Source organism: Podarcis liolepis (genome assembly GCF_965112155.1).
Source record: "Podarcis liolepis genome assembly, chromosome: 4".
Lineage (NCBI taxonomy): Eukaryota > Metazoa > Chordata > Lepidosauria > Squamata > Lacertidae > Podarcis > Podarcis liolepis.
Window position 1 is genome coordinate 87,638,029 of NC_139558.1, and position 139,059 is coordinate 87,777,087.

Below are 139,059 nucleotides of genomic sequence, written 5' to 3' on the forward strand. Positions count from 1 at the left end.
GAGGTGGCAAACATTTAAAACATGTTTATTAATAGGTTGAAGATGCAACATACAATGTTCTGCACAGGTGGAAAGGAAGCAGACCCCTTTGCAACCCTGCAATGTAATTTGTCAATGGGATGTTGGGCTCTGGTGCAGCTAACTAAAGCTTGGCCATTCAGATCTATGGCACAATCTCCTGGACCTTACTAGGGACATATATCAGAAAAGCCTATTGGTCATGTGAGACGTGCTGCAAGCTTGCAAACATGCAGGGATCCCACTGCAGGTTATTATGGGATTCCAGAACATGCCTATAAGGAACTCTTACGTTCTGTGGACTGCGTTTGGAAAGCTGTGCTTTATATGTCATTCCCCTTTGTTGAGTTACAGTCATTGTTTATGATCCAAAAGAAGAAGAATGTTAGCATACAGGATTCCTGTTGCATGTAGTGTTGGGAGCAACCCACTCCCTGGTCTACATAATTTCAGCATTCCTTCATCAGTGGGGTGACAAAGACACCCCAAACCCAATTCACTGAGGGGTGTTTATTCAAGGTTCTTTTGATGACATCATGAGTTTCTGCGTCAATCTGTGTTTCTCCTGACATTGATAGGAACCTCCGTCTGCTTTAGGTTGGTGGGGGAAGAGAGGATCCAGTCAATGTTGGGATGAGCATTGTGTGTAGGTTGGACTCAAGGCTTCAGTGTGATTCTGAAAAGTTCATCAGGATTGTACCAAGGCCCAGTCACCTCTGTGTACTGCAGGATGGGTTTTCCAAACTTGGGTCTCCAGTTGTTTTTGGACTACTGTTCCCATTATCCCTGACCACTGGGATGATGGGAGTTGCAGTTCAAAAAAAGCTGGAGACCCAAGTCTGGGAAACCCTGGATTAGCCTGTCCACTGAACTTATTTGTGGAGCTAGCAGGGATAACCAGATCAGAGCTGTGGTTGGGCCAGGAAGCTTTCTCATTAGGCACTGTCACTACACGGTGTGTGCTAGGGCCCAGAGCCATCAGATAATATTCTGGCATTTTAAGATGTTTTAAGCTACATTTTGGAGATCATTTGTTGCCAATGCCAGTTCCTGACTGCGGAATGTCAATTTCCTACATGCATATGAGTGGCTGGAGTGGCTGTGTGTCCTACTTTACAGAGCCCAGGCCTCTATTGAAGGGTTGTCAGTTCTCTGTTTGAAGGACTGCCAAATTCCTATTTAAAGATTCAGAACCGTAAGGAGAAAGGGCAGATGGGCCTCGAAGTCACTCACCAGATGTTCACCCCGAACACTAGGCTAAGCAGGCACACAAGCAAAACGAGAAGCCTTTCATTTCTCTTGAAAGTTATAGTCATTATTTCTAAATGAAATGTTCCTTCCTATCTTATGCAAGGTTACGTTCTTCTTGATTTTTGTAAGCCATTGCCTAAAGGGTAGGGTATAAATGCTGCAAAACAGCAGCAGTAAATTAAAAAATAGCAATAAATTAAAAAACTGCATTCACAATTAGCAATACAAATTCTATGCTAATATGCTTTTGGTGGTGCATAGCAAAGAATGACACTTTCCATAGCTGGTTCTTCTTCTTATTTATTAAATTTATTCGTTGCTTCTTCTTGCCCCAGGCAACTCAAAGCAACTTTTTAAAATGGAAAGACCTGGTTCGTCTTTCCCGAATAGGTTTGTGGCAATTGCACTCTTAATTTATGGACCTTCCTTTTTTATCACTGTAGAATTACATTCTCTCTCTTTGCTCACCCCCAGAGGCAGCTGCTTCCTCCTCCTCCCGCCCCACCCAGGCACCTTTCAGCATGTCCTTCAATTGATTCATTAATTGCTGCTTTTTAGACTTAGAGGTTTATATTGTTAAGAAAGGGCTCTGAGGAAGTCTTTATCTTGCCTCTAAAACCTGCAGTGCTCATTCTAACCATTGTCTCGGTGTCGCAGTGGTTTAGATGTCCTTGTTCCCCTCCTTTCTAAGGGAGCATTATGCATCGAAAGACGAAATCAGGAGGTGGCAGAATGAAGAAGAAGAGTTTGGATTTTATATCGCCCTGATATCCTGAAGGAGTCTCAAAGTGGCTAACATTCTCCTTTCCCTTCCTCCCCCACAACAAACACTCTGCGAGGTGAGTGAGGCTGAGAGACTTCAGAGAAGTGTGACTGGCCCAAGGTCACCCAGCAGCTGCATGTGGAGGAGCGGAGACACGAAGCCGGTTCTCCAGATTACGAATCTACCGCTCTTAACCACTACACCACACTGCTCTTCCATTTATTTTCCAAGGTGGGTGGTAATAGAATGTAGCAAAACACCCACCTGACACTGCACACTTATCTCACTTTGCCTGACATCACATCTGCACCATACATTTAAAGCGCACTTAAAGCACATGACTCCCCCCCCCAAGAATTCTGGAAACTAGTTCCTTCTCAGAGCTACAATTCCCAGCACTCTTCTGTTCCCAGGGTTCTTGGGGGGGGGGGGGGAGGCCACATGCTTTAAATGTACGGTGTGGATGTGACCTGACTTTCTATGTGTCCTTTTAAAAACAGTGGCACCAGCCTATGTGGGACATACCCCAAAGAAAGCAAAATAAATAGAAATCTCCGGATTCCATACAAGTTTCCTCTCCAAAGAATCTAGGGCTGGCAGTTGCCCAAAATTCCATGACTAAATATGACAACCTCAGGCTATATACTGACTTGCGCTGTCAGCATGATTCCTTCAAGCGTATATAACTTAAAAGTTGCTTCCTTGCCTGTACCCTTTGCGGCTTAGGGCCCTTGTATTTATGGGACCGCATCTCCTGGTATGCCCCACAGAGGACCTTAAGGTCCATGAATAATCATAGTTTAGAGGTCCTGGGCCCTAAGGAAGTCATATTATCCTCCACCAGGGCCAGGGCCTTCTCAGTGATGGCTCCAACCTGGTGGAATGCTCTGTCCTATGAGACCAGAGTCCTGCAGGATTTAACTTCCTTCCGCAGGGCCTGTAAGACAGAGCTATTCTGCCTGGCTTTCAACTTGAACTTAGCCTGATCTTTTATTCCCCTTCCTTCCCTCCCTCTCATCTTTTTATGAAGATTACCCGCTCTGGGATCCCACAGCTAATTCTCCCCTGGTCTCCTTGCTGGCCCAAATAGGACTAATTTAGCCAGCTAGCCCTGGTGATCATCTAGTGTTTATTGGATCGATTCCCCCCCCTAAGTTGATTTTTGAATTCTGAATTTATTGTTATTCACATTTTATACTGTACTTTATGCTGTTTTTTGTTGCATCAATTAAGTGTTTTAAATTTGTTGTTAGCCACCCTGAGCCTGGTTTCCTGAACTGGGAAGGGCGGGGTATAAATAAAAAAACATTATTATTATTACCATATTCACCACCCTAGAGCATACCCACATGTGCGTTTTAACACAGACAAGAGCAGAGGTATTTCGGTTTGGGTGCTCCAGTCATGAGAGACCTTCAGAACTTCACCAGATGTACATGCACACACACAAATACACGCCTCTTCACTCTGCATTGGAAAAAATGGGGAAATGTGTGGTACTGCAAAATAATCTCTGGGATTAAAATTGGCAGCAATGGTCCTAGCCCTTAAATGGACTGGACATAGTAGCCTAAATCCAGAAATGGGGACCTGTGATAGTACCCATAGTCAGGGTCACATTCAGCTTTTTGTTTTTCCATTTTTAACTTCAGTTCCCAAGAGTCCTCACAAAAAAAAAAAAAAAATGCCTGCATTTTAATGTGTATTTCCCCCAATATATTTGTTGCAATTTGCCTATGTATATGCTTTTTGCAATCAGTTCCCCCCCAACAAAATTCATTTTTTTGGCATGTTATTTCCATGCATTTCTGTGCACATACTCTCATAATGTATTTGCACGCTTTTTATTTCGTACGCATTTTGTTGTTGTTGCAGAACCGCATTGCAAAATTCAGAGGTGTGAATTTCAAAGGAGAGGTGCCTTCTGGTTTGCATATGGTTTCGGGAAGTGCAAGTTGGGTATGTCTGCATTAAAATGCAAACGGAACCAAATCTCTTGTTAGGGATGGTGGATGAATACTCCCGAAACTTGAACCGATAGCTCACGTAATATGAGTCAGACCAATATGGTGTAACAAACTTAGTGTAGACAGACGCAGAAAGATGGAGAAGGAGGGAAGGGAGGGGAAGGAAGGAAGGAAGGAAGGAAGGAAGGAAGGAAGGAAGGAAGGAAGGAAGGAAGGAAAGGAACTTGATATGCAAATGGATAAAGCAATGCTAAAATAAAATGCAAGACAAAGAACTGAAAATGAGCCCAGTCCTATATTTGAAGATATATCCTGGATCTGGAGAGGCTGAAGGCCACTTGCTTAGAAAACAATGTCTAACAGCATCAATTCCAGCGTTGCTTTGAACATGGCATTAACCTGTTTGAACTGTGTACACGTTTTTGACTGCAAATCCAGGCAACACCTGTTTCGATCTCGAAATGCTTCTTGATATCCTTCAGCTGAATCACCAAATATAGACAGTACAGTACCATACAAAAATGGACTACAAAAATAAAGGTCTAAAGACTGACAGCTGTTTGAGGATAACAGCTCTGTCTCTCTGCATTCATTCGGGGTTTTTTTTTGTTTACTTCCAGTTAGCAATGACTGGAGGCTATGATTAAATGCCTGGCGATGGTTTCATTGCCATTTGCATTCTCTATCAGCTATATTCTCGCTGTTAGAAAATAAGCATTCTCTCTCTCTCTGTTGTTAAGGTGGACAATAGCTGGTGCAAAAATAATACGGCTGCATTTCATTCTTTGCCGAGCTGCTTAGAAAATTACCTAGCAGTGAAAAAAAGTGACTTGCATGCCCTGAAAATAGAAACAGAGCAGAAAAACAATAAAAAATTACCATAGTTTGCTAACTTGATGGGGCCTCATTCATATTTTTTTTTAAGGTGACATTTTCTACAATGATTTAGAAAAGGGACCACATAATGTAACTTTTGCCATTGTGTCTTTCCAATGGGGGGGGGGAGCAATAAACCCAGCCTTATGAAAAGAGGGAGGGGGGATTTAGACTCCAAATATTTATCAAACTTTTTTTTCTTAAAAAAACCAACCCATAACAACTCAAACAAAATAGATGTACTGTACTAGACGCCACAATTTAAACTACTCATGATACAAGACTGGTGTCAGCTAATATAGGAACGCATTAGAAAAGGAAAGTAAAATTGGACAGATTTTTTTCATTTGCTTACAAAAGTTCATTTCGTACAATCTGCATATTTTCTCTGTTGGGCAATAAATATCCCCTCCCCCAGAGAGGACATTTACAAGAAACTGAAGAGAAGAAACCTGATGAATTGTTTTAGCATTATTGGCCACCCACAACACTCTTCCTGTTGCACCATGTGTGTTTCTCGTGTCTTTGACCATTGGGCTCTTTGCCTTCTGCTTCCTCCATGGATACAGAATTCCATCCAGTGATGTTATCAGGCTAAACCAATCAGAACGATGAATGAGGAAAAGGTCCACAGTCTGTCTTCACCACGAGGTTGACGGGACCATTAGTACCAAAAGGAACGTTACAGTCGATGACGAAGTAGAGAAAGCACGTAGGCTTGACTGAGAACTTGTGACTTTTCCACCTAGGACAATCAAAGCAAGAGACAGAAACACAGAATTTTAGAACTGTGGTGTTGGAATCGACCCAAAGGGTTGTCTTGTCCAACCCCCTGTAATGCAGGAATCATAGCTAAAGAATCCCAGATAGAATGGTGATCCACGATGAGGTAGTAACTCCCTATCAGATTTTGGCATTTTGCAGTCCCTAACCCAATGATCTGCTGTGATTTTAACACACCAATACCTTGAGAAAAATTTAGCACAAGGGACTCTTTGATCCAACCCAGAATATTCATATTTTTTTTGTCAGTGTGGGCTTACTTTGACAACATTGAAGATTCATTTTAATTACAACAGGTGATTGTTTTTTCCAAGTAGATGGCTCTGCTAAGCCAAGGCATAAAATAAATAAATAAAATGCAATTAACTTTGCATTCGGAGAGAAATTATGAGCGTAAATAACCTTCCCTTTGTTTATTTGAAATGCATGTCCTTTGCATACTTATTAATCAAGTAACATTAGTTATTGTTAATCAATGCAACAGTAAACAATGCTCTATGTCATCCTCTTTTTTAAAATTAGCACTGTCGGCTGAGGCTGTGTAAACAAACTAGGAAGGTAATGTTCTTTCTTTATGAAGTACTCTCTTTTACTCATGTTTTGTTGACAGGAGGACTCTGGTGGGACTCTTACACCCAACTGAGATTTATATCAGAACTTTGGACCTTTCGTTGGTGTTTCAGCAGAGAAATATGTGAGCACAAGTTTAGACCAGATATTTTCCTGATGTACACCAAGAGAAAAGCTGATGTGGTGCTGTTGTCAAAAAACTCTGGATTGTGTTAATTGGTGGGTTCTCCACTTCCAGTCACCGTTGTGGAGAAAAGTGTGTGTGAGAGAGACAGTGTGTTCAGAAACAACCCTAAATTAACACTTGTCCACCTTTGCTTTTGCTTCTGTCCACTATGTGGCTCACAGAAGAATGCCTAGGAAAGAATGAGACCCTCAGGATTCAAAAACTTCTGCACCCCTGGAGCAAAGGATCATAGCCTGTGTGGGAACTTTCATATTTCTGCAACAGCTCTGTAGAAAAAGCTTTCACCTTATTTAACCCACAGTTTTTTCAGTGGAGGGCATTCACCTGATCAGTGGTGAATCTTCAAATAAATAAGCAATGAGATATCAAACATTGCATATGCACGTGCGGTTTGACCCCAAGATGTTTCCAAGTCAGCCAGGAGGCAAAATAGTTGGTGTCGTCCTCAACTGACTTGACTGGATCCCCTTTGATTTTGGCTGCAACATCAGGATGTAAACATTCCTTTAGAATAACAAGCTGACCAAGACCCCTAGGACTTTGCTCAATATGCTGGAAGCAAAACTTGAGATATAGAGCACATGGAAGAGTCCATGCCACTTTAACAAACAGCAATGATACCATGCTATCTCATATATCGGTCACTGATAAGGCAGGATGTGTAATTTAGATGGATAAGCTTGCCACATCTGGTCTGTGGTATGACAATGGTGACAACACAATAACCCCCATCGTTCTGCCCAGTCACTGAGGTCCAGCGCCGAGGGCCTTCTGGCAGTTCCTTCACTGTGAGAATCCAAGTTACAGGGAACCAGGCAGAGGGCCTTCTCAGTAGTGGCACCCACCCTGTGGAACACCCTCCCACCAGATGTCAAAGAGAAAAAACAACTACCAGACTTTTAGAAGACATCTGAAGGCAGCCCTGTTTAGGGAAGCATTTAATGGTTAATAGACAATTGTATTTTAATATTCTGCTGGAAGCCGCCCAGAGTGGCTGGGAAAACCCAGATGGGCGGGGTATAGATAATAAATTACTGTTGTTGTTGTTATTGTTGTTACTACTGTACGCTTCACTTCCTTACCTGAAAAAGATGGTACCCTGATTTGAGAGCTCGGCATCCCATCCCCTCCTTCACTGACTGCTCGGACCTCTATGATATAGACCCCGACATCAGGGAGAAGCACCACTGCAGATGTTTTCTGTGTTTCAATGACTTGACTGTTGCTGTCACCTTCCTGCCTAAACAAAACCTGCAGACAATATGAACAGCTGTAGAATATCTAGCATCCAATGAAGAACATGGCAATGAAAGCAAGGGCTAAGCAACTGAGAACTGGGCTTACGGAATAAGTAAAAAGGACAATGTGTATGAAATTAAGCATGGTATGAAAAGAGTGGATAGAAACAAGTCATCCCCACCCCCAATAATCTGATGCCATTCAATGAAACTGAATGTTGGAATCAGGCTGATAACTGCAGTTACCTCACATCTGGCATCTCCATCAGTGCTAACCGTAATTTATACTAACCAGAGTTAGAGAAGAGGTTTTATGGTGATTGATAAAATAGTGGCAGAGCACTGTAGTTAACACTCAGCAGGGATGTAAGGAGGAGATGAGCAGGAAACGAAAGGGAGGGAGGTTGCAAGCCAGCAAAATGCTCTTGAACTTTGAACCATGTGCAAGTTCTTGCCATGCTACCCTTTGTCCAATTAATGTAAGATATGAACCTTCTGGACAGTGAGTGTATATGTTGTCTTGAGTGCTGTTGGAAGTATGTAAATATTAAATGGGAGAGAGAGAGAGATGGAGGAAGAAAGCAATTGGCTAAAGTGTATATTCATATTTGCATATGCATTTGAGATTGCAACTAACACTATGGGGGTACATGAAAAAGTGTATGCATGTGTGAGCAACAGTGCATATGCATTTTTTTGTGGGGAGTGTGTGATCCAATAACCATTTTCAAACCACTTATGTGGGTAAAGAGCTTCGTATTCTCCAAAGCCCCAAAAATGGAAGAGTGAAGCCAGATGCTACGAGTACAGATTGCTGATATCCCCAACACAATCATAACAAATCTCAGTATTTGCACTTCTGCTCCATAAAGAAAATATTAATTTTAATGGCATTTACAACACCTCATGTTTCTGCCTTTCCTTAAATCCTACTGCAAACACTGTCAAATTGAAGCGTTAGCGCGGATTTCACTGCAGTCTGTTCCTATTAATAGTCAAATGGGGCAGCCTTAATGGCATCAGGCAGCATATATTATTCAGTTCATAATCCACAGTTGACAATCACCATATCCAAAATATACTAAGGTATAAAGACATTTAATTTGATTTTAAGGGGTGGGTGGGTTGTCCTTAAAAAACGTAGTGCTTTTGTTTGAACTCCATGTTTAAAAGAGAAGTGGAAATAGATGGCGACTGGAGGGTGGAAGGAAAGGAAGTAGAGTTGAGACATCCATCCTTGCAGGCTCTCTGGTTCACCTGTTTCCTTTTTCATGTCAAGATGCAGCTCTGAGAGAACAACCTTCCATTGATGCCCATGTGGAAAAAGGCCTCTGTGTGCATACGCATTAAGGAACCTCATGCTCAGGCATGTTCTACGCAAGCGATTCCCCACCCCCACTCCCAGTCTAGTTACAGGGATTCCACAACCATATCCATCATGGCGCTGTCAGACAAGGAAGGTCCAGAGGAAGGAATTAACCCTTTATTGTCAATAGACTACAGTGGGTTCAGAGCAGAGTAAACACAGAATTCTACTTCACCCCCCCAAAAAAAGAAATATTTATAAATAAATGAAGTATTATAAGATTAATTCTTTAAAATAGCAACAACAGCAACATCTTATTAATTAGTTTCTTTAATTCCAAGCTGAAAGACATTCAAGTAAAGGTAAAGGGACCCCTGACCCTTAGGTTCAGTTGTGACCGACTCTGGGGTTGTGGCGCTCATCTCGCTTTATTGGCTGAGGGAGCCAGCGTACAGCTTCCGGGTCATGTGGCCAGCATGACTAAGCTGCTTCTGGCGAGCCAGAGCAGTTCACGGAAACACCGTTTACCTTCCCGCTGGAGCGGTAAATATTTATCTACTTGCACTTTGATGTGCTTTCGAACTGCTAGGTTGGCAGGAGCAGGGACTGGGCAACGGGAGCTCACCCCATTGCAGGGATCTGAACCGCAGACCTTCTGATCGGCAAGTCCTAGACTCTGTGGTTTAACCCACAGCGCCACCCGCATCCCCCAAATGACAATGAAACAACGAAAGACATTGTTTAACCACTAAAGTTCCAGTGTTCCAGTGACGTTTGTTCTTTGTATGATCAGTTTTGTATAATTGGTTTTGTTCCATTCTGAAAATGAATTCATTTTATTATCCTGTATGACTGTATATTGGCAGAGGAGGTGGGATTGTAGAATAGCGATGATCTTTATTGTCAAAAGTGCACTTACAAGTTAGGAAAAGGCAGGTCCATCAGTCCTACGTCTCTCAGCTACTTCTAGGTGCACACCTGATGAGGAAGTTGCCATGACAAAAATTCACCCTAACCCTAACCTTAACCCCTGACCTCAGCTTATGTATCTTCCCCAACCGAGCTGTGCACAAGCAGTCTAAGACTCTACTTGCATGTAATCTACTTCTGATCCTCCCTCTTCAATCCTCTTCTGATCCTGGGAGACAGTGGCCCAGGAGAGGTGGGGGCAGGAGGAGGAGGTGTGAAAGCCCTTAACTCTCCACCAACCTGACCTCTCTCCCCCCCCTCCTGCACCTGTTTTTCGCTCTCCATTCCTGCAGCTTCTCCTGCCTCTGCCTCTCCCCTCCAGGCTGTTACAAGCTCCCCCGGACCATTCATCTCTTCTTCCAGGTCAGTCTCTAACCCCCCCCTTCTCCTGGCGCCCACTCATCAGTATCCAGCCACCACTCCTCAGTGCCCTTAGCTTTGTTAGCTCAGAAAGAATGAGCTGATTGGCTACCCTTCCCTTGGATGCCTATGTCATGGCAGGTGCAAACAAGCCAAGAAATCTTCCACAAACCATGGTTTCCCATTTTGTCCCAACCAGGAAACTATGGTTAACTGCTTTGGAAATTTTAAATAGCACTGATCAGCTCTTTTTGAGAGGAGGAACTAGAATTAAGCCCCCACATTTTGCTCTACCCAACGGACAGCTGATCAGTGCAATTGCTAATTGTTTGAGAAGGCTAAGCAAATACAGGCTTGGCTAATGGAAATCGACACATGGATCGGGGCCTGCGAATTCGATACTTTGGCTTCTCAGTGCTGAAGAGCCTTGCAATGCACAGTGTGAGATAAGGAAAAAGAGAGGAATAAAAGAACATAGCATTCCAGAGAACAAGATGGTAGATATGTCAAAACTGACCTTGTATCCCATGACATCTGATTCATTAGCTAAAGGTTTAACAGGTTCCCATCCCAAGGAAACGTGGGAGCCATCTTGTATCCACATGATGTTGCTTGGTGCTTGGCTAGGAGCTGGGAGGGAAGATAAAAACAAAGAATGTTTTGAAATACATGTTGGAAGATTGGGCAAAAGCACCCAAAGAGCCAGACAAGGTTCAGTGACATAGTCTCTTGTTCCAGAAGTGTCATTTCAATACCTACTGGATCATTTCATCTCCCCTTCCTATTCCATGCCAAAACCTGTTAGCCTTATTTTCCTGAAAGATAACTTCTTGAGAATCTCAAATGCTCTCAGTCCTCCTTGGAATACAGATCCTTTGAAGTGAGCTCCTGAAGCCAAACAACACAGCAGCCCTATTTTGTTATTCAGCATCTAGTATCTACCTCTCTCCCACAAGGAAAGGAAGACCAAGAGAAAGGAATGGAAGCCTTATTAGGGCTGTACATTACGAGGAGGAGAAAAAGAGTTGGGAACCTACGAGATTTCTTGGTGGTGGCACGGACGGCGCTGCTGGGTGGTCCATATCCCGCTGAGTTGTACGCCTTCACTCTCAGGTGGTATAATGTGTTGCCTTCAAGCCCTGTCAGAATGATGGATGACTCATTTCCTTCTGTCCTGGTCTTTTCAGCCGCTTCCTCTTGTTCCATATCTTTCCAGTAACCAACCTGCCAATGGAGAATTGTGTGAGTGATTGACCACGACACTCATGGGGTTCTTTCCCTAATTATGTACATTCATAATGTCCATAGCACAGCCCTCTTTGAGAAAATGTCAAGAGGCCTAGAGTAACTCCACTAAGAGGAAAGGTTGCAATGCTTGGATTTTACTTTTTTCCAGTTTAGTATGTGGGGGGATAAGACAGAGGTGTATTAAATTACGGTCGATGTAGAGAAAGTGAACAGACATTTTTAAATCTCTCCTTCATATTACTTGAATTGGGGTTCTTCCAATGAAGCCAGTGTGAAGACGTTCTTCATGACAGGCGTAGAGATGTACAGTGGTACCTCGGGTTAAGTACCTAATTCGTTCTGGAGGTCCGTTCTTAACCTGAAACTGTTCTTAACCTGAAGCACCACTTTAGCCAATGGGGCCTCCTGCTGCTGCTGCGCCGCCAGAGCCCGATTTCTGTTCTTATCCTGAAGCAAAGTTCTTAACCTGAAGCACTATTTCTGGCTTAGTGGAGTGTGTAACCTGAAGCGTATGTAACCCGAGGTACCACTGTACTTCTTCCCACTGCACAGAGTTAAATAATGGAATTCATTCCCACAAAATGTGATAATGGTGACAAACACCTTGGGAAAGGATTAGACAAATTCAGGGAGCATTGGTCTCCAATGGCTACATTTCCTCCATAATAATATGCTTATTTAGGTTTATAGGTTCATTTCTTTTATTCCCACCTATAAATAATTATATTAAACTATGTCCTTAGCAGTCAGAAATAATTACTGTAATTTAGATAGAAGTACAATGTGTTTCATCATAGTGGGGAAGGCTGTGGCTAGGTGATCTGCATACCTGCTCAGTCTGCTGTTCAAGTGCTTCTACCTGCTGATGGGCAACTCTTTTATCCTTAAACTGGACTTTGATTGGACAGCACTTCAAATGGAAGGTGTCTTTGAGAGAATTGTAAAGTAGGGCATCCAGCCACCTTATGGATGTTAGAATTCCTGCTCCATGATTGCAGTCATGGGATTGTTGTCTTTCACAGGATGGTATATGTTTTGACTCCACAGAGTGGGAAGTGACGGAGACAGGATGTTTGTGTTACTGTGTTCTGTGAAGTGGGACTATTGTCCTTTGTTCTTTTCCTCTTTACTGTCTGATGCTAGAGAGAGAGGGAGCCATGTTGCAGTGCCCGGTGTGTGTTTATATGTAAATAAAGTAGATTAGCCAAAATGCCGAGTTGCTGAGGTCTGTCACACATGATGCACAAACTCTGCGGATCCCTAAGTGTGCCAGTGTCGGTTGGCATCGGTCACTGTGATGTTTGGGCTGAAGAAAGCTTATGAAGCTCCCGAACGATCGACCAGGAGGGAGGGAACATGCCAGTCGAGCATGTGTCTCTACCAGGGTCCTACTCGAGTGTAGGCTGAACACCTGACAATGAAAAGGTCTCAAGGAAAACCACAACTCACTTCCAAGTGGGATTGGACATACCCGTCCCAGCTGCCCAGCCACAGGGTGTTACACTGTTAGCACATTAAGGACATCCTTGGTGGATCAGGCCACTGAACCAACTACTCCAGCATCCTGTTCTCACATCAGCCAATCAGATGATTACGGTAAGCCCCAAAACTGGACCTGAGTGAAGCAACACTTCTCCGTCCTGCTGTTTCCAGCAACTGGCATTCAGAAGCATCGCTGTCTCCAACAGCAGAGGTAGAACATAGCCATGGGTAGCTTTATCCTCCATGAATTTGTCTATAAGAACATTGAGATTCAGTGCACCACAGCATAGGGTGTTGTTGTGTTGAGGAGCTAGATTGAGTGAGCAAGAATGAGTGCTGACAGGAAGTCAAAAGTACTTCAGAGGATTCAAGGACAGCCCACCTCTGGTGGGTTCTCCAAGAAATTTACTCTTCAGACCTGGCAAGCTTTGAACTGAATTGTGTGAGGAAATGGCACAAGCAATATTTCCTTCTTTGGCGCAGCAAGAAAGCTCTGAGCCTGGGTAATGAATTGGAGATGACAGAACACCTGAGGAAACCTTGTAGTGGGTTAATCATACCGGAGCAGCATCGCTGGGGGACAGAGAGGCGGGCTGTGGGCTTGGTTTGAGTTACTCAGATAGGAACTCATTTCTGTCAAATGTAATTCAGGAAGAACCCTCTCTGTGGATTGCCTCCCTTCCTTTGCACACAGAAGCCCAAATCGTTTTTGATGTTTACAAGTCTGTGGCAGTCACTGCTAGCCTTTGCTGAGTCCCCCCCCCACTCTCTGGGGGGCTACGCTGGCAGCACATGAATACCAACTAGTTCCTTTGTAATCCGTTCAATGTAGGCACCAACTTCTTGCAAGACGTCGGGCTTTGCAGCGAGCAAAATTGCTTAAGTCAAGGTTAACCCCTGCCCACCGCTGACTTTTGCTCAGCAAAACATCTACCAAGTTGATGGCGGTGGTGATTTATTTCCAAAGCGCCTAAAAGTTTCTAGGCACTGTACACATATTAAAGGAGACAGTAGCTTACAAAATATGGAAAGGAAAGGGAAAGGAACATTCAAAGCAGCTCACAAAATATTGAAGAACATATAATATTGGAAATTGGCTTACATACCCAAACACATATGCATACAGACACGCACCAGTAAGGAGACAGAATATAACCAGCAGGAGAAAATACAGCAGACAAAAGCTAACCTTATTTTCCAAAAGCCCACTAAACCTACAGTGTTTTACATGGCACCTGAAAGACTAGGAATGGGCCTCTCATGGGAAGCAGTTCTAAAGCCTGGGTGCAATGACTGAAAAGGCCCCGTCCCATGTAACTATCCCTTAACCTCCACAGTTTTATTTTTTTAAAATGTTTTATTAATAGAATTTCAGCTACAGAAAATAAATGAATGAAAAACAAAAGAGAAAGATAGTGCAAAGATACAATAACAAAAAATAATTATATAATTATATATAATTATTATATAGATATATAAATAGTATTATTGTCCTAATACATATATGATTATTGATAACCTACTATATTCTGTATAAACTTGTTCCAAATGTCAATATATTTGTCAAAACAAAGCCTGTGTCTATAAGTTGTCCGTTCACATGTTGCAAGTATTGTCATCTCATCGATCCATTGATTAAAGGGGATCATATCTTTATTCTTCCCTAACCTCCAAAGTTGAGCATTTATTTTTAAATGCGGAAATCAAGATCAAGGGACCTTTTCAGTGGGATCACACTCAAGCATGGTGATACAACCAAATAATTTCTGAAATCCAGTGAAAGATACATCTTTCCCTTGGCAGTCCATGGTGCTAGGAACACACCACACATTTAAAGCATTCTTATACCACTTTAGCAGTCATGGCTTTCGCTAAAGAACCCTGACAGCTGTGCTTTGCTAAAGGTCTTAGAAATTGCAGCTCTGTTGGGAGTGTGTGTGTGTCTCCTAACAATCTCTCTGCACCCTTAACAAACTACAGTTCCCAGAAGTCTTTGGGGGGAAGTCATGGCATCACAGTGCATTAAGTATGCTGTGGGTAATTAGTTGGTGTTCTGAATTAGGTTTAAAGGGAATTGTACCTGTTGGTTGTTTTTTTTTAAACATTCCTATTTATTATTGTTGTATCTGACTACTTTTACCTCGTACAGGCACCATTATCCCACTTTTGGGGAGATGGATGTGTTTATGACAGCGCCAGTCCATCAGCCTTTTCCTTTCATGATGCTGGTCTGTAAGAAGACTGTGCATTGATTCCAATTTCATCCACAGGGCAATTTGGCTCTGAAGAAGCTACTCATAATTATCTAGACAACATTTCCTCAGAGAACGAGGCTTACAGCCCAATTATGCAGCAGCTCGCAGATTCAAGCAGTCGCTTCCAGTGCCAGGGCATAGAGGCAATCTGCAGCTGCTAGCAATTTTTCAGGGTGAACAGAGCAAAGGTGTGAATCTCTGCTTGCCCCCCCCCCCTGCAGCTAAAGCTGTCTCAAAGGACTTGGAAGCACAGGTAATGTGCTGGACTTGGGACAAATCGACATAATAAAAATGCCTACGATAAACAAAACACGGCATGTGATATATATGCATTGCCCTTGCCACGCCACTTGTTATAACCCTAGCCGTTGAAAGCCAGCCTTATGAAAAGGTAGAGCTTTGTGAAATACACAGGGTTGGATCCAGACTAAGGGGGAACTCCTGTGGCAAGACTTTCTGGGATGAAAAGCTTAGGATACATTGGATTTGTGGCTCAGCTGGTGTAAGCTGCTCATCTCAGTTCAGCTGGTGCTCAGTCAGCTGACCTGAGAGTGGTGTAAGTCCCTGAGATGTGGCATGATGGGGGTGGAACCAGATAGGGAGGACTCTGGTTGGCTCCTCAGCCTATTCAGCTTAGTCACATGACCTGGCAACCCAGCATAGAACACTGTTTTAAAAGCTTGTGTAGCCTTGCCAGGTTTCGGCAAACCAGCCGCCGCCGCCGCCCTGCTACTAAGAGCCAACACACCAATGAGGCACAATAAGGCCTCCGCTCAGGCAGCAGAAGACCCTGAGGCAATGCCTCCTGAGTGTTATGCCTGCTGTGATGATGTTGTTTGGAAAGCATTGGTGCCGATTTCAGCTTGGACGGTGCCAATTTCCAGCAACACCTCACTGAAACTGTGCCAGATCTTGTGGAGCACATGAGAGCTCGTGCAATTTGGGTGGGATCTTGCTGGAAATTGGTGCAATCTCACCCAAAATGGTTGCCAATGCTAGCACCGCTTCTGTGGGGCAGGCACCTCAGGCAGCACTTCCAGCGTGGTGTAGTGGTTAAGAGCGGTGGACTCATAATCTGGGGAACCGGGTTCGCGTCTCCACTCCTCCACATGCAGCTGCTGGGTGACCTTGGGCCAGTCACACTTCTTTGAAGTCTCTCAGCCCCACTCACCTCACAGAGTGTTTGTTGTGGGGGAGGAAGGGAAAGGAGAATGTTAGCCGCTTTGAGACTCCTTCGGGTAGTGATAAAGCGGGATATCAAATCCAAACTCTCCTCTTCTTCTTCTTCTTCTTCTTCTTCTTCTTCTTCTTCTTCTTCTTCTTCTTCTTCTTCTTCCCGTTTTGCCTCAAGTGGCAAAATGGAACATGCAGCCGCTATTGCTACTGAATAGGGTTTGGATCTGGTGTAGCATTACGCTGGCCCAACTTAACCAGATTGATATACACAAGTTTCTTAGGCATAGGATTGGGTCCCACTGACACCAATCGGACATGGTTTTGTCATGCCGAATGAAGTGCTGAAACCTGCCCTGCAGTTTTGTGAATATTTTCTTCCCCCAGTTTTCAGTCTCATTCCCAGGGCAATTTAGAATTTCTTCATAATTCGGTGGCTACAGGGTTGAGCTGACCTTATGATTCCCCCTGCACTCAACATTTCTCCAGCACTCTTGCAACCTTCCTGGTATGACAAAGGCCCCCTATGAGAAGTTACCTCATAGTGTCTTACCCTCAGCTTTAAAGTTAGGGTAGCTGGGAAGGCTGGCGACTGAGCACCCGAGACCAATGCACTGACTTACTTCATTTTTTTAAGGTAAGTTCTTCCTTTTGCCTTACATTTCCCTCCCACATTTATTTCTATAACAGTAATAAGACTCTGCTTTAAGAAATAACAACAAACAGGTGAGAGGCACCATCCCTGCCTTTCTGTGCTTACAAGGAAGCCCAGTTGGAGATATTATGAGCTTTCCAGGAAGTATGTGCACCCAGGAAGGCTGCAGAGCACTGGAGAGAGATTATTTGCAGAATGAAAGGACAGATCCTCACAAAGCCCCTCAGGCATCTTGATAGCCAGGGAAGCAAAACAAAAGCCCCACACATCCTACCATGACAATGTCGCTTTAAATTTTCTCTCCCCTTTGATAACTCTCAGAAGCAGTTCATTTTCTCATTAACTGAGAGAAAATGGTAAAAAAAAAAAAAAATGCTGAAGAAATTTTCAGTGCTGCCTTAGTCACAATTCACTTTTCAAAACTGGATTTTAATAGTATTGATGTTCAACTTAAACATCCTTTGAGTCTGGCAAGTTTCCAGTGGAAAAGCGTGACAGTGGCAGCTGGTAGCTTCAATAGCTTTTTGAAAAAGACACAGATTCATGGTCAGGGAGCCAATTCCTATATTGTAGGAATGTGATTGCTAAAGGGAGCCTCCACACAGCATTCCTCAAGCTGCCACATGATGGAGACAAGCAAAAGGGGGAGAGCTGTATTTCCTACATTTTTTTCTTATGATCACCCAGGGCTGGCCACTGTCAGGTTAAAGAATGCTGGACTAGACAGATCAGCAAGACACTTTATGTTTCTATAGATTACAATGTTTTTTGTGGGAGTACATAGAAAACTGTGTTGTACCAATCACAACATGGGTCCATCTGTACTGTCAACACGGACTGGGACTGGCACTCCAAGGTTTCAGACAGGAGTCTTTCCCAGTCCAACCTAGAGATGCTCTGGACTGATCTTCTCTGCAAAGCATGCTCTCTACCACTGAGCTATGGCCAATCTCCAGGTAGGGGAATCAATAAGGCACCAGTAATGCCAAACCACAGAACCTAGGGCTTGCCGATCAGAAGGTCGATGGTTCGAATCCCCGTGACGGAGTGAGATCCCGTTGTTTGGTCCCAGCTCCTGCCTACCTAGCAGTTCGAAAGCACGTCAAAGTGCAAGTAGATAAATAGGTACCGCTGCGGTGGGAAGGTAAATGGCATTTCCGTGCGCTGCTCTGGTTCACCAGAAGTGGCTTAGTCATACTGGCCACATGACCAGTGGCAGCTGTACGCCGCTCCCTCAGCCAGTAAAGCGAGATGAGTGCCGCAACCCCAGAGTCGTCCATAACGATCAGGGGTCCTTTTACCTTTACTAATGCTAAAAAGCACACTTATCCAGTTGAGAGAACCAGTTATTGTATTACCAACCATCTCTGGTGTTTAGACCTGAAGAGATGGCAGCTCTTTGTAGTTCTGCCACCTTCAGAAGAGTGAAAAATGACAGCCCACGGGGACAGTTTTCTCTGTGGCAGCTCCTAAATACTGAACCATGGAAAACAGTAACCAGAAAAGGTTGGTCTCTGTTGGTAACCAGGCCTCTGTTGGTCCAGAGCAAAGGACTATCTAGCATGGACTCTCTGAGTGTCCCTAGTTTCCAGGGACAGTACCGGATTTATGCAACCCCCGAGCCAAGGAGATGAGTAACTATACAACTGTTAGAAGACACCTGAAGGCAGCCATTTACAGTGATACCTCCAGTTGTGAATGGGATCCGTTCTGGAGGTCCAGCTGGATCCTGAGGTTTCCACAACCCAAGGATCACTGTTCTGTGCATGCACGTGGCGGTAGACTGCTTCTGTGCATGTGTGTGTGGTGAAACCTGGTCCGATACTTCTGAGTTTGCCACTTTCGTAACGTGAAGTTTACTTAACCAGAGGGTTACGTAAGCCGAGGTGCTACTGTATAGGGGAATTTTTTAATGTTTAATGTTTCATTATGTTTTTATATATGATGGAAGCCATCTAGAGTGGCTGGGACAACCCGGTCGGATGGGTGAAATATAATAATAATAGTAATAAAAGTAATAATAATAATAATAATAATAATAATAATAATAATAATAATAAGTAGGTAAAGGTAAAGGGGACCCCTGACCATCAGAGTCCAGTCGTGGCCGACTCTGGGGTTGCGGCGCTCATCTTGCTTTACTGGCCGAGGGAGCCGGCGTACAGCTCATGTGCCCAGCATGTGGCCAGCATGACTAAGCCACTTCTGGCGAACGAGAGCAGCGCATGGAAACACCGTTTACCTTCCCGCTGGAGCGGTACCTATTTATCTACTTGCACTTTGAGGTGCTTTCGAACTGCTAGGTTGGCAGGAGCAGGGACCGAGCAATGGGAGGAAGCTCACCCCGTCACAGGGATTCGAACCGCCAACCTTCTGATTGGCAAGTCCTAGGCCACAGCGCCACCCGCCTCCCTAATAATAATAAATAGGATGTCCCTATTTTTATCAGAGAAATGTTGGAGGGTATTCTAGTCTGGCATTATATTTCCCACCATAATTTTATCCTCATATCCTCGTACTCTGCCTTGCTATATCTTCACAAAAGTGCGGATTATAAATTTGCTAATAAATAAATAAATAAATTTAAAATAAAGACGCAAAATCCACTAAAAAAACAACAAAACCCAAACAAATCTCCACCCAGCTGCATTTCTCAATGGGGAAAAGTACAAAGTTAGAGGATGCTAAATGACCAGTCTGCATTAGCCTCAGAAGCAATGCTGGCAGTTCTTTGCTGAAAACCCAGGGCCACATCACCGATAGCTCTGACTGCCATTCAAGGATGCCTTTGAAAGCGGACAATTGCTAGCAATATACCCCTCAGTACAAAACACAGCAGACCTGCGGTTGTTCCAAGTAGGTCACAGGGGACTTATCTCTCCTGTCACTTTTGTTAACAAAACATGGCAGCAAACAATTGCAAAAGAAACAGGGCAGCCAACCGCCCCGGAAAAAAATTATATATTGCAAAAATAAAATAAAAATGCTGCCGATCGGAAAAGCCTCTGAAGTCTCGAAAACCTGCTCTGTGGATTCTATACTTTACTTAGCATAATGGGTAATCCAGCCCTGTCTGAATAACTTCCTCTCCTTTTGTTACTGCTGTATGATAACTATTAAAAAATGGACAGAGCTTTCACCGCATCCTCCTTTTAGCCGGCCACAGGGTTAGGGAAGCAAAAGCAAAACCCATCACAGTTTGTATTTTATATTAATACCTCAAATCCCTGAGGTCTTCCCAGGCTTTCTTTGCTATGTCTCCACGCAACGAGAATCTCTGAAACAGACAATCCTGTAGCCTGGACATCAGTTGGAGCAGCGCTGGGTTCTGTAGGTAAGGGGGGGGGGGAATGAAATAGTGAACTTCGTCTGGAACAGCTTGCATCTATCAAAATAGCAGAGCCAAATTTGTCATATACTTTCCCTTTAGCCTCTCTTATTGCTGGGGATAAAATTTCACAGTTGTCCTGAGCATCAGCAAAAGCGACACAATGAAAACTGTTATTTCTATTGCTTTCCTTTATGTCACATCCGTTCATATCCCTATTACCGACAGGCCCAGAGAGATGGGCTATTGAGAACTCCGATGCCTACGCCACAGCCCACTGAATGTTTTGTGACAAACTAGCACAATCCTAAGCGTTTATGATCGACGTGGTGCGTGGGAAGAGAGGGTTGATTATTACTGTGGTTGCTTTTATTATTAAAGCATTTATAGCCAACTTTTCAAAACATGCACTGAAGGAGGCCTACAGTAAAATAGTTGTGATGCAGTCACAATATGACACCTGGCTAACACATCAAACCAAAGTTCCTATGTTTTCATAGCATGAAACAAGAAATGTTATGGAGTCAGAGAAATATTATGCTTCGATGTTTTCCACCCAATATGATGGTCTGTGCAGTAAGTGTGCCTTGTTTTCTGTTTTATGCAATTCAAAGATTTGTGCATTGAAAGCCATTTCCTGGATTTTATATCATTGAAGCAATTACCTTGTTGTCAGGGAAGATTGCGGCAGGACAAATAATTTGCAAGCTCCCCAAAATGGTGGGCGGCAGTTTTCTATAAATGTGGAAATTATTTCCCTTTCACAGAACTGTGTTGCTCCAAATGGAAAGTGAGGAGACCAAAATATAAATAGCTTTTCCCCATATGGGAACAGAAATCAAGTCTTTTTGCTTAATACGAGAAACAAATGCTTGCTTTTTTGTTGCATTGCACGCCGTTATTCACTGGGCTTTCACCAACGCTAGACACTAAAATGCAAATTTGCAGGAAAAGGTTGGGAATGCACAATCTATGAATAAGCTCTGGTATAATTTTCTGAAAGTTTATGGAGATGGAATGGTAGCTTTTATTGATTTGGACTGGAAAAAGAGACCATCAAATCTGCTGTGAGATGAAATAGCCCATAACTCAGTACATTGCTGAATGTTTTTTGACTAACACTAAGAATAAGATTGATAGGTCCATTAGGTTTGCCTATAATTGTTGCCAGTGTTATGATCATAACCTTTTATTAATATTCCAGCATCAACTTCCAACTATAAATGCCTTTGTAGAACTGTGCAGATGAAAGGTCCAATATCTATAAAAGTTCTTTTCATAATATTTAAGATATTATGCACAGGGTCTCAGCTACACTGTTTTCTCATTTGCAAAGGCCATCATCTGGACTTCCATGTTTAGTTTTTACCATAGATAGTCGTTGTATCTAAAACTAATGGGAGAGCTTCATTCATTAAGTGAAAATGAGCCTTGGAAAGGTAATCAGTGGGTATCTCTTTACTTAAAAAATTGTGTCTGTTTTATACTAGTTTGCCATGGGAAGCCCATGTTGTGAATACTCCTAAGTATCCACAGGAACATAAAACAAGCCTGCTGGAACAAGCAAATGGCAGCTGGTTACTCCTGCCATAGCCTAATTATTATCAGCTTGCAGTGATAAGGAGGGAGGCTTTGCCACTGGTACCTCTGACGTTATAGAAGTCACTTCCTGCTGAAATATGAGAGGACCCATCTTCATTGGCATTCCGCTGGCTTTTGAAGAGACGCCTGTTTACACAGACTTTCTCTTGATCTCTTGAGTGGAGTCTTCTGTTTAATTACTGTTCTGTTCTAATGAGATTGTTTTATTACATATTTTAATCTTTAAATGGGATTTTTTTAATTGTGTATTTTAATTACGGACACTTATAATCCGTTTGTGATCAGTTTTTATACTTGTAAACTGCTTAGAAGCCTATTTGGGCATTCAGCAGCGTATTAATTAATTACAGACATCTGATTTTTAAAAAATGGGAGTGGAAGATTGGGTTCACCAACTCACCTCCCTCTGCAGAGCAAATGACTACAATAGGACTGAATGGCCCATCTCCTTTGTTGTTGTAAGCGCCAACTTTCACTTCGAATGGAGTCAGTGGAGGCACACTCTCGTCTCTGTAGATGAACTTGGACGCATCGGAAGAGGTTACCATTTTTTCCTTCCAGCCTCTTGTCCCATTGGGCCGGAAGGCTACTATGTACCCAAAGCTTTCTCCATTCTGGAACTCTTCAGAAACTGGCTAAAGAAAGATGAGTTTGGTTATTCCTCTGGTTTGAAGTGGAAGATAATCTGCCCAAAGCTATTTCTTGGATAATATTGCTACCATGACTACTACCGTGATTAATTTTTACCTGCCCTTCACTCTGAGATCCCAGGGCAGGCTATCATAATTTAAACACAATGTTAAAAACAGATTAGGACAACTTAAAAAGGTAAAGGTAAAGGACCCCTGATAAGTCCAGACAACTCTGGGGTTGTGGTGCTCATCTCGCTTTACGGGCCGAGGGCATTTGTCCACACACAGTTTTTCCGGGTGATGTGGCCAGCATGACTAATCCACTTCTAGCAAAACCAGAGCAGCGCACAGAAATGCTGTTTACCTTCCTGCCAGAGTGGTACCTATTTATCTACTTGCACTGGCATGCTTTCAGACTACTCGGTTGGCAGGAGCTGGGACCAAGCAACAGGAGCTCACCCCGTCACGGGGTTTTGAACCGCCAACCTTCTGATCAGCAAGCCCAAGAGGCTCAGTGGTTTAGACCACAGCTCCACCTGTATAAATAAGGTGGATCCTAAAAATATGCATCTCGAGCAAAGAGGGGTGTCTGCAGCCTTCAAAGCGACACAATATTGGAAGGGAAAGGTTAAGGGATGGCATTTGGGACACTGCTAGCATGATGAAGCTCACTCAGCTAGTTGAGACAAGCAGCCCAGTACTCAGAAAGTCCCACTGAGTTCAGTGGGACTTATTCATAAGGGTTAATAAGATGGCAAGCTTTTGAGAAGGAACAGGAAAAGATGGAACTTTATAATGCACTAGGATGCCAAATTTTCAGGCAATGTACGCCTGTATAATATACTTTAATTGTTGGAAGATACTTTCTCCTTTATAATGTTAGCTTCATGTAAAACAACAACAACAACAACAAAGGGTTGGATCTGGACTTTTAGAGCAGTCGAAAAGTTGCACTGGGCTATGCAGGATTGGGATTGAGCAAAGTCCCCCTCCACAGAGCTGGCCCCCTTTTGGTTGTAATCCTGCTAGGTTTACTCATAGGTAAGTCCAAATGAATTCAATGGTGCTTACTCCCAGCTAAGAGGGGTTAGGTTTGCTGCTAAGTACAGCCATTGAACTGAATGGCATTTAAGTTGGCAATGACTTTCCATTGTGTTCAATGGAACTATTCAAAGCGTGATGAAGGGAACAATCCCTATGCACAAAAAGCTGGCGTAAGACACACTGGTGTAAGTTACATCTGGGTCAAGTTACATGAGATCCAAAGCCTGTCGAGAAACAAGGCTGCTGCTCTGCCTAAGCCTGGCAGAGGAAAACGTGACTCTAAAACTGTGTTCTATGCTAGGTCCCCAGGTCACATGACCAAGCTGAACAGATTTAGGAACCAGCCTAAGTTTCCCCTCGCTGGTCTTGGTCTAGCTGCACCCATAGCTGCTCATCCTGGTGGATCTTGCCATAGGATTGCCCCCTAAGTCTGGATCTAACCCAGAAACAAACATTTAAATCACCATATTCATAAATAAACAAATGAACAGAATACCCAAGCCAAACTTTCGATATAATTTGAAACTTAGGCCTCAAATTATGCTGTCTGCGGGGGAGAAAACTTCCAGTTATCGTTGTCCGCCGGTTAAATGGCGTTCTGGCATTTTTCTTTTAAATATAACGCAGTGAGAATTCTTGGAAGGACCACTGATTTTCATAATTCCTGGCATTATTTCCTGACATTTTGAAAATGAGATGCCTGAATATCACTCCGGTTAGGAGAGCCTACTGCTAGCAGGCAGCATCTCATTTCAAGGAAATCCTCAAAGTTTGCTGCTGCATTGCAGAGTTCAGTGCTGCTGGCATGAATTGCAAGGCTCCCAACCAAATGAAACATGGTGTTTTTAATTGGCACCAACGGGAGCCTTCTTCCCATTGTAAATAGTAGGCATTTCGGTGTGGATATGTGGAGAGATCCATTTCCAATCTATACGCCATGCTCTGGTAACTTCCAGACTGGATTATTGCAATGCGCTCTATGTAGGGCTGTCCTTGAAGGTGGCTCAAGTTGGTCCAAAATGCAGCAGACAGATTATTGGCTGGGGCAGGCACAGGCAAACTCAGGCCTCCAGATGTTTTGGGACTACAACTCCCATCATCCCTAGCGAACAGAACCAGTGGTCAGGGATGATGGGAGTTGTAGTCCCAAAACATCTGGAGGGCCAAGTTTGCCTATGCCTGGGCTGGGGTTCCATATAACAGTTCATTTCTGGGTTGAACAGTTCCGGGTTGACAGTTCATTTCCGGGTGAAATTTAAGGCGCTCGTGCTAGTATTTAAAGCTCTAAATAGTCCGTTTTATAATGTACCCGGCAGATGGAGAATCAGAACCATAGCTGTAGCTAGGTGATCTTGCGCCCCTGGCAGAACCGTCCAGATTGCGCCTCCTAGCCATGGACAAATTAGCTCTTCTTTCTGCCGCTCCTCCAACCCTCCACCCATTCAATTCAACCTCTATTTAAACCTTTTCTTATGAGGCAATACTCAATATTTTGATTACAGGTGTGTTTATGGACATATTTTTGGCCAATTTTGTGGGGGGGCCCTTGTCTGCATCCCTGGCGGGGGCCCACCTCACCACCCCCTAACTATGGCTCTGATCAGAAGTTTCTTCTTCTTCTTTATCTCTTTCTTATCTCTTTGTTCTCTCCTCCCTTTCCCCCCTCTCTTTCTCTCTTTCTTGTCTTTTCGATTCTGTTTATCCTCCATGAGTGCCATCTGATACAGAGGAACTCATCTTATTTTTTATTAATTTTTATGTTCATCTTAAAGATTGTAGGAAATGCAAGAGATTTAATTGGAAACGCAGGGGTCAGCAAAGTCCAAAGGCACACTTTTAAGATTAAACGGCAAAAATAGCACTATAATTTAAGGCAACTTGCTGCGATCTCTTCAGTATTTATTTACTTATTTAAAATATTTATAGGCCGTTTCCCCAAGCAAACCTCCCCCAAGGTGGCTTCCATGGTAAGAATGTCCAAAATACAGAAGCAATAGAAAATAGAAATGCAAAATGCACTAAAAGTTAAATGAGCCAGCAATAATAAAACACCCACCCAGGAAAGATAAAACCCAGTTTCCCTATTCATTGAGTTCATAGAGCAGTATAGCAAAAGAAATAGAGATCACACACAGGCCTCCTGAAACAGGCAAATCTTCAGATTATAGCGGATTAAGGATTATAGTGCGGTGATTTTCCAGAGGTTTATTAGTTTTCTTTGCAAATCTATAACCCGTACTTTCAAAAAACATAGCAAGGTTAAGTATGACATATAAGGATAGAATCGAGAAAAGAGACACAATAACATCCACAATACTTCAATAAATATCAACAAATGCTGACTGGTTAAAAGATAAATCATGTTGTAAAAGCCTGCACAAACAAACGAAGAAAAAAGTTTTCAAAAGACATTTGAAGGAAGGGAGGGATGGTTTCCATCAAACCTCTAGTGGCAGGGAGTTCCACAGGATGGGGTCTGCCACACTAAAGGCCCGGTCCCTCGTGAAGGCCAACCAAACCTCAGGGAGGGAGGAGAAAGAATCAGCATGTTCAGTGAAGCAGGATGGTTTAGTGAAGAGAGCTAGGTCCACACTCCTGCCTAGGAATGGGCGAATCTGTCAATTTCGGGTCTCATTTTTCCAATCTTAAATTCAGTTCTCCACATTTTGGAGCAATTTGCATTTATTTATTTATTTATTTTTAAAGATCCTCATGAAAATTCACCAGCATTTTCATCTGAATTTCTTCCAAAAAGCACATTTTTGCATGCAGTTTTGACGAATTCATACATTTTTTTTGCAAGCATTCCCCACCCCCATAGAATGTACTTTTTCCATTTTATTTTGACTAATACCTTCACCTTGGAGTTGTTGTTTTTTTGTACTTCTCCTAATACATGCATTTTCCCCAAAACTGGTAGGCGAGTTGCATTGCAATGTTCAGATAAAGGCGAATTCTGAAGGACAGCTGCGTTTGGGTTCCACTCGTTGTTTCAGAAAGTCGTGAATTTGATCCATTCAACTTTCAATGCAATGCAAACTGAACCAGATTTCTTCCTCATCCAGTTCTACTTTTGTAGAACCTCCTTGGAGGTTTTTAAGCAGAGGTCGGATGGTCATCTGTCCTGGATGCTTTAGCTGAGATTCCTGCATTGCAGGGGGTTGGACTAGATGACCCTAGGGCAGTGGGTCTCAACCTCTGGGTCCACAGATGTTGTTGGACTACAACTCCCATCATCCCTGAGCTCTGGCCTTGCTAGCTAGGGGTGATGGGAGTTGTAGTTCAACAACATCTGGGGGTCCACAAGTTGAGAAAGGCTGCTCTAGGGGGTCCCTCCCAGCTCTGTGATTACAGGCACTGCAGAAGCAATTGCAGCAGTGGGGTGAGGGAAGCTTGGTGGTGTTAACTTGTTGCTTAATATCAGATATGGATGCTAAGTTTGCTCCTTGGTTATCCCAGGTTGTGGCTTAAGTCTCGAATAATAAACCAGAATTAATTTGGGGGGTTCTGCTGGAATCTCCACAGGATCTCCACTTCCTCTTCATGTTAAATTGGGCGCCGCAGGGAGATTTTAACCGACATTTAAGACCTGATCTTCCGAGTGCCTCTCTTGACAGGCTTTGCTGTGGGGAAACCTCTGCGCAGATCTCTGTACCCTGCTCTCAAAGAAGTCAACATGAAATGAGGCCTTTAATCAAAAGAGCTCCTTACCTCCCATGCTATTACTAATTCATGCCTTCTTCCACTTCTGCCACTTACATTAGCAGGAGCTGTCTTTGGAACTGTGAACAAAAGAGAGAGAGAGAGGGGGAGAAGGGGGAAAATTGAGAACAAGCTAGTTTGTGAAGTCACCCCCCTTGTCAAGAAGATGATGCATCCTGAGCAAATCAGGTAAAGGAAAAAAAATCAAATAAAGGAAAATGCTGCTATCTGTGGTTGGATTCTATTTCCAGTAGAAACCCAATTATCCTGATGCACTGCGCCAGGAAGATTTTAGGCATCACCTGGAAGGACAGAGTCTCAAGCCTACATTCCCAGCATGTTTGCATGCCTTTCTCAGCGACGTCTATGCTGGCTTGGCCATGCCCACAGAATGGGAAATCAGTATAAAGTAAGCAGCACATAAGCGGCACGCAAAACACTAAAAAACCATTCTACATTCTAAATCTTATACTAATAATCTAAAAATTGAGAGAGCTATGTACAAGATTTACTACAGAAGCCACAAACAGAAAACTCAATTAAATTGTGTCCAAAAGGAAGATACAGTCTTTAAATGTTCCTTTAGCCAGCCTCCTGTAGATATCAACAAAGGTAAAGGTAAAGGGACCCCTGACCATTAGGTCCAGCCGTGGCCGACTCTGGGGTTGCGGCGCTCATCTCGCTTTATTGGCCAAGGGAGCCGGCGTACAGCTTCTGGGTCATGTGGCCAGCATGACTAAGCCGCTTCTGGCGAACCAGAGCAGCGCACGGAAACGCCGTTTACCTTCCCGCCGGAGTGGTACCTATTTATCTAATTGCACTTTGACATGCTTTCGAACTGCTAGGTTGGCAGGAGCTGGGACTGAGCAACGGGAGCTCACCCCGTCGCGGGATTCGAACCGCTGACCTTCTGATCGGCAAGTCCTAGGCTCTGTGGTTTAACCCACAGCGCCACCTGTGTCACAAATAAACAAAGGTAAGTTGGATCAAATGGAGTGTCAGTGATGTTACACGCAAGAGTTAGACAGGGTTCTGGCGTTTGTCACCTGTTTCGCTCATGAAGAGTCTCGGGCTTCTTCAGTAAATTCTCTCTCACGGTTTTGATATATTTATAAACATTCAAGTCCATATGTTACATTTCTTCTTAGATTAAGCTACAATATTTAATTTCTTCAGGAAATTCTCCCTCAAGATTTTGGTGTATTTACATACATTCAACTTCTTTCTTGACTTAAGCATTTATTCATTTACTAAGCCAGAATGGGAATGGGAAATGGCAGGATCCCCAAGGAGGTGTTCTATGGGGAACTGGCTTCAAGCACCAGGTGGGTTGACTGACCAACTCTGTGTTACAAAGATGTCTGCAGACATGGCATAAAGGCTGCCAACACCAACCCCGCCATGTGGGAACCCCTTGCAGACGACTGCAGTGCTTGGAGACAATGAGTCAGGTTGTGTATGTGCAGCAATGACCAGAGGAGGAATGACTGTTCGGAGGAATGCAGAGAGGAGAAACGCCATGGTGCACCTGTAGCAGCACAACCGGACACCTTCATCTTCCCCAGCTGCAACAAAACATGTCTCTCCCCTATCAGTCTCTACAGTCTCTGCTGCAGCCTGACTTCATTCCCAAAGGCGCACTCCTCCATTGTCTCCTGAGACTGATGGGATGCCCAAAAAACCAAAAAACCAACACCAGTTCCCAAGAGGTTAGAAGCATCAGGGGTGCAAGCTCTTACCTTGGTTTCAGTTCCGTTGGAATACAGGTCACTGGAGATTGCAGTGTCCTTTTGATATATACACACATATACATAACTTGACACATGCACACAGCTCCTCCTTCTAGAGCAGGCATAGGCAAACACGGGCCTCCAGATGTTATGAGACTACAATTCCCATCATCCCTGACCACTGTTCCTGTTAGCTAGGGATGTTGGGAGTTGTAGTCCCAAAACTTCTGGAGGGCCGAGTTTGCCTATGCCTCTTCTAGAGGCATCACTAGCTAGTTGTTTCTGTGGCAACACATTTGTAGTTGGCCAACACTTTAGCTATGTGAAAGGGAAGCTCAACTGACTTTTAATTTAACAAAGGGTTTGGCCACTTCAGCAGTTCCTTCTACTACAGACTATAGGCTTGGAGGGGACCTCAAAATATCATTGAAACCAACCCTCCCCCTTTCCTAAAATAATACTAGTAGTGCAAAACAAATGAACAATTAAGCAGAAAAAACACATAGAAGAATAAAAATACGATTCAATAATACCTATGTGAATTTTTTGCTTTAAGTCTCCGCTTCCCACCCCAAATTTCCTCTCTAGCCTGCTGATCTTTGTCGTTGCCATTTGGACAACATAAGAGTTATTCATTGAGTACAACTCCCATCATCCCTCAGTTCTGGCAGTACCAGCTAAAGCTGATAAGAACATAAGAAGAGCCTTATAGATCAGGCCAATGGACCATGTAATTCAGCATTGTAGCCCTACAGTGGCCAACCAGATGTCTGTGGGAAGCCCTACAGACATCTGGTTTTTGATGCCCAGCAATGGACATTCAGGGACAGACTGCCTCTGACAGCTTAGGTCAGGGGTCTGCAACCTTTAAGACAAAAAGAGCCAATTGGACCTGTTTCCGAAGGAAAAAAAAACTGGGAGCCGCAAAACTCGTCATTATAAAAATAACTTTTTTCTCACTTTTTTATTATTTCTTTGTTTGACCCCTCAGAATTACTCCTCCTCATAGAAATAAACGTTAAATTAACAAGTTACCTTTTTTGTGTGTGTGTGTTCTTCACTCCCCTTCAAAACAGTGACCAGTGTACATGCCCCCTTTCAATGCAGTGACCAGTGTACATGCCCCTTACAATGTGGCGGGCGGGAAGGTGACGTCAGGACGGTGCGTGACTAACGCCCGCACTGCCCCCATGCGACGTCACAGCCAGTACAGCGCCCGCCACAGTGGGGAGTGTCGGGGTGCACAATGCGCCTCCTCCCCTCGCTAGTATCCACCCCGGAGCCGCGGCAAAGGTGTAAAAGAGCCACATGCAGCTCTGGAGCCGCGGGTTGAAGACCCCTGGCTTAGGTAGTACATGGTGATAGTCCAGTAATACGTGGAGGGCCATAGATTCCTCATCCCTGGTTTATAGCACAAATGAACCAAGTCTTGGTTCAATTATAAGCTATCTCCTCCTGCATGAACCGATCCAACAATTACAACAATCTTCAGAGACCTCACTCAGAAAGACCCTATCTTCTGAGTTGAGGGACCTTCTCAGTGAAGGCACCTTCCCTCTGGAGTGTCCATCCTCTTCCCATTCACAACCAGCTTCTACTTTCAATGTCCTTTAGAAAAGAGCTGAAAATGCCACTCCCCCCAACTTTGAATGAAGTTTGCTATTGCAGCCTGCTCTGAATTTGCTGGTTCTGCCCTGTTTTAACTTACAGTACTGATTTATTTTATTTGCTAGTTTTGTAATAATAAAAATAAATATTTTTTTATTTATACCCCGCCCTTCCCGGTTCAGAAAACCGGGCTCAGGGTAGCTAACAACAAATTTAAAACACTTAATTGATGCAACAAAAAAACAGCATAAAATACAGTATAAAACGTGAATAACAATAAATTCAGAATTCAAAAATCAATTTAGGGGGGAAAACCATCCAATAAACATTAGATGATCACCAGGGCTAGCTGGCTAAATTAGTCCTATTTGGGCCAGTGAGGAGACCAGGGGAGAATTAGCTGTGGGATCCCAGAGTGGGTAATCTTCATAAAAAGGGAAGGGGGAGGGAAGAAAGAGGAATAAAAGATCAGGCTAAGTTCAAGTTTTCTTGAGAGTCCCATGGACTGCAAAAAGATCAAACCTATCCATTCTTAAGGAAATCAGTCCTGAGTGCTCACTAGAAGGACAGATTGTGAAGCTGAGGCTCCAATACTTGGCCACCTCATGAGAAGAGAAGACTTCCTGGAAAAGACCCTGATGTTGGGAAAGATTGAGGGCACAAGGAGAAGGGGACGACAGAGGATGAGATGGTTGGGGAGTGTTCTCGAAGCTACCAACATGAGTCTGACCAAACTGTGGGAGGCAGTGGAAGACAGGAGTGCCTGGTGTGCTCTGGTCCATGGGGTCACGAGGAGTCGGACACAACTAAACAACAAACAACAAGTTCAAGTTGAAAGCCAGGTGGAATAGCTCTGTCTTACAGGCCCTGCGGAAGGAAGTTAAATCCTGCAGGGCTCTGGTCTCATGGGACAGAGCATTCCACCAGGTCAGAGCCATCACTGAAAAGGCCCTGGTGGAGGATAATCTGACTTCCTTAGGGCCCGAGACCTCTAAACTATGATTATTCATGGACCTTAAGGTCCTCTGTGGGGCATACCAGGAGAGGCTTTCATTGTTATTCTTAGACAACTTGAGAACCCAAGCAATTGTGGGTCAGAGTTCATATCTTCTTCTTTTTTTAAGTAAATGAACAAAACGTTATAGGCTTGTTGGGTCAGCTTCAGGGACATCAGTTGCCCACCCCTAATTTATATAATGGCACAAAGCGATGGCATCCGAAGGCATAGCTGTGCCATGGTCTGTCTTTTGCTGTTGTCATTATCATGCCATTCCTTTACTAGTCCTTTGGTAGATAATGGAGCTGCGGTAACGCAATCTATTAAATCAGTTCTCGAAAGAATAGCCTCTCTCCTCAATGCCTGCAAGGCTTGTGCTTTATTTATTCATCTGTCATTGGGCTGATTTAGAGCCCCGACGCCCTTTGAAGCATCTGAGTTGATGGCCTTGTTTGTTACTCGGCCGGAGATGAGCACCTTTCCAGAGGATCGTTGGTAATAGCCTGGTAGGCTGAAGCCCTCCTTAAATGAGTAAATGTTAAAAGAATAAACCTGTCCAAAGAATGAATCTCTGTCTGCCCTGAACTGTAAAATATAAGAGACGTACAGGGAAACTCTCTGAAATGAATAAGCATTTTAAAAATAAATATGTCAAAGCAATATCCTCCCCCTCATTGCACCAAAGCAAAAACCCAACAACTTGCAGTCAGAGAATGAATACTCTTAAATGAATAAATGTTCAATGAAGAAAACTATTAAAATGAGCCATTTCCCCCTGCTTGTCACTAGAACTGGGGTTGTTTATGGGCAGTTTCCTCTGGAAATTCACTTAATATTATGGAATATGTTTTTCTACCAAGAAGTATTTGCCCATAAGCTATGTTTATTGCCACACAGTCAGTACCTAGTTCCTAATCAAGATATTAATTATCAACAGCAATACACATACTGGTTAGTTTGGGTTTGATTGAGGCATTGGGTAAGCCTTTGTTTATTGGAGGGGAGGTTGTAGCCTCTGCCTGCTGCCATTGATAAGGGTATCCTGTTAAAGGGATCTGGGTTTGTGTGGGTCCTGTCCGAAGTCCAGATGTGGGCTAGGGCCATGCCATGACCCCAATGGGGACCTCTTGGGGTGCCCCTATTTCACGTAAGTCATAGGGCTCCTCCTTCGGGTAGTTTACCCTTAGTTGGACTCCCTGCAGACAGTCATGAGTCAAGATATACCTGGGCTTCAGCCAATGCCTAAGCCAAACCGCTCACATCTGTAACCAATAAAGTTGTGGCCTGTTTTAGCCCATTAACCTAAATACTCATCTTTGTGTGTTTATTATGCGCTGTATGTGGGGCTACCTTTGAAGGTGACTGGGAAACTACAACTAATCCAGAATGCGGCAGCTAGCCTGGTGACCCCATAACACCGGTCATGAAAGACCTACACTGGCTCCCAGTGCGTTTCCGAGCACAATTCAAAGTGTTGCCACTGCCCTTCAAAGCCCTAAACGGCCTCGGTCCAGTATACCTGAAGGAGCACCTCCACCTCCATCGTTCTGCCCGGACACTGAGGTCCAGCGCCGAGGGCCTTCTGGCTGTTCCCTCACTGTGAGAAGCCAAGTTACAGGAAACCAGGCAGAGGGCCTTCTCGGTAGTGGCACCTGCCCTGTGGAACACCCTCCCACCAGATGTCAAAGAGAAAAACAATTACCAAACTTTTAGAAGACATCTGAAGGCAGCCCTGTTTAGGGAAGCTTTTAATGTTTAATAGGTTATTGTATTTTAGTGTTTTGTTGGAGTGGCTGGGAAAACCCAGCCAGATTGGTGGGGTATAAATCATAAATTATTATTATTATTATTATTATTATTATTATTATTATTATTATTATTATAATATTATTATTATTAATCCATAGGGAAATACAGTAAATACAGAACATGAAGACCCTAACTAGGGAGTTTTGTGAATAGGGAGGTGAAAAAAATTTGCTCTAGGAAGCCTATGGCTACCCATATATTGTTGGACTACAACCACGAACATCTCTGACCATTGACCATGCCTGCTTGGGAGTTGGGAAGAGAACAGAAGAGTCTTGAACAGGCTGAATTTCCATCAAATCCAATATTTTTTTCTCACAGTGGCCAACCAGATGCCCGTGGGAAGCCCCATAAACAAGACCTGAGTGCAACACAAACTCTCCGTACTTGTGATTACCAGCAATTCCTAGAGTGGAGAGCACAACTATATAATAATAAACTAAATCAGGGATGGGCAACCATTTTCCTGTTGAGGGTAGCAATCCCTCAGAGTAATCTGTCAAGGGCTGCATGATGCCTATGGGCAGCACCAAGCACAGTGATGGGCAAGACCAATGCCCAAAGCAATCAGGGCCACCATTCTTCCTCCATCTCTCCCTCTCTCCCTCCCTCCCTCCCTCTCTCTCTCTCCCACCCCTTTCTCTCTTTCTTCCTCTGTACCCATTAGGTTGCCTGAGGAGAAAGAGATCACTCTTGTGAGCTGATTGATTGCAGAAGGCTTTTGAAATTAGGGTGAGGGCAACTTAAAATTAGGCGGATTGTCAGAGGTTGCCCATTCCTGAAATGAACAGATGACAATTGGCTTCATTTAAACAAAGCTCCAAAAGATACTGCCTGAGGCAGGCTGCTTGATTCTGTCTAATGCTGGGGCTGCCTCTGGCTGCTTCAAGGTGAAGATCAACTTGCTGCTGCCTGTTCTTCCTGTATATTGGTAAATACTCAGATATTACTGAAGAGCTCCAAGTCCCAGTATTCCCTATACACTTGAAAAATGACACTGTACAGCTGTTTTGTAGCTTCATGATGCCTTGGGAATGAGAAACACGAAACTACAGTTTGGAGCTTCAAAAATGAGCTCCCAAGTTCCTCCTTCCACTTCTGTGCTATGATTCCTTCCCTGACTTCCTGGTTCATGCAAACCACAGTTTGCTGTTACTTCCAAATCAGCAAACCTTGGTTTGCACTTGTCAGTTAATCAGAATCCAGATGTGTGCCTCAAATATATTTGGATCTCAATATTTGTCATAAGGACACTTCCAGCTATTCATATACAGTGGTACCTCGGGTTAAGTACTTAATTCGTCCTGGAGGTCCATTCTTAACCTGAAACTGTTCTTAACCTGAAGCACCGCTTTAGCTAATGGGGCCTCCGGCTGCCACCGCACCACCGGAGCACGATTTCTGTTCTCATCCTGAAGCAAACTTCTTAACCTGAGGTACTATTTCTGGGTTAGCGGAGTCTGTAACCTGAAGCATATGCAACCTGAAGCGTATGTAACCCGAGGTACCACTGCAATTTTTCCCTATTAAAGAAGGCTTTAAAGACTCACACATTTCAAGCCACCTTTTCTTAAAGGGATAGTTTCATGCTGATGATGCTAGTGCTGAAGCAGTTATAAGCTATTTGTGTTGATTCTACCATTTTCCTGCTGGACTGGAATTAATTCCACCATTGTAATATGGTGGGTTATGCCGAAATTGAGCATTGATTATATTCAGTATGTTGGTAGCCGCCTTTTGCAATGTATATCTACATACAGAAGCATGCATATTAATATAAAAAGCGATTTCTCAGGCAGGCATTAGCGTGTACCTCTGTGTACCTCTCTTGTTTTGCTCAAGGTCACACACTATTGGGCCTTCCTTATGTATTAGAATTTGAAAAATCACTCTCCCTTTTCTTGGCTGCATACAGATTTAAGAACTGGACAGCGCCAACTTGATTATGTGTTCTAGACCATGCTTTGCTAGTGGCATACTGTGTGACCTTGGTCAAGTCACTTTTGCCCCCGTTCCCCCCGCTATCCTGCCGTCTGTCTTGGTAATTTATTGCCTTTAAGTTATTATTGTCTCTTAATTGTCAATATGGCTCTTATCATAATTAAGATCAGACAGGACCCTGGAGCAAAGGGTGCAGGATACAGCGGGTGAGATTAATCTAGAGAGAAAGGAGGACAAATGTGGAACATCTTTGCTACGAAAAGATACATTGTGGTGGGCGGCACTCGGGGAAGAGGAACAGAAGCTGAAGGGGCTCCGCCAACTTATAGGCAAGTGAAGGAACAGACAGATTATCTAGCACTCTGCAAGTGTTGACTGGACAGCAAGGACAAAAGCCAGTGATGTCGGAAGCCTGTTGAAGCATTCAGCTACCTACATCTTTCAACACCTTGCGGCAGCAACAGAAATCCAAGGTACTCAAATGCACAAGTTGAAGGCACACTGGAATGACACACACACACACACACACACACAACAGACACACACACACGAGTCAACACACTTAGGTCCATCCATCCCTAGCTGGATGGGGTCATCAGTTCGGGTTGTGTAAGTTTCTTGTTTTTAAAGTCTTAAATTCAGTTCCCCACAGTTCAGGTTATTCGCTTGAATCCTCACAAAAATTCATCGGTATTTTGGTTCGAATTTATCTTAACGAGTACATCTTTGTGTGCCATTCTGAGTAACGTGTATTTTCTTTGCCAGCAGTTTTCCTGAAAAGAATGCAGGTTGGTATATTATTTCCAGGAACCACTCTATTTCCGTGATTGCCATTTGCTTTAAACTGTTCTTAATATTGACTTTTAAATGGTTGTAAACTACTCAGGGATCTGATGGTGAAGGGCACGTAATAAAGAAATAATAGAAATAGAAATAACAGAAATAACAGAAATAACAGAACAGAAATAGAAATAATATATAATAATAATAATAATAATAATAATAATAATAATAATAATAATAATAATAATACACATGGGGTTCTATCCAAAGGAGCACTAAGTCTCTTCTTCCATCAGCGCAATTCCTTGCACAATGGCATGGTCTTCCTCTCATCTGCCCTGCATCCTCCCAAATTAGAAGCTTTCTCGTTAAAATTCAAACAAAATCAATTTTTTCCTCCACCCCTCTGCCCGGCATCGTGAGTCTGAAAGCATCCACAGAGGCATGCGTCCTAAGGGGGAAAAGCTTGCGGTAGCCAGGTGCCTGCAAAGTGGACGTTTATTTATGTGTGTGCACCTGTGTGCATGATGCTAAGTGTTGTGTTGTGGTTAAAGCCCCTTTTCTTCATGGGGCTTGATCTCAGTTAAGAAAACAGGAATGTCAACAGCTTGACAAAGCTTTTGTCATCATTTCCTTTTCCTTTTCCTTTGTATCTTATTTATTTATTTATTTATTTCCTTTTCGCTTTGCGGTACACATCGGAGAAGCCGACAAATGTTAAACGAAAACCCTTTCATGGTATGAAAGGGCACCGCTGAAGTTCACACCCTCCTAGGCAGACGTTTCCCATCTCATCTCTTCTGGAATTAGATGTGAAAATGTGTCACTTCTTTCCAAAGGAGTTGGTCCAACATATCTGAACAAGTGGAAAACTGCAGGGAGTGTGTGTGTGTGTGTGTGAAGATTACAGAATCTAGTTCATATATCACGCATTGCATCGTAGGGAGCTTGAAATGCAATTCCTATGCGTTGCCAGTATCTGAACACATCTCCCCCTTTCCCTCCCTTTTAATGCAATGCAAACACTGATTTCCTGAAGTACATTTAATTTCAATTTTAAATGACAAGTTTGCATCTTAGGGGCTTTTGCCTCATCTTCCACTAAGGCCATGTTACCAAGTATTACTTCGTAGGCCAGCGGCAGTCAATATGGTGCCCTTCAGATATTACTGACCACAATTCTCATCAGCCTCAGTCAACATGGCCAATGGATGTTGGGAGCTGTAGGATAATAGCATCTACAGGGCACTATGTTGGCTTGTCGTTGGCCTCCGTCTGTCTCAAGAGACAATGGAGTGTGCTTCTGGAGGTGAAGTCAAACCACTGCATTAGCAGCACCGAACTGACCTCCCCAGGACACAAGACTGGGTAGTGTGTATAGAGGTCCTTGGCTGCCCAGACCACAAGACCGATGTGGTCTAAAGGAAAACAGAGCAATATGTTTGGCACCAGCTAGGCTGCAGGAGTTGCCCAAAGGAGGCATACAAGGCACCATCCAACCATCTTAGGGACTCCATTCTTGATTTGCATAGAGTTTTCTTCTCCTGAAGATATCCCGCAAGGCAGTGGAGGTTTAGGGTCAGAGTTTTCCTTCTCCTAGATGAGCTACCTTCTCAAGTTGATGAGCCCCATCTGCCTCTCACTTCCACAGCATGGGCAGAAGCCTCCTCCTTGACCATTGGACCCACTATTGGTCTCATCCACTCAATCCTCCAGAGTCTGTTTTGGCATGCAGGGGAAATCCCTAACTCACCAAGGGTTTGAGACCCATTGGCTACCCTCACCTGGTTTAGCCAGCTAGTCAAAGCCATTTCCCGGGGTGCAGCCTCTGTTGGATGCTGACAGCTTCTAGAAGCCACAGGTGAGAGCTGAGTGCAGGGTGGGGACCAAAGATGGACAAACTACCCCAGAAGGAGAATGACGTGTCCCGCAGCAGAGCTACTACCATACTGGCTACCTCTTGTTATCAGTCCCTTTTCTCTCTGGACTCCATCTGCATTTTTTAAGTGACTCTACAAACACCTCTGTTCCAAACAATTCAGAGGTTCCTTTATAGGAGGGTTTGCTCAGTTGACTCTGAATAACTTTAAATTCCAGAGTGGGGACAACTGATTTTGGTTTGGAAACAAGGCCCTGTTGCAATGTATGCCAGTCTCTCATCAGCCCCTGCAAAAAATGTCAGAATTATTATTTCCATATTGCTGGCATGGAGAGCTGAGAGTTTGGAAGAAGACTGAATTGTCGGAAGTCCCGCAAAGAGAGTTCATATGAAACAAACGAATGCCTGCCTGTGCTGCAACAGTCCTTCAAGAGAACAGAAACCTCCACAAACTAAACACACAGATATATATCAATCCAGCCACAGGGAACTTCAGTGCAAGTGAGTTCTTTTTGTTGTGGGGTTCAATCAGAAAAATGCCTTTAGAAATTTGTAGCACAGCTTAAGACCAATACCTGGTCAGCTTGAGTTAAACCCTTATCTAAATTAGCAGCCTGTTTTTGTCTGATTGTATTTTCAGAACAGTCCAAGTTCGGATTAAACTGGAAGAATAATCTTGATGTTGAGATAGGGCTTTTCGGGTGGGTAAGAATGGTTTGCCCGATCATCATCTGCATTGCAAAACGAGACGTGTCCGCGTTTACAAAAATAGGTGGAAAAAATTAAAACCGTCCTCATCCAGATAAAGAACAAACAAAAACAAGCTGGTCTGAAGCAGCTCATTATTCCACCATTTTATTCCTTGGAAGATCTAATTTTGAATCAGGCTTTCTCTTTGCCCTCCTTAATTCCTGCACATATGCGGCTACTGATAAATGTCACCAGCTTATTAGCTCATGGAATCCAGTGTGCATGCATGATTAGCAGGGTAAACTCTGATTCTACTCAATTTCGACTCTTACTTCCCCATGAATAGATAATGTAATTGATGCCGTGCCCCAAGGCTTCAAATGCCCAACTGCTTTAGCGGGATGTCTTGCATGTTTAAATTCATGTTCCGGGCTCTTTTTCTAACTTCGTAGACCTGTAAAATATGCATGTGAGCCAGAAGCGATGGAGTCAGAGCTGCCTTCACCCAAAGAGGGGATAGGAGTTTGTAAAAGTTACGATGATGTGATGATGAATTAATAATTGTAATAAAAATAATTTGGAAAAGTAACATAATACTAATAGCAGCAATGAAACTGGCTGTTTTGTTGATCTGGCTTTTAAAAAACCCCAGCTTGTTTAGCATGCTCTTTATATTTTATAGGGTTGCTTTATGTTATATTTTATCTTATTTGCTGGTAGCCGCCACAGACACCATTGTGTGAAGCAAGATCTGCTGGGTTGAGCAGGTTAGGAGCTAGTGGATCTCCAGCAGAGCTACAAGGCTCCTGGGAGATCCAGGCTATGGAGGTTTAACTGCCTCATCCTTGGCCCAGCCACATTGTGGTTCAGCTGGGACCTAGCCAGCTGATTGAAGCCCAGGGGATCTTATGCTAGTATAAGCTGTAAGAAAGAGATGTTCGGGGGCAGGACCAGAGAGGAGGGACTTAGGCTGGATACGAAGCCTGTTCCATACTCCCCAAGGTTTTGGAAGGGAAAATTGGGGCACCCTGCACCATCCTGCCACCCCGTTGCGATGACATCACATTACATCACGGCCACCATTGGGCACCCATTACCCTGGGGCCCAAGTCGGTGCCCTTGTAGTTTGGCAACACATGGAGGGCAAAATATTCCCCACATCTGGTGTATTCAGAGACTCTCCAGGGCCTCAGAGAGTGAGCGAGAGAGAGAGTTATTTCCATCACCGGAAACATGATCCTAGGGCATTCTGCATGCAAGGTTTTGTGCTGTATTGGTGAAAATGAGTTTTCTTTTTGCCCAGAGATGGAAAGAAGATAATGCCAAGAGATGGAAAGAAGATAAAGTCCAGACCAGAGAAGAATGGCAGACTAAGTTGATGGATTATGCTGAAATGGCAAAAATAACCGGAAGAATCAGAAACCAGGAAGACCACAATTTTAATAAGGAACGGGGGGAATTTATAATTTATCTTAAAAATCATTGTAAACAGTTAAAATCGTTAGTAGGAATGGAATAACACTTGTAGTTTAATGGTGAATTTTGGATATAATGGAGATGTAAAAGATTTGGATTATTATAAAAGATGCAGGAGGAAATGACTAACAAGAGGACCCACAAACAGGAGGAGGGGAGGTCCAGGAGATTCTTTGGGATTTTGTTTTTATTATGTATGTTGGATCTGTGATTGTAAAACTTAATATTGAAAAACCAAATAAATAAATTTATAAAAAAGAAAAAATGAAAATGAGTTTTCTTTTAAAAAACATTTTAAGTGAACAGACAGTTTCAGGCTCTGTCTAGGCCTGAGCTCTGCCCCTTAATTTGCTCCATTCCACACAGCTTTACTGCCAGGCTCCACTACAGAATCTATTCCGGATTCCCCTATTCAGGCCCTGCTCAAATACTCCAATTTTCTTTTTCAATAGTTGGCAACTGTAACTATTGCCTATGGGAGATCAGTAGCTGTTATCAGACTGCTTCTAATAACTGAACTATTTCTTGTTTACAACTCATCGTGAAAAGCCCAGTGCAGAAAACTTAAGACTGGAGAATTAACAACCTCAGAATTATCTCTAGACACTAGTCCATCCAGACCCAGGATTCTTCAGGCTCCCGATGAGATTATTCCAGGATCTCAACCCATCTATTATCTGTCTATCCTCCTTCCTTTGGGGAAGGGCCATGGCTCAGCAGCTGACCATTTGTTTCGCATGCAGAATGCCCTGCTTCTACCGGTAGGGATGGCAATGTGCTCCACCTGAAATTCTGGAGAATCACAGCAGGTCAGTGTAGACAGTATGGGCAGAGGTGGCTGGCAGGTGTGGATGTGGTGGCAAAGCCAAAATGACGCTCCTGCTGCCACACTTGCACCATGCTGAGCTCCCTGCTGCCTCACCCCTTTCCTTCCTGGCAAGCGGCAGTGACACGAGGGGTTGGGAAGCCAGGAGAGCAATGCAGCCCTACCCACCATATCCACTGCCGAGAATGGCTTCTTCACAGGTTTATAAGGGATCCTTCACAAGATGTTCAGTGCTGACAGGCAAGATTCCCGAATGATGACTTTTGTGATGTTCCTCAGCAACAGGAATGTGGTTCTCTAGATGTTGTTTCCAACATTGCTAATAATGGGCCATACTCATGAGAGGGCAGTGGGCTCCCCACCCCTGCTCTGCAATGCACATCTCATGGGGAGTGTTGTTGGCTGTGTTTTACAGGACATTTTGAGGCCTGCTCTGTAATGATCTCTAGCAGACAAGCAAGCTCCAATAAGAAGTAATTGGCTCTTCAGGAGTTTTTATGAAGGTTTATTTACAAAAGACACACGCAGAGCCCAGCATTTTGCCTGTTCGCAATTACGTTTATTGGTCAGTCTGACGTTTCGCTCCCCCCACAACAGGAAGGATGCCAGACTCCTGCCTTTCCCCTCCTGCTCTTTCGTTGCCCTTTGATTTTATCCAAATGCATGGATTTGGGACTGAGAGGCTGACCTCCCCCCTCCTCCTCATTCTCACTCAACCCAGACTCAGACCTCTGCTTATTTGCTGATTGCCTAGCAACGCTCTGGCTGCCTTCCAACTCTTCCTCTCCTTGAGAGCTAATAGAGTCCTCTTCAAAAAGGGGTGCTGGTGTCAAAGTGCCCTTTCTCGATTCTGACAGGCAGTTCTCATGAGCAGAATTGGTCCCTCATTAACTTAGTTCAGTCTCTCTTTTTTTTTATAAAATTTTTATTGATTTTACAACATTTTTAAGAAAAACAAACAAACACAAAAAATGACAAACATACACGTATAATTTCAAACATATTTTCATAAACCTCTTTTCTTGGACTTCCCCATACCCCCCCCTCTCTGCATCCCAATGTCCATAATTTAACTAGCAACTCCCAATTGTTACTTTCCAATCTCTATCATCTTAGTCCTCTTTTATAATCTAGCCTTGTATCCCTGTACCCTTTTGCTTCTGGAAACCACAACATTTTAGCATTCATTAAGTTTATAGTAGTCCTTAAGATAGCTTTTAAATTTTTTCCACTCTTCTTCCACCGTCTCTTTTCGTTGGTCACGGATTCTGCCTGTCATCTCGGCCAGTGTCATATAGTCCATCACTTTCATCTGCCATTCTTCCACAGTGGGTAAATCTTGTGTCTTCCAATACTTTGCGATGAGTATTCTTGCTGCTGTTGTGGCATACATAAAAAAAATTCTATCTTTCTTTGTCACCAATTGGCCGACAATGCCCAAGAGAAAGGCCTCTGGTTTTTTAGGAAAGGTACATTTAAGTACCTTTTTCATTTCATTATAGATCATTTCCCAGAAGGCCTTAATCTTCGGGCATGTCCACCAAAGGTGATAAAAGGTACCTTCAGTCTCTTTACACTTCCAACATTTATTATCAGGCAAATGATAGATTTTTGCCAGCTTGACTGGGGTCATGTACCACCTGTATACCATTTTCATGATGTTTTCCTTTAAGGCATTACATGCCGTAAATTTAATACCGGTGTTCCATAACCATTCCCAGTCAGCTGACATAATGTTATGTCCAACATCCTGAGCCCACTTAATCATAGCCGATTTAACTGTTTCATCCTGTGTGTTCCATTTCAACAGCAAGTTGTACATTCTAGATAAATTCTTAGTATTGGGTTCTAACAGTTCGGTTTCTAATTTTGATTTTTCCACCTGGAAACCGATTTTCCTGTCCTGTTTAAAAAATTCCATTATTTGACGATATTGGAACCAATTTTCTACTTTATGCTTCAATTTCTCCTGACTTTGTAGTTTGAACTTATCTCCATCCTGTTCTAAAATTTCCCAATACTTCGGCCATCCGACCTCCATATTGAGTTTCTTCACTGCTTTAGCCTCCACTGGTGACACCCATCTAGGGGTTTTATTTTCCAATAGATCTTTATATCTTATCCAATCATTAAACAATGCTTTTCTAACAATATGATTTTTAAAGGCACTGTTAACTTTATCATACCAAAGATATGCATGCCAACCAAAAGCATTATTAAAACCTTCCAGATCCAAGATGTCCGTGTTCTCGAGGAGCATCCATTCTTTCAGCCAGCAAAAAGCTGCTGCCTCATAGTACAATTTTAGGTCCGGCAGGGCAAAACCCCCTCTTTCTTTAGCATCTGTCAATATCTTAAATTTAATTCGGGGCTTTTTGCCCTGCCAGACAAATTTCGAAATGTCTTTGTGCCACCTCTTAAAACATTCCATCTTGTCAAGAATCTGCAAGGTCTGAAACAAAAATAACATTCTAGGCAATACATTCATTTTAATTACTGCAATTCGGCCTAACATTGACAATTTCAAATTTGACCATATTTCTAGATCTTTTTTAATTTCTGACCAACATTTTTCATAGTTGTCCTTATACAAATTCACATTCTTAGATGTTAAGTAAACCCCTAGGTATTTCACCTTCTTTACCACAGTCAAACCTGTTTCCTCTTGAAATTTCTCCTTTTCCATATCTGTTAAGTTTTTCCCTAAGACTTTAGTTTTTTGCTTGTTCAACTTAAATCCAGCTACCTGGCCAAACTGTTGTATTATTTCTAAAACCTTTTTCGTACTAGTGTTTGGCTCTTGCAAAGTCAATACTAGGTCATCTGCAAACGCTCTTAACTTATAATGTTTAGCTCCGACCTGCACACCTTTGACCTGCTGGTCATTTCTTATCATGTTCAGCAACACCTCCAGAACTGAAATAAAAAGTAATGGGGAAATCGGGCACCCCTGTCGTGTTCCTTTTTCTATCTTAAGTTCCTCAGTCACAACATTGTTTACAATCAGTTTAGCTTTTTGTTCAGAATATATTGCAGCCATACCATTCTCAAAACCCTGGCCTACCCCCATCCCATGAAGATTCTTCCTCATAAAACTCCAAGAAATATTGTCAAAGGCTTTCTCCGCGTCCACAAAAATCAATACTGCTTTAGTGTTTATATTCACCTCTAGCTTTTCCAGAATGTCTATTACATTCCTTACATTGTCTGCCAGGTGTCTTTTAGGGAGAAAACCTGCTTGGTCCTTATGAATCTTCTCCATCAAGACTCTTTTAAATCTTTTTGCCAAAATGTCTGCAAAAATTTTGTAATCCACATTAAGGAGTGATATTGGGCGGTAGTTCTTGAGTTGGGTCTTTTCAGTCTCTGACTTTGGTATGAGTGAAATATATGCCTCTTTCCACGATTCAGGCGCCCTTTTTCCCTCAAGGATCTCATTACAAACTTCTCTTAGTGGTTGAGTCAGCCATTCCTTCAGCGATTTGTAGTATCTGGAAGTCAGTCCATCTGGTCCCGGAGATTTGCCCAGTTGCATATTCTGAATGGCAGCCTCTATCTCTTGTTCTGAGATTCTCTGGTTCAAGTCCATCTTACTTTGATGAGAGATGTTTTGTAATCCATATTTTCCAAGGAATTTGTCTATATCTTCTTCATTTTGCAGGCCTTGAGTGTAGAGTTTTTTGAAATAACTTAAAAAGCAATTTCTAATTTCATTAGGTTTAGATATATTCTTTCCATCCACCTCTAGGCTTGTAACTGTATTTAGTTTCTGCCTTTTCTTCAGTTGCCATGCCAAAAGTTTGCCACATTTATTTGCTGATTCAAAAGTCTTTTGCTTCATTTGCTTTATCTTCCATTCAATCTCTTGGTTCATCAATTCCATATATTGTGTTTGATATAACTTGATCTCTCTTAAAATGTCCTGAGATTTTGGTTTTGTTCTTAATTTTCTCTCTCCTTCCTTTATCATTTCCAAAATCTTCTCTTTTTTCTCATTTTGTTTTTTCCTCTTTATTGAATTTTGTTGAATCAAAAATCCTCTCATAACCGCTTTACTTGCATCCCAGATCACTCTTTTCTCCACGTCGGTCCTCAAATTTATTTCAAAATAGTCTTTTAGGGTCTTTTGGGCCTTCGTGAGAATCTCCTTATCTCGAAAGAGGGTGTCATTCATTCTCCATCTAAATTGACCAGTTATTGTGAGTTTCATCTCCATCTTCACGGCGTTATGGTCGGAGCAAGTTTTTGAGCAGATTTCCACTTTCTTAATCTTTGGGGCCATTCCACTAGTAACCCAGATTTGATCGATTCTGGTCCAGGTCATCATTGCTTGGGAGAAGAAAGTTCCCTCTCTCTCCAGAGGGTTCCTTGTTCTCCATATGTCTATCAAGTCCATATTTTCTGTCATTTCGAAAAAAGTCTTAGGGAGTCTCCCTTCCTTACTAACTGTTAGTCTTTGTGCCTTGTCCATGTTGGTGGAGACCACGCCATTCATGTCTCCCATGATTATCATATTGTAATCCAGATAGTCAGTGAGGGTTTCATGGAGTCTCTTAAAGAAGTCAGATTTGCCTTCATTTGGTGCATAAATTCCAACCACTAGAAGTTTTTCTCCTTGTATTTGTATCTCCACTGCCAGATATCTCCCTTGTTCGTCCTTGAATATCATTTTTGGAGCCCATTTCTCCTTCACATATATTACAACTCCTCTCTTCTTAACTTTGTCTGATGAAATAAATTCTTGTCCTAGCCTTTTATTTATAAGTAATCTCCTGTGGGCTCTGGTTATGTGAGTTTCTTGTAGGCATATCAAGTCCAATTGTTCTCTATTCAATATATGAAATACTTGTCTTCTCTTCAAAGGCCCATTGAGCCCATTACAGTTCCAACTAAGGAATTGCAGAGCCATCTTGCTATTTTCCTGAGGCTCCTCCAACAGCTCCAAGTTGTTGCTCTTCTTCTGATGGTGGTGGTTTTTGTCCAATCGAGAGATTCAGGATATCCAGTGCTCTCCTCTGTTCTGCAAGTACGTCCACAGTCCCCTTCTGTAGGTCCTCCTGGTATCTTGCCAAAAATTTGTCTTTATCTTGAATTGTCTTTATTTTCACCTTCTTTGCCTTGTAGTCAAATGACAGTCCTTGTGGGAATTCCCACCTGAAGCGGATAGAATTTTTCTTTAGCAAAAGAGCTAAGTCCTTGTAGAAGTTTCTTAAGTCCAAAATGTATTTTGGGATGTCTTTGAAGATCTGTGCAGCTGAATTTCCAATTTGCAAGGCCTTTTCAAAGTGTAGTCCTAGTATTTTGTCTCTTTCCTCCTTGGATCTGAGTGTGATCAAGCAGTCTCTCGGGGTCTTTCTGTCTTGCTTTTTACCCAATCTAAAGGCAGTCGTAATTTTGAATTCGTCTTCCTCAAGGTCCCAGCAATCCGCAAACTCCCGTGTCAGATATTCCACAAGGTTGTCTCTTTCATTCTCCGGAATCAGTCTTAATTTTAAGTTTCTCTCTTTCCTCTGTAACTCCCACAAGGCCAAAGTTGCATCATGCTCATAGACCTTCTTGGCAATCGGCTCTAATTTCTCCTGTGTCTCTCCCGCAGTGGCTTTGGCATCTTCCGCAATTTGGCGCGTGGTGGCGTTTTCCTCCACCAATTTATTTATAGATTCTGTATTCTGGTTTAATCTTGCTGAAATTTCTGTTAATTTTAGTGTGTTCTCTGAAGTCTGTTTTGTCAAAGACTCCAGAGTTTGGTTTATCTTGAGCAGGGCGTCTGTCACAGCTTCCATAGAGACGGCTGCTCCTTTGTCTTGTCCTGTTGTTCCTGCTGATCCGGCTGTTGCGCCTGAGATTGAGCCTCTTTTCTTTACCTGTTGCTGCTGCAGCTGTTGTTGTTGTTGTTGCTTGGTCTTGGCTCTTGTAACTATCTCTTCTTGTGAGCCACTCATGTCAAGGTCAATTCCCACGGGATTTATTCTCCCTTGGAAAATTCCACTGTCTTAGGCCGTGCCGGACTTTACTTTATCCTCTAGAGGGAGCAAATCAAAATGGCCATAGAGCAAAATTTCCAAATACGAAAACAAAAGAGACTGTCCAAGATGTAAAACAGGAGATTAACACAGTCAAAGTCAATGTTACTAAGAACTTGTAACTTCAAATTGCCACAGTTGCCCAGTTTATGCTGTTTCTTCTTGTATTATACAGTAGCCAGGCACTGTGGAAACTTTGTATCAAAGTATCACTTCACAGGGAAAAGTCAGTTCAGTGTGCTAAGAAGGCAGACCGTTTCATGCTTTCAGATGGGTGAGACAGCAGAGGTTTTTTACTTCCAATAGATCATGCAGTTATTAATCAAATTCACCTCCCCTCTGCCCTGCTAGCTAGAGGGGAGATCAAAGGTCTAAATGTCCGGTTTAGCTGATCAAAGAGCGGGTTTAAACGGATGCAAGTTTAGAGCTCCGTTGCTTTCGCTTTCATGCAGTCGGGGGGAGGCAGACTTCCTTTGTTTAAATCTCCCCCGTTTTTAGCCCAATTTTTAAAATTTAAAGGGTCCCGATTATTTTTCAGCTCTTACTCACGGGAATTCAGTCCAAATTTTCTTTTCAGGAAGGAATCGGCGCTCTCCGCTTATGGCGACGCGGCTTCACTTCGCAGGCTGGGTAGCGACTCTCAGCACCGCGCTCTCTCCCGATGTCGATCCGTAGCCTTTAAAAAGGCTCTTTCACGGTACCGGGGGGCGCAAAGGTGCCCACCGAGTCTCCTTGTTCTCAGGCTTCAGCGCCTGGGATTTTAGGGGTCCCCCGCTTGCCGTAGCGGGTAAGACCCGAACTTGCGAAGCAGTCCTTCTCCGGAGCTCGGAGCTAGGACCGCCATTAAGCGCTGGCACCGACCGGAACCCAACTTAGTTCAGTCTCTGAGTCTAACTCATCCCCTGTGCTCTGGGGGGCCACGTTCCCGACCTGGTCTATAGGCAGAAGACTATGGAACTGGTAGCATGGACTGTACCACTTCAAACTGCGGGTGTGTTATGTACTGAGTCGAATAGGATCCAAAATGCAGCAGTCTGATTGGTCCTAGAGCAATAGGATCCAAAATGCAGCAGTCTGATTGGTCCTAGAACAATAGGATTCAGAATGCAGCAGTCTGATTGGTCCTAGAACAATGCAGCAGTATGATTGGTCTGCAGGAGCCACCCAATCCAGCTCCAGGTGGAAGTGAATCCACAACCTGATTGGCCTACAGGAGAATTCCAGAATTAGCCAATCACGTGCAGCCCAATGTGTAAATAATGTATACAAAGCAGATACTTTGGGGAAACTTCCATTCCTCCTCACCACTAAAGAGCATGAAATCCACTCTCGACTCTGAGTATATTTCAGGGTGTGAAATATTTTTGTGTGTAAACCTATTAAATAAACAAAGGTGTGTATGCGTGTGCCATTTTTGAACACTCCCCCATGTAATAAATCCTTTGTACATACATAAGCAAGCGAACAAAGAAAAAAATATCTCACCAGGGAGCCTGGTTATAGCTTTGTTGTAGCCGGGCAAACAGGCGCCCTATGTGGCATAACATTTACTGGATTCATACTCCCTCTGGAGCAACAAAGCATTATTCTAGATTAGCGATAGCCAATTTCTGTATTCCCAGCAGCAACTCTCTTCTTTAGATATCTGATACTGGAGGAGATTATTGAATATGTAGCTGATTCCTCTTTCGGTTCTTTTATAGTTGGATATTTTGAGGCCCGTGTGGGAAAAATCTATGGTTTAACGATTTCCTGTTTGATTGTTATAATCCTCTGGTTGCTGTTTTCTCAAGTATGTCATGTACTTTTATTAAATTATTAATTTTTTAAAAAAAGTATTGACCAGGCCGCTCTGAGGTGCACCGAGTGACAGGAGAGTGGCATATAAATGTGAGTAATGCTATCAATAATAATGATGGCTATTATTACTAGTCTGGGGACTGAATTTCCCAAACTGAGCCTCTCACGAATGGTCATCATAAAGTCGCTACCAGTAATTAATTTGCAGTTACGGAGTGAACAGCCATAGCTGAGCCTTCACAAACAAAAATCCAAACCAGAATCACAGCGTGAAAGCACAGAATTATCCCTATTTTACTTTGACTATGTGCTGAGGAGTGTATGTTTATTATGAAGGCGGAAGGAAAATATAAGATGCCCTGACTGGTAAAACAGCGGCTATCGGGTGGGTGCATGGGAGCTACCAAGGCAAATCACAGCAAACCTGTGTCATGAAAATTTCATAAGTCAAGGTGGCGTGGAAATTATGTGCTTGCAGCCTAAAACACATCTGGCCCATTAAAACACAGAATGCAGGATACACGTTCGAAACGTAGAAGGAACACGGATTCAGGGATGCAGCCTATCACCTGAGATAAGCTGCCCTCTCTGTATGTCCATGTCTGCTTTGATTTGTACCGCCTGGCTAATCAGAGGAGCAGCTAGACCGTTTCTGTTTGACCGAGTGAGCCCATATGTCGTGGGGGAAACCATCTAAGTCATAACGTGGGTGGTAAAAGCTTTTCCAAACATGCATTTCTGAGAAGGCGCTCATGTATTTTTTATCTCGTTTTTCCTTCTTTCCCATTAGACTGTAATGGAGCAAAATGTGCAAGGAGCGGCTGTAGTCGAAAAGGAAAGAAGAGGCAGAAGCTCTCTGTAACTGCCAGGTATCCCCAAAACCACACCAGCACAACCCTTTCGGGTGCGAAAAGCCAACCACATTTTTTTACAGCATTTGTGGACATGTTTGCTGGGGCGGTTGGGAGTTGTACTTCAGTGACATCTGTGGGCTACTCCTGTGTTACAGCGACAGCTCTGGACTGGTCTTGAAGAGCCTTTACCCTGCTTGTGACATCTGCAAATAGCTTCGCTAAATATATGTGAGTCAGGTGACCGGCTTGCTTCAGAACTGGTGTAGCTCTGTGTTCTTTAACCTTCGGTCTCCTTGTTGCTGGACTACAGCTTCCATCAATGACAGCCAGGTCAGGGATGAGGGAGCTATAGTCAAGCAGCAAGGTTGAAGAATTCTGGGGAGGTTCAGTATATTTATAATTTCTTAAAATATAAATCCTGCTCTCCATCTAGAGAGGGAGCAGGTTGGGGAAGTGCCATACCTCAGTGACAGAGCATGCAGAGGGTTGTATCCTACTCAGAGTAGACCCATTGGAAGTTAGCAATGCTCATTAAATTCAGTGGATCTACTAGGAGTAGGACTAGCATTGAATGTGTTACCAGAATTTTTATAAAGGTGGGGGGGGTGTTGTTTCCAGTTAAATGGGACACTGCACCCCCAGACCCTCCCCCAAACTGACACCATTCAATTTTGTAAATATCTCCATAAAACCGCCACAGTTTTGCTACTTTGTATCTTTGTACCTACGGGACCGCCTCTCCTGGTATGTCCCACATCTTGAAGGTCCCAGGCCACAGAGGTTAGGCTGGCCTCAACTAGAGCCAGGGCTTTTTCGGCTGTGGCTCCGATCTGGTGGAACACTCTGTCACAAGAGACTAGGGCCCTGCAGGACTTGACATCTTTCCGCAGGGCCTGCAAGACAGAGCTGTTCCACCAGGCCTTTGGCCAGGGCACAGCCTGACTCCCTTCTTCGGCAATCTTCGCGGAGCTCTGGCCCAATCGTTGCCAGTGGTTTGATTTGAATTAATTTTATAATGAATGAGTGTAGAGTGTTGTGTTGTGTTGTGTTGTACTGCTGTACTGTTTTATTGTTGTTAGCCACCCTGAGCCCGGCTTCGGCTGGGGAGGGCAGGATATAAATAAATTGTTGTTGTTGTTGTTGTTGTTGTTGTTGTTGTTGTTGTTGTTGTTGTTGTTGTTGTTGTTATTATTATTATTATTCAAGGTTACATAGTATTCACCTTCCCTCGTGCAGCAAAACCTTCAAATATTCATATAAAATCAGCCCTACGTCGGATCGACACCATTCCAACTTTATCTTACTCAGGGGAAAGATGGCTACCAAAGGGGGGACTTGGGAAATGGGTAAAGACAGCCATAAGCTCTGAAACCTGGGATCACGTACTTAGCAGCTTCTTGCACAAGAGATCATCACTGTCAAATGGGTGACAGGTAGTCATCCTGTGGACAATAGCAGAGCATTCAGGAATGGATTAGGTTCTCAGTGAGGACAAAGAAGTGTGATTACCTGACTAGGAAACCCAGGAACTTGTAAATATTTCCTTTGTATCACTTGATGGGTGTGAGGTGGAGGGCAAGGGAGAGATGGGGCAAACCTGATGATCTGGTTTCTGCCAGAAACCCCCTCCCATAATATGCATAACCATGATGTATTTGTGATGTATGTATGATGCTTCCACTAAGTGTCAGGCTGGAGCCAGCAAGCGAACAGCAGCAGCTGCTAGACTTGGACAGCAGCCCAGGGGACGAAGGGAGGTTTGTTATGGGAAGATCAGAGGAAAGGACAGGGGTGAGTTCACAGCCCAGAGAAACACAGGACTTAGCAGACAATAGCTTGCTCGAGCCAGTTTGCAAACCTCTCAGCGTGCAGAAGAGGAGGGGTACAAGGAAAGGGGAAATTGACATCACAGAAGCGACGGAAGAGATTCATTTTCACGCGTTGTTTCCAGAGGAAGAGGAACAACGCTGAGGATTTAGTTGAGTCATCATCAGGGTAGCCATAAGTCACAGGGGCAGAGAGCTCCAGACAAGTGGCATGGTTTTTTGGGGAATAAAACCAACTTTTAATTGACTGTACATGTACGTGTCTTGCTGCCACTACACTAAGGGTGTTTTGGGTATAAGGGGAAATTTATAAAAGCTGGAGCCATCCTTTGCTGGAGGCTTCTTCCATGTGGTGGGTGGAAGTCTTGCTGCAACGGTCTTTTAAATAAAGATCAGGCCTACAGGCTGCTGTTTTGCTCCCGTATTCTTGGCTGGTGTCTTTGTTTGACAATCCAAGTAAGCCCAAGGATTTTCCTATGAGAAATATTACCTAAGAGATCCTAAGCAAAATCCCTGGCATTTCCAGGTAGTACCTGGGGTGAGGTAGGGGACCCTGTCTTGAACTCCTGGATTGTTGCTGCTGGTCAGTTTAGGGAGTATTGAGCTTGATGTACCAGTGATCTGGCTAGGCCTAAGGCAGCTTGCTATAGTCCCTTCCAGATCTGCTTCGTTTGAACAGTAGAATAGACATGGGAACCTCAGGACCATTCTCCAGGATAGAAACACATGAAGCAAAATTCAGTGCAGCTAAATGAAAAACAAAAGCCCCAACATAATCAAGAACAGAAAACATAAAGCAAGTTTCGAAAAAATATAACCCAGAAAACAAGAATAGCACGACAGGGGTGAGCAGCTTTTGCACAGGGAGCTCTCGGCCACACGAAAGTGGGTTTCTGGCAGTTTCTACATGGCAGGCACATCGTAAAAACCAGCCTTGAGTTACTAATGCCTTGTTAATACGTCACACCGATAAGCAGGCAAGCCAGAATGTGCTGCATTTCAATGTATCAGGTGCGTAATTGTCTAGGAACGAGAGCAAAGCTAATTGAATGAAACCAACTGTTAAAATCTAATATAAATTTATTAAAGCAACAACGTATTATTTGGAAGCCGCCAATGCATGAGCCAGTTTTTGAAAGAATACTCTGCAGGCTTACCTGCTAGGCCCACCTACGTTTTGGAGCCTCACAGTTCAGAAAACATTTCACACGTTACTTTCTGATTAAAATATCTGTGTTCCACCTTTCGGGCCCTCAAAGCAACTCCCGCTATTGATCTCATTATTCGTGGCATATTGATTTTAAAAAGCCTCAGTCCCATAATGCAACATGGGTACTGCAGTGGATAAGGAACGTTGGGGATCTCGACAGAATCTGTAACATTATAAATAGTAAAAGTAGCAGAACAAACCCCACGTGTGAGCACAGCCTATGTATCACAGTCATTTCAAAGTTCTTGTTACCCATCAAAGCTCTTACCTGCTTCCTTGGTCCGGATCACTCGAGAGGGCGCGCTTGGATCTCCAGTCCCAATTTTGTTGGTTGCGACAACTCTAAATTCATATTCCACCCACGGGTTCAGCTCGACAGCCATGGCAGACTCCATGTCACCACTGATGTTTTCTGGAACTACAAAGAACCAGTAAGCAGAGTGACTCATTAAAGCAGCACAATCCATAAACAACTTCTCCCAGTGTTGCTAAACTGAAGTTGGGAGAACTGGCTGCTGTCAGTAGGGCAACTGGGGGATGCTTGAAGAACCCAACAGTTGCAAATTCCTAAGCAAGGTGCCCTGATTTTCACCTCTCAGACCAAACTGCAGCTCTAAAACTAATAGATTTCAAACTTTTTCAAATGCTGCATTGCAGCTCTTGTTAAAATGTGTCAAAAATACAGATTTAAGTACTATTTCCAGTTTTTTAAAAAAAACATACATAAGATAAAATTAGTATTTAAATATTGACTTAAATGAAAGTTAGCCTTCTTTTGTGGGTTTTTTGTTTGTTTAATATTTTTTACCACCAACCAAAACACAAACAGTGAAACCCCCCAGGCGGCTGATACATTGGGTATGCATAATCAATAATAGCATATTCAAATCAACCATATGTACAATTTTATATACGTTAACACTCCTCCATCCACAAGGTTTATTTAACTTTTAACATTTAAATTGCCCCAAATTGCTCAAACCTTCCCAAATAATTCAATATCTTCTCAAACCAATCCTCCTCTTTCTCACTGACCTTAAACACTTTCATTTTGTGGGGGGTTGACCAAATTTAGGAGGGGATTTAAGGGATAACCTCTGAGATGAAACAGAAGGAGAGGGGATGAATTGATTCTGTGGAGAATTAATTCGGAGGCAGGGAAGGAGGCCTACAGTTGTATGTGTGTGTTTTCTTATCCTTTTCCTTCTAACCCCCCCTCCCCCTTTTCCTTTACCATTTTTAAAGCTGCTGGTTTTGTGATTCAGTTTGGTAGCACAGTGGGAGCAGTGAAGCTCTCAGTGCTGTCACCATCATTCTTTCTTCCCAGAGAGTGATGACAAGAATCCCACTGGAGCTGATGCTATACAACTAAATTGCCAAAAAAAGGGGTAGTGGTGGACGTGTAACTGAAAGCAGGTGAGGCTGACACAAAAGTGAAGTGGGCTAATCCACCTATCCCTAAACACGACTAACTTAAGTGTCATTACTATCAATGGGTCTGCTCTAAATATGGTTAAGTTTGGAGCAAGCTTGTTTCCTTCTGCTCCAGAGGATAGGACCCAAAACCAATGGCTTCAAGTTACAAGAAACGAGATTCTGACTAAACATCAGACAGAACTTTCTGAAAGTAAGAGCTGTTTGACAGTCTAATGCAGTGTTTCCCAACCACTGTTCCGTGGCACACTAGTGTGCCGTGAGATGTTGCCTGGTGTGCCGCGGGAAAAATTAAAAAATTCGAAAGATAGCTTCATATCCGGAGAGGCGGCCTTCAGGCGAGTTTTAATTTTAATTTCCCTTCTCCCACTTAATGCCCCACGCTCGCCCGAGCAGCTTGCAGTCCTCGGTAACCACGGCGACCCGAGGGAGGGGAGGGAACAGGGAAGTCGAGGGCGGCGGCGAGCCGCGATGACGTCAGTGGGCCGCGCCGCCTCACCCTGGCACGGTGTGAGAGCCCCGGCTAGTGGCGCGAGCTTCGGAATAAGTGGGATCCGCGTGCGCGAGACCGAAATCGCGGGTAAGGAGCTCAGCCCTGGGCAGGAGGAAGCGGGGCCACGCGTGCGGGCCACATCCCCACAGAGAGCGAGCCTCCCCCGGCCCACCACTCCGGGCAGGTCCACTCGCATGAGGGGGCGGCGATGGCGACGGCCGGCAGCTTGCCTGCAATGCCATCCCTCGAGCAGGCGAGGAGCCCGGAGGCTACCAGATGCGAGTCCTCTTTCCCACCCTGCTCGGGAGTCCAGAGCACTTGGTCGCATTCAGGATCTAGAGTGGGGAAGTGGGGCTTGTGTCTGGGCTGGACACATTGGGCTGCCTGTGCCGCTCAACCTGCGGGGAGAAATCAGGGTGGGAGTCACGACCGTGAGGCAGGGCTGCCAAGTGTGGCAGAAGAGGACACGGCCGTCGCACCTGTCCTTAGGTAGGAGCTTCTTCCGTGTCGACCTGCTGCCCTAAAGTCTTGGCTTTTTGGCGGTTGGCACAGAAGGAAGGCAAGGGGGAGGGGGAAAAATTGAAACTTACACTTTCGTGCGTCCCTCCCGGCGTGACGCTGTGCGCTGACGTCACGGGGCTGTAATGGTGGTGTGCCTCGAGATTTTTTTCATGAAACAAGTGTGCCTTTGCCCAAAAAAGGTTGGGAAACACTGGTCTAATGGATTCCCACAAGAGGTGGTGGACTCTCCTTCACTGGAGGTTTTTGAGCAGATGTTGAATGGTCATTTGTCATGGATGCTTTAATTGAGATTCTTCTATCACAGGGGGTTGGATGAGATGAGCCTCAGCATCCTTTCCAGTTCTACAATTCTACGACTCTTTGAAGACCCCTATTTTCACTCACACAGGAAGGTCAGCCTTAGAAGAGTACACACACACACACACACACGGGCTTATCCCTTTAGTCGATGAAAATGTTTTTAACTGATTGAACTAAGCAAGTAATCGATAAAACGTTGTAGCTCAGTTTCAAGTTTCTTAATTTCTATGTTGTTAAACACACACACACACACACACAGAGAGAGACACAAACTCTCACCTGTTTTCACTGTCTGCCAACCAAGTGAAAATGGACTCCGTGCTTGAAGATTGTAGGAGGTGATGGGACTGTGGTTGTCCGCCCCTGGAGTCCATGAAAGTGTTGCCGTGGTCTCCGTGATCTCCTCAACAATCACAATCCCTGGAGGCCCAGGTGGACCTGAAAGCAAGGAGACTGAATGTACTACTTTGAAATGCCTATCATTAACCATGTAGAAGCATTACACTACACTTCGTTAATTAAACCAGATTACAAACATAAAAAAGTCCTCCTGGATCAGGCGAATGGCCCAACTAGTCCAACATCCTGTGCCCACAGCGATCAACCAGAGGTTTGTGAGAAACTTTCAAAGAGGACTTGGATGCTACAGCACTCTCCCCTCTTGTGGTTTTCAGTAAACGCCATTGTCTCTTGAGACAGACGAATGCCAATAATGACTGCCCACAATAGTGGCTATGGAATTGAGCCATTGTTCTTGTTGTTTAGTCGTTTAGTTGTGTCTGACTCTTCGTGACCCCATGGACCAGAGTACGCCAGGCACTCCTGTCTTCCAGTGCCTCCCGCAGTTTGGTCAGACTCATGTTGGTAGCTTCGAGAACACTGTCCAACCACCTCACCCTCTGTCGTCCCCTTCTCCTTGTGCCCTCAATCTTTAGCTAGTAGCTATTAACTTCCTTGAAAGTGTCTAATTCTCTGTCAAAGCCATCCAAGATTCTGGTCATCACTATTGCTAAGGTATGCCAGTTATTGGGAATCAGAAATGTGGAGACAGAGTTGTCCCATCCATGAGGCAGACTGAGACAGTCACCTTGGGTGGTGGGATCCCAGAGGTGGTACCCTGAGGAGAAGCAGTGCTGGCTTCTGGAAACATCTCACCAAGTGCTCCACAACATCTTGCAGAGCTCTTGTGAGCTCTTGTGGGGCTCTTGAGAGATCTCACCAGAAGCCACCACTGCTGCCACTTCTCATTTTTTCTGGTACAACTACAAGTGCTCTCCCTTCTCACTGCTGGAGAAGTGAGGAGAAGCAGCTGCAGCAGTGGTTTCCGGGATCCGGTGAGATCCCACAATTGAAAACTCAGGGCAATGTTGTTGTCCTTATTTTAATGGTGCTTGCTAATTATTATTTTTTGCAGTTTTAGCTGCAATCAACTTGTCTTGATCCGCAAGCAGAAAGTCACAGAAGTGGCTGAATGCATTGGCCCAGTTCATTATGATTAACCCTTTATACAACTCTTTATACAAGTCTCTGTTAAGAAAACAGGAAAACAGCAGTACGTGGTCCACCGTATCACAAAAGTTGAAGAAGTAACCCCCAAAGCAGGGGGGAGCATTCTGATCTGTTGGGAAAGTTTGAATTAGGCTGCTTCATTCATACAATCATTCATTCATTCATTCATTCCATAAAATTTTTAATCTGCTTGATTGTAAAAACCCTCAAAGTGGTTTTAGAAAAAGATAAAGCAATAAAAGGGAGAAAAATTCACAGCCATACTTTAAACATAACAAAGTTAAAATACTAAAACAGATTAAAATCTCCTCGACTTTCTAAGCATCTGGGAAGGCTTGTCTAAACAAGAATGTTTTTAGTAGGTACAAAAATAAAAAATGGTTCACTTAAAAGTGTGGATGAAATGAAGTCTTCAAGTATGGCTGCCTGCAACCAGTGTAGCTGAGCTAGAATAGGGAGCATGGGCTTCCTGAAGTCTGTCCTTATCAAAAGTCTCAGCCTTCTACACTAGCTGAAGTTTCCAAACCGTCTTGAAAAGTAACCCCAGGTGAAGCATGTTGCTATAATCAATAGGAGAGTTTACCAAAGCATGAATGACTGAGGCTAAAGCCTTGACTGGAAGGAACAGTTACAACTGCTGCCACCTGGGACACACCAGCAGCGACACTCGGTAAAAAATATATGATGTTTGCAGTTTTGAGTAATGTGCATGAAGGGAAGGAACTCCAGGCCACCTCATAAATTAGGTTGCTTTTTTTTTTTTTAGTTAAAGCACCAACTCCTCAGACAAGAAAGTCTCTTTGCTATGTGCCAGTAGGTTATCTCCAGAAGCGGCTGGCGGCTTTTATTTTTGCATCTCTGCATACGCTGTAATCTTGGTCATAATAGACAGCGCCGGACAGTTATGAAAGGTACAATTTTAGCCCCATAGAGAGACGAAAAGATTACACCTGTCAGGCTCTTGACAGTGAATTTGCTGGAACAATATTGAAATCTCCATGCGTTAGCGAGGGGAGGCGGAGAGTGCAGCAGCTTCCTTTAGAGTTTGCGCATTTAAGCAGAACAATCTGAAAGAGGTCGTGACTGGTTGTTATGGGAGCTCTGGGTGAGAGGGACAGGGACTGCGGTGACACAACCCATAATATAGTCAGCCACATGGAGTGCAGAGGATCGCCTGGCAATGCCAATTTTGAGCTTGCGTCTAATGCTCCATGAGCGGTGTTTGCAAAGCAAATAAAGGGAGCTTCCATTTTAGACAGGGCTCAGGCGATAAGGTACCTTTTAAGCAAACCTGATAAGCAAATGTGCCATCGCATAGTTCAGCCCTGAAAGAAAAGTGTGCTGAACAAGAACGAGAAACTGAAAGAGTCTGCCCAGAGCCATACGTGGATATTTGGGGATGGGGAACAAAATATTGGGGGGGCCCTGCCCCCCACCTGCACTTCTTCCAAACTCCCTGCCCTTCTGCAGAGTGCCCCTTCACCTGACATTTACAACTGGGCACAGGTCTCTCCTTCCGCCTTGCCCTCTTGCCAGTGTGGTGTAGTGGTTAAGAGCAGTGGACTTGTAATCTGGTGAACCGGGTTCGCTTCCCCACTCCTCCACATGCAGCTGCTGGGTGACCTTGGGCCAGTCACACTTCTCTGAAGCCTCTCAACCTCACTCACCTCACAGAGTGTTTGTTGTGGGGGAGGAAGGGAAAGGAGATTGTTAGCCACTTTGAAACTCCTTAAGGGGAGTGAAAGGCAGGATATCAAGTCCAAACTCCTCCTCCTCGTCCTCGTCCTCCTCTTCTTCTTTTCGCCCACTGTGCAAAAAGCTTCTATCTGCTTCCTCCCCACCCCTTGCTCACTCTCCTGCTCGCCTCTCCAACCATTTTCTTGTTTTCATTTCACTTTTAATTTGTATGTCACCTTTCTCAATTACAAGGCGGTTTGCAGCAACAAGATATACAACAGAGAACACACACCTTACAACAATCTTATCCGATACAAAACGTCAGAATAAAACATAACTTTAAAATGGAATGATTTCTAAAGTCATATTCAATAATCTATTAGAATATCATAGTACACAATCAAGCTGTCTCTCCTACTGGCCAGCCAGCTGGCCGGCCCGCCTGCTTCTTCCCAGCTGCTTCAGATCAGACAGGCTTGGAAATGTCACCGAAAGCTGGGAGGCAAGCAGGGGAAAGAGGGCAGTGCCCAGCTGGAGGGGAGGTGGGTGCCCAAGGGAGGGAGGGAGAAAGGTGCCAACTTGCAAAAATATTGGGGGAAGCGACTTCCAAAGTGGAAAGCAAGAGGAGCATTGTTGCCCCCCCCCCATTGATCTCTGGTGTCTCCAAATAGGAGCCCTGGAAGGCTGCTGTCAGGGATGGATCTAGATTAAGATTGAAATGTAATTGGATTAAATAAGATTTCAGAAGCAAAATTAAATTAATTTATCTTACCTTGAAATCTAGCACATGGGAGGCCATCTAAAAAGCATAATTGGCTTATCAGTTGGTTTATTTTTGAACTGTAATTGTAATTTGGTAATGTTGGAATCCCCTTCATGGATCACATGTATTTGGTAATGTTTGAATCCCCTTCATGGATCACTGGCTTGCCATGGCGAAGGGGCTTGAATAACTCAGAGAAGCTATGCCGTGCAGGGCCACCTAAGATGGATAGGTCATAGTGGAGAGTTTTGACCAATGTGATCCACCTGGAGCAGGAACTGGCAAGCCACTCCAGAATCCCTGCCAAGAAAACTCCATGGACAATATTTGACCAAACTGCAGGAGGCATTGGAAGACAGGAGTGCCTGGCGTGGTCTGGTCCATGAGGTCACAAAGAGTCGGACACGACTAAATGACTAAACAACAACAACAATGTTAGAAGTGGCTTAAATTGGATAGATGTAATTGAAAATTAATAAAAAATTATTTATAAGAAAATAAAAAATAGATTAGCCAATGGTCTGTCCAGGATAAGGCAGCTTCATATATCCCACCTATATAGTCCATTGGAATTGAAATGAGAAACACTGATAAGCACTGCCAGTTATATTCTTTTAAAAAAGTAGCCAAGTTGTATATCTGTGTGTGTGTTTTTACATCTCACTCTACATTCATGCCAACTGAAATACACAGGAAGCAGCTGAGAGGTTCAAATAAATAAAGCTGGCAGGCGTGAGTGCCATTAGGAATGGAAAATTTGCTTCGGGATCAGAACCAAGAATTGGACTAATCCATCGGTGACAGGGAGCGACACTCGATTGCCTCCTTGCGCTTGAGGCAAGCATCTTCTCTCACTGCCATAAACATCTCAAGTCTATGTGAATAGCGTGGTGTGCTTGGAGTCATTATTTTTGCACCCCTGTTCCCGAAGAAGAAGGAAAAAAATCCCCCACAAAAATCAATTTGAACTAGGATTCAAAGAAGGGTAAACATAAGAAGCGGTGATGCCGAAACAGAAAACGAGTTTGGGAAACGCAGCTCAGTCTTTCACATGCTGTGAAGCTGTTTTGTTTGTTTGCTACGAAATGGTCTAACAGAAAAGCAGGACGACTGAAAGGTTGCTGTATGATAGAGCTTTGGCTGCCAGTGTTCATTTTTCTTTATTTTTCATTGTTAAGATTTTATTAAAAATTGGCGAATCAGGATTAAAATGGAATTTTTTTTACATAAATGCAAAAAAAGAGGAAATAATTCCTCATATGTCACATAAGGTCAAGTAGAAGAAGATTTTTAAGGCTACCCTTAAAAAATGGTCTAAAAGCTGCCAGTGTTTCAGAATATAGTAGACCATTTCTTATTAAGAAGAACACAGCAGTGTAAAAACAAATTGAAATTGACAGGTTTACCCTCCCTAGTGATATTGCTTGCTTGTTATTTTGAGGGCATATATATAGGGGGATATATATATATATATATATATATATATATATATATATATATATATATATATTTCTGCCTGTGCACAAGGTTCCTAGTGGTCTCCAATCCGCTGCTGCTGCCAAAATCTTCACTCCCTTAACTTCATTTATGCTACAACACCTGATGTTCCCCAGGGTATCTATGGAGCTGATTGCACAGTTGAGGTAGTGCAGATTTAATAGATTTGATTTTTACAAAATTGGTGCTTTACTTTTTTTTATGTTCCAGCAGATCTGAGGGCTTTTAAGGCCATGCGGTAGGAGTGCAAATATAAAATAAAGAAACCTTGGTAAGGCGAAGAAACTGCTATTCCTTAACAAACCCAGTTTGATAGGTGATGCTGTCTGCGGCAGACTTTGACAGAGGCAATTTAACACTTGTGAAGCTGATATCATAATAGTTCCTTTGCTTCCACCTCCAGAAAAGCAGAACATAATAAGACCAGGATATACGAAATGGATTTATGTAGCACAGTCTGTCATAATTTTGACTTCAAATAGAGCGTTAATAGAGCATATGAATGTAGCAGTTCTAATACTCCCAATATTTCCTACATTCAAAGATACTGAAAGATAAACAAATAGCAAGCTCACTTCTGTTACGAAAGGTTAGAGAGAGAAAATAACACAAGGCTTTCATAGTTTTGGAAGTGTGATGATAGATAGAGTTGCCAGACTTTGGAGACCATTCAATGGGTGCCAAGTTTAAACCTCAGCGCCATCAGATGATGACTTTTGAATCTTAGGATCTCAGAGTAAAGGGCAGGTAAATTATCATCATCATCATCAACAACAACAACAACAACAACAGCATCATCTTGGGTCTCAGAGTTTTGCGGCAATATTCCTTTGAAACATTATACAGGGTGGCCCAAAAAGTAGGTATACTGTTTTAGAATCCACTTCCTTTGTTCTTGACTCAAGTTTGCAACATCAGTAAAGAAAAAACAATCCTTTTATCTGACTCCACTATTCTTTCCAATGCCAGTCTGAAATTTAACAGCCACTTTGTCATGTGTCAGCTATGTCTACCCATATAATCTGTTGTGATGAATTCCATTGATTCAGCTGTATACCTACTTCTGTATACCCTGTATATATATTCTGAAAACAAAAATATTGCAGAAGATCCGAAACATTTTTTCAGTGGAAATTTAGAGATAATAAAAGAACCCCCTCTAACGTGACCCCTGCAATATCTCTTCCCACCTTAATTTCACAATTTCCCCCCCTTGGCCTTCACATTTTCAGTTTCATCTTTCTACTGCTAATCCCTGATATTTTCCCCTGCCAGTGTGTCAAAAATATTTCAAGCATGGTGATGTCGCATGTCCGGAGCCAAAACATTACGGTCCATTGCTCCACGAGTCTTTGACAAGCTGGAGACCTGGAAACCCTATGTGACCCAGAATTCTAAAGTATTCAAAGAGTGGGAGTAGAGCTGATATTTCATTAATTGGTGGCGGAAAAGCGTCAGGATGTAGGATCAAAAAACCTTGCAAGCTTTATCCAGGCGCATTAAGGTCAAAATCCAGAAATGATAGGTAGAGAAACATACGCTGTCCCCAATTCATCACTATAAATGAGGTGGTGCTGTTCCTCTGCCAGACCATTCCTGGCTCAGCTAACCTCCATTGGCAGGTCATAAAAAACCCTGCAGCCAACTGTCTCATCTCTCAGTCTAACCTACCTCACAGGGTTGTTGTGAGGATGAAATGAGGAGGAGGAGAACTGTGTACACCATTTTGAGCATGGGTAGTCAAACTAAGGCCCACGGGCCGGATCAGGCCCAACTGCCTTCTGGATCCGACCCGCGGACGGTCCGGGAATCGCCATGTGGATTGCCAGCACGCACGTTCTTTCCCTCTCCCTCCCTCTCCTTCACACGGCGGCGCCTCCTCCCTCCCTCCTCCTGGCTTCTCCCTGCCCTGCCTAGAGGAGGAAGGGGGCTGGGCTTTGTTGGTGCCAGTAGCAGCTGCGCTCGAGCGGCCGCCATTTTAAGCAGCCCCTCTCGGGAGCCCTTTCGTGCGCCGCTCATGGTCCTGCTGCTGCTTCCACTGCCGCCGCCAGCCCCTGCCGCTTGCAAGACACAGGTAAGCAGCCACTGGGACTTGTGGTGCTCTTGCATCATTCCCCCCCCCAAATATAGTCCGGCCCCCCACAAGGTCTGAGGGTCAGTGGACTGGCCCCTTGCTGAAAAAGTTTGCTGACCCCTGATCTTGATAGGGGTACATAAATGTAATAAATCTAATGTTTCCAGTGTGGTTTGGTATGGTGTCCACTTACCCTGTTAGTCTGGTAAGATTCCTGGAAACTAGAGGGAAGGTTGTTGAAAGTGGCCAATGGACTTTCTTCCTTTTGAGTCTTAAATGTGCATGTTTATAGCTAGAACCTACTTTTTGTAACCAAAAATCATTCTGAAGGATGAGCAACGTTTTTCAGAAGCCCTCTCCAAAAGAAAAGGTGAGATTATCAATATAATTGATCTCTACGTCTACCGGACATTTGAGTCTCCCGTGTGATCACCGAGACTTTTAAAGTTATCACCTCTGTCAGTTTTTATATTTTGTTCATCACCAGCCTTTGCAAACTCTGACCACGTGCTCCTTGTTTGCAGAGACAAAAATTGTGAAAGGGAAAATGTCACGTAAATGATACATACAAGAGAGAAGGAACAAACCAAGCACAAGGCAGGAATGCCTTGAAATGCCTTTGCAGGATCATTTATGTTTATCGTGTCCTCAAATGCTGCTATTAGCATACTCACCCCTCACAAGAAGTTCTGCCTCATCTGATATACTGTCTGCTGTGGTCTGTACCCTGCAGCCATATCTCCCAGCATGCATCAGAAGAATGTTCCTGATCATTAAATCTGCAGAGGACGCTTGCTGGAAAGAAAGGAAAAAGCAATACAATAGCACCAGCTTAAAAAACATCACAAATCTTTCTTTGTAAAACAGGGGAACAGGTTTGACTGGGAGCTTTGGAAGTCCTTATTCCAATCTCCAACTCAACACATTAATGGTAGTAACCCTGCCTTCCAACACACATGTTACAGACACCCAGTGGTTAAGAGTGTTGGAGCAGGACCTAGAAGACTAGGGTTCAAACCTCCACTCAGACATGAACTTATTGGGTCACCCTGGACCAGTCACTTGGTTGGTGAAACACATCACAAAATTCGGAGAAGCGCGAATTCCAAAGGAAGGCTTTGCTTCAGTTCTCATATTGTTTCGGAAAATTCAGACTAGGCAGATTTGCCTTCAGCTGTGAACTGAACTGAATTCCTCCTCCATCTATGCATGAGCCTGGGGGCTCAGAGAGTTGGAAAGAGATAACAGGGAGGGAACTGATTGTTATATTTAGACTGGAGCACTATTCACCCATCAGCCCGTGATTATGATTATTTATTATTATGTATATTTGAGTGGCGTTATGAGAAAAGCCAGTTTTAATGCTGTGAACTGAGAATGCAGTAGCATTTTTCTGTACTTGTAAGCCAAGTTGCTGAGTTCGACATCTTTCGATGCCCCATAAAAGAGTGCTGTTTAAAGCCAAGACAGGATAACTATGTCATTATCTGCTTCTTTAAAAAATTACAGAGTGGCAGATGATAAGCTTCTTAAATTGCAACCGGAGCTCTTAGAAACACTGTGCTGTATTGACTCACAATAACACACTGTCCCTTTCAGCATTTAATAGGGAAAATTATGAGCTTGATGCTGGGGACTTTCTTACTGAATTACATCTTAATGTACACCGTACTTACAGTTTATCATTACCATCCATTGCAAAGAGGTTTTTTGTGTGTTTTGAATGTGCTTTATCTCTCTCTCTTTATTAGTTTGCAACTCTCTGATTCACTGTCTGGAATCCTAGAAACCTGGTTACGGAAAATGATTTTAAAACAGCATAATGACCTGAAACTTCTCTTCCCCAGGCTAAACGTGCCAGCTCTTTCAACCGTTCTTCATAGGAATTGGTGTCTAGGTTGTTCACCACCCTGCTAAACCCTTTCTGGACATTCTGCAGTTTGAGCATGCACTTCTTAAAATGTTGCTGATAGTGTCATGAATCATATTACACTAGAGTTGCAGGATCTTCACACCCATATTTAGAATAATGGTTTGCCTCTTTTTGGAGGGTGCTTGATAAAATGCACCCTTCATTTAAACCGAATTCTATCACTTCCTCCTATCTCACATTTATTTTTATTTTTGCATTCTTTCTTGATAACAAAATTTACAAATAAAATTCACAATAATTCCGGTGTGTGTGTGTGTGTGTGTGTGTGTGTGTGTGTGTGTGATTGCTTTACATTATCATTGCACTTGTTATTCTAACATATCAGAAAGAACACCCATTTCTCCATAAATTTATTAGGCTGATTTATTGGTAAAGGTAAAGGTAAAGTGACTCAGGTCCAGTCGTGGCCGACTCTGGGGTTGCGGCGCTCATCTCGCTTTATTGGCCGAGGGCGCTGGTGTACGCCGGGTCATGTGGCCAGCATGACTAAGCCGCTTCTGGTGAACCAGAGCAGCGCACAGAAATGCTGTTTACCTTCCTGCAGGAGCAGTACCTATTTATCTACTTGCACTTTGACGTGCTTTCAAACTGCTAGGTTGGCAGGAGCAGGGACTGAGCAATGGGAGCTCACTCTGTCACGGGCCTCAAACTGCAGACCTTCTGTTCGGCAAGTCCTAGGCTCTGTGGTTTAACCCACAGCGCCACCCGCGTTCCGTATACAACACACATAAAATGCTTTTTCTTTACCAATCTAGCTGAGTCCCTGGTCACTGTGATCACATGAACTGATGTTGGCTCCAACCCTCATCATCCAGTTCCCATGTCATAGTGGGCCCTCTTTTGTTTGAACAGATTGTTTAATAATGGACTGGGGTGATTAGTTCCTCAATGGGAGGGGATGGCTGGTTAGATTTTTCTAAATCGACAACCTATATGCAGGAAGTTGTTCAAGACTGGTAACATCTATGTGGCAGAAGGGGAAGCAGTTTGCCACAGGGGGCTAAACAGAGGAATTGGCATTTTAACTGGGATGGATCAAACCTAGGGGATCTATTGCTTTTTTAATGAATCTGTCGCAAGATTAGTAGTTGCACTGCCTATTTTAGGGGCTTGCTTGCTTCTAAAGTGCTCTGCTTGTATATTTGCAAACAAGCAGATAATGCAAAGACGCTATATATCTGCAGTATTCTTTCTCATACCCAACACACCGTTTAACGATAAAAAGCCCATCCGTGGAAGCTCCTACCAGCTGGAAAAATAGGATGATGCAATGACTTTTTCACACCAGTGTTTTGAATTCAATTGTGCCTTTTAGATCTAGTATTTACAGACAACTGGCAAATTCAAACTCTGAATAAGTGTTGAAACACACAAACACTCTCTCACGCACAGGTGATACTCCACTAATAACATAACTCTTCCTTGGGTATATCAAGCCTGACAGAACTGTTGGCACTTGTCTAAGGCAATTGCGCACGAGAAAAATACAGAACAGCAATTCCCATGCTTCCATTGCAGACTTTCAGAATTTCTCAACCCAGTTAGTTCATTGCAACTCTGAAGATGTGATGAATCACTATATTTCACTTTAGCAAGGTGCCAGCTTGGGGATGCAAAGTTTGCAACTTGTCTAGCACGACATCGCTGATTAGCCATGAAATATAGGGTATTCGAGAAGATTAATGTTTTCGATATAAAACCACAGATAGTTAAAGGGTAAGACCAAAACCGGTCCACATTTCCCTTTCCCTCTGAGAATAATTTACATTTAATGCGTGCCTTGTTGTTAAAGCAAATAAAAGTATCATATATATACAGTGACTGTCTGCTTTTATTGCCTCGGTGCCTTTAAAAAAATGTAGCTGGCACTCTGAGAGGAGGTTCACAGTGAACGAATCCTAATGTTCTCCTCTGGAAGGCAAATAGGTATTCAGCCTACATACCTAAATGGGAGACTGATGGAAAGGGGGTGAATAATAGTTTTTCAGGTGGGGGAAGATAAGAGCAATATAACAGAATCCTTTGGAATGCACTTATTCCAACAAAATGCATCAGGAAGGATGGTTCTTAGGCAGAGAACATAGCCACAGGTGCCAACCATTCACCACTAGGGTCTGATTCCTGGCCCTACAACTTTGCTGGTAGGTCTGCTCTGTTTGGCAGGTTGCAAAATTGTATGATCCACTCTGTGGAACAAAAATTATGCATGCTGTTGTTTGCTTGAAATGTTTAGAAATCAGAATAATATAATAATAATAAATTTTATTTATATCCCGCCCTCCCCAGCCGAAGCCGGGCTCAGGGCGGCTAACAGCAATAAAACAGTACAAAAGTACAACATAAACAACATTCTAAAATCATTCATTATAAAAATTAATTAATTCAAGCCACTAGCAACCATTGGGCCAGAGCTCTGCGAAGATTGCCGAGGGAGGGAGTCAGGCTGTGCCCTGGCCAAAGGCCTGGTGGAACAGCTCTGTCTTGCAGGCCCTGCGGAAGGATGTCAAGTCCCGCAGGGCCCTGGTCTCTTGTGACAGAGTGTTCCACCAGATCGGAGCCACAGCCGAAAAAGCCCTGGCTCTAGTTGAGGCCAGCCTAACTTCTCTGTGGCCTGGGACCTTCAAGATGTTTTTATTTGAAGACCGTAGGTTTCTCTGTGGGGCATACCAGGAGAGGCGGTCCCGTAGGTACGAGGGTCCTAGGCCATATAGGGCTTTAAAGGTTAAAACCAGCACCTTAAACCTGATCCTGTACTCCACCGGGAGCCAGTGCAGCTGGTATAGCACCGGGTGAATGTGATCTCGCAGCGAAGACCTCGTAAGGAGTCTCGCTGCAGCATTCTGCACCCGCTGGAGTTTCTGGGTCAGTCTCAAGGGCAGCCCCACGTAGAGCGAGTTACAATAATCCAGTCTGGAGGTGACCGTCGCATGGATCACAGTGGCTAGGTCAGGGCGAGAGAGGTAAGGAGCCAACTGCTTAGCTTGGCGGAGATGGAAAAATGCCGCCTTTGTTATAGCTGCAATCTGCACCTCCATGGAAAGGGAGGTGTCGAAGATTACACCCAAACTCTTAACGGACGGTGCTGGCACTAATTGCGCCCCCGCAAGAGATGGGAGTTGCCCCCCCAATCCCATATCGCCCCATCCCAGCCACAGGACCTCTGTCTTCGAAGGATTTAGCTTCAACCGGCTCCCACGTAACCATCCAGCCACAGCTTCCAAACATCTGGTCAGTGTGTCTGGGGCCGAGTCAGGATGGCCATCCATCAACAGATAGAGTTGGGTGTCATCGGCATACTGATGACAACCCAGCCCAAAACTCCGAACAAGCTGGGCGAGGGGGCGCATAAAGATGTTGAAAAGCATCGGGGAGAGTATCGCACCCTGAGGTACTCCACACACCAAGGAGTGGCGCGATGACAATTCCCCCCCAAGCGCCACCCTCTGTCCCCGACCAGAGAGAAACGAGCGCAGCCATTGAAGGACTGTGCCCTGGATCCCCACGTCGGCAAGGCGGTGGTCCAGAAGTTCGTGATCGACCATGTCGAAAGCTGCTGATAGATCTAGAAGAATCAGCAGCCCCGACCTGCCTCGATCCAGCTGTCTACGAAGGTCATCTGTTAGGGCGACCAGAGCCGTCTCGGTCCCATGACCAGCGCGGAAGCCGGACTGGAATGGATCCAGAGCCGATGTTTCATCCAGAAACCCACCAAGCTGTTCAGCAACCGCTCTCTCAATCACCTTACCCAGGAACGGAAGATTCGAAACCGGGCGGTAATTGGATAGATCTAAAGGATCTAATGATGTTTTCTTTAAGAGCGGGCGCACCACTGCCTCCTTCAGTTCCCCTGGGAATGTCCCCGTGCCAAGGGACAAATTGATGATATCCCCCAGGAGGGCCCGCACCTCGTCTGGACACGCTCTAATCAGCCAAGACGGGCATGGGTCGAGAGGACAGGTGGTGGGCTTTCCAGCTCGGAGGAGTCTGTCCACATCGGCTGGGGATATCTGGTCGAAGTGGTCCAATACTGGACCCAAGGACAGTCGAGGGGCCTCCAGTTCCTTTATTGTATCCAAATTGGCAGGGAGGTCATGGCGGAGCGACAAGACCTTCTCCGCAAAAAAGCTCGCAAATGCCTCACAGCCGTGTGTCAATTTGTTATTTAAATTTGGCTGTCCCTCAAGGGACGTTAAAGACCTGATTATACTAAATAATTGCGCTGGGCGAGAGCTAGCGGATGCAATGGAGGCCGAGAAGTATGACTTCTTAGCAGCCTTCACCGCCATCTCGTAGGTTTTCATAAAAGCCCTATAAGATGTTCTTGAGGCTCCGTCACGGGCACCCCGCCATACTCGCGGGGTGGCAAACAAGGGGTTCAGCTGGAGTGTCCACTGAATGTTTCTGACCGATCCTCTTTCTGAGCGGCAAGGCCGTAAGTCATAAACTTTGCATGCACTCCAAGTTCAACCCAGGAATTCAGCTTATTTTATTTATTAAACTTATCTTCCAACCTTCCTTCCAAAGGAGCCCAGGGCTGGGAGAGACTTCCACCTGAAGCCCTGGATATTCAGTGAAGATATTACCAAGCTAGATGTTCTGACTTGGAAGAATGCAGCTCCCGGCATTCTGAAATATCTCAGCAAAACAAAACAAAAGCACCTCAGCCCTTGATTCTGCTCTTATTCACAGATCTTGAAAGAGAAGCCAACAGTAAAGAAGAGGAAGTACAACTGTTCTTCCTGTTGGGAAAAAGCACCAATGCAAAAGCCAGCTCCAGATGGCTGGAATGCAAAACAGAATGTTGTGGTCTGGAATTGTACTAGTGGAGAAAGGGGGCAGTCCTTTCTCTCTACTGAGCACCGGATGTTAGCTCAGAGTGTCATCTGACCTGTGCTGGAAGTACAGGGGAGGAGTTTGTATCTCTTCTGATGGAGTCTGAAGGGAGCAGTCGCATTTCTATGTACTGCTGAATGACAGGAATAAAAGACATGTAAAAGGACTCCTGTCTGTCTCATTTCCCCTCCCTGGGGAGAATGCAGGGAGGGAGAGAAGCAGAGAGAAGCAGAGGGTGTGTTCTCTTCACGTCTAATGAGGAGAATCACCGGTTTACGACCACGTCTGCCGGGAGTAGCAGACGGAAGGTAAACAAAGTATCTCACTCAGATTGCCCGGGGGAGGCCAGTTTACCTCTGACTGTGAGCTGAGATACTGACACACTGTGAGCTGAGATACTGACACACTGACATGCAGGAGTGTTCATGGCTCTGGCTTCGCCATGCATTGATGACATGCTCTATACTCAGTAAGCATATGATTTAGCATATTGTTCAAGCTGCCTTCTTTCTCTGTATACCTGAAGAAGCATCTCCACCCCCCATTGTTCAGCCCGAACACTGAGATCCAGCTCCGAGGGTCTTCTGGCAGTTCCCTCCCTGTGAGAAGTGAAGCTACAGGGAACCAGGCAGAGGGCCTTCTCAGTAGTGGCACCTGCCCTGTGGAACGCCCTCCCATCAGATGCCAGGGAGAATAAGAACTATCTGACTTTTAGAAGACTTCTGAAGGCATCCCTGTTTAGGGAAGTTTTGATGTTTGATGCTTTACTGGGACTGATGTTTAAATTTTTTTGTAAACCACCTAGAGTGGCTAGAGCAACCCAGTAAGATGAGTGGCATATAAATACATTATTATTATTGTTTTAACCAGCTACAGCCTGGTATATACAGGAGACCCAATGGGGCTATATTTTAAGAGTTGTTGTTTTACTCGTTAGGGCAGCCAACATGGCTTCATGCAGATGTTTTGGACTACAACTTCCTTAATTTCTGACCGTTGGCTTTGCTAGCTGGACCAATGCTGAATTGGGGCTCTTTCTACTTTACCATAGTGGCCAGGAAACCCCATCTCTGGACTATTTTGGTCATTTTGGAGGTCAAAACCACATGGAACCAGCCTGATCCCTCCCACCCTTTCCTTTTCCTTCTGTGATGGAACCCCTATTTGGGGACTTCCCTGGCTTTTTTGGCCCACGTAGGACCAGTCTCTGGATAGTTGGACTTGATGAAGATTTGAAGTTTTCTCCCCCCAAACAGTTTTTGATCTGGGCTTCCACTGAAATGAGGCTGCATTTTAATGTTGTATTTTAATCTTGTTTTTAAGTTGTATTTTAATCAATTGTTTTTATACCTGATGCTAGCCACCCTGAGCCCGGTCTTGACTGGGGAGGGTGGGGGTATAAAATAAATAAATAAATAAATAAATGGACAGGATTTGGGCTGGGTGGGAATCAGGTTGGAAGTCCACATGCAGGGGCAAATGAATGGAGAAGCCTTTACAGATGGATTGTGTCCATGCTCATTGGTGGGGAAGTTGTGGACCTCTTATTGTCGTTGGCCTGCAACTCCCATCAACCCTAGCCAGCACAGCTAAGCAACTGCCATAGAAAAGCATGGTCATCAGGGAAACCATAAGTGACGATGGAAGGTGGTATAACCTAGTCATCTAGTCCAAACACCTGCAATGCAGGAATCTGAACACGCAGTCCCCCATTCAATTTGAAACTACACCAGACCCTGCTTAGCTTTGGCAAATGTGCTAGCAGTTTTATTGCTGCACCACTAGGAGGTCATATTATAAGTTGTCTTGAAAATAATGCTCCTTTTTCACTTTCCATATCACTGGCAAAGCCGTCAGGCACCATCAGGAATCAGGATGACTCACAGCATTTATTTAGCAGGAATTCTCCAATTAAAGCATTGTGGTTTGAAAAGGAACGTTTTAGAGAACATTGCCACATCCCATGAAAACTACTTAATTAGCGCAGCATTTTCTGACAAGTGATTTTATGCATATGGACCTTGTTGCTACTGAACTTCATTTAGTCTTCCTGACATTTTAAAGTTGAATAGTTTCCACTTTTTTTAAAAAAAGTAACTGGAAAGTTAAAATTAGTAAAAAAGAAGAAGCAAAAGTGGTAGGGTACTGGTTTTCACACACGTTCGGGGCATCCTTTACGCACCAGTGTTTGTCAGCCGAAGTGTCCCTGCACATGCGCTTCAGGTTACAGACTCCGCTAACCCAGAAATAGTGCTTCAGGTTAAGAACTTTGCTTCAGGATGAGAACAGAAATCGTGCTCCGGCAGTGTGGCAGCAGCAGGAGGCCCCATTGGCTAAAGTGGTGCTTCAGGTTAAGAACAGTTTCAGGTTGAGTACAGACCTCTGGAATGAATTAGGCACTTAACCCGAGGTACCACTGTATGTTTTGTAGCAAGTGATATTAAACGATGTTTTTATTTTTTGTTTGGGATTTGTAAGAGATGTGCCAACTTTTATGTTTGAATAATCTTGTTTTTTAATAAATTCTGGAAAAAGGACTTTTTCCTGTTTCTGTCTTTTGTGCCTTTCTGCTGGGGAAGCTAAACCAGCACCTGACCACTCAGTCGCCTACCAGAGCCTGTTGGATTTCTGTCTGTGCCACGGTAAAGTGACACAGGGTGGGGCAGCCCGGAAATGCTGAAGGGTAATCTCCCTCCTTAGATTACTTTTTGGAGCTGTTCTGAGATAGGGAAGTGGTGGCAGCATACTACTGCTTCTGTTTTTGTGTGTTCTGAAAAAGCTTCTGCACACTCCTCTCTCTCTCAGCCGGGTCTTGCCGGACTTGGAGGGCAGGTTGGAGGGGGTGGGGAGTGCGCACGAATGCTTTGCTGTTGTTTAGTCGTTTAGTCGTGCCCGACTCTTCGTGACCCCATGGACCAGAGCACGCCAGGCACTCCTGTCTTCCACTGCCTCCCACAGTTTGGTCAAACTCATGCTGGTAGCTTCAAGAACACTGTCCAACCATCTCGTCCTCTGTTGTCCCCTTCTCCTTGTGCCCTCCACCTTTCCCAACATCAGGGTCTTTTCCAGGGAGTCTTCTCTTCTCATGAGGTGGCCAAAATATTGGAGCCTCAGCTTCAGGATCTGTCCTTCCAGTGAGCACTCAGGGCTGATTTCCAGCTCTCACTTCCATACATCACTACTGGGAAAACCATAGCTTTAACTACAGCTTTAACTTTAATGGTTATTACTTGTTACCCGAGAAGCTGCTAGGGAGGGGCATCCAATGCTCTGGAGAAGATTTTGAAGGCCCACAGAAGACTCCAGTGAGGAGGAGAGGAAGGTGAAGTCCCATTGCACAAGCCGAAGTCTGTTCCACTTGCACACAGAAAACAGCATTGCAAATAACCCTGAGAGGCTGCCCTGAAGCATGCCCAACCTTCTTATTGAAGCTCCTCATTCCACTGACAAAATACAGCAATGGGCCTCTTTTGAAATGGGTTCCAATCTAGGATCACTAGTTGTTACATTGGACCGATTGTAGGTTACTAGAAATGGGCCGAAACTTAGAAAAAGAATTCCTCCCCCAAATATATACTCTATATTGTATTTTTTTCCACAACAAGGAACACATTTAACAGAAAACCTATCTTCATTACAAACAACACAATTGTACACTGTGCCAGAAATTCCCTTGTTCGGGAGTCCTTTCAAAGATCTAAAAGTGGTACTATCAAGATAACAGGTCCTTCCAGAATGATGCCTAGTTTGCTGGAGGTTTGCTGACTTCATTTACATAAGCAAAAAAGGACATTTACTAAGGCTGCCCATTGATTAAATAATGTTCAGTTTACAACCCGCTTTATTAATCACTCTGATTAATTTGATGAATTTAAATTATTTTAATGGCTAAAAAAATGCACAGTATTTAGCTTGCATATTAAACACTGGATAACATAACCTTTGCAATGGCGTAGAAAATTACAAAATAAATGAAATCGAATGTACTCCATCAATTGTATTTTGTCTGTAATAACTAAGACAACATAACCAGCTTTCTGTTAGCACTTCTCATTGAACTAGTTTAAATATAAGGTAAAGGTAAAGGGACCCCTGACCATTAGGTCCAGTCATGACCGACTCTGGGGTTGCGGTGCTCATCTCACTTTATTGGCCGAGGGAGCCAGTGTACAGCTTCTGGGTCATGTGGCCAGCATGACTAAGCCGCTTCTGGCTTCAGCGCACTGAAACGCTGTTTACCTTCCCGCTGGAGTGGTACCTATTTATCTACTTGCAGTTTGACATGCTTTCGAACTGCTAGGTTGGCAGGAGCAGGGACCGAGCAACGGGAGCTCACTCCGTCACGGGGATTTGAATCGCCGACCTTCTGAACAGCAAGTCCTAGGCTCTGTGGTTTAACCCACAGCGCCACCTGCATCCCTTAGTTTAAATATACCAGGAACAAATGTTTGCTATAAGTGTGGGCTTCATCTGCACCACACATTTAAACCACTATTATACCACTTTAAACAGTCTTGGGTTACTCTAAAGAATCCTGGAATTTGCAATTTGTAAAGGATGCTGAGAGCTTTTAGGATACCCCTATTCCCCCCACAGAGCTACCACCCCCAGGGTTCCATGGGAAGAGGGCTAGACTGTTAAACCACCATTATCAAACTACAGTTGCCAGAAGTTTTTGAGGGAAGCCTCGGCTATTAAAGTGGTATAATCCTGCTTTTAATGCACCATGCAGATGAGGCTACAATTTACTTTTTTTAAAAAAAGTATGGTTTTTCCCCTCTCTCACTAGGCTCATGAATGTCTCACCAATAGCTACACTGTAAAGATTCACGGCTATTTCCTTCCCGACTAAAGTAAATATTCCTATGCTTCAATTAACACAAATGAGATACTTAATTCGGTGAGCTAACATTTTTCTTTCTTTCTTTCTTTCTTTCTTTTTAAAGCCCTTGACTGTAATTACATTTCTTCCGGTCATGTCTGAAATATTTCTGTGATGAAAAGACCTCTCTCCAGCAAACCATTTTCCCATTCGATTCTCCCCCCACTTCGAAAAGAAATGGATTCTTGAAGGATGCTCACCGCCCTGAGGCTTTCAAAGTGTCCTCCTTCTTTCTCAAAATCGATAGGCTGCCCGTTCAGAATCCAGTGGAACATGACATCTAAGGTGGGGTCATGAATGGCTTTGCAGCTGAGGACAATGCTCTCTCCCACTGTCAGCTCGGTCCTTTTGGGAGACAGGTCTATCTTGGTAGGCTCTGAAGAGACAAAAGGGATGTGTGGCATGGTGTGCTAGGCTAGGAATATAGAAAGCTGCCTTATATTGTTGGACCAGCAGATTGGTATTATCTTTTTTTTATAAGATATTTATTGAGATTTTTTAACATATTACAGTAAAAATGGAAAAATACAAAATAAAAATACAAAATAAAAACAGTTAAAAACACATTAATTTTCCGTTTCTTATTTTCCTTAAGCTTATTTCCCCGGACCTCCTCATACCTCCCTTTTTTGTATTCCACTTAGATTTATTAGTTCAGCAAATCCTTGCCATTAAGCTTTTACCCATTTATAAACCTTTTTTCAAATTCTCTTAAAGCATTACAGCTAGAAACCACTTAATTTCTATCCAACATCATTCTAACATTCATTCATTTTACAATATTTCTGTAAATAATCTTTACATTTCTTCCAATCTTCTTCCACCGGCTCTTCTTCCTGGTCCCGGATTCTGCCAGTCATTTCTGCCAGCAGATCGGTATTATCTACACTGAGTGGCAGTAGGTTCCAGCATGCTTCTGAAAACCAGTTTCTGGATACTGCAGGAGGGCAGAGTGCAACTGTGCTCAGGTTCTGCTCGCAGTCTTTCCAAAGGTATCTAGTTGGCCACTGGGAGAACAGAATGCTGGACTAGATGGGTCAATAGCGTCATCTTTGTCCTTGCGTTCTTTGTTTTTATTATGTATTTTGTGTTTGTGTGTGTGTGTACAGTGGTACCCCGGGTCACAGACACTTCAGGTTACAGATGCATCAGGTTACAGACTCCGCTAACCCAGAAATACTACCTCGGGTTAAGAACTTTGCTTCAGGATGAGAACAGGAATCGTGCGGTGGTGGCGGGAGGCCCCATAAGATAAAGTGGTGCTTCAGGTTAAGAACAGTTTCAGGTTAAGAACGGACCTCCGGAACGAATTAAGTACTTAACCCGAGGTACCACTGTACACACACACACACACACACACACACACACACACAATACATAATAAAAACAAAGGCAACTGAAGGACAAAGATTACGCTAATAGCCCATCTAGTCCAGCATTCTGTTCTCACAGTGGCCAACTAGATTATACCTTTAAATATTCTTTATTTATCAAATTATACCACCCTGTACCCTTAGATCTCAAAATGTAAAATTACTTTCTCTATATATATATTGTAATTTTATGTTTTGAGATCTAAGGGTACAGGGCGGTATAATTTGATAAATGAAGAATCTGAAAATGGAGGAAAAGAGCTTTAAAAAAGAATGGGAAAAGTTTACAATTTATTTACAAGACCATTGTAAGCAGGTTAAAACACTAGCAGGATTCTAACCGCACTTGTAAACTAACGGAAAGTATGGACAGGATAAAACTTGGATAGTATTGATATGCAGTTGTAAATATTATCACTAGGACCCATGGAAGGGATGGGGATAAGTTAGGATATTAAGAGTAATCTTGATATTTGGATCTTGAATTGTTTTTTGGTGTGTGTATGTGTGTGTGTGTGTGTGTGTGTGTGTGTATAATCTGAAAGTGTATCTGGGGCATATTATAGGGTGGGGAGTGGTATAGAAATATAAATAAATGCAACAAACAGCCACGCCTTACCTTTAACAAACACTGAAGCAACTATTTCTGCAGAACCAAATACATTTTCGCCTCGGCATACATATCTTCCCTCATCGGATTTGGTGGAATTCAGGATTCTGAGGCTCCCATCTGGAAGAACAGTTATCCTGAAAATTATAAAAAAGGTTTTTATCCTGAAATAGCATATGCAGAATCATCTCAAATGCAGATAACTTCTGTGGAGTCATCTTTCAAAGACCTCACAAATGGAATTACGGACCGTCTCCCCCATGTTTCTTAAGAATGATGAAAATGCCAATTGTGTTTGCCAGTCTTTCAAATAAGGCCAAAATAAACTCATTTTTATCCCCTTGCCTTCTGTAATACAGGAGGGCCAAACTCTCCAAAGAAGTGAAACAGTCTTTTAAAACTTAGAAGGGTAAATGTGCAAGGCTTTTTTTTTTTTTTTTTTGAAAACAGGATGTTTGTCTCTCAGTTTTGAAAAGTATAACTTTACCATCAAAAAGATGTTTTAATATTAAGTACCAACTGTTCAACTGGAATCTAATGGTGACCTTAGCAAATCAAATCTAAAAGCAGACAGTGGTACAAAGTAAAAGCAGATGGGGAAAGGAGAGGAAATTAATTGTATATAGCCAAAAGATGATTTATAGTACACTCTATGCCAGTGTAGCATGAAGATGAAAATGAGCTCTGGCTACTAATGCATATTATTTTCATTTATTATAGTTAGGCAGCACATTATCTAAATGAAGCCAGAGACACTAAAGGTAGAATTAAGCTGTATAAGAACCATGGGGTTACACCTGAGAATTGCAGGCCCAACTGAGGTCCTGTCCCATCCCATAATATGCAGTGCAACTTATTCAGTATGCTGACTTTTATCATGTGGTGCGCTTCCTTGTCTATGCCAGGATTAGCAGATGACATGGAGGCAGAGATTTCACACAAAGGGTTGCTCCTCATGAGATCAAGGAGCTGAACAATAAAATAATAATAATAATAAATTTTTATTTATATCCTGCCCTTCCCAGCCAAAGCCGGGCTCAGAGCGGCTCACAACAGTAAAATAACACAACATTCTAAAATCATTTCATTATAAAATCAGTTCAAATCAAATTAATGGCAACCATTGGGCTAGAGTTCTGTGAGGATTACCAAAGGAGGGGGGGTCAGGCTGTGACCTGGCCAAAGGCCTGGTGGAACAGCTCTGTCTTGCAGGCCCTGCGGAAAGATGTCAAGTCCCACAGGGCCCTAGTCTCTTGTGACAGAGAGTTCCACCAGATTGGAGCCACAGCCCCAAAAGCCCTGGCTCTGGTTGAGGCCAGCCTAACCTCTCTGTTGCCCGGGACCTCCAAGATGTTTTTGTTTGAAGACCGTAAGGTCCTCTGTGGGACATACCAGGAGAGGCGGTCCCGTAGGAAAAAATGCACCAGCAGAACCCATCTGATTGCTCCTGCTGTGACAACCTGCTGTGTCTGGTATCTCAGCTATGGCTGTATCTTCATTGGTGTAACCTGGCCACTGTGGTCCAGACATTGGAAACCTTGAGACTGGATTACTGCAATGTGTTCTAGGTGGACCTGCCCTTTGGCATGGCCCAGAAGCTCCAACTGGTACAAAATGCAGTGGCTTAACTGTTGATGGGGGCAGATGGCTGACCACATGGGACACCTCTGGTGCCAAAGGCAAACATTGGAAGAGAAACTTGTTTTGCTGAGCATTACAGAAGAACGTATACAATAGGATTTACATTTGAAATGAATTTATTATTGATGCCAGAAATAGCCATTACTGTGAGTTGGAGTCCCTCCTTGCATGCACAGCAATAAAATAATATTATAAAAATGTGTTTACACACACACACACACACACACACACACACTACATTATTTTGTAAGCTCTTTATATTTTGTAATCTGGAGCAGTTAAAACAAGAAATATAATTTAGGAATTCTGTTTATTTTAATTCCCAGTGCCTTCCAAAGCTTTGATAATTTAAAACATTTCCTATTGTCTCAAATATTTTTTTTTGTTTGTACTTGATTTTCTTGTAACTTGAATCTACTGGTTCCAGAGCCAGAGAAAACAAGCTTGCTCCATCTTCCATGTGGCAGCCCTTTAGATATTTGAAGATGGCTATCATATCTTCTCTCAGTCTCCTCTTTTTTAGGCTAAACATACCCAACTCCCTCAACCACTCCTTATAAGGTTTAGTTTCCAGACCCTTGATCAACTTGGTCATCCTTCTCTGCATACGTTCCAGCTTATCAATATCCTCCTTAAATTGTGGCACCCAGAACTGGACACAGTACTCCAGGTGTGATCTGACCAAGGCAAAATAGAGCAGTACTATGACTTCGCTTGATGTGGACATTATACTTCTGTTCATACAGCCTGGAAGAGCATTGGCTTGTTTTGCTGCTGCATCACACTGTTGACTCACATTAAGCTTGTGGTTTACTAAGACCCCCTAGATCATTTCCACATGTGCTGCTGGCAAGCCAGATGTCCCCCCTTCTTATATTTGTGCAGCTGCTTAATTCTTGACTAAGAGCAGAACCTTACATTTGTCCCTATTGAAATATATGAGACACCATTATCAAAGAAGCCCACCCTCCAGCCATCACCCACCTAATTGTAGAAGAGAGACTGTAACATTCAGGCAGTGGCTTGTGGGAGAAGATGATTCTTTAGATTACCTGGCAGGTAATCATTATGTCATCCGCATATAATGAAATTTCCCACTCTGTCCCTCCTAACCCTTTAGTGGATTGATCACCTCCGATGAAGAATTAGGAGCTGTTTTCTTATAAAAACAAAACCTGTCCCGAAACCTGCCACATCAAAGGAATATACTCTATGGCCCTACAGAAGAAAAAATAAATTACAGCTTTGTTGTTGGGTGCAGTTCCCGAGATTTATTGGGTGGAGAAAGTCTCGTTGTCATGAAAAATGTGCAACCATTAACTTGGGATGTGAACACGGTCCCCGTTTTAAGCAATTCCACAGATAGGGTAGATAGGTGTCAGAGAAAATCTGGGGGCATGGAAAGGTCAGGCAGGCTGCACGCTGCACGTTGCATATGGAAGTTGAAGGATGGATTGCAAGAGTACTAACTGCTGACGACCGAGTCCATTCCATCTAATCACGTTGCATACGTTTTCTTGTTGGGCTCCATTACTGTGCATTACAGTAATCTAACCTCAGGGTTATGAAAGCATGACCGACTGCTGCCAGGCTCAGAACTGTTGCAGGATTGAAGCAGAAACCCATAGCTCAATGGAAGAAGACATGCTTTGCATGCGTAAGATGCTATGTTCAGTCTCCATTTAAATAATCTCAAGGACAGGGCTGAATGCCTCTGCAGAAAGCCTCAGGGAGCCATTGCCTGCCACAGCAGACAGCACTGAGCTGGATAGAACAATGGCTCAACTCCGTGGTTGCAATTACTTGCGTTTGGACAGGAAAAAACCTAGGTAAGGTCTCATACACTCTGAGGTGTCCAGAAATCTTTGCTTTCATCATTTATTAGCCAGACAGACTGCAGTTAATCTAAACTATGGTTTGTTTGGCACAAGCCAACGTCAAGTCATGGGTTATGAATGTGGCTCATTTAAGCAAAGTGTAGTTAAGATTAATGACAGTTTAGGGTTCCGACATAACATAAACTGTGGTTAATTGAAATTTTAAAAAATGTAAGCTTGCAATCTTGGAGGATAAGTGAGTCCTTGCCTGGAGTTTCCATAGACCAGCGTGGTCCAACTTTTCATACCAAGTGGGCTGCAAGAGTACTTCGACACTGAACCTGCCTTGTTGTGCAGGAGGATGAGAGCCTGGCCAAAAAATGATGTCATCCCCCAGCCCTCATGCTGCCTTCCAAAGCCAGGTAAGTGAGGCTTTGGGAAGGAGGCATGAGGCTCTGGCTGGGTCCTAGAGCCCTCCCACCTTCTTCCTTAAACTGGGAAAGCACTAGCTAGGCTCTGGAAAGGAGGCTGGGGGACTCTAGGACAATGTCAGAGCCCTCATGTGAGGCTTTGGGAAGGAGGCATGAGGCTCTGGCTGGGACCTAGAGCCCTCCCACCTTCTTCCTTAAACTGGGAAAGCACTAGCTATGCTCTGGAAAGGAGGCTGGGGGGCTCTAGGACAATGTCAGAGCCCTCATGCCTCCTTCCCAAAGCCCAGCACCTTGCGTATCTAGCTTTGGGGAGGCAGTGCAAGAGTTGCAAGGGGAGGCATCAAATGTTGCTGAGGGCTACCAAAAAGGGTATCAAGGCCCTCAGGCCACATGTTGTACCTCCCTGCCTTAGACCATACCCAGAAACATAGATTTGTGGCATAGCAAATATGCTATATCAATCCCTGCTATATCTGGCTGAAAGGATTAGATGAATAGTCAAAGGAAGCTTTGCCATGTTTCTTGATACACCACTTCCAAGTGGGATTAGATATATGAGCAGCATATAAAATAAGCAGAAGATGGGTGGTAATTAAGGAGGTGCAGCTTAACAAAGACTAAAAAAGACCCCACAGAGGGAGGCATGAGGAAGTGTAAGATAAACAGTGACAATTGTATAACTGATGTATTAAGATATGTAAAATGCATAAATATACAAAGTAACAAATGGAAAATGTGGAGAAAGGAACGTTTACAACACCCATTGCAAAACTACCCCCCAATATTAGATTTACTTATTTGCTATATTCTGACATGCAGGAAACTGCCAAAAACTATATGTACAGTATCTATTGCTTTTCTGCAGTACTACAGAAGGAGTAATTTGTTTCCTGCTTTTTCCCTGTCAAAAAAACAAAAACAAAAACTGTGCCAAGTTTACTTGCTGTTCAATAAAATATTAGGAAAAGCAACACCACATGTATTTGATTCAGAGAAAAGGATTGGATTACACAGATCAGTGGTTTCATCAACCTTGCTTTTTATCATATGATTTTGTTGTCAGCTGCAATAATAGTGTGAAAATGGAGAAATCAGCTGTTTTTCTCATGAGGATGTATCTTTTTTTAAAAAAAAATAGAGAACGTATTTACGCTGAAAGTATGTGACATTTGGATGGCTCATCCACCAACTGTTCCTGTTTGCTCACAACTATATGGAAAGGCTGGTAGGGTGGAGGCAGGTCTAGCAGAGAGTCCCATAAAGGGAATTTGCCTGTATCTGGACAGGAATAATAATAATAATAATAATAATAATAATAATAATAATAATAATAATTTTATACCCCACCCATCTGGCTGGGTTTCCCCAGCCACACTGGGCGGCTTCCAACAAAATATTAAAATACAGTAGTCTGTCAAACATTCAAAGCTTCCCTGAACAGGGCTGCCTTCAGATCTCTTCTAAAAGTCAGGTAGTTGTTTATTTCCTTGACATCTGAAGGGAGAGTGTTCCACAGGGCAGGTGCCACTACCGAGAAGGCCCTCTGCCTGGTTCCCTGTAACTTGGCTTCTTGCAGCGAGGGAACTGCCAGAAGGCCCTCGGAGCTGGACCTCAGTGTCTGGGCAGAAAGATGGGGGTGGAGACGCTCTTTCAGGTATACTGAACAGAGGTCATTTAGGACAGAATCAGGAAATAAATATGTAGCAGTGAATAACAGTATTCCCCCAAGTTTAAGCAGCCTATCTCTGCTGCAGCTGTTGCAGTGGTGGTGCAGTCATTTGCCTGAGTACCACATTCGGAATGCCTCACTCTGAGGAAGCATCTCCCCGGCCCTTCCACATAGCAAGGCAGTGAAGAGAGGGTAGAGGGGTGGCAAAAACTCTCAGCTCCCTGGGTAGGTGAAAGGTGACCAGAAGTGCTGGCAGCACTAGCAGAACTGGTAGCCTCTTCCCAATCCTCCTCACTCCTGAGTCAGCTGCCTGGCATAATAGTCTTATTCCACCTCATGATTGTGCAGTTTTGGGACTCAATCCTTATTCCTCCTCTCTAGCCAGTGGACAAGGGCAAGCTAGCTGTGACTGAAGCATAGACTGATGTGGAGCAGTGGATCTGGCTCTCGGTTGGAGCATTTCAGCCACTAGTCTCCACCTATATATCTGGAAACAACAACAACCCCTCAAATATTAGAAAACACCTAAGCCTCCAGAGACTGTCTTCTAAGGGAAACTGAACCTCTGTAACTTCTCAGACCTTGGAAAATTGGTGTGAGCATTATGGTACAAGGGCAAGGCCAAAAACCAACAGCAACACAGATGCCAGATTTCGATTTGCATCTTCAATCTCTAAATGGGACAGTAAGAGGGGTTTTTCCCCCCCAAGTAAAAGAGTCTTTAAATAAAGTGGGAGCACTGGAGGAAACTCTCCCACAGTGGTGCAGGATGTTGAAACGCAAACTATACTGGCAGCCCAGAGCAAGGTGGGATTAAGATGGTTAAGAATTTCCGCAAGAGGACATTGAGTGGAGGATGCCTAAGAGACAGTCATGGGGAGAAACTGTTAGGATATTTCCGTTCCACCTTAAAAGGGAGCAGGCTTTGTGAGTCACAGAGTCTGCGCATGTCCTGTTCACAGGATGTTTATGTTTTCTATTGCTTTCGTTTTTTCTCTCTGTCGGAGACACTGACGCAGACAGTCATGTCTTTCTTTGTTCTGATCAACGCTGAATAAAGCTTGTAAATAATGCTCTCCTGCGTGCGACTTCTGCTGTACTTTATCTGCTGATAGAGTGTGCATGAGCTCTAGAATGTGGCATGATATCTTCTAGAAACTCATGTCGCTAATCGCTGATACTGCGTGCCTACGGGAGATCGATGGATCGTCCGGCAGCTGGCTTGGGGGCCATGATTGACTTTATCTCCCTGGCAGTATCCCAACAGAAACTTCATGTAGAACATGCTTTCTCAAAGAAAGAAAGCTTCCGGATTTATTTTTCAGACTACCAACCATTGCTCGTGGTGGTACCAGCTAATGTGACTGTATACATCTAAAATGTTTTCAGATGAAAGGTTTATGCAGTGCTATTTTTCTACAAAAAGAGGTGCTGGAACTCACCACGAACACCTCCCTTATTTTCTTATAATGGCAATGGCACCTACCTGAGAGGGGCCGGAACTGAGCTCTGGCAAGTTCCAGCTGAAAAAAAAGCCCTGGGTTTATAGAAGATTCTGTTTCTGTTCACTGCAAACTATGCCTCAGGCATAACTTGGTGAACCACACTGCATTTTAGTCATTCAGGTCACAATCCAAAGGCATTTACTTGTGAGTTAGCCCAGCTACGCACAGTGCAACTTCCACTTCCATGGAAACATGCACTAGACTGTGCTGTTAAGTGTTAACATGGGATGTAGGTGGTGCTGTGGTCTAAACCACTGAGCCTCTTGTGCTTGCTCATCAGAAGGTCAGCATTTCGAATCTGCTCAATGGGGTGAGCTCCCTTTACCAGCTCCTGCCAACCTAGCAGTTTGAAAGCACACCAGTGCAAGTAGATAAATAGGTACCGCTGCAGCAGGAAGGTAAACGGCGTTTCCGTGTGCTCTGGTTTCCGTCACAGTGTCCTGTTGCGCCAGAAGCAGTTTAGTCATGCTGGCCACATGACCCAGAAAGCTGTCTGTGGACAAATGCTGGCTCCCTCGGCCAGAAAATAGAGAAGAGCATCACAACCCCATAGTCACCTTTGACTGGACTTAACTGTCCAGGGGTCCTTTACTTTTTAACCTAAATGTTAAATACATGCATACTTTTTTTAAAAAGAAAAGAAAAAAACAACAACCTTGAATCTCATAGTTTCTTAGAAGAGAAGCTGAAATGATAATGTGGGATTCATGTAGAACAACTTTTTTTTTAAAGGAGAGTAACAGATGATAAAAAGCTTTGCATCAATCCAGAATTAGCAAGTAGGCTAAAGGGGGAAAGTAGCTTAAAGAGTTCAGTTTCCTATTTCCTACTTTTCTCAGTTGACATCATCACTGCGGGTATGAAATTGGTTTGTGCTGCATGCTGGCGATGGGGGCTTTTGAGATGCAAAGCAGGTTGGGAAGTTGCATTGACTCATTTACCCTGTGGCCTTTCGCAGTGTTCTGATCTGAGCAATCTGTCATTTCACATTAGCCCAGATACGGAACCTGTCAATATTCTTTAATGTAGATTATGCGGAAGGAAGACAAGTATTTGTAAATAGTTGGGACCTTTATTTCTCCTTGAGCGCCTTGTGAGTTCTCGAGCTCTTTCCCTGTTTTTCATAATAGACTTCTAAGCCTCTAAGTCTGAGAGGAGCTAGGGGCGAGTTATTGCATTGCTGAAAGTTCTTGGGCAAACAGGATACCGACTCGACCCTATTTGAAACCTTTGAGAGCCTCACTCCTTATTGAAATTTGTTATTTTTAATATTGTCCATCTAATTTAAAGGTACTCGATTGTGGTTAAATCCCAGAGCTCAAAACGAAATTGGATCTCTCACTCAACTGATTTCCCCCTTTGTATTTAAAATGGATTATCTCCAAATGCTTGAGTGCAGTGCCGTTAAGGTGATTGGAAAGCTAAGAGTAAAATACCAAGGCTCAAGCCATTCCCAGCTTTCAGCCAAACAGAGGGTTGTGCTTGTGCTAAAAGGGTTGGGTTCCATATCACTAGCTTTAAATCCATGCAGAAAACACAGGACGTATGAGCCACTACCAGTTTTTAAACAGCTATATATAAGGACTCTGAAATGCGTACTAAAGCCCTTACACTGCTTGCTACTAAAGCACAGGTTGTTGTGGTCACCTTGCAGCAAATGGCAGAACTGTGACACTTGTGGGCAGGGGTGCTATAGGAAGGAGCAGGGGCCGAGTCCCCTCCCCAATTTTCAAGGAGGAGGCCAGCTCCTTCAATGTTCTGCGGACTGTGGTGGGCCACATTGGGCCTTCTCGTGGCCGTGGCAAGCCCCGTCGGGCCTCCTCCCACCAATGGCGTCACATGTGTACAGAGGGTGGAACCCAATGCGTGTGGCTGTGGGTAGAGTAGGAAGTTCCAAGGCACTTGCTGTGGCAGAAAATGGGAACCTCTGGTCCTCAAGTTCCTGCTGGACTACAACTCGAGCATTGTCATTGGTCAGAAAGGATGATAGCTAGAGTCAAACAACATCTCAAGGGCCACAGGTTCTCCATCTTTTGGACCATTTTTCCACACCGTTCCATGTTTGATGGAATAAAGACAAGACTGCGCCAAGGCAGGGGGCTCTGAGGTGTGAGCCCAGGGCACCACACCACCCTCCGCTGCTAACTTTCATGCTGTAAACATGTGGTGACCCCCATGTTAATCACTCCACGTTCAGGAACATGCAACCAGCACTGGTATTGGTGGAAGTAATGGTTGCGAGCAATCATCAGAGGGAACATTCAACATGATGTTTATAAAATGCAAGCCCAGCCCATAGATCAGTGTGTTGCTCTTGCGATGGTATGTATGGGAAATATGCAATGGTAGCTTCCTTCAGAGGAACCCCATCAAGAGCAGGCAACCTCCTTTCCATCCGCTTATCTGGGTCTTATCTGGATTGAGCTTGAATATGCAAATCCCCAAATAGTTTACGTAAAACTGGATAATTTTAAAAGAAAAATAAACATTCAAAACAAACAAAGAAAGAAAGACATCAGTGAAACAGTGAATTTAGGAGTACTGCAAATATGGTTTCATGAAAGCATGCAACAGTGAGCAGTTTTGGAACCAAACTATATCCGGAATCTAAATTCTTCTCTGGTACCCATTTCTATTAATTTTACAACAAGCTCTATAACATGTACATTTAGAAGTGGATGAGATATTTAATATTTATTTCCCTTGAAATCAATCTCCAGGATTATTCATTAGATTTGGAGAACAATAGATCTCGGACCAAATGCTCATTATCCTTCCCCCGTTGTAAATCTCTTTTTTGGGTTCATGAATGACAGAAGAAGAAAATTAAGTCCTTCTCAGAAAACTCTATGATAAACAACAGTGCATTCTGAGGATGTTGCAACAACAGCCTCTCCCACTGCACGCCCAATAGCTAAGTAAGAAAAGGAAACATTTTAGGTGGTTTTAAAGATTCAATTAGGTTTCTGAATATTAAAAGGACGTTAGAATAAACTAGCTCCCTGTTCACACTATGCAAGTATCAAAGGGCCAAAATGGAAATGGAAATCTGCCTTCTAGATATTGGATATGACTTTAGTTAAGTGGTAGAGCAACTGCTTTGCATGCATCCCCAGCATCTCCAGAGAAGGCAGAGAGAGAGCCCTGTCTGAAATTTTGGATAGTCACTGCCAGTCAACATAGATGATACTGAGCTAGATAAACCAATGGTCAAATATACACTGACGGCCAGCAGTTCTCCAAGGTTTCAGACAGGGGTCCTTCCCATCCTTACCTGGAGATGCTAAGGATCAAACCTGGAACGTTCAGCAATCAAGGCACATGTTCAACCACTGAGCTATAACCCTTCCCCAATAAAAGCACATGAATAGCAGTAGACTAGGTACCACTTGCTGGGGAATAAAGGTGTCAAAAGAGTGTTATCATTGTGTTCTTCTTGTGAGAAAAAGGATGCTGTGGGAAACAGGATACTGGACCTTTGGTTTTATCCAACAGAGCTCATAAGAAGGGCCTTGCTGGATGAGGCCAAAGGCCCATCTAGTCCAACATCATATTCTCACGTAGCACAACCAGTTGCCTAGGGGATGCCCATAAACAAGACCTAAAGGCATACTCTGCAAGTGACCTGGAAAAACCGGGAGACCTTACTTTTCCTGTGAGAGCATGGTGGCCATTTTGGGTGCTGTGATATTGCCTAATTTCATGCCAAGATCTCACCCTCCAAAAGACCTTTGGGGGGGGCACGATCTCACGTGGTGCCCCAAAGCACACGGTTTTGGACAGCATGAGAGTATGGTCCTGAAAAAGCATGTATTTAGGGCTCTGTGATCTCACACGGCTAACGTGACTCGCACAGGAGCCCAGACAGGAAGACACATATTCCAGTTTTGGGATTCAGTATGTTGGAGGGTATGTGAATGCAACAGCTCTCCTCATACCTTGTTCTTATGCAAGTTGGTTATTAAGAGCTTCATGTGGTGTAATTTGGCATACCCCATTGAATTCTATGGAGGTTTGGACCTGAAGATTGGGCCCAAAGTGTCATAAATCTGAAGGTCAAACTCTGCCTCAAGCGCTATATCATTGACCTTGAGTGAGACATAATGAACGGGGGAATTATTTCCATACTTCTGTGAAGCACAACAAATTTTAATTCCAGTGAATGCGGTGAGAGTCTTGTTAACACTAAGTTTGCTAATTGACTATTTACAGGGAAAGTTTCTCTGTGCTTGGGGCAACGATTGCAGAGCTAAATCATCTTTATTATTAAAGTGAGCCTTGTAATATTGTCTGTTCAGATGGAACCTACTTCTTTGCATGGATCCTTGATTTAAAGAAACACTATTGGAATATTAACTACTGTGAACCTACTCTGATGATTGTCTCAATATTCCCTTTGTTGGAAGGTGGCATTTTAGTTTAAAGCTTTCCTGTGATTTTATACACGTATATAAACTTTTCCCCATGTTTGCTGATTTATATGCTTAGAATCATTAAGTAGCATGGCTAATGTTAACTTGAGATGGGTGAGCCTGTTGGAACTTGTAATTTTATCACTATTTACCAAAAGCCACTATATAATCTTGGCCGAACATTCACCATTTTTCTGAGATCCTTTAACTATATTAGATTTTTATTGTTGGAGTTTCAAAAAAAGTAGTTTCGAACTTCTACAGGTTACTAGCAAGTGTGCTGGCCTCTCAACACCACACCATCACCCCCCTCTGGGTGACAACAACTTGGCTCCACATCACAACAATAACAGATACGGTCCGTTCCTAGCATTCTCACCAAAAGGAGAGATCAGTATGTATGCGTATGAAGTAGACTGGAAAAAAGTGCTTTTGACTAGTGATGATGGATAATTCCCTTGGAAATGGGAGGGGAAATAGCTATGATTTCCATGTTTGCCCAAGGACAGGAACAGAAATCACCTAAGCAAATATGAGCGGCATTCACTATCTTTCTTTTTTCTTTTCTTTTTTAGCCCATAAATAATCACATAATTTTCTGCATTGCTTTTGGCATTTCCCTTCCACTGAAATGCACTGAAATAATCAACAATGATTTGTGCTAGTTTGGGCCGTTGTGGATGGGGAGATGAATAATGTAGAGTTTAGTGCAAGCCGAACTGTAGCAGAATGGAAACAGCGCCGATTGTGACAAACACAGAATGAGATAGAAATTGCTGCCTCATTGCAGCCTTGTTCCCTTATTCTGGGAATTGCCCCCCCCCCCAAAGCCCACCCCTGACATAACCCCCAGAAGGGCAACTAGCTGGTCATATACTTATTTAAGAGAGGAATGGTGTGACTTGCTGCAGAAGAGACTTCTTGGGGGTGGGTGGGTTGGGGCCTTATTAGTGAGTCTTAAAATGCTAATTTCTTTAATATGGTTTAGGGAAATGGCTCTAATGTTTAAACTAATGGTTAGTACCAGAGGCGGCTAGTGCCCACCCTACCACTGAGACTAGTAAGGCAGAAGGTAGGCAAACCAACAGTACTGTTATTTTTATTTTATTTATATACTGCTCAACATGCCAAAATGGTACTAAGTGGTACAATGGCATCTAAGTGGTGGAGCCAAAGAGGCAGAGCCATTTCCTGGCAGGAAGGAAGGCAATTGGGGGCTGGCTGAAGTCAGACTGAAGTCACTGGGGCAGTGGTTAAAGGTGCCATTGGTTAAAGGTAAAGGTAAACGGAGCCCTGAACATTAGGTCCAGTCGTGGATGACTCTGGGGTTGTGGCACTCATCTCGCTTTATTGGCTGAGGGAGCTGGCGTACAGCTTCCGGGTCATGTGGCCAGCATGACTAAGCCGCTTCTGGCAAATCAGAGCAGCGCACAGAAACGCCGTTTACCTTCCTGCCAGAGTGGTACCTGTTTATCTACTTGGACTTTGACGTTCTTTTGAACTGCTAGGTTGGCAGGAGCTGGGACCGAGCAACGGGAGCTCAACCCGTTGCGGGCATTTGAACCGCCAACCTTCGGCAAGTCCTAGGCTCTGTGGTTTAACCCACAGCACCACCCGCGTCTAACAACCACTTCAACACATTTTCCCAGGATCGCAACTTCTGCATGTGAGGTAGTTACTCTGCTACTGACCCACAGCCATTCCCTGTGTTTTACTTTGTGTGCAATACTTTGTACTTCAAATATTTATTTATAGTGGAGAACACGGCTGACATGATAAATAAATAAATCAAATGGATCCTGAAAGCATCAATACGAGCTATTTTTATCTTCTCTTGTTTCTGCCATTGCTGATTTTGCCCAGTTTCCAAATCAACCCCCAAAACACTTGCTGCTGCATGCAGACACTTGATATTCAAACCACAAGTTAATAATCAGACAGATAGTTTCTCCGATGTTTAATATTTTATGAGTGGGCTATAAATAACTACTTGAAATTATATTGCAAAATCACCAGCTTACTCGTGTTTCCTGTAATGTCCAGTTTGACCTTGGTTATTTAGATACCTGGAGAAAGGAGGGGTGGCGGCGGCGGAAAGCTAAGCTGTCAATCACACGGAGATGCCACTTTGCTTGCTGCTACAGAAAAGACAGTAGTGTCTTGTCAAAAGCAAAAAATAAAAGGTAAAATAAAAAGGGGATTAGGCCAATAATATACTAGAATCTCATTAAACCCTTGACTCTAGTTTTTGCTCTGTCGAGTTCATTTAGAATTCTGGGAATAGAATTGAGTTATCATGTGCTATGATTGGCAAAATGGGCAAAGGAACATCTATCTCTTTTTGCTAACGCTACAAGATGAATTATGGGTCTGCAACTGGGAAGAGGCAGTTAAAAAGACAGTCGTGTCCTTTCCGGAGAACTTTATTACTGTTAATATTAGGGGGTGAAAAGGGCATTAGTTCCTACCGGCACGTTATCTATTGATTAGGAAATGTCTGGACCTTGCAAGCTACGGTTTACCATGCAGGGGCTCTCGCTCTGTAGCTATAACTTCAGAAGTTCTGACGGTGAGTCTTAATGACAAGTTACCCTGGAAAGTGATTTCCTCTTGTTAAACGTGACATATCCTGCAGCAACATCCCCGGGTACAAAAGCGCAGAGGTGAAATTGCACCGCTACAAAATGTTACGGACGAAAGTCCTTCAAAAGTACAGGGTAGGGCTTCAAGAAAAAAAAATTAAATTGCACAATACAATTTTCTAAAAAGGCAGAGGGAGCTTGCAGAACTGGATTTCCGTATAAATAAATAAATAAATAAATAAATAAATAAATAAATGCATTAAAAGAAATAGACTCAGTGCCGTCAGATTGCTAACAGAAAACTCCTTGCAACCTGTCGGGGAACTGACATCGGAGCGAGAGGCGAAGGGGAGGCTCCCAGATGATGCTGGCGAAGGACCCAGCAGCAGGGGGAGAAACAGCTCAGTAGAGGGGGAAGCCAATCGGCGCAACACCAGGGATAAAGGGGGGCAGACGGGGGAATTGGAGAGAGGGCTCCAGGACTCTTCACTGGACACCATTGAGGAGAGCCCAGGTCCTCCGCTACCCACGCCTTCCCTGCACAGAAGACTCCCGCGCAGTGAGAGGAGATGGAGACTGGGTGTCAAACAACTTTTATGTTGGAAGAGGTTCAAGAAACGCCCACTGACGGATTCTGCCAGTGACTGAGGCAGCCACGATGAGAAGGGGCTGTGCAGTCAGAAAGGTTTAACAAGGCAAATTAACCAAGAAAGGCACCAGTTTACTCATACCTATTACACAACCCCTTGAGGTTTTGAAAACTGGTTCAGAATCCTTTGATGCTGCTCCCCTCCCTTGTGAGCCAATGGAGCACTGTTCTCGGGCACCCACTACCCTCTCTGCCTTCTTACTTACAAGCAGTTGGGTGGGTATCTGTCCTGGATGCTTTAGCTGAGTTTCCTGCATTTCAGGGGGTTGGACTAGATGACCCTTGGGGTCCCTTCCAACTCTACACTTCTATGATTCTATAGTCCAGTGGGTGACCCTGGCATTCAGCTTCCTCCTCTTCCTCAGTGTTGCCTTTATGGGGACAAAACTAGAATTAGTTGCCCTGTCTAAATATATATAAAAATAAAAAAAAATGTCCAGTAGCACCTTAGAGACCAACTAGGTTTGTTCTTGGTACAGTGGTACCTCAGGTTAAGAACTTAATTCGTTCTGGAGGTCTGTTTTTAACCTGGAACTGTTCTTAACCTGAGGTACCACTTTAGCTAATGGGACCTCCCGCTGCTGCCGCACGATTTCTGTTCTCATCCTGAAGCAAAGTTCTTAACCCGAGGTATTATTTCTGGGTTAGCGGAGTCTGTAACCTGAAGCGTCTGTAACCTGAAGCGTCTGTAACCTGAGGTACCACTGTATAAGCTTTCGTGTGCATACACACTTCTTCCGGTATCTGAAGATATTCTTGAGGCAAGCAAGCCATGTTTGGCTTGGAAACGAGATTATGAAGACAGATCAAAGATTATTCATGTACGCCACAGTTGCAGTGAGGACTTTGTTGGCCCAAAAATGGAAATCACAAGAAACCCCTACTATTGCGGAGTGGCAGGTGACGATGATGGATTTTGCTGAGTTAGCCAAACTGACTTGCAGGATCTGAGACCAGGATGATCAGAAATTTCAGAAAGACTGGAGTAAATTTATTGTCTACTTAAATGATAACTGTAAAAACTTGAAGACACTAGCAGGACTGAAGTAAATCCTACAATGTAGATAAATTGTAAAGAGTTAGAATGTGCGATTGGATTTGATATGGGATACCAGTGGAAGGGAAGGAGGGAAGTCGTAAGCTTGGCGGAGCAAAAAAGGTTTGTATGTTGATTAATAAGTTTTTTAGGAAAGTGTGTGGAAAATAATAAAAATCTATAAAGAAAAGAAGAAGAAGGAGGAGGAGGAGGAGGAGGAGGAGGAGGAGATATTCTTCAGATACCCTTCAGATATTCTTCAGGTATCTGAAGAAGTGTGCATGCACACGAAAGCTTATACCAAGAACAAACTTAATTGGTCTTTAAGGTGCTACTGGACAATTTTTTTATTTTTTTATTTATTTTCGACTGCATCAGACCAACACGGCTACTTGCCCTGTCTGACATTGGCTCTAGCACCACCTACTGTTGAGCTCCCTGCTTTCCATCCTACCAGTCCAGTGAGCATCAACCACCACTGTCTCTTCCTATGTTCCATTCAGTGGAAACTAGACAAAAGCTCAGGGGGGCTTCAAGAGGCATGTCTCCACCCCAAGGCGGAGGCAGTCTGGGGGTTCCAAAAGCTGCTGGGCAAGATGATCTGGGGAGACAAGAAGGCAAAGGTGGGTGAGAGGGCTTGTGAGAGGGAGGAGACCACTGGTTTTCTCTCCCCTGAAGAACCAGATGCGTCTCCAAGCCACTGCCTGTTGTTTTGCCTTCCAGAAGAGGTGCTGATCTTCAGACATCAGACTTGCTGTCTTGTGGAAAGTGTCAAGAGATCTTGCTTAGACTTTGGTTCTGTTCTTAAAACTTTGGTTCAGCAGAAACTTATACTCCTGCGTAAGATCTGGGATCACAAGAAAGCAGATCTCTCTCTCTCTCTCTCTGTGGTACCTCGGGTTAAGAACTTAATTCATTCTGGAGGTCCGTTCTTAACCTGAAACTGTTCTTAACCTAAGGTACCACTTTAACTAATGGGGCCTCCCGCTGCTGCCGCACCACTACCGCACAATTTCAGTTCTCACCCTAAAGCAAAGTTCTTAACCCGAGGTACTATTTCTGGGTTAGCGGAGTCTGCAACCTGAAGCGTCTGTAATTTGAAGCGTCTGTAACCCGAGGTACCACTGTAATTGTTGCAGTCATAAAAATTATTGCAGCAGTGTTATCTCGCACCAGCACCTCAGAGCTGAAAGTGGCCAGTCCATTAATTGGGCACATACTCTTCAGCTGTGCTGTCATGGGTTCAGCACCAGACTCAAGAGTTCTGGAAGGTTATAACTGAGATACTTTCTAATTGGCTGAGGAGAGAGAAGCAGGTTATGAGACACCTACCTCACAGTACTGGCAGGTATTAGGAATGCATCATAACTCAGAGGAGGAATGGACACAGAAGCAGCAGCAAACTTTCCATTTGGTTCTAGTTATGCCCATAAAACTATGAGGGTGATAAACTCGTTCATATCCCATAATCCCCTGCCCTTCACACTCACTGTATTTATGAATAAACTATAACTTGATATTAGAAGGTGACAGACTCATAGATGAGTGTTTATGATAATCACCGAGTTATTACCATACCTTTCAGACGCTGAAGTAAACACTACAGTATCTAAGAGGGAAAACAGCAACACACAGCCAAGCCCACCCCCAGATCACCATAACTGCAGCTTCCAATTCTGAAGGTCAGTGACATATAAAAGAAAGCTTGTTCTCGGTCACAAAAGAAGAGTTAATAACACAGCAAAGCACACTGGGCAGTAGAAAATCGCAGTAAAGTGGCTTTAAAGAGGCGCAGTCTTTACATGCAGCCTGCAAAAAAACCCACGGTAAACCACACAGCAATAAATAACATTTGATTTTAAAGAGAAAAAAAGAAATCCGAAAAACATTGCCCAGGACCACATTACTGGTACAAGTTGCCTCATATATGTTTTATGTGCTTGTAAGACTGCTTTTTTTAGAAGGAGAGAGAGAGAGAGAAATTAGCAACATGCCTCAAAAATAGAACACAAGGAAAGGGTTGCTTGCCATAAATGCTAGAATTAGGAAGAATGGGGAAGACATTTGCATTGGTTCATATCTAAAAACAAGCTTAACATACTTTGCAGTTTCTGAAACAATATGCAAGGTAGACAGAGAATGGAAAAAGACCTATTCGCTCACTGGCGCTGAGATCTGTGATTTTCAAAGTCTGATCCTAGGTGGATTGGGGTTTCTTGTGGAGAGACTGGTAATGGTAGTTGAGCTTCTTTAAAACAAAAAATAAAACAAAACAATTTCCCCTACAGATTCAGGGCAGTGTTGGTGTAATTTCACAACCTGGATGGTTGTCCTCAAAAACTGTCCTCATTTATCAAAGGAACACACAAGAATGTTTCTGGGAATCTTCCACAATGTGCATGGAGCCATCTTTTCCTTCCTGTCAAGGGCAGTAGTGTAATCTGTGGGGGAGGACACAAACTGGTAGTGGGTGGAGTCAGAGCCAAAGGTGGGTGGAGCCAGAAACTAAAATATTCTGGATTAACCAGAATACCTCTCTGAGTCAGGTTTTATCATGACTACCTAAAATTAGAATTCCCAATCCTATGCAGGTTTATTTAGAATTAAACCCAGCTGGATTTCATGGGGTTACTTTCAAATAAGTATACAGAAGATTGATTTCTCTTTTTTTTTAGTGCAACAGACTAATATAGTAATTGCTCTGAAAATCAAGCAAAAGTAATTCCCTCCTGACTTGTGTGCACATTCATTTGTACACACCCAAACAGTCACATGCAGCAGAAGCCTACCTATTAATATACTGCCACATTGTACTAGATTTGATTCACACCACTGGTGTGGTGTGACACAGCGGAGGACATCACTGTACAGGATCCCACCATTTATGCACACACGTGGTTTTGCTCCCTCATGATTCACCCATGAAAACAGTGGGAAAGAACTGCATGAGGGGAAACTGCTCTGAATTTCATCGCATGGCACTATCTATGAAAAGAGTGGAGGAATTGCAGCTCAAAACTCCCATAATTATCTGTGTTAATAGGGTTTGGAACAGATTTTTTTCCTGGAAGCAACTAAAGCAGAGATGAGAGCTAAACTTCTGCTAGATTCCCAGAAGTGGCTTTTATGTTGTGGGAAAGATCACATAAAACATGGAAATCATTAGGCAAGGCAGTATCGGGGGAAATTGAATCCAGTGGAGTCTGGATGCACCCTCTGTCTAACAGTAGGGCTGGCCCATCTCAAAAACAGATTTCCGTCTCCATGGCAAGCTGGTTTTGAAACTTAGGGGAGCTTCTAAAGCCGTTTCTGATCGATAAGGTCAAGTGCTCAAAGACTAAGCAAAATAAAAGCAAAGCTCAGTTGGCTAACACAAATCCTTTGCAAGCACCGGAGCTGCTTTTTAGGAGCCCAACCATAACAAATAAGTAAATGAGCAGGAAATATGGTAATTCATAATAAGTAGGAAACTGCCATTGCATTGAAACGGAGATCAAGTTAATGACCATTGATTAAAGACATAGAAAAACAAAAGTGTTCTCTCTGTTTCCCTAATGAGAAAAGATGCACCACCAAAAGACAAAGAAGCCTAGCTTGAATTCTTATCATCACTATACAAATTATTTGCTCATGGTAGCTTCTGAAGCAGAGGACAAGACGCTTCTGGAATTAAGATAAATGCGGACAAATCTACTGGTCCAGATGAAAGAACTGGTTACTCCGACATAATGGCAAAAAGTAAAGCAATGTAACCTACTTGCATCTAATAAATTGCAAGCAGTAATGAACCAAGGACCAAAGCTTATGGGATGATCAGGCAATATATCTGACATCATCATTACCTAGAAGCTATTCATTACGATACCGCTGAGCCAAGGCATCAAGAAAAGATCATAAATCTAGACGGCCCAAGGTGATGGTGCGATCTCATTGGCATCAAGCGCTCTGTGAAAATTCAGAGCGAGACAAAGGCAGTGCTAGGGAAGGTTTTCAAAAACAGATGTCTAAGACATTCTGACTCAAGACTGTGTATGTGACCTGAAGAAGATATAAGGAGTTGAGAAAACATAGCTGGGCTGAAATATGGGCCACTTTATTTAGCATACATGATATCCATACGGGAACCTTGGAAGCTGCCATATTCTGGAGTCAGGCCATTGACCCATCTGGCTAGAAGTGGCTCTCCAGGGTTTCAGATAGGGGTATCTCAGAGCTCTATCTGGAGATGCCAAGGAGTGAATCTGGGGCCTTCTGTGCTCCCTTGCTAGTTGGACTTTACAGATAAGGGTGCTTACATCAAGGAGAAACAGGGAGGTGATCTCAAATATCTATAGAGTCTGAGGGCACAGTACTGCTATGTCAGCATGCATGCCTGTGCATGGAGAGATAGTTGTGGCATTTCTCAGCCAGGTCCCTGCAGAGACAAATGCCTACATGCTTCACTGCAGACCCATTATCCCAATAAGTCCTTTGGGCTTTTGCAGTGGATGAGCCAGCAATGTTGGACTGTACTTTTGGGCCTGCTGACAGAGGTTTGCTGCAGCAAAAGTAGGAATTCGGCTGCAGAAAAATCCCAACAGGGATGGGGAAGATAAAAGGTTCTGTTTGCTTGCTCCGCAGCTCGCTCCACATACTGGGAGCTTAAATTTTAAAATTCAACACAGGGGAAGAGGAGGAAATATGGAAGCAGGAAACAGGTTCTTTCAGTGTCACATGCTTTAGTTCAGCCACTAGGCTCAGTGGACAGCAGTGACTCACTAAGTGGGGTTGAGTCAGTGCATTAGGTTCCTGGCAGGTGGGTAACTGTGGCTTATCTACGGAGGAGGCAAGCGTGCCAGCTTGGCCCTGTGACTGTGCGTGCCTGGGGCCATGGGTGCCATACAGAATGCATAGCCCTGGTGCTGAAATTTGTGGGTGCCCAGCTTCCTCATGGGGAATTTTATGGGTGCTTGGGGACCCAGGACCCCAGGGAGTCAGCACCTATGGGAGGAGGACAGTGCGATCCAAACACACAGGTGGAGTCAATCCAGCATTCCTGGCAATGAGTTTGCACCACGCTGACCTTCCCACCATCTTACCACTCCCCTCTCCTTTCCCGTAAACAACTAGGAAGCTAGTGTAGCAGTTCCATTCCACCCAACAAGATGGGGAAACCCATGGTCTCATGAATCCTCCCAAATTCCTGAATGAAAGCACAAGCATTAAATGGAAGTGGAAAGCTGCATCTCGCTCTCTTTAAAAATTCAAAATAAATCAGAAGAGGAGATTAGCCATCTGGACATCTAAAAGAGGGCTCTGAATGCTCTCAGGTTGTCATGTCCCTGCACATCCATTGCTGGCAGCCATTCCACACAGAGGAAATCTAAATCTGACTGTTGAGCAATCAACCGGACAGCCGATGATTGATGGGAGTGGAACCTACCCATTATTAATCTGCAGGTATCTAATTGCTTAGTTCACTCAAGTAGCACTTTGTGCCGAGAATACTGTGCCAGACATTTTCTTCATTGCCGGCAAAAGCTATTCACATTTAAGTGGCATGTGGGCACTACCGCCTGTGTGGGAAAATTGGAATGGCGATGAAGTGACTTATGGTTTAGTGCAACGGCCTTCCTCACCCCATCTCTTCTTCTGCCCCCCTTTTTTAGCTATTCTCAGATTTACTGTAAAGGTTAAATAAGATTGTGAAGTATTACGAGTGACCGGCAGTTCTCTCGTCTCGTGCTGTGATCTTATTATGCTCCTGAAGCTAAGCAGGCCTTGGTTGGGATGGACATTTGGAAATGAGATATTCTGGGAAGTATCTGTGTCGAGGCTGAAATCTCTGGTCCTTCGCTAAAAGGGGCAGTGCCAGGGCAGAAACAGCTGTCATCCCGGTTAACAACCAAACTAGATGTGATCTGTAGATCACACTAGATAGAGTGCTTTTTTCCAGCCAGGGCTGGTGTGCCAGCTATAACCATACTTGATAACAAGGGAAACTCAGCAACAATGGTGCTGTTCTTGGTAATCTCTAGATTGGAATATTGCAATGCAAGCTAAGTGGGGCTACCTTTGAGGTTGGTTCAGAAATAATAATAATAATAATAATAATAATAATAATAATAATAATATCCCGACCATCTGGCTGGGTTTCCCCAGCCACTTTGGGTGTCTCACAGCATGTATAAAAACATAGTAAAACACCAAACATTAAAAACTTCCTGCTGCAGGGCTGCCTTCAGAAGTCTTTTAAAACCATGCCTTTGGTTCTGGAGGTCCCGGACTGCCCAGACAACAAGACCCCTGCCTCTCATCCTCTCTGATGTGGCTCAAAGGAAAACAGGGCAATATGTTTGGAACCACCTTGGCTGCGGGAATCGCTGGAAGGAGGATAGCTCAGTTGGTCAGGCATGAGACTCTTCACCTCAGGGTCATGAGTTTGAGCCGCATGTTGGGTAAAAGATTCCTGCATTGCAGGGGGTTGGACTAGATGACCCTTGTGATCCCTTCCAACCCTTCAATTGTATGATTCTAAGGCACCATCTGACTGTATACGGTTTCCTAAACAGCTTTTTAAAACATACTCTGCACCATGCTAATGATCAACGATTATCTTTCTCTGCTTCGATCTCAAAAAATCTCTGTAAATCGATTCATTTTTCCTAAATTTATGCCTGAACATGCTAACGACTGGTGGCTGGAATTGGCTGCAGAGGAACCAACTGATTGTGTTAAGCGTTAAAAGACGGTTGTAAGGTGGTATTTGTGATCCTTCCTTTTCCAAAAAATTCTCAGTTCATATGTATTCTACCTAGGAGGTCCGGATTTATTATTTATGAATTCAGTTCCTCCCTCCACATAAAATATTAAGAGCAGTTATATATAGCACTGAGGAAAAACGGGCTGATTTTCATCCAAGGTGTGCTGTATACTGTATCTGAGCTCATTGGCAAAAGCCACCTATAGCTGAAGGCTTGAAATTATGCTGTTCTGCTTTGCCCCGCACCTTGAATAAAACTTTTTTTGGGGGGGAAATGTATATGTATTTAGATAAGTCTTTCTAGCTGGTAAATTATTAAATGGCTAAAATGGATTGACAGCATAAAGTGACGCTGGAGGGAAAGGGTGGGTCTGCTTTCAAGGTCGTCCTGCTGTTCTATAAGCAAAAAGATTACTCAACAGGAGCAGCAGAGCTGACAAATAACACAGCCTTGAAGACGGACATCCGCCAAGGGAGTCTTCCGTTTTCAGTCAGAGCTGAGGGCAAGGTATGACTGATCTAAGAGACCATGTGCAGAGGAGTCCCACAATGTAGCAGGCAGTCTGCCTCCTCTTTTATTATTCTATTTATGGTCTCTCACAGCCTGGAGGATGAGTGTAGGTAACATGGTAATTGTAAAGCAGTGAGCTGAATTGGAAAGGGAGCATGGAGTATCACAATCTGGTAGCAAATCCTGCTCTACATAGAACTGGGGCACGTCACACCCCTTCCTTGCTTTTCGCACATGGCTTGAGCAAGGACAGCACTACACCCAGTTCTTCAGGTGGGATTTATTTTTTCTTCAGTGTTCAACTTCCCACCCAGAGCATGCCCAAGACATTTTGCTGCCTGAGGCAAGGGAGAAGACGCTTCCCAGGTGTGGGCTTAGCGGCTAAGTCTGTCCGCCCATTCAGTCTAGTCTTCCTGGCATTCAATCAAAGGTCTGTTTCATCCTGTCGCATGCCATCGCCTCTCATTCCAATCCATTGTACACATTTGGTGGGGCACACTTTTCAGTGGTTTTCAAACAATGTGCATTCTGCACAAATCTTTTACAAAAAAGTATATTAATTTGCATTTATTCTGCATGCCAAAAATGCATTGCAAAATTCAGAGCAGTGTGTAATCTTACTGGAAGTTACACTCTGTTGCAAAAGCAAGTTTGGGAGCCTTGGATAAGGGACCAAACAGCAGCATCTATCACTGTACCTGAGGGCAACAGGGTCACTTAGGAAGCACATCATGATGCACGCCACATAGAAATATGTCAGACCCCTCAATCGTCCCAGAATTGTAGAAGCCATCCTGGCTTCTGATTGGATCTTGGAATGCCCTGGTTTTGGTGTGGTGCTCTAGTATGAATCAGCCGACTCGTGCCAGAGCAGCAGACCAAAAGATGCACTTTTTTTTGTCTGGCGCTCTTGATGCAAATCAGCTAGATCACGCCAGAGTGCCAGACCAAAAGATGTTCATGTTTCTCACAAATCAGCTGGCTCATGCCAGAGCACTGGACCAAAAGATGCTCATTTTTCCATCTTGCGCAAGTCAGCTGTCTCCTGTGAGAGTTTGGGACCCAAAAACGAGCATCCTGATTTTGACCAGTGGGATGTTGGAGGGTATGCTATGTTCCCCAACACCTCACTGATGCTGCCCACCCTTTAGGTTCTGCTACCTGAGGCCACTTTGCCTAATGGCAGGACTGGCCCTGCTCCTACTTGGAAGACCCCAGAGCGAGCACAAGGAAGCACTGCTTCTGCTGTCTGAATACATTCTGAAAGCAAATGCTTTTTGTGCTCACTCTGGGGTCTTCCAGGCAGGAGACTGAACTCGAATTGAAGGAAAATGGTACACATTACCAGAAACAGGGAGGAGGGAATGGACTGTAGCTCAGTGGCAAAGTGCATACATTGCATACAGAAGGCTGCAGGTTCGATCCCTGGTATCTTCAGCTAATTGAGGACCAGTAGGCAGGTGACCCCTGCCTAGGACTCCATTACAGCTGCTGCCCGCAAGAGTAGACCATATTGGATGAATAGCTTGACTTGGGATATACCAGCTTCTTAAATTCCATTGCTATCATCAATAAGTTTGCTGCTTTCACTGCCCCTAGTCATACCAACTGCAATAACTGAATTGCATGCTGCAAATTTTCAGCCTATGAACAGCGTCAAGTTTGGTGTGTGCATGCAGAAGGTTGCCTTTTAGTTCAGCATTAATGAGTTCAACACAGCTCCGCTGAAGAAGATAACGCTACACATACTTTTAATTTACTTCAAACTTAAAGGCATTATCTATTATGTTGTGGTGTGTTCTGCTGCATGCTTCCCTCTCAAAGGGACGCCACCGTGCACTCTCTCCTTCATGGAAAAAGAACCATTGGGAATGATTAATGGGCATATTTAAAGGTCAAGTCACCCCCTTTTATATTTCAGTGCAGGCAGGCAGATCTTTTCTTGTCGTTATAGATGTCTGCTGCACCAAGAGGGCAACAGGCTATAATAGGACCCGTCCCGATGAAACAGAAATTATATGCTTGGCAATCTGATAGCCACTATCCACTTCAAGAGTGTATATCTGGTTTTGATATATTACAAATTAAACTGCCAGTGGATTTGTTAGATATTTTGAATCATAGCAATAGGACAGACCTGGGCAGAACTGATAAGGAGGCCTTATTTTTGTCCTATGATCGAGTTTGCAAGGCTCGCTTGGGACTGAGTCGTGTATATAAGCTTTAATTTGTGCTAGGAAGCATTTGGACAGCCCCAACTTCCAGGGTCAGTGGGGATTACTTTTTTGTTTGTTTTTGTTTTCACATACTCTCCAAGTGTCCCCATTTTCCAGGGGCAGTCCCAGAATTACAGAAGCCACCCCAGAATGTCCTTATTTCCTTTGTCAGTGCTGTTGCCAACAGTGGTGTTTGCCCCCCTAGGTGTGTGACATCATACTGGGTTCATAAGGAAAGGGTTAACTAATTGTAAAATGACTAACCAATGGGAACCCAAGGGGCGGAGTTAATTGTGTATAAGGTTTAAGCACAGAGGGCTTTGGGATGAGTTAGGAGTTAGGGTTAGGGTGGTTGAGAAGATAGTCTGGAGTTAGAAGAGACAGAGGAGATAAGTCTGTGGGTTAGGCTAGTCTGGTGTGAGAGAGGGAGAGAATCTGTTAAGAGGAGTCTGTCAAACAGTTGAGATAATCAGTCAGAAGGTATTAGGAAGGTATAGGCCAGTAAAGAAACTAAAGTTAAGATACTGACAGGAATATTATCTGAGAAACCATAAACTTGTTAATGTTTATAAAATAAACTTGTTTATTTGGTTCACTTTTAACAGCTGTCTGGACTCAGTGTTTTACCCGAGAGTAACGGGTTGGTGGCAGCGGGGAAGTGAGCACAGTGGTGGCACAGGGATCAATAGACTGTTAAATGTCCAGGGACCCTGTGTGATCGCCACACCAACACGCTCAGGGAAGAGGATGAGTCAGGGTTTGTCCTGAGCAGCGGCTGTAGCTGCAGCTGCAAGGAAGCATTGTGTTGCCTCTCCATGGCCTCCTCTGCCAGCCTCCTTCCTTGGGCAGCTTGTAGTGGCTGCTGGAGAGCAGGCAAGGAGGAGAGGCCTTGAAGCCCTGCATGATGCACAGGACCTGAGGAGCAGGCAGAGGGCAGGGCCGCCCTGTGCAAGAAGACAGGGGGAGTAGAGCAGAGTGCAAGGAATCTTGATATTAAAAAATGCTTTGTGCACCCACGTCTAACTAAAATTTATTTAATTGGTGTGTGTTTTTCTTTTGTAAATCCACCGAAGAATAAAATAATTGGGATTAGGGATGGTGACGGTTGCCTGTGCCGTGTCCGGCTGGTGTATTCGTTGTGGAAATGCATGGGACAAAAATGGGTGTGTGTGTGTGTGTGTCAAGAAGAGTCAGTTGGGAGGAGTGAAAAGATACCCCTGTTTTCATCTGAAGAATATTGGAGGGTTTTGCTTTCACTCCTAAGGGACGGATTGCAAGGGGCTGGTTATGCCGCCCCGGATGCGGAAAAGCTAATAAGGGATGCGACCTAAGTGGCTGAAAGGAGCAGTGAGAAAAGTCCACTTTGGAATTGAACGAAAGGAAGCTATTTATACTCAAGAGAGAAATCCTCTGATTTGGACCAGTTCAATGCTGTTATAAGTGGGTGAGACCCTCTTTGAAATACTATGACAGGTGTGATAATAGCCTCCTGCACAGGGGATTACTGTGCTCCAGTTTTCTCCACTCCTTCTTCTTGAAAGGAATCAAAAATAGGGTCATTTTGCAATTTTTAAAAACGTTGGCGTGCCTTGGAATAGCGGTGGCTTAGAACTACAGGATTGTTTCCAATTTACTCCCGTCTTCCGCCTCTCCAAAAAGAGAAAGGTGGGAATATGTGAAATAACAGGGGTGTGTCCCTAGACCAGGGATAAGGACTCCTTCCCAGCCTAAGGGCCACATTTCCTTTGGGGGAGTCTTCTGAGGGCCACATGCCAGGTGGACAGAAGCTTAATGCAGGCTGAGCAATGAATGCAAAATTTAGATTTGTATAGTAGGCTAATTTCTGCGTGCGCACACTCCTTCTCCATCTAGGCAAGGAATAGGCATTATCACAGTTCAATGACACATCCAAAAAAGCAAAAACACTTGGATGTGAAGCAGGCCTAGTGAGGGGTTTCAGCCTGGAGGGCCCGACAAAAACTTCTGGAGGGCCTGAGATTCCCCACCCCTGCCCAATACCTTCTATTTAAAAAAAAAATAATCAGAGGCTTGCTAGACATAATAGGAGCCACATGGGTGTATCTGCCTCAGTTAACATACAGCATAATACATACAGCATAATACAAAACGTGGTATGAAAAGAGTTTTTTCCAAATGTAAGCTGCAAGTGAGGATGTTAGTTTCTGTGTGCAGTGCTCTTGGAGTCACAAGACTCTGTTTACATTCCTGGGATTCCAGGCTATTGGAAGTCTCACGGAAGACAGGAGACGGATGTGATGTTACTGGTATCCAGTTCCTTTGTTTTTTTTTAGTTGCTCTCTGCTTTCACAGAGAGAGCATGTTTATTTCTTTTCTGTCTGCGTAACTAGAAATAAAACTCTTTAGCAATGTAGCTCATAAACTTCTCGGCTCCTTCCCTGCGTGCTGGATACTCTCCGTAATGGGGGAATGTGCTTGGAGTCTCATCAAAGGCTCAGGTCATTAATCACGTCAGCGGACTCAACCGGAAGAGTCGCTCAGTCAAACGCAAGTCCGACAGAGAGACCCACAATACATTGAGGACAAAGGCTTAATATCCCCTTATCCCCCAGGATCCTGGTCCAGATTGGCTCTTTGCATTGGCTCTTTGAGAAATAAAAAGCTTGCACTTAAGGTTAAACTATGTGCTAAATGTCACATATAGCATGGGCCTCATGCTCTATAGCCAATGAGGTGGAGTGGGCATGGGGGACGATGGACCACGTTAATTGCACATGGCAGATTCTGTGTTACTATTTGTTACCAGGCAGAGAGGTGAAAGATCTTTGGGCTGCTGAGATCACCACCACACAGTGACCTCAAATTCAGGTATCAGGTGATCTGCAGTTGTGCAGGCATGCATTACTGCCTCCCTCTTAGTTGCCCGTTTGAAAAAAAATGGGAATTTAAATGACCTGCCTCACTGGGTGGTTGCTGGGACAGCTAGGACCTGTCACGTTTTAAGAGAATACAAAAACGATATCATAGGAGGGCTAAGCACATGCTTGCCAGGCAAATGATGGCCATGCTCCACCTGGAAAGATCTCAGATAGCAGCACTGGTAAGTACCTCTCAGCTCAGAGAAAAATTCCTTCCAGTAGCACCTTAGAGACCAACTAAGTTTGTTATTGTTATGAGCTTTCGTGTGCATGCACACTTCTACAGATACATGTGCATGCGCATGAAAGCTCATACCAATAACAAACTTAGTTGGTCTCTAAGGTGCTACTGGAAGGATTTTTTAAATTTTGTTTTGACTATGGCAGACCAACACGGCTACCTACCTGTAATCAGCTCAGAGAGTTAGGGAACAATGACCTGTGCCTGCAACCTTGGAGAGCTTTGCAAAGCAGAGTGGGAAATACTGGAACCAGTCATTTTTATTTGGCCCTGGGTTTCTATGCTGTAATACAACAATGGCTGCCAATGTGGTGCCCATGGCTGCAATGACACGACTGAGGTCTCCTCCAGGCACTCACGAAGCATCTGGGCTTCCCCATTCAATGTTGTATTGGTTGCAAGGTAGTGAGGGCAGTGGTGGAGCAAGCCGATTGGACGCCAGGGCAGCATGCGTGCCCTACACCCAGGGGTGGGGCCAGCCGCCCATGGGGTAGGGTGAGCCGGGGCAGGACACTTCATGGGGCCTCCAAGGAGTCTGCCTGCCTCCTACAACTCAGCTGCCCTACAGCTGAGGGGGAGGCGGTGGGTGGCCTGTTTGGGGCAGAGCAGAGCCTTCATGCACCCAAGCCACCGCCTCACTCTTAGGAGAGACGCATGGCTCGGGCACACTGCAGGCCCCACGGTGAGTGCCACCCAACATTTTGTCAACCCCCTCAGCGGTGACACCCAGGGTGACCTGTCCCCACTGTCCCCCCTTCCTCTGCCCCTGAGTGAGGGCAGTTACCCTTGAAAAGTGCATAGAGTTGAAGGGGGAAGTTGAAAGAGTGACACTCTTTCCCACTTCCTCTTCCATCTCTATGTCCTTTTCAAGGCTCACGTTAATTCTGCCGGATCTGTCATTGACTCAAAGTGAAGTGTGGGCACGTGCTTTCTCTCTCTCTGTCTTGCAGAGTGGGTGGGAGCTGATCCAAGGGAGGGTGAGAGAAGTGCCCAGAGGGTGCAGCACCCACAGCACCCACACTCAAAATCCAAATGGGCCTTAAAAAGTTAGGAACCCCACTGCGCTACAGCATGAAGGAACATTCGGGGCTGGTGTTTACATCTGTGTCTATAATACACTCGGTAATGGAAAAGGACAAATCCTGAGCTCGTGGCCTTTGGGATGTCAAGATCCGTCTGACAGAATGAGGGTGCATGATTTCCCTTGAGCCCAGGCTCCTAGCAATGAGAGCTCTGAAAAAGCCATTTGCCGTCCTAGCAGTATTTTGCCTGTGAAAAATGAGGAGATACGGCTGAGCACAATCCATTACGCACCTGATGGAGCTGAAGGTTAAGGCGGTGTGCAGGTGGGTGGGGGGGGGGAAGAATACATGTATCTGGGAAGAATGGAGGGAGAGGGAGAGAGATGCAGAGTTTATGGACATATCAGGCTTGTTTCAGTGCAGTAGCAGATGCACAGGAAAGCCCTTAAGACCAGCTGGGCTTTTTGGAAGTTTGTAAGAGGGCAGGGATGCCTGCAGGCAGCTCGTGTCTGGGAAATCCACTGTCAGTAAGTGTCACATGTGGAGATAATGAACCATAAGGAAATGACTCTGAGAGCTCGAGACGCAGGCTGCCTGCCTCCCCCCGGAGAGCTCTGATGAAGAGGCAGAAATATGCCAGGCAGTAGCAAGGGCTTTCTGATGCACTTTAAACGGCGAGTTATAAAGACAGATTGTTGAATGTTGCATGTGATAAGTGACTATCTTTTGTAAGAAGAATCTTTGGCCTGGCAGGCCAATCAGATGACGGCCAGGGCTTGTTTTATAAGCCTGGTTCTGCCCTGATAAGGGCATAAGAAAAGTCTACTGGATCAGGCCAATGGATCATCTTGTCCAGCGTCCTGTTATCACAGCAGCAAACCAGATGCCTGTATTATTATTATTATTATTATTATTATTATTATTATTATTATTATTATTATTCCCCGCCTTCCTCGCTGACAGAACTCAAGGTAGCTTACAGATTAAAAACAAGAATCGTTAAAAACATAGAAAAAAAACAATCATTTAAAAACAATTAAGCATTAATAGAATGAAAACCATATACACATATAAAAATTGCTTGAAACATACAAATCATTACAATACAACAGCATGGCACCAGCCCTTTCATTAAAGCAGCCAGTTCCCGAATGCATCTTTGAACAAGAAGTTCTTCACCTGCCAGTGGAAGTGTTTGGATTCTAGGGTGAGGAACCCATGTAGCAGAAGCTGCCCCCAGTTCCAGTCGCCACATGGAGGCAGCGTAAGGTTCAAAATATTTTACTGCTGAAGAGGGTTAGGCTACAGTAATACAGATCTGGATGTTGATATATACATACGGCTTGCAGGCTTTGAAGATACAGGTAGAGATATATACAAGTAGAAAGTATTGCTGTTGCTCCAGCAATTCGAGGTGCAACGCAGACTCCAACTCACAGACTCGCTGGCTGTCTAATGAGTTGACGTGTGTCAGAGCTGCTTGAAGATCCTAGCTCACAGAGGATCACGCTAGCCAGCGGTCATTAAGTAAAAGTCTTTATTGAATTACAGTTTCCATTCTCACGCTGCTGCGCGCAACTCTACGCCTAGTGGCTAGGTCGGCGAAGCTCCGTCTGAGTCTCCGCCCTGTGTGCACCAACTTAATATCCTAGCCTTGCTCCACCTTTTCCTCCTGACTGTCCTCCTCTGGGTCCCTCTACCCCCCGGGGCTTCTTCCTTCCGGGATTCTTCTGACGCTGACCCAGACCCTCCTGCCTCCTTGCGCCGGGCTTTAGGACCTGGTTCCCTTTCGGGGCTGCTTACTGCGCCGCCTTCCTCTGCATTTGAACTTGGCGCGCGCGCCCAACCTTCCACTTTCCTCTCAACCGTTTCTTCGCTTCCCGATGGAGGTGTGGCCACTCCCGACTCATGTCCTCCCTCCTGTGGAGGTGTGGCCACTCCTGACTCATGTCCTCCCTCCTGTGGTGAGCTGCCAGCGCTTCCCCCCTGGCTCCCTTCCTCTTCCCTGCTTCCTGGCGGTGACGCTGGTCCCGATTTCCAGCTGCTCCCCCCTGAGTCCTCTCTGGCTCTGTCTTCCTGGGGTGCCCCCCTAGACTCCCCCCTTGCCCTCGCCACTGGTGCTCCTTTCTGTGAATCCTCTGATTCACTGGAAAGACTAGGAGATCTCGGGTCGTCGTCATCACTCATCTTTTCTTCTGCCTCCTCCCCTTCACTCTCTGTTTCCTCCCTTGCCCGTGCTTCTGCTCCTAAACCCCTGACATCCATCCCCCCCTCGAAGCCCCCCATTCCCCCCTCCCCTCCTTCCGGTGCTGGAGCTGGGTGCTGCTGTTGCAAAGGGACGAACGTCGGATATCGGTCGCTTCCCGTGTCAGGCCTCCATCTGAAGTCTCCCGGGTCTTCCTCCCTGCTCTCGTCGACGACAGTCACCTCCGCTTCCATCTCTGTGCCGCCGTGCTCGAAACCAGGGTCGTCCCCGAAAACGTCCATGTCCGTCTCTCCCTCACTTCCTCCTGTCGGTGTTGCTCGTCCTGGGCCTTCCAGCCATCGTCTGCGCCACTGCTCCTCTGGTCTATCGTCCCACCAATACGAGGGTTCTGATGCAGATCCCGAGGGTGACCCCTCCGGGGAACGGACGTCTCGTGTCGGTTCCTCGTCCGAGTCGAACCCCCGGAACGTGCTGGCCGAAAGCGTGGGCGTGAAAAGCCAGTCGTCGAAAAAGTCTGCTGGCATAGGTCTATGTGGGAAGAGGGCATGAAACTCGTCTTTGAGCAGAGGTTCGTCTAAGGCGTAGCCCGGCACCCAGCTGTTCGCACTGGCCGGGGTGCCCTCCTTGGCGAGAAAGTATTCTACCCCCTCTTCCCCCCATCTGGAGTCCAAAATCTCAGTGACTTCGTTGATGCGCTCCTTCTGTGCCACTCCCGCGTGCCCTGTTCTGTCTCTGGCCGGACTCGGCGCCGTTCCGGGTTCCTGGAACCTGTGCGGTGCCTTGTAGGGAGTGAGCACCGATCTGTGGAATACCGGATGCATTCTGGAACCCTCCGGAAGTGCCAGTCTGAAAGCTACCGGGTTGACCTGCTCTTCGACTTGGTAGGGCCCCAGTTGTTTATGCCCTAGTTTCTTCTTGGCCAACGACCTGGCCGGCACTGCGTGGGCTGCTAACCAAACCCAGTCTCCCACGTGGAGCTCTTCTCCAACCCTCCTGTGCTTGTCTGCTTGTACCTTGTATGCGTGCTTGGCCAGCTCCAGGTGGCGCCTCAGCTGATCGTGGACTTCCTGCAGCTCCGACGCGAACGCATCTGCTGTCTGCGGCTCCCCCTCCCCCATTCTTTCCAGTCCCGGGAAGGTTCTGGGGTGCCTCCCGTTGTTGGCGAAGAACGGCGTGACCCCCGTGGACACGTGCTTCGTGTTGTTGTAGGCGAACTCGGCAAGCGGCAGGTAATCCACCCACGTCGCAGGCTGTTGATTTGCATAACATCTCAGGTACTGCTGCATGATGGCATTGACCCGCTCTGCTTGCCCGTTGGTCTGCGGGTGTCTCGCCGACGCCAGGTTGATCTTGACGTTCAGGAAGCCCATCAGCTTCTGCCAGAAATTCGAGATGAACTGCCGCCCCCGGTCGGACAGAATAGACCGTGGCAGACCGTGAACCTTGAACACGTGGTCTATGAACAGTTTGGCGGTTTGCTCCGCCGTGGCCACCTTAGCACACGGAATGAAATGCGCCATCTTGGAAAACAGGTCCACCACCACCAGCACTGCCGTCTTGCCCCTTGAGCTGGGCAGATCCGTGACAAAGTCCAGGGCCACCCTTTCCCAAGGTTCGACCGGAGTTTGCAGCGGTTCCAACAGTCCGGCCGGCGGTCTGTGCACTGGTTTGGCCCTCTGGCAGGTGTCACACCTCGCCACGTAGTCTGCGACCTCCCCTCTCATTCCAGGCCACCAGAAATCCCTGGCTACTAATTCCACCGTCTTCTCCTTGCCAAAGTGCCCGGCCGTGGGCGCGTCGTGCAGCTGCTGCAGCACCTTGGCTCGAAGTTCGTCTCCCGGCACGTAGATGGCCCCTTTACGGATGAGCAATCCATCTCTTAGCTGGAAACCGTCGGCCGCTGCCTTGCCCCTTTGCACCTCTGCCATCTTTGCTTGTGCGAAGGAGTCCCCCTGCAACGCTCGTCGCACCGCCTCTAGGTCCACGGTCGCCGCGGCGCACGCCCACACTGTTGGTGCGAAGATGTGCATGGCGGCCGCTGGTGTTGCGTCCTCCAGATACTGTGGCTTACGGGAGAGAGCGTCTGCCATGATGTTGGTGTCCCCCGGGACATACTCTATTCGGAAGTCGAAGTTTGCAAAGAACTCAGCCCAACGTATCTGCCTCTGGTTCAGGAACTGTGCCGTGCGCCAGTGCTCTAGATTCTTGTGGTCCGTGCAAACCTGCACCGTGTGCTTGGCGCCGATCAGAAAGTGCCTCCACGCCTTGAACGCTGCGTGAATGGCCAGCAACTCCCTGTCCCAGATGGTGTAGTTCTGTTCGGACTTGCTGAGCTTCCTGGAGTAAAACGCTCCCGGTCGCCACACCCCCTGCGGGTCTTTCTGCAGCAGGACCGCCCCCACGGCTCTGTCCGAGGCGTCTGTCTCCACCCTCATCGGCTTGCTGGGGTTGACATGAAGCAGCTGCTCTTCCGACGCGAAGAGACGCTTGAGTGCCTGAAAGGACTGCTCCGCCTGCTCTGTCCAAACGAACTTCTTTTTCTTGGAGCTAAGCGTGTCAGTGATGGCCGCTGTCTGCATAGCGAAGCCCTTGATAAACTTGCGATAGAAGTTCGCAAAGCCGACAAACCGTTGGACCTCCTTCCGGTTGCGCGGACTCTTCCAATCCAACACCGCTCGAACCTTGGCGCTGTCCATGGCGAGCCCCTTGTCAGACAGCTTGTAGCCCAGAAAATCCACCTCCGGCACGTCAAATTGGCACTTCTCCAGCTTGGCGTAGAGCCTATGTTGCTTTAGCCTGCTCAGCACTTCCTTGACGTGTCCGTCATGCTCCTGCCGCGACTCCGAAAAGATCAGGATGTCATCTAAGAAACAGACGCACGTCTTGTAGAGAAGTCCTGCCAACACGTGATGCATAAACGCTTGAAAAACGTGGGAGCCATTTTGCAATCCAAAAGGCATAACTCTATATTCGTAGGTCCCCAGTGGCGTGAACATGGCTGTCTTCCACTCATCTCCTTCCCGCATGCGAATGAGGTTGTACGCCCCCCGCAGGTCCAGCTTGGTGAACACTCTGCCCTTCCGTACCTTTGCGAGGAGGTCGTCAATTCGGGGCATGGGGAAGTCCGATGGCCTAGTCAGACTGTTCAAAATCCTGTAATCCACTACCAGTCTTTTTTGGGGCGTGTCCCGCTTCTTAACAAAGAATACGGGACTGCCCCCCACTGCCCTGGACTCCCGGATGAAGCCGCGTTGCAAATTATGATCAATGAACGCCTTGAGTTCTTGCAGTTCGTCCTCTGACATGGAATACAGCTTCCCTTTAGGCAGCGCCGCCCCCGGCAGCAGGTCAATCTTGCAGTCATATGGTCTGTGAGGGGGTAGCCTGTCTGCCTCCTTCTCGCAGAAAACTTCCAAAAATTCAGCGTACTTGTGGGGAATCGCCTGCAGCGTGCCTAGCAGCAGCTGTGACTCCTCTTCCTCTCCTTCCTGCCTGGGCACGATGCAGTGTTCAGCACAAAAGGAAGAGCCGAAGGTCAGCTGCCTCTGGTACCAAGCCATCGCTGGGCTGTGCTTGTCCAGCCAACTCATGCCCAATACAATGGGCGTGTCAGATAGTTGAGTGACGTTGAAGCTGATGATTTCTCTGTGATTCCCAAGTCGCATCACCATTGGTGGCGTCTGCTTCACCACTTGCCCCCCGAGCAGCTCCCTGCCATCCACCGTGACAACCTGCAGGGGCAGTGTGGCCGGCAGCAACTGCACAGCGTGCCTGTCGACAAAGTCCTGCCCTATAAAGTCCGCATTGCTGCCTGAGTCAATGGTGATTGGTACGTCCATGGTGATTCCATTGGGCAGCTGGAGAGACGCTGTGAGCCTCACTACTGGTTTGGGCGGGAGGGGGTTCACGGGCTGTAAAATCTCTGGGGACTGCGTCACTAACACGTCTGGCTGGGCCCCAGTGCCTCTTCCTCCAGCCAGACAGCCTCGTTTCCCTGCTGTGGTCCTCCTTGCTGTGTTGCTGCAGTCACCATTGCTGAGGCTGCAGTGAACTTGTGGGGCCTCTGGGGACACTCTTTCGCCATATGCCCTGGCTCCTCACAGACGTAACACTTCCTGTTCCCTCTAGGAGGCTTCGCTTTCACTGCTGCCGGTGCTAGGGCTCTGGCTGCTGACTGAGCCCTTGCACCTCCCACCTCCATAGGTTCGGCTCCTCCTCCTGGCGGAGGCGTGGATTGCGCCCGCGCTGCTTCCCTGGGAAAGAAGGAGGGGCCCCCGGCTGGTTCGCGCCCTCCACGCCCTTCGTCCCTGTTCCACGGACGTCCTTCCAGCCTCACCCCCACTGCCAGTGCCCTCTGCACGACCTCCTGGGTGGTTCGGGGTCTCTCCCCCCTCGCTATCTCATCTTTAATCGAGTTGTGCAGCCCCTCCCAAAAGAGGTCTCTTACAGGAGCCGAATCTCTGTCCCATTCCAGGGCACTGACCAAGGCGAAAAAGCGGGCATGATACTGCCTGACGCTGGCCCTCCCTTGTCTCAGCCCATGCACCTCCTTCCGTGCAAGATCCACGTCAATACTTGATAAAAAACACCCATCCATTGCTTTAATAAAGGCATCTGCATTCTGTAGCGCCGGATCCTTATCTCTCCATAAATTGCGTAGCCATGCTCTCGCATCCCCATGCAGATGGGACATGATGAACCCCACTCTCTCTTGTTCATCTCTAAAGTCTTTATGCAGCAGTTGCAGTGCGCACAGTACGTCGGCTCTAAAGTTGGGATACTGTTGCAGGTTCCCATCGAAGTGAGAGACCAGCCCGCCTGTCCGTCTCGCCAACCCAATTCCCTCCTGCCGGGGTGTCTGCTTTGTCAGCACGTCTAACCTGACCTGGAGATCCCTGCAGGCTGCGGCTGCCTCCTCCTCTCTCTTCCTGGATGCGAGAGCCTCGGCGTTCAGTTGTGCCACCGCGTTTCTGAGTTCCTCTATCTGCTGCTCAGCCGTCATGTCGTCTGCCGTTCGTGAGCTCGCTAGTAGGCACCTGTGTCTCTCCCCTCCTCGAGGCTGTAGATGCCCACAAGTGGAGACGGAGCTTACTGTCAGAGCTGCTTGAAGATCCTAGCTCACAGAGGATCACGCTAGCCAGCGGTCATTAAGTAAAAGTCTTTATTGAATTACAGTTTCCATTCTCACGCTGCTGCGCGCAACTCTACGCCTAGTGGCTAGGTCGGCGAAGCTCCGTCTGAGTCTCCGCCCTGTGTGCACCAACTTAATATCCTAGCCTTGCTCCACCTTTTCCTCCTGACTGTCCTCCTCTGGGTCCCTCTACCCCCCGGGGCTTCTTCCTTCCGGGATTCTTCTGACGCTGACCCAGACCCTCCTGCCTCCTTGCGCCGGGCTTTAGGACCTGGTTCCCTTTCGGGGCTGCTTACTGCGCCGCCTTCCTCTGCATTTGAACTTGGCGCGCGCGCCCAACCTTCCACTTTCCTCTCAACCGTTTCTTCGCTTCCCGATGGAGGTGTGGCCACTCCCGACTCATGTCCTCCCTCCTGTGGAGGTGTGGCCACTCCTGACTCATGTCCTCCCTCCTGTGGTGAGCTGCCAGCGCTTCCCCCCTGGCTCCCTTCCTCTTCCCTGCTTCCTGGCGGTGACGCTGGTCCCGATTTCCAGCTGCTCCCCCCTGAGTCCTCTCTGGCTCTGTCTTCCTGGGGTGCCCCCCTAGACTCCCCCCTTGCCCTCGCCACTGGTGCTCCTTTCTGTGAATCCTCTGATTCACTGGAAAGACTAGGAGATCTCGGGTCGTCGTCATCACTCATCTTTTCTTCTGCCTCCTCCCCTTCACTCTCTGTTTCCTCCCTTGCCCGTGCTTCTGCTCCTAAACCCCTGACATCGTGCCTTAATCACGTGTGTGTGTGTGTGTGTGTGTGTGTGTGTAGTAAAGGGCCCCATGACAGTCAAGTCCAGCCAAAGGAGACTATGGGGTTGCGGTGCTCATCATGCTTTCAGGCCGAGGGAGCCGGCGTTTGTCCACAGGCAGCTTTCTAGGTCATGTGACTTCTGGTAACACGGGACATCGTGACAAGTACCAGAGTGCACAGAAACACCGTTTACTTTCCTGCTGCAACAACATTTATCTACTTGCACTGGCATGCTTTGGAACTGCTAGGTTGGCAGGAGCTGGGACAGAGCAACGGGAGCTCACACCGTCACGGGGATTCGAACCACCAAACTTCTGATCGGCAAGCACAAAAGTCTCCGTGGTTTAGACCACAGCGCCACCTGTGTCTCAATCACTTGTACATATGGCCCTGGAAAGAGCAATTCCCTTGGCTGATCTTGCACCTGTTGATTTATTTTATATATGGGGTGACTTGTCCCCACAAAGGAAATCAATCCCTTCCTCGGAGATTGACTCGGAAACTACAGCTAATCCAGAATGCGGCAGCTAGACTGGTGACTGGGGGCGGCCGCCAAGACCACATAACACCGGTCTTGAAAGACCTACATTGCCTCCCAGTACGTTTCCGAGCACAATTCAAAGTGCTGGTGTTGACCTTTAAAGCCCTAAACGGCCTCGGCCCAGTATACCTGAAGGAGCGTCTCCACCCCCATCGTTCTGCCCAGACGCTGAGGTCCAGCGCCGAGGGCCTTCTGGCGGTTCCCTCATTGCGAGAAGCAAAGCTACAGGGAACCAGGCAGAGGGCCTTCTCGGTGGTGGCGCCCGCCCTGTGGAACGCCCTCCCATCAGATGTCAAAGCGATAAATAACTACCTGACATTTAGAAGACATCTTAAGGCAGCCCTGTTCAGGGAAGTTTTTAATCTGTGATATTTTACTGTATTTTTGGTTTCTATGGAAGCCGTCCAGAGTGGCTGGGGAAACCCAGCCAGATGGGCGGGGTACAAATAATAAATTATTATTATTATTATTATTATTATTATTATTATTATTATTATTATTATATTCCTCTATGTCCAATTCCTCCAACAGGAAGGACTGCAAGAAAGGAGCCAGCCTAGCTTATCCAGATAGGAGCAGCCATCGAGAAATCCCTCTTATGTATCCCCACCAAGTATGTCTGTGAGAGTGGTGGGACCAAGGCGATCTTGAAACCAGGGAAGGTAGGTATGAGGGAATACAGTCTTTCAGTTATCTTGGACCTAAGCCATGTAGGGCTCACATGAACCAGCCCTTTGAATTTTGCCCAGAAACAGGCCAGTAGCCGGTGGAGCTGCTGTAGCAAGGAAGTCATATGTTCCCTATAACCAGCCCTGGTTAACAATCCGGCTGCAGCACTTTGAGCTGGTTGAAGTTTCAGAGCACTTTTCAAACCTTACGTAGATGGTGTTACAGTAGATTAAACGGAGCATAACTAAGGCATGTCAGACATCTCAAGGAATGGGCACAGCTGGTGCACTAGTTTTAACTGCAATGTACAATAAGTATACCGTGGTACCTCGCAAGACGAATGCCTCACAAGACAAAAAACTTGCTAGACGAAAGGGTTTTTGGTTTTTTGAGTTGCTTCGCAAGACGATTTTCCCTATGGGCTTGCTTCGCAAGACGGAAACGTCTTGCAAGTTTGTTTCCTTTTTCTTAACACCGTTAATACAGTTGCGACTTGACTTCGAGGAGCAACTCATAGAACGCGCGGCGTGGTAGCCTTTTTTGAGGTTTTTAAAGACTTTGGTGATTTTTGAAGCTTTTCCAAAACTTTCCCGACACCATGCTTCGCAAGACGAAAAAAATCGCAAGATGACAAAACTTGCGGAACGAATTAATTTTGTCTTGCAAGGCACCACTGTATAAAGGATTAGTGGTGTTATGGGTTTGCAAGAGTGTTCCTATCTTCCGCTGGGAGAAAGTTGGAAAGTAAGAACTGAGCACAGAGCGATGGCACATCAAGATCTGCTGTGGGGTTGCTGTCAATTTGACTCTCAGAGACGTCCTCCACAAGCCAGCACCATTGCCGCAATAGTTTCAAGCGCTCCACTCTAGTGAGAGAAACGGATCATTCCCCTTGTGAAGGAGATAAGGGTTTAAAAATGCTGTTTCAGGATTGAAATGAAAGGGAGAATCACGTTTCACACAACACAGGATTTCATTGGTGTCTCTACCTCTGTCTTCCAGCAAGCCACGTAATGTTTGAAGGGGGAAATAAGCGCCTTTAGCCCTTTGGCTGGACAGAAGAAAGGGATACTCTCTGCACCAGGCTCCAACAATTGCTGTCAGTGCTACAACTGCAGTGAAGGTAGAGATGGGTGAATCTGACAATTTTGGTTTCTCTCATTGTTGCAATCTCATGATCAGCTCACCACATTTCCACTTCAGTTAGTGAAGTGTGTGTGTATATACACATGGGAAACAGGCCTCATGAAAACTTCATCAGAATTTTAGTGTGGCTTTCTCCCAATAGGCACATTTTTGCAAAGCAATTTTCCCTAAGGGAATGCCTTTTTGTATGTTATTTTTGTGACCACGTGCATTTTTAGGCACACACTACCTACGCATATGCAATTTTTGTACACATTACTTCCCTGGGGAATTGCATTGCAAAATTCGGAGCAGTGCGAATTTCAGTTCACACATTGCTTCTGAAATGCGCATATGGTAGGCTTGCTTTCCAATGTGACCTAAATCAAATTTCTCTCCCACCCCCTAAGTGAGAATTATTCATAATGCATGGTGTTGGTAATGCGTATGCCAGCTCTCGACAGCGTTAAAGACAACGGAACGGGACTTAGTTGCAACTGCTCAGCTGAATTGTGGCTCTGAAATTTCGAAAGGGCACATGCTGGAGATTCAGGGCCAATCAAGAGTTCATTTTACACAACTGAGTGCTTGTAAGCACATACCGTATTTTTTGCTCTATAGGACGCACCGGACCATAAGACGCACTAGAGGGGGAGAACAAGAAAAAAAATCTTCCCCTCTCTGCTCAGTGCCTCTTCAGCGAAGTGGCAGGAGGAACGGAACCCCTTCCATTTCTCCTCCCGCTAGGCTGAAGGGGCGCTGCACAGCTCTCCCTCTCTGCTGAAGCCAGGAGACTCTTGCTCTCCTGGCTTCAGCAAAAGGAACCCGAAGCCTCCGGAATGCAGCGGGAACTCGCGCTGCGCTCTGCAGGCTTCAGGTGGCTATCCCTGAAGCCTGGAGAGTGAGAGGGGTCTGTGCGCATCGACCCCTCTCTCTCCAGGCTTCAGTGAAAGCTTTGCGTTGCTATCGCTGAAGCCAAGGGGCCTCCATAGGATGCACACACATTTCCCATTAATTTTTGGAGGGGAAAAAGTGCATCCTATAGAGCGAAAAATACGGTATTTCTCCTTTAAACACTACAATATTAAACCAGAAACATGCAGGCGACATTGGGGCCATTCCTTTTCAAAAGCCAAGAAGGCCCCCAGCAACAACATTATATGCATATTAAGAAAACTTATTTACTTTGTGGAACTTTGGCTATGGAAGATGTCAAGACACATTAGCTTCTTCCCTTGTGATATTTTGAAAGTTGCTGGCAAAATCAAGAGGTGGCGATGAGCGTGCATCACAACTCTCTTCTTAAGGGCGCCCCTTCCCCCAGTATAATTGAGCACATTCAATTAATAGTGACATCGCATGACTGCCACCTCCTCACAAGATGGAGCTGGGAGGGAAAAAACGAGGACCCAATTAATTATTATTTTGTAAAGTCAGGCATCACCTTTAAGTAACTAATCCCTAGAATTATCGAGTTGCGCATATATAGATGTTAAATCTGCTTAAGCAATTACTAGCAATAAGACACGCAGCTGGGTCCCCTGGGGTTTGGTCTGTGCTTTTCCCATGGTGCCCAACGCATAGCTGTCAACTTTTCCCTTTTTTAAAAGGGAAATTCCCTTATTCCTGAATAGGATTCCTCGCAAGAAAAGGAAAAAGTTGACAGCTATGGCCCAATGACATCCCTGGGAGCTGCCTCTTCCATTTATGTATGGAAGACATATGACAAGCTCTGCTGGATCAAGCCATTGTCCCATCAAGTGTAGCATTCTGTTCTTACAGTGGCCAACCAAATGTCTGTGGAAAGCCCAAATGCAGGATCTGAACACCAGAGCCCTTTCCCTCCTACAATTCCCACCAACTGGTATTAAACGCTACCTGCTGATGATCTGTAAGAGCATGTAGATCACCACGAGGAACTGCACCATACAGACTATCATAGGATGCTGACCCTAAAACAGGCATTTTATGCTATCGCAATAGGGTATGCCCTTCTCTCTGCTGTATGTGACGTAGCAATCATCAGTTGCTTCAGATGCCTTGTGACCCTCGTACCTATGGGACCGCCTTTCCCGATATGCCCCACGGAGGACCTTAAGGTCGATATATAGCAACACCCTAGAGGTCCCAGGCCCTAAGGAAGTCAGATTAGCCTCAACCAGAGCCAGGGCCTTTTCAACACTGGCTCTGGCCTGGTGGAACGCTCTGTCTCATGAGACCAGGGCCCTGTAGGATCTGCAGGGCCTGTAAGACAGAGCTGTTCTGCCTGGCCTTTGGCTTGGAATCAATTTGATTCCCTCCCCCTCTTTCTTTTTTCATTTCTCCTTCTGTGTTGGAACTCCTATTTGGGGACTTCCCTGGCTTTTTTCTGGCCCATGTAGGACCAGTCTGGATAGTTAGCCTTGGTAAAGACTTGACGTTTTCATCCCCCAAAAAGTCTTTGATTGAGTTTCCACTGAAATGAGGCTGCATTTTAATGTTTTAATGTTGTATTTTAATCTTGCTTTTTAAGCTGTATTTCAATCAATTGTTTTTATATTTGGTGTTAGCCGCCCTGAGCCCAGCCTTGGCTGAGGAGGGCGGGGTATTAATAATAATAATAATAATAATAATAATAATAATAATAATGAGTTCCCTTTTAACCTGGCATTTCCCCTTAAGATTGAATCCAGGTATGGATCCCTTAAATGACTTAGGTTGTGTTTTTGCTTTAATAGCATTTTTTTGTTTTTATACTGTGTACTACCTAGGAGATCATAAAAACCTGAAGTGGTTTATATATGCAAACAAGGAAGTGGGCAAACAAACAAACAAATGTATGTTATCGCAGTGGAAGAGAGCAGAAGGGCGTTTCCTTCCCTGCTTCTTCCCTGAGGGCTGCAATCTAGCAGGGCGACTCCATTGAAGACATTTCCTCTTCACTACAACAGCCCAACAAGGAAGCTGAAAGATAAGCTTGGGGTGGTAGATGCCTTTGGCCATTGGCTTCTTTGGGGCCTGACTTAGGGATGCAGCCAGGAAGACTATGGTGCACAAAGGCAAGCTTTCCACTCAGTCTGCTACTGTTCTAGCCTAGTGCTATACCAAAATATCTCCCTCAGTTTCCTGAAAGTTTTCTTCCCCTACAACAGAGAGACTTCCATTTTTCTGCCTCACTCAGGAGCCTTTAGAATTTCTTTCGGATTTCACTGGGTGCAAGATGGGCGGGGTATAAATAATAAATTGTTATTATTGTTGTTATTATTATTATTGTCAACATCCTTCTTAAATTGTGGTGCCCAGAATTGGACACAGTATTCCAAGTGTAGTCTGACCAAGGCAGAATAGAGTGGTACTATTACTTCTGTATAGTAAACTTTACTATTACTTCCGTATAGTAAGGTATAGTAAGGTCCGTATAGTAAAAGCTATGGTTTTCCCAGTAGCGATGTATGGAAGTGAGAGCTGGACCATAAAGAAGGCTGATCGTCGAAGAATTGATGCTTTTGAATTATGGTGCTGGAGTCCCATGGACTGCAAGAAGATCAAACCTCTCCATTCTTAAGGAAATCAGCCCTGAGTGCTCACTGGAAGGACAGATCCTGAAGCTGAAGCTCCAATACTTTGGCCAAATCATGAGAAGAGAAGACTCCCTGGAAAAGACCCTGATGTTGGGAAAGATGGAGGGCACAAGGAGAAGGGGACGACAGAGGATGAGATGGTTGGATAGTGTTCTCAAAGCTACCAGCATGAGTTTGACCAAACTGCGGGAGGCAGTGGAAGACAGAAGTGCCTGGCGTGCTCTGGTCCATGGGGTCACAAAGAGTCGGGCACGACTAAATGACTAAACAACAACAACAAATTACTTCCCTTGATCTGGACACTAGATTTCTGTTGATGCAGCCAGGAATAGCATTAGCTTTCTTTGCTGCTGCATCACACTGTTGATTCATGTTAAGCTTGTGATCCAGCAAGACCCCTACATTCTTTTCACCCTATATCTAGTAAAATCATACATTGGCACAAGGCTGTGAAGTGAGTCAATCACTCCTTTCACTGTACGAAATGTCCAGAGGTTTCAAGCAAACATTTATTCATGGAAACAGAATCTCATTCATTCTCGCATGGGTTTTCTGTGTATTAATGAGAAAGTGATAAAGAAAGAAAGAAAACAGAACTCTGTGTGCATCCTTCTTTAAAAATAAGACAGTGAGACATGACCCAAAGTGTTACAGAATGAAGATGCTAAGAATTTTACACCAATGCTTGCAGGTGTTTAGGATTAATTCAAGGACAAATGAGAGCATGTTACACACTTACAAGGCAAAGATGAAAAAGGACACACTGAATTGGATGCTTGTTTTTAAACAACAACAACAACAAGAGCAACAACTTGGATGCTTCAGATTATAAATGACAGTGCCAATGCAGGAGTCAGTGTGTACATATTCTAGACAATTTACAACTGATTATTATATATAAAACATTTCTTCTTTGGTGCAACTGTCATTCAGAGAGCTACAATCTGAAAGATCTGTCAAGGGAATGATGACAAATTCATGTACCTCCAAGGCAAGTTTTACATATCGAACAGGACCACCACCACCACAACAACACCCCCTATTTAGAGAAAGTATTGCCTAAATATGCATGCAGGTGTAGAATTTCATAATGAAAACTGGAAAGGTGGTCAACCATGGTTCGGCAGTCTGGTCAACAGCAGACCAAATCTTGCCATCCTTTCAGCGATGCATCCAATAGCACTCCCAAAACTTGTAAAAAATATTGGAAAGCACAAATATTGAAGGATGGCCGTGTTTCACTTCGCTTATTGGTTCAGAAAGTTCAAATTGGGTGGGTTTAAATACCAGGTGAATCAAATTCCTCCTCCATTCCTTTTCTGGATCAATGGAGAGTTTAAGCACTCTATCACCTTCCATCAGATAGCTCAACTGGTAGAGCATGAGACCCTTTCATCTCAAGGTCATGGGTTTGAGCCCCACATAGGTGAAAGATTCCTGCCTTGCAGGCGGTTGGAGTAGATGACCCATGTGATCCCTTCCAAAATTTTTATGATTCTATACCACCCTTTTCCTGCCCTTTCTCTAAACTATTAATGTGTGATGTATTGTGCTTTTTTTACTTTTTTTTTTACTTTTACTTTTTTGGGGGGTTGGGAGCCATCCAGAGAGACTGGGCAACCCAGTCAGATGGGTGGCATATAAATAACAAATTATTATTATTAAAAGTCCCAGATGTTTCAATCTTTCCTCATAGGAAAGTTTCCATCAGCAGATTTTGTGATTTATATTTATAAAAAACAATTACACTATCAAGGGAAAGTATGCATAAGTATCAGTGGAAATAGCATACCAAATGCATCATATTAGGGGAAATTGTTTGCTAAATGTGTACAATAGAAAAACAATTGCATACCTAAATGCATATACTATCAAAGGGGGGGCATAAATGCTGTCCAACTTTTGTGGTCAAATGAACTCAGCATTGGGAAAATGAGAGACGGAGAGAAGCAGAAATCGATAGATTTCTCCATCATTAGATGTGTGTATCTGCATGTCTCTCTGTGTGTATGTGTGTGAGGAGTGGGGAGAGGGAGAGCAAGAGAGAAATGTCCTTGTAATGGGTTTCTCATGTCATATCTCGTTTGACCCTCAGTAGGACTTGTATTTGAGTAAATGGGCACAGGACCAGGATGCAACACACTGCAGATGTAGAAGTAGCTCCATTTTCATTGCAAAATGATGCGGAGTATGAAAATGGTGACTTTCGACTTCCCTTTCCTACATATTTGCAATCATCCAAGAGCCTCTGATTCCAGTGGAACAATCAATGTCAGGGACTGGGCAGAGGAGGAATGGTGGAGACTGCCTGTTTGACCCTTCCAGAGAAAAAGAAGACAGTTCAGAATTACAACAGGGGTTTCCCCGGTGTCAACTGAAGAAGCTCGCTGGCTCATTCAGTCTCTTAAACCTGGCAAAGCTCCTGGTACAGACAATATTTCACCTGAGCTAATTACAGGCCAAAAAATTACAACAGGGGTTTGAGGGAGGTCACAGCTCAGAGGAAGATGAGGGGGGAAGCTGGGAAATAATGGGAGGGGAGGAGGAAGAGGAAGCACCAGAGCAATGACAGCTGATGGACATGGTGTCTTTAGAAAGAATTCCAGACCCTCCCTCCCAGAACACAGCGAGCCTTGAAAGTAGGAGAGAAAAGAGCTCAAAGGCAGAGGACACTTTTCAGAACCTGTAGTGATGACTCATGAGGAAGTGGGAGAGATGGAGGGGGTGGAGATTCACTCAGGGCAACGCCATTATTCTGAGATGCTGCATTCCCAAGCATCTCTCTGTGAATATTGAATAAAAGCAGATTGTAAGGACTTTTCCTTGTCTTGTCCATTCCTGGCAACCTGCCGTGAGGGTTGGTTCCTCTGCCACCTGACAATCAATACTGCACCAGCTCAGATATCATCATGCATCGTGGCAGAGAATGGTGTACTACTGTTGCAATGCCTCATCTGAAATATGTAAGTGTTGATATAGTAAGTCGTCTGAGTTTGGGCTATAAGGTTCTCACAAGGAATGAGAAAGTAAAGCTTCGGGCCGTGTTAGAAATCATGAAGCATGAACATGGGAGGCAGATTTTCCCAGAGGATCCTTCTTTCTGTGTGTTCAGAGACAACTCTCTGGACCAATAGAGACTCAAAGGTCAACTTTATGCATTATGCTCTTTTAGGTTTACACTTAAAAATAGAACATCAGAATGAGACAGGCCTATATTTGACAACAGAATTATTCCACTCTCTGGAAAATATTACACAGTTGCCTTAATCAGCTCTCTGTGAAATGACCTGAAGACCCAACTGCAGATCAGGATGTGATTTATATATATATATATAAGCCAATATTAGAATATTACATTTTATGTAAACAATATCAAATATTATTAAATATTAATTATTAATTATAATAACCACATTTAATTCCATATTAAAATGCTCATCTAATAATAACCAAATTGCCTTCTTTATCTCTAGTTCTAGAAATAGGGGAGAAAAGCAAGGGGGTTATTATTATTATTTTTTAAAAAAAAGATTTTGGGAGCTGACTGGATAATATTGTAAGAAATGGGAAACATAAATGCCTGCACAAGGCTAACTTTGTTTAAAACTTTAATTCTGGTGGGCAATTTCATTTCCATTTCTTTATGCTGAGTGACCAAAAAAGAAAAAGCACAGTAAAAGAAATGAAGATTATTTTGTCTAATTATTCGTGCTTTTATTGGGGACTCTGCTTCATCCTGTCCGAAATAATATCTTTTTTAATCTAAGGAAGCATCAGACATCCTTATCCTCTTGCATTGTAACTTCTGAAGATATAACGCTAGATCAAGGTCTACGTCCCCCTACTCGGCAGCTAAAACAATGCAACCATGCCAGAGGGAGGATTAATTCAGAAGTGTTGATTGCTTAATCAACAAAAACGGAGGAGTTAAACTGTGAGAACAAAAGACTAGAAAAAATACATCTATACAAGGGAAGAGAATAGTGGAATGTGATAGGGAAGAAATCAGAGAAGGGGATCTAACAAGCTAAAATGCCTCCTCTTTCATAATTGCTTCGTGGATTACTAGCTTGACATTTCTTCAGAGTCTGGATTGCACCGGCTCTTTGGTTGACGTATGCCTGCCAAGTTCCTTATGGCTATCTATATATCATGCATTCCATCTCAGCCTCCCTACTTCTTTCTTAGTTGCTCCATCTTATCTACACTGGTTGTCAGCAGCTATCCTGGATCCCAGACAATTTGAATTGATTTGGAGCCCAGCATGTATCCTAGCCCTGAAGGTTCTCAAGCCTTCTCACATGCCCCAGCTAAACCTTCTTCCCTCCCTTTCAGCAACCTACCTGCTAGTATCCAACTATTCAAGGCCTAGAACCCTCGTACCTGCGGGACCGCCTCTCCCGGTATGCCCCACGGAGAGCCTCAAGGTCCATAAATAGCAACACCCTAGTAGTCCTGGGCCCCGAGGAAGTTAGATTAACTTCAACCAGAGCCAGGGCCTTTTCAACACTGGCTCCGGCCTGGTGGAACGCTCTGCCTCATGAGACCAGGGCTCTGTAGGATCTGGTTTCTTTCCGCAGGGCCTGTAAGACAGAGTTTTTCCACCTGGCCTTTGGCTTGGAGCCAATTTGATTCCCTCCCCCTCTTCCTTTTTTCCTTTTCCTTTCTCCTCCTGTGATGAGGCTGCATTTTATTATTTTAATGTTTTAATATTTTAATGTTGTATTTTAATCTTGTTTTTAAGTTGTATTCATTCAACTTGTTTTTATTATTGCTTGTTAGCTGCCCTGCCTTGGCTGGGGAGGGTGGGGTATAAATAAAAATTATTATTATTATTATTATTCCTTGCACCTGCATACCTGAAGAGAGGTCTCTTCCTTTTGGCAGAGAAAAGTCAGTGAAGACAGTCAATAAAGACTGTGCATGTCTAGTACACAAAGTTGGCTGGCTGTTGATAGGAGAAACCAAAAATCAGGGGCAGGCAGAATGGAGTATCCGGGGAAAGAGCACAGCTCACTGGCTGGCATCCTGAACAGGGTCACTCTACACTGCAGTGCTTTGTTGGAAAATTCATTTGTCTTTAAGACTTGGAATGCCAACATGTGTGTCTTGTATGATAATTAATCCAGAGTAGCTATCTTGATGTGGCAAATTCATTTTGAGCTATTTCATGTGGCAAAATTGGATCAGTTCACCTTGAGTAGCAAGGAAAAACTGACTAGTACTTTACACTGGAACTTGTTTCATTGTGTCTGAAGTTGCTCTTGTGTGTGCGTGTGTGAGTGTGCGTTTGAAAAAATATGAACATTGCCAGCTAAAATGACATGAATAAAATGAGACAAAATGGGTAATGGCTCCCTTGAGCCCTTTCCTGTTTATAAATCACAGTCTATGAAGATGCAACAGAGCAATCAAATTTACCCAGAGACGTTTAATTAAATCCAAAATCATTTCAGCTGCCATTTAAGAACAAGCCCATGTCATTCCCTTCCTAAGCACAGGAAATTAAGATTCTAGATCATGGTTTACAAAATGTGAATCAAAGGATGCTATTTCTGAAATTACATGGTTAACAAAGCAGATTGTCTTGTTCTTGTTTTCCTTCAGATTAATGCGTGTGTGTATATATACCTTTCAGCCCTAATAAGCATCTCCATGTTAGTTTATGACAAAATAATATACCACATTTATTTATGCAACTGTTACGGAAATTACGGGCGGGGGGGGGGCATCTTTAAAGTTAAATGTTACAAATATTATGCCTGAATGTATCCTTTCAACTTGACAGCTCAGAGAAGTTACCTAGCTTTAAAAATAATGTAAAATCATCTCCTTTGCCAGTTTCCTCCATTCCAAAGCTATTTTCCCCTTGAAAAAGGACCCCACGAAGTTCCCAGAGGTGACAGTTGCTGGGCTCATTGTTAGCCAAGGGAAGCCAAATATCATCACCTGACTTGCCTCGGCTCCAGACATGCAAAGGAAGTTCTATTGTACTTTTGGGTGGTGGGAACCTAAGACATATTTGTCTATGCTAATTTTATACCTGAGTCTTGCCCTGCCATGTCTGCCTATGCTAATCTTGTACTAAGGACTTGTCTGGACATGTTTGCCAAGGTTAACTCCTCCCCTTTTGTGACATGTCAGTGATGTAGCAATGATGTAGCAATGATGTTGTACGAACTGTATTCTGGGATATGGTGGGAAAGTTTTAAAAGTCTTTGTCACCCCATCCTCAGGGTTCAAATTTCCTCTTTGAACCTATTGCGCAATAAACTTTGGTCTACAGCTATTTGCTCTGGTTGGTGGCTGGAATCCTTCCTTTATTCCGCAGGGACCTGTGGGCTCTGCCCGACGAGCTGGGTGACTGAGCAGCCTCACACCTAGATTTTTCCGTAACACAACAAAAAATTAAAATGAAGCAGTAAAAACCAAGGGTTGCATCTAACCCTAGTCATACTCAAAGTAATGAATGTTAGTAACTTAGGATCATTAATTTCAATGGGTTTGCAGTGAGTAGAATTTAGCCGTGACCCCAAAAAGAAAATATAAAAATCTTGAAAGCCAAATGGAATAAAACTGGTGGTAGGACATAAGCTCTACTTTACTGGATCAGGCCAAAGTAAAACTAAGATGCAAAGTCCAGATAGAAACTTCTACGAACTCACAATCAATACAGAAGTGTTTGCCCTTCTCTATTTGCCCCAGGTGAAACCATTGGAGTTTGAGCTACACACAGGTCCCACTTTCCAAATGCAATGAATTCCCATTGTGTTGGCATAAGGAGCTGATGACTGCCATTATTACCTATGGGAATATTTCCAATCCATTATCTCTCCCCCTTCTTCCACTATGGAAAAACTGATTTGTCTGACCTTTCCTGCTCTCTGATTTGTCCGCTCTCTCCCCCTGCTCTCTCCCCCCATGGTTTCTGCTGGAAAATCGCTGCCATCAGCCAGCAAAGCACAAACTAGTAAGCAAGTGGGAAAACTTAGTCTGTTTGGATATGATACTGTATCAGAATCAGCTGTGCATGCAGAGAGGTTTAGGCATAATTCTTTTGTTCCGATAACTGAATTTGCAATTAACAAGCATTCTGGTAGCAGGACGTGCATGTAGTTATAATGCTGTGTATGTGTTGTATTGTATTTTTGCGTTGATTTTTATTTGTAGTGCTTTTCCAGATTTGAAAGACTTATTTTGTTTTCTTGCTCATTGCGCCGCTTTTGGAGTCGACTTTCACTAGTGATGCCTTATTTTGACACTTTGCAACGTTCCGTTTTATGTTTCGGGACAGATTGCAAACCGTGTTGAGATTTTGAAATATAAACCCGATTTAAATAAATAGAAGGAAACGGGCCATGATCACTCATTCAAATGTCCTGAATTTTACCATTTTGTTTTTTTAAAAAAGAATCAGGTGTTGACTGAATGTAAAAAGTTTGTCTATACTGTTTACAACAAGCTGCAATTGCCCCAATGTGTGAAACAGATTGGATAGTTTTTATCCAAATAACTGTCAATGTTGTTCACAAACTTGGCTCATTTGATCGCTTGCAAGTAATGGACTTCCAGTGTAAATCTATCTGCTCTTTATTCATTTATTTTTTAACTTCACACAGCTATGATCCATTTGTATTTAACAAGCAATTACAAGCTCATTCCAAAGAGATACTTGTTTTCAATTTGCTCTGACCCCACAAAAGAAGGAATGAACTAAGGGTTGTATTCATAAGCTCAGCAGGATTTCTTTTACTTTTTTAAAAAGAGCATTTTACTGCTTTGTTTTGGAAATAATTCACATCTTTAATAATAGGATGGCCAGTTCGACTGCAGTTTTCTGCCTTCCTCCCTCTCACTTTTGGTCTTCTATGATTGCGGTTCTTTTTCTTATAATTAGATCGAGTCAGCTCTCTGCCGAGATAGTGACAGCTTATAGTCATCAGTGTGTAGTTGCCCCAAGAGTCAATTCCCCGAAAACTCTTTTAATTGCTTTGGTAACTTTAGTACATTGTGATTCTCTTGTGTAAAAAAACACACACCACCACATGCTATTGATCAAAGTCTTTCTTGTGCTAAGCACAAAATTTCCAACCTATTGGTGATGATGTATAAATACAATCTTCCTGAGCATTCCTCTGAGTATCATTACAAAGCTTGTACATCAATCCTCTCTTTCCGTTCCTCACCCAGCTGCGAGGAGAAGAAAAGTCTTGTGCAACAAGATTTCTGAACTTTCGGCTCTGCTATAAAAGCTCATTAGACCATTGCATTAAGGACGCAATCCTACGCTTCAGTTATGCCAGCTGGGTACAACAGGATACCCTCCTATGCTCAGAGAATGTGATACAATGTGGGATATTCCCTCACAACTGTGTTGAATGCGCCTGTGCAATGCTACAATGGGGTGTCTTCTATGCTGGCACATCCCTGCCGGCACAGCATCTAAAACAGACTGCAGCTGTCAGGAGAAGGGCCTTCTGGCGGTTCCCTCGCTGCGAGAAGCCAAGTTACAGGGAACCAGGCAGAGGGCCTTATTGGTAGTGGCGCCCACCCTGTGGAACGCCCTCCCACCAGATGTCAAAGAGAAAAATAACTACCAAACTTTTAGAAGACATATAAAAGCAGCCCTGTTTAGGGAAGTTTTTAATGTTTAATAGATTATTGTATTTTAGTGTTTTGTTGGAAGCCACCCAGAGTGGCTGGGGAAACCCAGCCAGATGGGCGGGGTATAAATAATAAATTATTATTATTATATTATTATTATTATGAACATGCAACATTTTCTAAAATAAATACCTTGAACTAATTTTTTTTTTAAAAAACCCATCTACATTCATACCCCCTTGAGATTGACACATATAGTAGGTAAAAATCCCCCAGAACTGTTGGAAGACCACTTAACTGTGGTTGGAGTGCCCACAGGTAGTGAGACTTGGGGATGAAATACTCAACGAGAAACACCATAAATTAACACTTTTCATTATTTGATTTAGAGGGAGGGGTGTATTTTAGGATTTGATAGGATCCGTGATAGTTGCTTCAAGACTTGTGATAGCACAACTGTGGACAAGCAATAGGGCTCCTCCTACAGCTTTCTGGCTGAGGAAACCTTGGAAAATGGCTTAGACATCAAATCCATATAATACGTAGTGATGGGCGTCAGCTTGGATGGCTTTATAGACAAACTCATGGAGAACAAGATACCAGTCATGGTGACTATGTTCAGCCTTCACTATTGAAGGCTGGGTCTTTGGGGATATCGTTGGTTATTAAGCCTAACAGATATGCTTCTGGCTTTTTGACAATTGTGCTGTTAAATATTCTTTTTAACTCTTCCATGTATCTTGGTCCAAAATTGTTTAATCACCTTACACTCCCACCACATATGGTGCATTGTTCCCACCTCTGCTTTCCATCTCCAACAAAGATAAAAAGAATATATTCCTCTATGTGACATCATCGGCTAGATTACTAGTGGCAAAAAAATGGAAAACAGGAAAAATACCAAAATTATCATAATGGAGAATTAAGATCTGTGAATTTATGGAGATGGCAAAATTAATGGCATCAATTAGGGGCTGCCCCAAGCAAAAAATTAAGAAAGAGTGGGAGTGTGTAGAGATATATATGAAAAAAATATATGGATATGGAAATTAAGTTTAACATAAACGTAAAAGGAAAGACTCACAAGGATACAAGATGATATTATAAAGGATATGGCTATTAAGTATAAATCACTGCTAACACAACAAGAAACAATCATGCAAATGCCAATAAGATCTCACATGGGTGAGGGGAAGTCGGGTGGGGGAGAGGGAAGTAGAAGGTGGTATTTGGAAAATTTTTGAGAATGTGATATAAAAGTAAAATGATTGTACAGTGGTACCTTGGGTACCGCTTCAGCTTACAGACTCCGCTAACCCAGAAATATTACCTCAAGTTAAGAACTTTGCTTCAGGTTGAGAACAGAAATCGCGCTCCAGTCGCACAGCAGCAGCAGGAGGCCCCATTAGCTAAAGTGGTACCTCAGGTTAAGAACAGTTTCAGGTTAAGAACAGACCTCTGGAACGAATTAAGTACTTAACCCGAGGTACCACTGTAATTTGAAATATTTTGAATGATTGTGGTTGTAAGTCGCCCCCCCCCCCCTAGTTTTTACTTCTCTTTCTGTCACAAAAACTTTAAATAAAAAATAACTATTGAAGGCTGGGTGCCTCTGAGTTCCAGATACTGGGAATCACAAGTCAGGGGTCTGCTGTTCAGGCAAGTCTTCCTTTCAGGCTTCCTATAGGCATCTGGTTGGCTACTGTTAGAACAAGATGGTGAACAAAATGGCTGCTGTGGCAGCACAGAGCTGCAGAGCCAACCTCCAAACAGCAGCATCACCTGGGATGGGGCACAGGAGGGTGGTGCTTGGGTCAGGGCCGTGAAGACCCACCAGCAGAGTAAACCCTACCAATGCATCTGCTCAGTTCCGACGTTGCCGTGGGCTGCCCCACTGTCCAGCCATGTCTAGGTCAGCTGTAGCAATGCCAGTATTTGGAGGCCAGCCTCACCCTGGACCCTACAGACCAAGGGACAAGTAGAACAGGACATTTATTCTCTCTCTTCAGAATGGAGTCATTTTATTTTTCATGCTGAAAAGACTGACATGCTACCCAATGCAATATGTGACAATTTGAGGGGGGGGGGTGTTATTCAAGTGCCTGGGGAATTATCATCACTAATGTTGTTTACGGTGTCGTAAATCCTCTCTGTTTGAATAATGTAATAATAGTGATTGTCTCCTTCTGTATTAAGGAGAATGACTGCTCTGTTACCTCAGCTGCCAGGCGACTGCATTTGTCAGGCTCTTTCTTTGGTCTGGAGTTTATTTGTTTAATGGTGTTTTTGTTTGCACATGGAAATAATTGGAGTTTTCAACAAAGTAAAAGAGCCAGGGAGGAATCAGTCGTGTCGTGACTTGACATCTGTCAGGATAGTCTCATAGGAATAAGGACCTCCTATGAAGTGTTTACAGAACACTTGTGGATGATGAACAAGTGATACAAAAGACAAAGTGTGTGTGTGTGTCTCTGTGTGCGTGCGAATGAGTGCCTCCAGACTGTCATTATTCAGCAGTAGGGATTCAGACACACAGCAGAACTTTAAGTTTGTAGAGTTAATGTGGACTATAATGTCACCCAGTTGCTCCATTCAGGGTACAGTGGTACCGCGGGTTACATACGCTTCAGGTTACAGATGCTTCAGGTTACAGACTCCGCTAACCCAGAAATAGTACCTCGGGTTAAGAACTTTGCTTCAGGATGAGAACAGAAATCGTGTGGCGGCAGCAGGAAGCCCTACTAGCTAAAGTGGTACCTCAGGTTAAGAACAGTTTCAGGTTAAGAACGGACCTCCAGAATGAATTAAGTTCTTAACCCGAGGTACCACTGTAGTATGAGAGCCATTGTGGTATTGCAGTTAGAGTGTCAGACTAGGACCTGAGGGATAAGGGTTCAAATCCCCACTCAGTCATACAGCTCATTGGTGACCCTGGGCCATTCTCGGCCTCTTATTCTCACCTACCTCACAGGGTTGTTGTGAGGATTAAATGAATGAGGTGGAGGAGGACCATGTTTGCCAACTTCAGCTCCTTGGAGAAAACGTTGGGATATCGATGTAATAAATAAATAAATAGGGTGGAGAATTTTGGGAGGTTATTTTTGCACAGCTCTAGGGTCTGAATTAGCTTCAGATTGAGTGTCATTCAGATTCCACTCTTTGACTTGACATTTGTGTGGATTTCAAGCCACACTTTACAGATGGGGTTCAGCAGCCGTACAGTACAGAATTGGCAGAATAATTATGTATTGATGTGGAGACCGGCATAAGCATATTTTATAGTGTGGTAGAGAAATCCCTGCGGCTACTTGGCAGACTAATGTCAAGGCGGGCATATAGCTCAAAAAACTGAGATGTCCTACACAATCATATTTTTTTGTAATTTCATTTGCAAACCACTCCCAAGTGCAGCAGAGCAAGCAAATTGTCAACATTTTAATGAAGCTGTCCAAATTAAATAAAAGGTAGAATTTTTTCTTCCACCTCCTCCTCTTCAGAAAAATGATATATACCAATTATTCAACACTAGCAAGAATCCTGCATCATCTGTTCAGAGCACAGTCAATTGCACTCATACAATTCTCTGCACTCTGGGGTTCACTCGCAAGCCTGTGAATTACATCTCTTTAATATTATGTTTATGCACTGAAAATTCTTTCATTAACTATATTGGGGAAATTACTTTCGACAGAACAAGCGGCCCCATGCTAAGGAAGAAATGATTTTTAATAAATAGGAATTCATCTACTGCAGTAGCTGCCAGGGTTTATAATTTCTTCTCCTTCTTGAAGATATCCTATTACACACTAGGGGTTCTGTTTGCTACCCAATTTGGAATCTGCCTTCTGGTGTGCCACATTTATCTGAGCATCACGCAACAGTAAAACTTGATGCAGGAAGCCAAAGTTGAGTTACAATTAAAACATCAGAGGATGAGAAGCAAGGAATGGCCGCTTCCCATTGTTATTTTATTGTTATTGGGGTTGTTGGGTTTTTTTTGCTGTGTGCTTTGGTTTCTGGCTTTCCAAGTGCCACGTAATACTTGTTCCACACTTATTATCTTTAAGTGTGGCAGCTTCTACACTTCAGAACTACCCCTCCCCCCGAATTATAGAATTGTAGAGTTGGAAGGGATCCCCCCCCCCAAGGATCATCTAGATTCCCTTGCAATGTAGGAATCACACCAGGCAGGCACCTTTGCTATGCTCCTATGCTTAAAACATTTCTATTTAGGCAAGTTTATTTAGGCATGTGTTTCAATCTGTTTTTAGCTTATTGTTTAATTAAATTAGTTTTTTATTTTTAAACGCCTCTTTTAGCCGCTTTTTTGCGATTATTATTATTGTTATTTGCAAACCACTTTGAACTTTTATTGCAACCAAGCGGTATGTAAATTTCGCTCAGCAAACAAAGGCATAAAATAACAAGGAGCATGATTATGTCTCGCAGCCAGGTTCTGGTGTTGTTTCTTTCCTCTTTCCAATGCCCTCCTCCCACATCTCCCTTCCTCTGTGAAGACGCTGGTCCTTTGTAGCTACCTGGTCCTTCCCTCTAATCTCCCGGCATGTTGCACCTGTTGGAGCCTAATTAGCACCATGACTCAACAAACACTAATTTGTACACCTCCCCACACTTGAACGACTGCAGTGCAAATGCAAACTCAAACTGCCTCTCCTGCCCTTCACTGGGTGCCTTCGGATGTGGGGAATATTGCGTCACATCTCCCTGATTATAATGCTAGCGCTTCTGTACCCATTTTCTAACCCATTTTCAGTGCCTGTTGTGTTACAGAACTGTGGCTTCTTGACCGATAACCGACATGCCACACTGTGCACTGTGTTCCATTCACACCAGCAGCCATGGCATGACACAACTATGACTACGTCGCTATTCCCTCACTCTTTCTGCACACACATGCTTCTGTTTCCTAATGAAAGAACAGCATGCCTCGACCCAGTATACCTGAAGGAGCGTCTCCATCCCCATTGTCCAGCCCGGACACTGAGGTCCAGTGCTGAGGGCCTTCTGGCAGTTCCCTCCATGTGAGAAGTGAGGTTACAGGGAACCAGGCAGAGGGCCTTCTCGGTAGTGGCGCCTGCCCTGTGGAATGCCCTCCCACCAGATGTCAAGGAAATAAACAATTTTCTGACTTTTAGAAGACATCTGAAGGCAGCCCTGTTTTTAATGTTTGATGTTTTATTGTGCGTTTAATATTCTGTTGGGAGCAGCTCCAGAGTGGCTGGCTAGATGGACAGGATATAAATAATAAATATATTATTATTATTATTATTATTATTATTATTATTATTAAGCTCTCACAATTCACTGAATTGTGAACACAACCACCCTTTCACCACTGCTCTTCACAGGCTCCCTATAAATATTTCCCATGTTAGGGTTGCCATACGTTCAGGAATTCCCAGACATGTCCTCTTTTGAGGGCCCTACATGCCCATCTGGGGGGAATGTTACATTTTAAAGCAAATCTGGATTTTGGGATTAATATGTGTGTGTGTGTGTGTGTGTGTGTGTGTGTGTGTGTGGCTCTGGCTCTGGCACAGGCGACCTGGGCTCTGGCTCTGGTGTGAGTAGCTCATTTTTTTGTGTCCAGATTTTTACCTCTTGAAAGTGCATAAGTGCAATCCTACCTTATGACCATCCTGCCCTCCCTTCTACAAACCTTTTGAGATGCTATCTGATGCAGCCTCTGAGCCTGAGAAAGGGCTGCAGCTCTATGGCATAGGGTTTCTGTTTCGTTTTCTAAACATTATTCAAATACCCGTCACCTTAATCTGAACAAATCCTCCTTGCGTTGTGTAAAGAATTCGCCTGCTTCTCTGATGGTGAGTTACAGGTGCACTTTACCAATCACGAAAGGGCGGAAAAGCAATTTTTTATTGAAGTATGTACTCCGCGACAGAACAAATCGTTGCAGCATCGCAGGGTTTTGCTGGTTCCTCTTTGGGTAGAACTAAATGTTATGGGAGACACATTGCTATGTGTTATAAGAGATAACTGCTAAAAACACCAGCCCTCCATCTTACCCTCCTGTCTCTGGTAATGATGCACAATATGAGATGTAAGGTCATCTTTTTGTACTTTTCTCCATTCAGACTCTACTTCATTTGCTACTGTTTATGAAGGCAGAGGAAGCTAAGAGCTGGTTGATCATAGAATCATGGAGTTGTAGAAGGCGCACCAAGGGTCATCTAGTCCAACCCCCTGCAATGCAGGAATCTCAGCTAAAGGATCCATGACAGATACCACAACTAAAACATCCGTGATACCACATCAAATGTATTTTATGCCTACATCCCTGGGGTAACAGCAGTGATCTGCTCATTGGTGTTTCGCAACTTTGACCTGTTGCAGGACCTTAGCCAGACCTTAGCCAGACCAATCCATTTGCTGAGTGGATTTCTGTTTAACTTTTATATGTTGATATTATTATTTTATACTATTCTAATTTGAATGTTACTTTTTTGATGTAGGCTGCCTATTTTAAAGTTATGTTTTATTATCACATTTTTGTATTGCATTAGATTGTTATAAGATGTACATTTTTTGTTTCTTCAGCTTGTAAACCACCTTGAGTATTGTAAGATAGAAAGGCGGTATACAAATTAAAAATGATGATGATGATGATTAGCAGAGCATACGCAGAGTTCCAGAAAGCCATCAGTTGCAGGCAGGATGGACAAAGCAGGAACAAGACCCTGCTACCAGTAACTTGGTTACTTAGATGTTTACAGCAGACTCTGCAAGTTACTATATACAAGAACAGAAATGGATCTTAACTAGCTCTCTCTTAACAAACTCCAAACGACTCTCCAGTCAGTAAGGTCATAAGTCATCATGCCTGTGTGAGACCTCAACCAATGGTAGAGTTGTATCCAAGGTCTCAGATCTCTAGGCAGTCTGCTCAGTCATCCTTGGCTTTCAGCCAACTTCGAATTGCTTTGTGTGAAGCTGCACAGAATGGCACGTAGTCAAAATCCCAACACTGCTCCCATTAGAAAATTACAACATATAGAGCACAGCAGGCTGAATGGTAATGTTTGTAACAAATTTCTTTACTGGTTACTTCCTAACATACAGGCCGACCCAGCTGCCTGGACCAGCCCACCTATGCCTGGGCCAGCCTGCCTGCATCTGCTACCTATACTAGCCAACCACATCAGCTGTATTGCCCGTGACATTCTGGGGACCTTTCCTTAATCACATTCGAGGACTGTGTAACACAAGAATGTATTAAGAAAGGAAGAAATATATCTGCAGTGGATTTAATTAAATAGGTTATATACCTTAAGGCAGTGGTGTCCAAACTTTTTTCAAAGTTTTGATGAAGTGAAGGGCCGACCAAAGTTGTTGACCTTTTTTTAGGATTGAAGTTGTTGGTCTTTTTTTACGGTTGGAGTCGTTGAAGTGTTTTTAGGATTTTACCCCAGGAAATAAACTGCCACAGTGGCCGGATTAAACCGACTTTGGACATGCCTGCCTTAAGGATTGTATATGGTGTACATCCTGGATTTGATTCCTATGTTAGGAAGTAACCAGTAAAGAAATTTGTTATAAACATTACCATTCAGCGCTCTATATGTTGTAACGAATGCATCTGCGTAACAAGGTATTGTATTTGTTTTGACCCCATTGGAAAATTGTCATCCAGTGAGGTCCCACTTAGTGCAGGCTTCCAGCAGGCTTACTAGCGGCGACAGTATTTGCTACAAATCTGGCAAGTGGCCTAAAGCACAATTAGATGTGCTCTAATTACATTGAGAATATTGTTGTTTGTTGTTTAGTCGTGTCCGACTCTTCGTGACCCCATGGACCAGAGCATGCCAGGCACCCCTGTCCTCCACTGCCTCCCACAGTTTGGTCAAACTCATGCGGGTAGCCTCAAGAACACCGTCCAACCATCTCGTCCTCTGTCGTCCCCTTCTCCTTGTGCCCTCCATCCTTCCCAACCTCGGGGTCTTTTCCAGGGAGTCTTCTTTTCTCATGAGGTGGCCAAAGTATTGGAGCCTCAGCTTCACGATCTGTCCTTCCAGTGAGCACTCAGGGCTGATTTCCTTAAGAATGGATAGGTTTGATCTTCTTGCAGTTCATGGGACTGTCAAGAGTCTCCTCCAGCACCAATATTGAGAATATTCCTCCCAAATTAGGTTCAGAATCGGCAATAGAGTCGATTGATACAATTGCATGCTATTGAAGGAAAAATCCTTGTGTTGTTTTTTTAAAAAAATGGATGATTTTGACATTTGCTTTTATGATGAAGTCAAAGTTGTTATTGTTTCTTATTTATATCCAAATCTCCAAATCCCCATTATGAACAGCCACAGTCAAAGTAGCTTATGATTTATGCAAAGAGAGGGTGGGGAGGCAGCAACTACACAATTTTCCCTGGAATATGATTATTACTATTATTATTAAAAATCATATTATACTAATTCCCACGCTTTCCCTCTATAATATGCTCTCTGAAAACCGCCTCTCTTCTGCATTATGACTACGAAACCACCACTAGGGGATCTAGAGAATCAATTGGTCGTGTGTCCTCAGACGTTTACATTCTGGCATATTTTAGATGTCATTTTGTTTTTAATTTGGGGGGAAATGAAGCCAGAAGCAGTAGCCCAGGGAGTCTCCACCAAAGAATAGCCTTTAAGAAAATGATGGCTTTTGCATTGCTTTTCTGCACACAGAGAAAATTGGGTAGCTGTTTTTCCCTCACCATTGTGGCAAAAGCGCCATAGGCAGCTGAACCTCAAATTTGCTTGGGATGCAGAGGCACACACAATGGACCACATAATCTAACAGGGCAAAGGCATGGATGGAGGCAGTGCTGCACTCCAAGATTATGAATAACACTGCACAATCTACTTTGAAAAAGCAGAATGGCAGGACTAGTTGATGCCTGGTATTTAGTACCAAAAGCAAAAGAGAGAAAATAATGGAAATTCTTGGAAACAGGGGTTAGTCTGGGTGATTATTAGCAGTGTTCAATGGTTGAATAGAACATATTTTAAAAAGTAATTAAAATGGTAAGAGAGTGCATTAGAGTGGTGCCTAAAGGATCCTTTACACATTATTTCACACTTTGCTTTTTTGAGCCATGGAGATTAGTCTTAATGTCAGCATGGGAGCTGGTGCAATATAATGTCTGAAGGCAAAACTACACATTACTCTTACTGGGTAGTAGGTAGCCACATTTTTTGATCGCTGTTAATTAAATTACAGAGGAGGAAAGGATCCAGCATGCAGAAAGAGAAAGCTTCATTTCTCCCTCTCCAGTCACTCAGAAAAGAAGTTACCCCTGTCCTGTGTGACTAGGAACTTTAGGGAAAACATTCCCTAAATAATACAGGCACCAATAAGAAATTCCTTATTGTTGCGTATTCCTTTACGCAACAGCAGCGGCCAGAATATTGATCGCAAAGAATTGGAAGGGGGGGGGGAATGCCATCATTATTACAATGGCAAAACAAGCTCTGTGAGTTTGTGGAAATGGCAAAATTGACGGCAATCATTAGAGGCCATTCAAATCAGAGAATAATTATAGAGTGGGATGGAGTGAAGGAATGCATGAAAAAATATGGTTCCAGAACTGGAATATTAATAGATAATGTGCAAAACGTGCAGGGGTAAGCAAGGAAATAATAAAAGAATCAATTGAATAATTATTAAATTAGAACAACACAACAAGACAGAGGAAGTAAAAAAATATTGAGATCACACATAGGTGAAGGAGAGTGGGGGCTATAGGGGAACTTATAAAAATTTCTAAGATTTCTAATTACATTGCATTTCTATACAGCAAAGGGAAGTCTATAGAAATTAGGTATATTTTAATTTAGTCAACTATGTAATAGTATGTATTACATAATACATAATAGTATGTACATAATGACCGTTCCCCGCATAAAAGGGGGGGCGACCTTTGCATGGATGCGCGCAGCCCCTGGATCTGGAGTGGCTCCATTCAGCATAGGCTTGGCTTTGCCTTCCCTCAGGTGGGATACCTGGAGGTCTCCGCCTACACCAGTAATGTTGTCCAATCCCACCTGGGGGAAGCGTTGCCAAGGAGACCAGGCCAGGTGGGGGAGGGATTACCTGGCCACACAATAGAGGGAGGATCTTACCTGGGAATCCTCACTTGGCTCCAGAGCTTCTCCCACCCTACCCACCCTCAGTTAATGCCTTATTTTTCAGGTTAACTTTTCTTCACAGGTTTGGCAGGTTAACCTTTCTTACAGGTATGCGGGTGCTGCTACGTTAAGGTCGCTGTCAAAGGGCCGGAAAGGAATTT

The 139,059-nt window shown here is 44.3% G+C and overlaps 1 protein-coding gene across 1 annotated transcript; it reads right to left on the bottom strand.

Annotated features, from left to right (window-relative positions):
- Window positions 1–2,458: 2,458 nt before the first annotated feature.
- On the bottom strand, window positions 2,459–79,933 carry CNTN5 (contactin 5; the record flags this gene model as incomplete). The annotated part of the gene is made up of 13 exons (XM_083500599.1): window positions 2,459–5,620; window positions 7,498–7,666; window positions 10,806–10,918; window positions 11,326–11,512; window positions 20,320–20,429; window positions 22,432–22,666; window positions 27,419–27,489; window positions 53,130–53,279; window positions 55,890–56,048; window positions 63,805–63,925; window positions 74,979–75,154; window positions 76,771–76,898; window positions 79,914–79,933. The coding sequence occupies 13 exons, from the start codon at window positions 79,931–79,933 to the stop codon at window positions 5,517–5,519; spliced, it is 1,743 nt and encodes a 580-aa protein (XP_083356725.1). The 3' UTR covers window positions 2,459–5,516.
- Window positions 79,934–139,059: the final 59,126 nt, after the last annotated feature.